This window comes from Phyllostomus hastatus, unplaced genomic scaffold (assembly GCF_019186645.2).
Source record: "Phyllostomus hastatus isolate PE091 unplaced genomic scaffold, TTU_PhHast_1.1 phas_contig_40, whole genome shotgun sequence".
Lineage (NCBI taxonomy): Eukaryota > Metazoa > Chordata > Mammalia > Chiroptera > Phyllostomidae > Phyllostomus > Phyllostomus hastatus.
The window spans coordinates 67,776,007-67,905,210 of record NW_025333872.1 but is presented as its reverse complement, the minus strand read 5'-3'; the positions used below and the strand labels follow the sequence as shown (position 1 = coordinate 67,905,210).

The 129,204-nt window shown below is 37.1% G+C and overlaps 1 protein-coding gene, 1 long non-coding RNA gene and 1 other non-coding gene across 4 annotated transcripts; 1 reads left to right on the top strand and 2 right to left on the bottom strand.

Moving 5' to 3' along the window:
• The first annotated feature begins 2,824 nt into the window (after positions 1–2,824).
• On the top strand, positions 2,825–15,754 carry LOC123821987. Its single transcript, XR_006786192.1, has 4 exons — positions 2,825–3,305; positions 11,097–11,181; positions 14,018–14,166; positions 14,282–15,754. It is a non-coding gene; the product is annotated as an uncharacterized LOC123821987 (long non-coding RNA).
• A 24,598-nt stretch (positions 15,755–40,352) lies between these two features.
• Positions 40,353–119,647, bottom strand: PKIB (cAMP-dependent protein kinase inhibitor beta). 2 transcript variants are annotated; one of them, XM_045843484.1, is made up of 3 exons: positions 119,195–119,647; positions 44,609–44,785; positions 40,353–41,599 (listed from the first exon to the last, which is right to left on the bottom strand). In XM_045843484.1, the coding sequence occupies exons 2-3, from the start codon at positions 44,775–44,777 to the stop codon at positions 41,532–41,534; spliced, it is 237 nt and encodes a 78-aa protein (XP_045699440.1). In that variant the 5' UTR covers positions 44,778–44,785; positions 119,195–119,647; the 3' UTR covers positions 40,353–41,531. The 2 variants fall into 2 exon arrangements, with proteins under 2 accessions (XP_045699440.1, XP_045699439.1); XM_045843483.1 differs by lacking the exon at positions 119,195–119,647 and adding an exon at positions 119,094–119,134.
• On the bottom strand, positions 116,619–116,725 carry LOC123822369. Its single transcript, XR_006786321.1, has one exon. It is a non-coding gene; the product is annotated as a U6 spliceosomal RNA (small nuclear RNA).
• Positions 119,648–129,204: the final 9,557 nt, after the last annotated feature.

The window sequence follows — 129,204 nt, the reverse complement described above, 5'->3', positions numbered from 1 at the left end:
CTGGAGGCCACCATGAAAAACCAGAATAAAACTATTCACACCCTGTGGCATTATTTGAGCCTTTGAATCAAGCCTCTTAAGCCATGAACCTTTCATAAATTCTCTTTTTTTTACAATCTAGATGATTACTCAGTTCATTTATGTAATCCATGCTCTATGGTAGAGGTTCTCAGACCAATTTATTTTGCTACATCAGAATATTCTTATATGTCTTATTTAGTATAACATGTTTAAACTGTAGAATATTTAAGTATTATTCTAAAGTATAATAAATCATTCATGTTTTCATAGTCCAAAAATGTAAGATCAGCAAGGGCATGACCCATGTAATAGATATCTTCATCTTAGCTCCTTATAGATTGCGGTGCTGAAATACTCATTCATAATCATTTATTTCTTCTACTCTTTCGATAAGGAATATGAGCTGATGATATATTTATTCTAACTTAAAGCATATATTACTGTAATTCTGATCCTTTCATACTTTATATGAAATATAAAAGCCCAGCAATTCAGAGACAGGTTTGTTGTTGTATGTTTAGTAATAAGTGGAAGAAAATATTGCTATACAGATTTCTAGAGTAGAAATTGTAGGAAAAGCCACTTAACTCTTTTGCAATTCTCCAAACTGACACATTTAACATTTATTATTTTCAATCATTGTGGAATCAATTTATTTATACCTAAGAATGCTTGCTTTCAAATACTAAGTAATTTACTCTGATTATTGAAGATTTTAATAAGAGTAAAAGTGAATAGAGAAGATACTGTTTTGTACTAAGAAGAATTAAACCAATAGATTTTTTCCCAATTTTCCCTAACTTAGGAGCAATTTATGATTTTGTTGTGGCTTTTATAACATAAATATATCTACAGGTTTGAAAAAGGAAAGATTGTGACAGATTGACCCCTTTCTCAGACTATACAGACTCTAAATAATCCATCGTATATATTTTTTAACAGTGAAATAAAAGGAATAAATAAGGAGAAGTTGCTTTGGGATATCTTAGCAAAATTTCTATATGGGGCTGAATCTCCTGACATCTGCTTTATGACAATTTTTCTTCTTAAGAAAACATAGGTTACGAATCAATTTTTATCACTGCTCTTGAGGATACTAAGCCAAACAAGGCCACAACACTATTTCTTATAAAATATCCAAGAGAGGTGAAATGACATTCAAAGTACTTGCCTAAGGTTCTTTATCCTACTAGATCATACAATAAAAACGGTAATAGAATAATTCTGTAGTTGGAAACATGTCATTACACAATATGATTGTAAACTGTCTCATGATAGGCAACAGATAAGATCAGACAACCCCTTTTTCTGAAACGGTGGTACAAAGTTACCTAGGGGCTCAGCCATCTGTCATGTGCACACTTATCATTATCTCCCCCATACACCAAACAACCAACCAGCTAAACCAACTTTAGGTGCCAGGAGTGATGATTCCAACCTTCAAGCAGGGGTTAATGTGATATGTGTAATGGAATTTGATGAGAGAGAGGGTGTGAAAAAATTGTTTATAATATGTCCCTTGATGTTGTGAAATTTTTATATTATTGCACTTTTTAAAATGTGAAGTAGACCAGAGAGAAGATACGCCTCCAGTATGTTCCAGAGTGTGACACACTCTTGAAAAGAAGTGTTGTATTGCTCTCCTGGAAAATGAAAAGCTAGTAAAGACAATAGGATGAAGAATTGACTATCTTTCCTATGTCCTCATTGTTTCCTATTGTCTGCAGGTTTTCCTCTTTTTACTTCCCATTAGCTAACTATTCTACTCTCCATATTTTCTTGGGTATGAAATGTAGAAGAAGTCCTTGACCTGCTGTTAGATCTGACAAAGTGACTTTGGAGAGAAGTTTGTTCCACATTTGTTTTAAAGAAGTTTTAAGACTCCCCTCAGGCTGTTTGTTTATATTCCACAACTCCACCAAGAAAACTCCCCTCGCCAGCCCCTAGTGAATTTATACTTGTTTTTTAGAGGTTACCTCAAATATTATTTCCTCAAGGAAGACTGTTTCAGAATCTTAATTATGTCACCCCATGGTTTTATTTATGTCTTTTAAAACATACTGTAATTTTAATTAAATACTCTTATAATCAATTGTTTAATATCTTTCTCCCACAGTAGAATATAAGCTTCCTATAAAATCTATTTTAGCATTCATGATTTTTATTCTCCATTGTGCTTTAACTCCATTGTCTAGCACAGGGTTTGTTTAATGAATGTAAATGGTATGAACCAATATATATAGTGAACACAAACAATCAGACAATTTCAAAAAAGTAGGAATTTGAACTATTGTACATATGGTCTTTTCTACGTTTCTATCTCTTTGCAACGTATAGTATATAATTTCCTGGGAAGGATATACAGAACTCTTCCTCATATCTGTCATGTTAATTTTAGGAGAAAATTAAGGCTCATTGTTTTCAGGGTTTTTTTCTTTGAAGTAAAAGCTCATTGGGTAATCTGAGAAAACATCCAAGTATGTGACACATTTATTAAATGCAAGAGTAGGAAACCTTTGGGACATGCTGTATATAGAAACCTGGTGCCAATGAGAATGCACGGAAATTGTTCTTTCAATGGACTCACCAGTCTCCTTATTAAGTATTACTGTCATTTGTAAATAAAACCTTATAAGATTTTCTTTTGGGGAGGTTTTAAAATCTTTGAAGATCTCTGTTAACTCTGCATATGAAATGCCAAAATAAATCATTACTTTGCATAATGATTGCCAGATGGATAGCTAAAAAAGGAAAGTATTAATCTGGGATTAGCTGAAGATTAAAGCAACCACTCTAGCTAGTTTAGAAATGAGGGAAAAGATAGGGAATTTAATACTCAGAAAATTCTTAGAAGAGTTGAAGGGCTAGGTTTTATGCTGAGGTGAGCTTTTGGGAATACTCCCAGACACGACCACATCACAGAAACTGGCCTGGGGAGGAAACAGTACCTCTACTATAGTTACAAAGCTGAGGAATCAGGAAACTCTTTTCCTTCCTGCTGGCTCCAGAAGTACCCTGCTTTAATTGTCATTCAGCAATGACGGAGTTTCACTCAGAAATATTGATTCTAGAGCCATGCCACATGGGCCAGATCTCAATAGCAAAATGGATGTCTGGGGTGCATTTTCAGTCACCACTTAACTGAATTCTGAATTCAAGTCTTACACAAGTGCATATGACAGGCAGAACCTAAAGTGTAGGTATAGGAGTTTGGGAAATGTTTCACTCTCTGCTGTCTCTGCAAACCACAGAGGACCACAGAAGGCAGTGGAAACAGAGGTCAGGTGAGTCAATTTATCATACCCAGTCCACTACTCAGAGATGACTGAATATATTTTATTAGGGCATTTTTTAAGAAGGCAGAATTTTAAAAAAGGATAGAGATTTTGTATGTCTGGAAGTATTCCACTGTAGTAGTTCCTAAAACTGAATGATCATTAGAATCAACTGGGGAGATTCATAATGCATTTTAAGATTTTCCAAGAGATTTTGATAGAGGTAGTCTGAGGTAAGGCTGGATATTGCAGTAAAAAACAAAATCTTAGGTTAAAAGCCTATGTATGCTAATGCATTTAATGACTTATGAGTTATAAAATAAATAGTATATTTCAGCCTGCCAGAATCATATGAGTAAATTTGCATTCTAATATTTCTTCAATGCTTAAATACAAAATAAGTATAAAAGATGAGTAATGTGGCTAGTTCTCTGACCCTACCCATGATTCCAGAAATGGTGTGCAACTCATATCAAGGATGCCTCCATATTAAAAATAATGTGTTAGGTGAATGTGATAGCCACTACCCATAGACAGAGACAACAGTGTGGTGATGGCCTGAGGGAAGGGGTGGGAGTGAGGGCTAGGTGGAAGTAAGCAAAAGGGAGAGAAATGGGTGGACATCTGTAATAATGTACATAGTAAAAATAAAGTTAAAATAATGATGATGATGATGATGATGATGATGATGATGTGTTGAATGATACCTGGAAAAGAAGAAACATGACCCAACTATTCTAAGGATAAATTATGCAAAAACAATCTAACATATAAAGTTCTGTATTGCAGTGGAGCATATCCTAAATCATAATACAAATTTCCAAGATTCATAAATTTACACAGCACTCTGTTAATTTATATTGAGACATTTCTGAGGACATTGAAAAGTCTTATCTCAAGAGAGCATATGGGTCAACCTGCACCTTCAAATGAAGAAGACATTTTCATACTCATAGAAGAAACAAAACTTTAAGTCTTTGCAACACATTATTTTAAAGATAATTTATTAGAGCAGCTCTTGACATAGTGTGACAAGTAACATCACAACAAATTACAAATGAGCCATTGAGATTTGTGGTATTTTGCACCCATGTTTATCAAAGTCATAGTTTTATAAGCATATGTGAATGCTAATGATATAAAATTAAAATAAATTTGGGGTAGCAATTCCTTTTTTAAATTTCAAAGCAACTTTTAAACTGGAAATATCCATTGCATCCATTATTATCATTATATTATTTTTATTGTTGGTTTCACACACATAGAAGTAACTTTATAAATATTGGTACCCATCAATTTGGTGAAGGGTGAGACTCCATTTTAGATTGTTAAAAATGCCAGAATCTCATAAATTTAATGATTTTTTATATTACTTTCCTATTTATTTGGAAATATTTATCATTTTAAAAATAACATTTATGACATATATATGAATGACTCTATAGAGAAATTGTAGCAAATTAAGGTGTTTCTGCAACTTAAATACAATCACCAAATATATGTGTTTTTCTGCCTTTTGGTACACATAAGAAAGTGTTCATTATAGAAGAGTGAAATGATTCTATGTAAAACATATGTAATAATACATTTTGTGTATTGTCTGTTTTTACAAATATGGCTTACAAAAGAATACAATTGTATAAATTATACATTATAATTTTCTCATAAATATAATCTATAAATTATAAAAAGCAGAAATGTTTAAAGACTATTAAATCTTGTGGATTATATGCTGCTTGCATCCCTAATCTGTAATATTTAAAAGAAAACCAAAGGTGGATAGATAGCATTATTTGGAAAGCCTTTTCACGTCCTCTGGAAGTCTACATCATCATGATGATATCTTCAAATTTCCTAAGATGAGTTTTCATGGGTCATTTCCAGATTCCTGTTGCTGTCAGCTGTAGGAATTTTCAGGGTATGGCTTTGTAATCCTCATGTGCTCAACATGATTTGTAGTGTGTCAGATAGATGCAGAACTGTTCTTTATTTCCATAGAGAAAACAATTGAAAGGAGACATTTGCAAAGTCAGCACATTTTCCTAAAGTTTGGGGAAGTCAAAGTGTACATTGCAAAAAATATGTTTGGATTGTATAATATCCTCACTCTTTTCCCCATTTTTTCCTACAATCAGACTCCTATTCATTTCTTTTTTTTTCATGTACACTAACATTTTTTAATTCAATTTCTTGGGATGACATTAGCCGATCTTTTATTTCCTTGACATCTGCCAATCCATGACTATATTGGTAATTACTAAAGTATTTCCCAACAAAAGTCAGATCCTTCTCTAAAAGAAAATTCTGATTCAACCTGGTTATTATCTGGGATATGAAGTTTGTTTATACTCCTTGGTTAATTCCATAATCTTATCATGTGTCTATATTGGCCTATTTTAATTTACTTGGTAAGTTACATAAGTAATTATTTTCATTAATGTGATAAATAAACACACATAAACTTTTCACCCAAAACAAAGCCTAAGACTTTGACAACTACCAAATGGTTTTTCTGCATCCATGTCCCTGCTTCTTTCCATCAAAATACTCATCTTCCTGAATCTCATGTTTATCACTTCCTTGCTTTATTTAGCTTAAATGTATGTATATGTTTTTCCAAAACATATATTAGTGTAGTTATCTTTATAAAATGCTTTACATCATTATATGATATCCTGGAAATTAACATTTACATCTGCAATATTTTTGGTGGCTTTTTTGCTTTTTTTTTTTTGTACATAGTTTGAATTGTAATTGCTGGGTCATAGGTTTAGACAATAATGTCAAATTGTTTTCCAAATTGGATTTGCCCATATAGACATTCACCAGTGGATTCATATCTTCCCCAAGACAGTATTGACAGGTTTTTTAATGTTGGCCAATCAAAAGCATATAAACTGATAATTAAATTTGCTTTGATTTCTATTTTCCTAACCACTAATGAGGTGAATATCTCTTCATGTGTTGATTGGCCTCTTGTTTCTTCTTCCGTGAAATGTCTGTTTATCTTCTGCTCATTTTCATGTAGGTTGTGTTTCCCTTATTATGTATTATTTATCTTAATTATTTCACAGTGTGGGTGTCATGAATATCTTCTGCCAGTCTGTAACTTTCACTTTCTTTGATGTAGCTTCTGATGGACAAAGCTTTAATATTTCCAAATTTATCAATGCTTTATTTTATTGTCAATGTGTTTTGTGTCTTGTTTAATAAAACACCCTACACAAAGCGCAAAAATAGCCATCTATATTTTCTACCAGGAATTTTAAAGTTTAAACATTTGAGTCTTCAACTATTTGGACTATTGTAGTTGTTTCCTCTTTTCTGAACTGTCTTTCCCCTCCAACACGTTGAATCAGAGAAGGATCAGAAATAGCATATTACACCCTAATAAGTGTGGTTACATATACATAAAAACACTTAAAGCAGTAAATTGTGAATATGGTAGTTTTTCCTGCTTAGGTAGCAAAAGCATCAGAAAGTCAGGCAGTAGGGCAGAGAAGAATATTCCAACTCACTGCACAGTGGTTTCACAACTGGTAGCTGATCCTAGCATCCTCTAGCTAAGTGAAGCTAAGCTCCTATATCCAAGAGGAGGGTTCTACCAGTTACCATCTGGGAAGCAAATATTTTTAAAAATATTTTTAAAATTTTTTAAAATTCACCCTATTATTTGTAACAAATCCCAGGTCTGGATAAGTATTTCTCTTCATTTAAAGAGGAGGGGCAGAAAATAATCAAATTTAACATGAAATCTGTGGGCATATCTACTAAAAAAGTAGCCAACCATTATCTGGATAATAGAGAATAAGAATGACTTATCAAAACAAATAGAAGAAAAAATAGAAAAATGTCTATTTGGAATATCAATAGGTGCAAATGGCTGTACAGAATAGGAGCAAAATGCCATAAGAGTAAAATACATGAAAATAAAAAGATGATATAGATGAAAAACTTTAAAAATGCTAAGATTCAAAAATAAGATGGATGTAATCAAAAGACCCAAGGAAATTAATAACTAAATAGAAGGAATTAGATCAACCAAGGGGAGAGTAATAAATAGAATGATATTGTTTGAAGAGAATTTTCAGAATAAAGAGACATTATGAATAATGGAAGTGAAAATGTTAGACAGAAAGAAAATGTAAATACAGCCTGATAAATAGAGATATTACTAAGAAATACATTAAAACAGTTGAATTAAGATATACAATAAACATAATTATAATTGAGGAAAACTTGATGTAACTGAAAATTGGTGTCAGTCTATAGATCAAAATGCCACACAATTTAGTGTAATGAAGGAAAAGAGAACAAAACTCTCTAATTTTAGCAATATTTTTGAATCAAATGTAATTCAAAGAAATAAATCTAAAAATAAGGAAAATCCAATAAACATTCAGAGAAAAAGATACATAAAATGTTATAAGAAGTATGACCAACCATAGTTGTTTTTTTAACATTGTAACATTTATATACCAAATAAATATGGAGCAATGTTACAGAGTTTGGGAGGGAAGATGTGACTCAAGTTTTTTGTTACATGTAAATGTAGAAGAGATTTGCTCTTTAAAAACACACAATCAACCAGCATTCTCATGATATTATTTTCACGTGTTGTGTGTCTGCAAAAATGAGAATACATTTAGCAATGGACTTGAGAACTCAATTTACTCTACAACTATATTTCCCTTTCAAATGAGAACATTCTAATTGCACACTTCAATCTTAACAGCCTAGTTGACTTGTGTCTGCCACTGAGACAAGAGTTTTGAGAGTTTTACTCTCAAATCATGTTTCAAAATCCTCAGGATCAAGTATAGATTCTGAACAATGACAAGCACTTGAATTAAGACATGGATTTTCAATTTATAGGAAAAATACTCATACACATCCCTTCCCTGGGGGGAGGATCTTGGGTGTAGGACTGGTGGATGTGCACAGTTTAAGAAATTAGATCAAAATGACCATTATTTTGATTTGCAATGGCATAGGAAAACATTCAGTTTTTATCAAAGAGAGAATAGGTCATAACGATTGAAATAATGCCTCAATTCAGGATTCTAGGGGGATCCTTCAGGAGATAATTGTTTTCTCTGTCTTTAATCATCTCCTTTCTGAACTTTAACAAATAAGTATTAAGTTAACATTTATTTTTCAGAAATGATTATATCATTGTTTCATGTAGTCTTCCAATTTAGACAGCAAAAGGTTTTATCTCCAAGCATTCAAAAGTGTGATACTTCTTTTGTAGTGTGTTTGTTTCCTGCATATAATTCTGTGTTCTTAATTCTTTTATTCTCTTCAAATAGCCTTGGGTTACAAAAATAATTAAAACAAAATGAAGCAAAACTCCACAACCGAGTGATTAGCATTCTTTTTTTAAATATATTTTATTGATTATGCTATTACAGTTGTCCCATTTCCCCCTTTCACTCCCCTCCACCCTGCACACCCTCTCCCAGCCACTTCCCCCCCTTTAGTTCATGTCCATGTGTCATACTTATAAGTTCTTCAGCTTCTACATTTCTCATACTATTCTTACCTTCCCCCTGTCTATTTCCTACCTACAATCTATGCTACTTATTCTCTGCACCTTTTCCCCCTCTCTCCTACTCCCACTCCCCTGTTGCTAACCCTCCATGTGATCTCCATTTCTGTGGTTCTGTTCCTGTTCTAGTTGTTTGCTTAGTTTCTTTTGGGTTTGCTTTAGGTGTGGTTGTTAATAATTGTGAGTTTGCTGTCCTTTTACTATACATGTTTTTTTTAATCTTCTTTTTTTAGATAAGTCCCTTTAACATTTCATAAAATAAGGGCTTGGTGATGATGAACTCCTTTAACTTGACCTTATCTGAGAAGCACTTTATCTGCCCTTCCATTCTAAATGAAAGCTTTGCTGGATAGAGTAATCTGGGATATAGGTCCTTGTCTTTCATGACGTGGAATACTTCTTTCCAGTCCCTTCTTGCCTGTAAGGTGTCTTTTGAGAAATCAGCTGACAGTCTGATGGGAACTCCTTTGTAGGTTACTGTTCCCTTATCTCTTGCTGCTTCTAGGATGCTCTCCTTCATTTTTACCTTGGCTAATGTAATTATGATGTGCCTTGGTGTGTTTCTTCTTGGGTCCAACTTCTTTGGGACTCTCTGAGCTTCCTGTAAGTCTATTTCCTTTGCCAGAATGGGGAAATTCTCCTTTATTATTTGTTCAAATATGTTTTCAATCTGTTGCTCTACCTCTTCCCCTTCTGGTACCCCTATATTTAGATGTTGGAACATTTAAAGATGTCCTGGAGGTTCCTAAGCCTCTCCTCATTTTTTTGAATTCTTATTTCTTCATTCTTTCCTGTTTGGTTGTTTTTTTCTTCCTTCTGGTCCACTCTACTGTTTTGAGTCCCAGTTTTTTTTCCCATCACTATTGGTTCCCTGTGCATTTTCCTTCATTTCTTTTATGGTAACCTGCATTTGTTCATCTAATTTGTGACCAAAATCAACCAATTCTGTGAGCTTCCTGATCACCAGTGTTTTGAACTGTGCATCTGATAGGTTAGCTATCTCTTAGTCACTCAAAAGGATGAGTTTTGGGGCACTAATTTGTTCTTCTGTTTGAGCCATCTCTCTCTCTCTCTCTCTCTCTCTCTCTCTTTTTTTTGGTCTGTTTGCTCCTGTTATGGTGAGGGGCGGAGCCTTAGGTGTTCACTGGGGCTGGGCACCCCAGTCGCTAGATTGTGATGTTGTATGTGAGGGCAGGGGCGGGAGGGAACAAGGGCGGGAGGGAACAATGGCGGTTGCTCATTCTCCGTGGGACCTCAGTCCCTTCCCTGGGATCCTGGGTTGGGTGCTCTGTCCTGCTCCACAATTGCCGCCTCACTGGGTCTGCCAGCTGTCGCTTGCATACTCACGGTTCACCCGCTGCGATCTTGAGCGCCCCAGATGCTTTACACACTCCCAGTTGCCTTTTGCACCCAATTCTCCCTGTTCTCCGAGCCGCGCCGCACCTGGCTTCTTGTCTCCGCCCCTCCTACTGGTGTGGATAAACGGGTCTATTTCAACTTCTTGGCTGTCCAACTTCCATTCAGATAGATTTTTCTATCACCAAGCCCTTATTTTATGAAATGTTAAAGGGACTTATCTAAAAAAAGAAGATTAAAAAAAACATGTATAGTAAAAGGACAGCAAACTCACAATTATTAACGACCACACCTAAAGCAAACCCAAAAGAAACTAAGCAAACAACTAGAACAGGAACAGAACCACAGAAATGGAGATCACATGGAGGGTTAGCAACAGGGGAGTGGGAGTAGGAGAGAGGGGGAAAAGGTGCAGAGAATAAGTAGCATAGATTGTAGGTAGGAAATAGACAGGGGGAAGGTAAGAATAGTATGAGAAATGTATAAGCTGAAGATTTTCTGCCTCTAAATTGTTGTTGTTCCAATCTTGTTTGTGTGCAGAGGTACGGTGTGTCCACCTGTGCCTCCATCTTGCTGGAAGTCCCATCAGCATTCTTATTGTGCTCAAATCCAGTGTGTAAATAAATTAATATAATAATCTCTGACTGCTCTATATTATAAAATACTACGAGATGATTTTCTTGTTTTGACTTTGAAAGAGTACTAGACAGGTTCAAAACAGAGAGTTCTTCCATGGACTGTGTATTTATCTTTAGAGAAATTATTTAATCATTTTAGCATTTCAATCACAGTCTGGAAATGATGATTGCTGCTCTGGATCATCAATTATGTTCCTTCTTCTCTAATGTCCTAGGCCTTTTTGGTGTTTCTACATTTAGTTGGTCTGTTTTCAGATGCTAACAGTCACCCGGCTACTTTGAAGAGGCCTCAAACCTCATGCCTCATAAGCGCTCACCCTGATGCATCCAGTATTCCAAGGTAGGGTAACAAAAAATTCTACTGAAGTAAAACTTTGAGATGGAAAACACTTTAAATCTTCTTCTGAGGATGGAATTGGGAAAGGGAGAAGGAACGAAACAGCTATGATTGATTTTCTTGGGTAAATCAAGTTAGATTGAACATGAAAATTTCATAAATTTTGCTTCAATGAGAGTTTATTAAAAATCTAATTATTTAGTTAATAAAGAACTATATACCAATTATTTACAAAACTATGAAAGCATTCATTTTAAGTTTCTGGTGATATATGCCAAACTCACTTTTTTCTTTTAAGTATTATGACTAACAAAATGGCCGTAATCCACATCAAAGAAGACGTTCACCAAACACTAGTTTTACTGTTCATATCAATTCTGAAACAAGTAGTCCATTAAGGAAGTCACACACAGTTTCATTTTTCATAAAAATACATCTTTTCATTTCTGGTGTTTTGTAGCTTCTGTTAAATCCACTTTGGCAACCATAACATAACAGTGTTATTTAATTTAGATAAAATCATTTCAATGAAATGTTATAACAAATTAAGATATTCACTACTATTTTTAAAAAGCCACTTATAAAACATCAATTGCCCAGCTGACCAATTTAATAATTAGTGTAAGTTAGTCATCAGTCATATTTTTGTAGTCAAAATATGAAGTGAAAAGAGGTAGAGCTGAAATGTTTTTTTTAACTAATCAAGAAAATAGAGCGAAAAAGGAACAAAGAACAGATGGACTTGGACCAATAGAAAACAAAGAGTAAGATGGTAAAGTTTATATCTATCCCAAATATACACTGTCCACAAAAAAATTTATTTAAATATAAAGTTGCATATGTTAAAAGTAAATGATACCAAAAATATCATGCAAATGCTAATCACAAGAAACCTGAAGTATTGTGCTACTATGAGACAAAGAGGACAGGACAAGGAACTTACCAGAGATAAACAGGGACATTTTGTGAAGATGAAAGGGTCAGCTGCTCCAGGGCTATTTCTTGCAAAGGGACGTGAGAGAAATTCATCTTAATTTGTTTATTGGATACTTAGATGTGCACATTTGTCAAAACTATCACACAGTGCACTTTCAATGGCTTTATTTATTGTATGTACATCATACTTTAATGTAGTTAAAAAAGAAAAACTATGGCCATTTGCCAACTCAACCATAAGTGGGCTAGAGCAGTATTACAGCACAGTGATGCAGAACATACACTCTTTGGCCAGATTGCCAGGGGCTAAATCCTGCCTCTATTCCTTACTATCTATAACATTAACTAGAGTAGTTAACTTATCTGTGCCTTAGTTTTTCTTTAAAATGGGTATTATCATAGTTAAGTGGTCATTGGAAGGAATACGTGAGCTGATACAAATGAAGTATTTATAATAGTGTTACATCAAGTAGTCAATAGTTGTTAGCTACCATCCTATTTTGTATTCTCTGCTTAATCCTGGTTAACAGTGGATTCTTCTGACAATCAGCAACTGTTTTAATGCAGCAAAAGGAGAAAAATAAAGGAAGAGGAGTAAGAAATATAGCTCTTTATTGGAAATCAGTTTTTAAACTAGGAATTAACTAGAATTAATTTGCATGCCTAGATTATTTTAGCTTGAGCAATGAGAAACCTCTTCTTGTAATCCAATTTGCATAGTTTGCACACACCCTATGAGGAAAGATAGCAACCAAATACAATGTAAAATTTTTGCCAAGAATTCTTGTAACTTGGTTTGGAAACTCTCAAGAGGAACTGATGGGCTCTCTCCTGTCACATTCTACACATAGGGTATGTTTAATATGTATATTTGAATAAATTAATGCATGGGAGGGTGTGGGAGTGGTTTTAAGTATGTGACACTGGTGACTCTGCTTTATAACTTTACAAAGGAAAAACACAAAGGAGAACAAAATATGATATTGGTTCCAAGGGAGCCTGTTTCTTTCCTTCAAGCACTGTGTAGCTCTAAGATTTTCCACTGCAGGACTTAGACACAGCTCTGCCATTCTAATTGCTGCCCTATTGAGTGATCGTCTCTAAATTTACTTTGTGCCCCATCAATAAAAAGTTTGTCCATCTCATATATGTGTATTTATTTATTCATAACTTACGTGTGAAAATCATGAATATTATAACACATATAAAATGCAAATTGAAAACAATGAGATGGACATAAAATAATATTTTTATATATTGTCTTTTCTCCTATTAAAATTAGCATTATTGTAGCTAGCTCCATATTGCTGTTAGTTACTATTCCAAAACCAAACATGTACTTTGGGTTAAGGATTATTTTTCGTAATAATAGATATAATTAATAAGTCAAGGGGTCTTCTTGTAAACTTTGCAAACCTTAGCCAACTTTTCCTGCTAAAGTTATTTTTACATTCCCAATTTACACCTTAGAATGTGGTTTACAACTTATACTAAGAGTAGAACACATATTAACACTCGTTTTTGTTGTCACCTTGTACATTATTAGAACTATTCTAAATTCTCAGTTTTGTAAAGACATGTTTCCGATCTTTTCATCTCATTTTACAATGCTTAGCTTAAAAAAAAATACATAACATTATTTATAAACTCACATCACTGGGTCCACATACAGACAGTGAATCATAGCTGAAATGTATGGGAAGTGAGACTGACACTGTCTATCATGTACTCTTCCCTCAGGACACTTTGTGACAAGCGCCTGTCTGACATGCCTGAGTAAATGACCTGTGCCAATCTATATATAAATCTTAGTAAAGATGAATGTATACTTCACTTATATAAAATTAAATATGAATGGGAGTACTAATATTTTCATTTGGAACCTCAACATGTCATTTTGCAGATCACTGGGATTCATGTCATGTGCCCTCCTTCAGAACTCAATCAGGAAAGAGGGCCCATAAGCCACACATCGAGAGAGAAGTCTCAAAGATAATGGGTATAAATGCGCAGGCCAAACCTACATAGAATAATGTATATCTTTGTTTTTATGTAAGTGAACTTGATTATTGACTCAACTTTTCATATTTAACTAATTGTAAAAATGTTTATACAGTCCCTTTTTTCTGGAAACTTGGTGAAATCTGTGATTATTAATGCATTTTAGGTTTTCATTACATCAGTTCAAGGATCCCCACTTCCTCCTTCATGAGACTTCACCTAAGATCTGAAGACAGAGGATGAGGTGAAAGGGCCAGGGGCCAGGAAGGAACTGGCTGTTATGGTGGCATCACAAGTAACTTGTTCCCGGTCATCTTCTTTGACATTACATCTGATGTCACATGTTACATCTTATGGCCACAGTACATCTGATGCTGACATTTCCTGTCCCACAGGAGAGGAAGGGCAGTGTAACGTAAGATTACAAAATATTTGGTTGGGGCAACATTGAATTGTGACTCCACTTAGTGCATTGAGGAAACGAAGGAAAACATTGGATTAGAAGGGGTGAAGCAGAGTTTATCTTTTAGAAATCATGAGTTTAAAATGTCTATTGTGCATTCGAGGCAAACATCAAGTAGACTTTAAATATGGCTGTCTAGAATTCAGAAGAGAGGTTTATGGTTAAAATATACATTTAGGAGCCACCAGAAACATATAATTGATCTTTAAATCATGGGACTGAATTAGATCATCTAACTTTTGAACTCCAAGAAGTGAATGTAGAAACATGGATAAGTGATTCATTAATAAATCAGTTGAAGTTCCAGGCAAGGAAGCTGAGAAGCACCCAGTGAAATAGGAGGAAAACTAGGGCAGTGCCACCTATCAGAAGCCAAGGGAAGAAGGACCTCAAGAAAGTATGACTGATTAATTTTGTCAAAGGTGGATGAGAAATGTGGAGAGATCAAGACAGTTTATCTCCAGATTGGGTAACATGGGAGTCATGGATACTTTCGATAGGAAACATTTCTGTAGACTGGGTGACAGTGGCTTTGAGATAAACTAAGACAGAAGTTAGATGTTGTGAGTCACGCAGACTGGTGGCAGCTGATACAGAGAAATCTGATCAGATCACTGGGAAAGAGCTGGGAGGGGGCACAGAAGGAAGCAATCGTAACCAGTCTCGGATGAAGTTGGCTGACAAGCTGAATGCCTCCAGAGCTCATGGAATTGTGGACAAGAAGATCTGAAATAAAGGAAGGACTTTGGGGCTTTCAGACAGGCTGGCTCTCGGGCTCGCTGGCTCTCGGGCTCGCTGACTCTCTCTTCCTCTAGGATGCCTGGATGATCGTGCGGAAGCTTCCTGCATTTCCCAACAGATGGTATTTTAGATGGGAAGGAACTCCGGGTGCAGCTCAGGGTTGGGCTGGCCTGGCACAGGATGGCAGGTTTATTTTTCTTTGGATGTTCTAGAGGGAATGGGTTGTGAGGCTGAAGCCTGCCATTCTTCCAAAATTATGTAGCCTTTGTGTCTTATGTTGTTTTAGCTTGTAAACTAACCCTATAGCAATAAGATAATTAGAAATTAACAGGGGGGAATGATAGAACTCAGATGTTAAGAGTTTAGCCTTAATTGATAGCAGTAAGTGACAAATTCATGTGAAAAGCTGTTATTCCAAAACTGTGAGGCTTTTGAATAAACACTCCTTTCTTTTATCACCAAATCTTTGCCTCTGGAATTTTGCCTAGAGGGTGGCAGCGGGCAGCAGGACCCCATTTTTGGTTTGGTAACACAGCCACTGTGGAAAACAGTAAGGAATTTCCTCAAAAAATTAAAATGGAACTGCTTTGCAACCCAGTGATTCTACTGCTGGGATTAGACCCCAAGAATCCTGAATCACCAGTTCAGAAGAACCTATGCACCCCAATGTTCACAGCAGCACAATTTATAATAGCCAAGTGCTAGAAGTAACCTAAGTGCCCATCAGCAAATGAGTGGATAAAAAAACTGTGGTTCATCTACATAATGGAATACTACACAGCCAAAAAGGAAGCAGGAATTCCCACATTTTGCTTAGCATGGATGGAACTGGAGAGCATTATGCTAAGTGAAATAAGTGAGGCAGTAAAAGACAAATACCATATGATCTCATCTATAAGAGGAATCTAATGAACAAAATAAACTAATGAGCAAAACAGAACCAGCAACATGAAAGCAGGAAACAGACTGACAGCTGCCAGAGGAAAAGGGGGAGGAGGGAACAGTGGAAAGAAGGGGAAGAGAGTAGTCAAAGAACATGTAGGAATGACCCATGGACATGGACAATGGGATGGGGTTGGACTATGGGAGAGATGGACGGGGTGGGATGGAGGAGGGTGAAGGGAGAAAAACTGGGACAACTAAAAGATTATGAATAAGAATAAAATTTTTAAAATTTATAAAAAGTTTCTCATAAAGAAGAACCCATATATTGGGAAAGTGGTTGGAAGATCATGTGGAGTTACAAGAACTGTTATTTGTTTTTAATATGAGTGATATTTTGACATGTTGTTGTGCTAATGAGAATTGAGTAGTAGATAAGGAATGACTGTAGGAACAAAGAACTTAGGTGAGCAAGAGAACACAGGATCCCGGACATAATTTATGACACATAAAAGGAAGTATAGCAATAAATCATGGTGTAAATACAAGTACTGATGAAAGTAAGGAAGTGAGAGGGATAAGGCACAAGGCAGAAATGGTAGAGTGAATGGATTGGAGATGCCTGGTGGTTTCAAGGACTGTGGGGTCAGCAGTGTTAGAAGTAGTGAACTATAAAGAAAATTGTTAGAAATGATGATGGAGCGTATGAGGGTTTTGCTGATGATGGACTGTGAGTTCCTGGCACAGTGAAGTTTTAAGGGATTGGAGAAAGGCTGTGTTAGAGCCATAAAGGATGAGATATGAGTTATAAAAGATGACCGGGGAGGCTTGGACATCATGGGCAGTAAGGCCATTCCTAATGATTGTCTGCAAGGGGATGTCAGTTTAGTCCTCACTAAAGTCTCTTGGAGATGGTGTGTTTGACTATTTGTAGTAACAACAAAGTGGAGTAGTGGGAAGCAGTGATGGTCTCAGCAAAGGTACTGTCAAAGTTCAAGGAGACACATCGACATTGCAAATCAAAATGCAATAGGATAATACATTTTCTACTGTTTAACCAATGTGTTTTTCATCCTGGAAATTCTCTTTTACCCCATTACTCTTCAAACTAACCTTCAAAGCACCTCTTACTACCCCTGAAGAAAAGGAGGGTTGGGGGAATGGGATGAGACAAAAAAATTTAGAAGTTAATGCTTTTGAGTTGGAAAGCTTGATCTTTCGAACTGCTTGATGGTCTCAGGGAAAATTAAGAAAAAGTATAATTTCAGGACATAAGACCTTGAGAAGTAGGAAGGACCTGAGAACTGTAGGCCAGTAAAGGAGTTGCTTTAGGAGCAGTAGGGACATTTCTTTTATTGAAAGAGATGGGCAGGCAGAGCACGTGGACACTGAAGCAGGGAAGCTAGTAGAGTTGGTGGGAGAAGATGAGGAAATATTTGCCTGATTTTCTTTATAATATATGACATAATCATCAGCTAAAAATGAACCTGAAATGAAGTGAGATTAACTAGAATTAGCAGAGATTATTACTTTGTAGAACTCCTATTTGAAATGTGGATGAAAAGGGGGTTCTATAGAAAGTAACTGCACAGGGTAATCTGATCATAAATTCCTAACTAACTAGGCATTGTGGATGGTCATGCCCCAGGCATATAACTTGTTTAGTAACAGGTTTATCTTTATCTAAAGCAATCCCTGCTCATTGTTTCTGTGCATCTAAATTAACACATTTTTGAAAAGCTCCTTTTTAGACACCTCCTTCTCATATAATTTTAACTACCCTTTAATCCAATTCCCTCCTTGCTTTCTCCCACCCTCATGTAATCCTCTCTACATCCCTGCCTTAAATTCTAATGTGTAAAACAAACTTATTCTCTGAAGCACTTGAGCTCTCTCAACCTTGATGATGTCATAAATTTGGCCAAAGTAAACTCTAAAAATAAATTCTCTGCAGGTCTGCACATTTCTTACACCAACAGAAACTAAGTTTGAAGTTAGAAATATAAAGTTACATTTTTAATACAACTGGGTCTTGTGGGCTAATAGTGGTAGCCACTATGCTTAGGAGCCTTTCTATAATAAATACATGCATGCTACAGAACCAGATTATCTTGAGGTGATAGATGGGAGGGAATTTTCATGTGAGTATGAGGCAGACTCCAAAGTCAATACTAATTTCAGATAACCACTGTGTGTGAGTAAATTATTGAATGCTTTAAATTTTCTAGGTAGTTGCATAGGAATCTCTCTACAAGAAAAGAAACAAGAGGCAACAAAGCCTTGTAAATTGCTGCTACAGATAGTCAATTCTCTAAATCTCCAGAGAGTACCTAGGAAGGAGTGAATGTTCTGTGTCGATCACACTCCTTAGATTCTGAATTTCTTTTAAAAGCTGCCTACAATAGCACAGCAGGACAGAGCCCCCCACCCCCTTACCTCATGGGGCTGCCATCAAGCAGTGGCCTGGGGTCTGCACTGGGAGACAAACTGTGTCTTGGAAGGGGCGTTTGGACTTGTGATAAAGCCAGAAAGAACCACTTAGTCCCAGAGAAAGAATTGTTCCAGACAGCTGCTTAGCATTTAGTCTGGAGTAAGCACTCTTTGTTTTGTTTGCCTTTATAGAAACAGCATTTTGTTCTTAGTTGAGACTCTTAAAAAGAAACCGAAGCTAAAAACAGCAGAGAACATGCAGACTTAGGAGGACTCAACAAATCATTGAGAGGCCAGTGGCTCTACGTAGCCTAAGCTCAGCCAATATTTTCTTAAAGTAGACAACTGATAGACCAGGCCATCACCATGTGGATAGGGTGGATCTGGTTAGACCTTTGAGTTGGGAAATCAGCTAGATTGCCTATAAACTGTGAATGCTACAAAACTGGGTTGGCAGAATGGGAGATTATCCCAAATCACACTTATTGTCTTGCAGTAATTATTAACAATGTCCTCTTTGACTTTCAAAAGTGTCAGAAGCTAAGACAAAGGGTGCAAATCACCCTATTTATAAGCAAAGCTAACTCTCATGAAGGACAGCTTCACCCTGCGTGGCCAACGTCCTCAAAGCAGGGAAAGGAGGGATTGGAGAGGCCCAGGCCAGCACTTAGAGGAGGCAACCCCCTGTCAAATGACTGGCAATTCTAGTCAAAGGAGATGCATATAGAACCCACTATTTAGACTTAACGCAGGAGAGGGAGAGAAAATGTAACCCAGGGAACCACAGACTTCATTGCATAATGAGGAAGTTACTCCTTTTGAGAAGGAGATTCTGCACAAAAACTGGTTCTTGCCCTTTTGATTACACACACAGCAAAAGCACCTAAATGAGAAGTCATTTCTTTTTCAGAGCACAAAGAGTTGCTAGAACAAAATAATATTTTAAAATATAAAGTTTGGGTTCTTTTTGCTCCTTGGCCTTTCTTTCAACCAAATTAACAGATTACCTGCTGGTCAACTAAGCCCCCAGAAGAGGTTTGCCCACAGGAAAGCAGGGAGTGGGGTAGGAATGGAAATCTGGGGTGGAGCAACGGATTCGCAAAGACAGAAATCAAATCACTTGGGTTTGGGTCCCTGCTGAACCCCATGTCCTCCATTATCCTTTTTTCTCCAGGCTGAGTCCTGAGATATAGTACAAACAGAAATCCAACATATGACTGGAAAGATCTGAGAGACTATGAGTTGGCTCCTCATTGCTCGGGTGGAATGAGAGGTGGTAGCAAGCTTTCCTGGGGCCCCGTTTTACCCAGCCACACAGCAGAACATTAGAAGAGAGGCGGCCATTTGCATTACTTAAGTAGATGTGTCTGACACAAAATTTTCCTGAGCTAAGTCTGTTCCAAACAACTCAAAAAGGTGTGGAAATTGGTAAGTGTGGAGTGAACCCAGAAAGGCCTTGGAGAGAGCGCGTGGTAGTAACCTGAGTGGAAACAGTAAAGGAGTGAGACTGCTCAGCTGGCAGGCACAGCTGATGAAAATCAAAGAGTAATACACTGGCACCACCCCTTGTTCCCTCAGGAACCACCATTATAACCTGGAATGCGGCCCAACAGCAAGAATGAGGGCGGAGGCAATAATAATGGTAGCAAACATATAGGGCTTTCCCCAGACCAGGCATTATTCTGTGTAGTTGAATTCTCACATCTCTCCTATGAAATAGGCGTTACTATAAAACCCATTTTACAAATGAGGAAACAGGCACACTCAGGTTAGCAATTCTGAATTTACTTAATGAGGTAGAATTAACTGACATTGGCTTTATCATACCTTCTAGATGAGAGTGTTCAAAGAAAAACTTAAGTGTACATACTTATTTATGTACAGATTTGTTATACACCTGCATTTCCAAACAAAGGTTTAAACCCATTAAACAGATGTCTACTATGAATTTTTAATTATGAGTTTATTATGTATACCAAATAACAAAGAATTGAAGTAGCAGTATATTTGGCAAAAAAAAAAAAAAACCACAGAAAAAGTCATAGTAAACTCAAGCAACCCAGAATAGGAGAAGCTCCACAATCTATACTTTCCTCATCAGCACACACCGGTTCTTTCCACTTTCCCTTACTCTCTCCTTGTCAGCTACCTTCTGACTTCATTTTTCTCAACTCATGGGCTTTGCCCTGGAGTAAATCATTCCAGTGTTACTTTTATCATCACTGTAAACTCTTTCACAACATCCAGGTTTAGACCAAGTTTCTTCTCTGTTTGTCTTGCCTTTAACACTACTGGGTTCCAGAGTCAAAATAAAAGAAGAGACATACATACTATTAAATACATGTTCTGTCTCCCAGCTTTGACAAATATATCTTCATAATCTAACATAATATTTTGAAAACTAGCAAAATGTGGAAGGCAAAAGAATTTAGCTATTGCTGCATGTTTTGGATTGTACTGCTAATAAACTATCAATGTGTGAATGAATTATATAATAAAAAGCTCAATCTATGAATTATTATATGACTAGTCTACAAAATATATTTTTTGCTGTCATTTAAACAAAATAATTATGTAGTAATAATCAAGATTTTCTACCTCCTTGGTGTCCTATTTGCAGCAATTATTATAAAGAATTAAAAGATATGTAATTTTATTAATTGTATACAAGCTTGAACATAGCTTCATTAAAAGTAAATTAAAATTAATATAAAACTTAAAAAATTAAAATTATTTTCATATGTTTTAAAGCATTTTTCCTGAAATATCAACACTATCTATAAAATTTATAAAGCAAATACAAATTCAAAATTGAGTGTTAAACATATTAAAATTAATAAAGAGCAAAAAATTTATTTAATTTTTCAAAGATTTTATTTATTTATTTTTAGAGAGAGAAGAAGGAAGGGGAAAAAAGGGAGGGAGAGAAACATCGATGTGAAAAGGAAACATTCATTGGTTGTCTTTTATACATGCCCCGATCAGGGACCAAACCCAAGACCCAGGCATGTGCCCTTTTACTGGGAATCAAACCAGCAACCTTTCACTTTGAGGGACGGTACCCAACCAACTAAGTCACACCAGTCAGGGCCATTTTATTTAATTTTTAATATTTTCATAAATCTTATATATGCCAATAAAAATAAAACTACTCAGAATTCGAACATGCATTCTTCACCCAGTTTGAGCTGGTAACATAATTCATGTTACATCTAAAAGTAACATAAATTGCTTAATAATATAAAATGTTCCTTGACCATCAAGTGCAACTGTTGTGAATTTATATAATTTATAGTTAATGCTGGAACCACAAATTATGACATGAAAAGAAGCAAGAAACAGTATGTCTGCTATTAGGGGAAATGATATTTTATAATACAAGAGCCTACTGCCATCCAACTGCCTGTGAGACAGAATTTGACAAGTGCATTTGTCTTTTATCTCAGCTAAATGAACCTCCTCAACACCCCCTGCACCCAAAGCATGGTTTGTCTCTGTCAATGGCAAGGAAACTGCACACAGACTTTCAGGCACTAAGCATTGTTGCCTTTCATTTCAAGAGTACAGGCTCTAGGCAATGATATCTATGGAGAAGTGATTCCTTGGGGCCTGCATGGTTTTAGTCATGAAAGTGATATTTAGGGTTACAAGCCATGCTCCTCCATCTAGGAGCATCTGATCCCTAGAAATAGAGATGTACTTCTTTTCCCTAACTAATGTAGAAACATGAACATATACATAGATGTAGAGAGGATATTAATGATCAGTTAGTTTCCAGTGTTTTCATCACGGTCTTATGTTCTTTAATAAATATGTGCAGTATCATGAATTTCTTTTAATTAAGGGAAATGAAGTGTTCACTTAGTTTTTGTTGATTTGCTGCTTTGATCAATACAAGTATCAAATTCTCCTTCAATCGAATTTTGCAGGGTTCAGATGTGGCCAACCCTCTTTGTTCCTTGCCACAGCAGGGAAAACAAGTGTCAGTCATTGACGATCCAAGTTCCTTCTTTCTACAGCTAAAGCATTCAGTACCAGAGCCTGTCTCAAGTGAGACTGACCAATGTGTTCCAGGAATTATTTGCTTTGGGAGGCAACAGTTTCTTCCCCCTGTGGGATGTTTAAGCTGGGAGGTAGGAGTCCATGGTCGTCAGTTGCTATTCTTTTGTTAGTCACAGGTCTAGTCCTACTGTGAAAAGTCAAGCCAGGCAGAGAGAAGCAGAACCAAGGGTGACATAGCTTGAGCTCCTAGACACAGCCATGAATAAACCAGATACAGAGGGCTAAGAAATATAGTCAGAGACCAATAGCATTATTGAATGTCCTGGACCCCCATTCCAGAGGTAGTACCTCTGGACTTAAAGTTACATGAATCAATAAATTCTTTTTGCTTAAATTCAGACTGAATATCTGCATCTAATAATCAAAGAGTGCTGACAATGTTTTAATCTATAATAACTTCATTATAATGATTAAATATAGAGTCACATAATAGATACTATCTAGAAGTGCAACCAGTGGGTAGAGGAAGAAGCAGTAGTGGTGGGTTCTGTCCTTAGTGGTGATATGAGGGATAAAAATGGCACCATCATAAAAAGTGTGCATTGCAGAGCTCACCCAACTAGTAATATTGAGTGATCTGTGAAGCAAAGGTTAATTCGTTTATTGTGCTCAAATAACAGATATTTAAGAGTTGGATTAGAGGTTTGAGTAGAGTGCAAGTACACACGGTGTGGGTGAGCCTGCATGATGTGAAGACGGAGTCACCGTTTCAGGACTTCCATCTCTGCCACCTGCACCTTCTTAGTGGTTCATGCTTTCCAGAGAATTCAAACCCAGGGCTTGTGGGAAAAGTTGCAGTATACCAATTATTTTATGTTTAGAGACTGAGCTGTCTCATTGTAATGAGAAAGTTGAGACAATTCATCTCTAGGAAAAATAAAAGAAAGTACTTGGGGAAATTTAAATTATCAATCTGTGTGAGCATTTGCACCTATGTAAGAAATAGTAAAATAGAGTTAAAATAGAAGTTTTCTCTTTTTTTTCAAATGTAGACTGCCAAATCATTAAATTTAAAAATCCTGATAGTCAGTTACCTGAAAAACCACATAATCCCAATAATAAAGTTGAATTATGACACTTCTGTTCACAATGTAACATAGGTAAACTCAGTTCACCTCCTTAAACAAATACATCAAAATTACAACTAAACTACAGAACAACCATTATTCAGAACTGCCAGAAATAGAGCCGACTGGAAGTCCTACAACTACAGGATTAAAGAAGAACCCTCTTCAAGACTGGTAGGAGGGGCAGAGACTGGAATGGGCTGGTCTCACACCAATGTAAACAGAGAAGAATTGGGAGGGATATTTTGGGAGTGAGGGATTTCTGCCTCGCACTAGAACCCATAGCCCAGGGTTACAGTGCTAGGAAGATTAGTCCCCCTAACTTCTGCTTGTACAAACTAGTGGGGATTGAGGCTGTGGAAGAAAAATTGCTAGATTCCCAGGCAGTTCCTCTTAAAGAGCCCATGCACAGACGTACTATGGCTCATAGGCCCTACTAGGGCTCCAGCATCGGGGCAGAAGATTGACAGGCACCAAAAGCAAATGGGAAGGAACTGAGGTGTCTGGCATAAGGCATGAACTGGGGAGGGGGGGTAGCTTTACCCCAGGCAAAAGTGCTGGCAGAGGCTAATGTTCCTTTTCTGAGCCTTCCCCCAGCAGAGCAAGCAGGCAGGTGCCATATCTGAGACTCCATCAACCTGGCTCATACTGTTTCTCCTAACCTGGTGATTCCCTGAGGGTCTGCTCCACCCAACTTTGAGACTCACCCAAGCTGTTTCCAGTGGCTTTTCCATGTAAATGGTCTGTCTTGGCTCATGTTTCAGGCTTTCCTAAATTCTCTCAAACAAGCAGTATCTGGCCTCAGCATGCCCCGTGCCTATTGCTAAGTGGACCCAGGCTCAGCACTAACAGTATCTAGCCTTAGACTTACTTGGGCACCTCCAAGCTCAGCATAAGTTGCAGCCAACTGCAGATTGCTTTGTAGCTTATTTGGGTGACCCCTGACAGAACATAAGTGGAGGCTGACCTTGGACTATACCTCCCAGGAAGCTCCAGAGTGTGCACACCCAGGGGACAACCACAGACCACATCAGAGCACCACCAATCAACCACATCCACAAGTGACACACTGAAGGGATGGATTCAGTGGGCACAAGAGCCCTGCTGAACACCCACTCTGTGGAGTGGGCCCCTGCACAGCTGATCCTTCATTTTGGTGGGAGGTTACTGGTCAGTGGCACCAACCAGTCCTTGCAGCTGAATGGCCTTGGTAAATCCTTCCCACTGACCTGCCAAAAGCAATCAAGGCTCAACTATAAGAGGAGGGTGTATACAGCCAACCGATGGGTATGACTCCATTACCCAGTTTGGGTGATATGGGAGGCTGTGCCACTGGACCATACAGGACACTTATTACATTGAGCCATTCTTACAAGCCAGGAGGTTGTAGCAGCTCTACCTAATACACAGAAATAAATACAAGAAGGCTGCTAAAATGAGGAGACAAAGGAACATGGCCCAAAAGAAAAAAAACTCCAGAAAAAGAACCAAACAAAATAGAGACAAGCAATCTATCACATGCAAAGTTCAAAACACTGATTATAAGGATGATCAGTGAACTTAATGAGAACTTCAACAGCATTAAAAAAAGATATTGAAACTATAAAAAAGAAACAGTCAGAAATGAAGGATACATAATTGAACTGAAGAGCAATTTATAGGAAATCAACAACAAAGTGGTCAAATTGAGAATCAAGTCCAGAATTTAGAATATAAGGAAGAACCAGAACAAGAAGAAAAAAGAACCCTAAAATGAGGATAGTGTAAGGAGGCTCAGGGACAGATTCAAGCATGCCAACACTCACATAATGGGGATAATGGAAGGAGAAGAGAGCAAGAAATTAGAAACCTATTAGAAAAATTAATGACAGAAAACTTCCTTAATTTGGTGAAGGAAATAGACATGCAAAAATCATAAATACAGAGAAAGTTTTGATGTTTGCCAGATGGAAGGGGTGTTAAGGGGTTGGATGAAAAAAGTGTAGGGATTAAGAAGTACACATTGGTTGTTACAGAATAGTCATGGGGATGTAAAGTACAGCCTAGGGAATAGGGTAGCCAAAGAATATACATGCATGACCCATGGACATGGACGATGATGTGGGGATTGCCTAAAGGAGTGGGGGGTCTGAGTGCAGGTGGCAAAAGGAGAAAATCTAGGACAACTATAATAGCATATACAATAAAATATAATTTAAATTTTAGAAACTTAAATTAGCTCATTATCAAAGAGCCAGAAGAAAACACTAATTTGATTAAAGTGTTTTGTGACACTATAACAGAAATCAAGAATTTAAATCTTCTTCATACTGCTTTAAAAGAACTAAGAACTACAGTAGGGAAAGGTTTTTCATATGAGAGCATTGTGATAGCCAGCTTATTATAAGTAGGCTACCATTCTTATCAAATATGTAAAAAGCTTAAGCTTGGTAAATCTCACTCACTGGAAATATTTTATTCTGAATGAATTTTCAAAAAATCTATCAGATACTACGAAAGTAGTTACAGATAATATAAATTGATGTATTATTACATGATGATTTTTATTACACATAATTTACCAAGTATGAAAGTATTTTCTTGGTTAAAGATATGTTTTATGTCTATTATTTCTATATTTCTTGGAAATTATGTACTCTAAATATAAGTAGCTATAGATTTGTTGTAAACATATTAAATAACCTAGAAGATTCTCCAAGAATTTTATATAAAATAATAATGTGGTTAATTCATATTGTTATATGACTAGTAAAAATTGTTTTTTTCTGCAAATAAATAAGTTTATTGAATTTAAGCATAAATTTGTAAGCAGTTGTGCTTTTAAACTATATACCTCAAAATTTTGGAGACCTGTGGCATTTCCAAAATTTAAAAAGAAATTATTATACCTCTAAAAAATACACCAAATTAATTTCTTAATTTTCATAAATAGAATCTCATGTTCAAATTTTCAAAATGAGATACAGAATTTTTAATGAAATGGTAATAAAGCAGACTCTTTTGCAAACATTGGTAAGTTCACTGCCTTTGCTAAAGGGTTAACATTCTAGGAACATTGAATTTATTGGGGTTCCCAAACTGAGACTGCTAGATCTATTTTCCAATATTATTAAAAACTATTGAAAGCAGGTTAAGGGCTCCTTAAGATTTCAATACATTATCCCAATTGCTTATTAAAATATGTGTCACTATACATTTTCACCAGCATTAGAGCAACCATAATATATTAAGATTAAACTCTCGATATAGGCTACAGACAATGTTAAGCACATTGGAATAACCTTATTTAAATCATCATTAATCGCCCTATGGGTAAGTGTCACGGTGATTCCCAGCTTACAGTGGGAAAATGCAGACTTCCCAAAGTTTGCAGTCTGTGTGAGAGGCACGACAACAACACAACAGCAACACCCAGCGGCTTTGCGTGCTGCAGAGCTCCTGCTCTTAGCCAATGTACGTATTGCTTTTTCATGACTAAGTAAACAGTCAAAAATTAAACTTTTGCTTTTTCACATTCTCATAATTTTTTCAAACTTTTGTTTTTCTTCCTTTGTGAACTCTTTCTGGTATTGTCACTTATTTCTTTTTTAATCTGAATACTACTGCTTTTCTTATTGTTTTATATGTCTAAAAAATTGTAAATTTTTCCCAAATTTTTATCTTTCCTTTGATTTCATGTAAGATATTCTTTTTTAAATAGTAAAACTTAGAGAATATTTTCAGAATAAAATTATTAGAAGAGCATCTAAGCCAATTCCCTAATATAATATTTGAGGAGATTCAAGGTCATATACACTCAGGTAATTGCCTTTTTAATTGTATTATATTTAATTGATTGTTATTACAGTTGTTATAATTTTTCACCCTTTGCCCCCCTCCACACGGCACCACCGCATTGTAACCTGGAAGGCAGCAGCTAAGAAATATACTATATTACCTTTATAATATAAATTTTATTGGAATTTTCAGAATTATTTATTTTAATATAATCATTATTCTTGAATTAGATTATGTTTTACTCTTTTGTAAGGTTTACTTAGAATTTAAATGTGTGGCTGCCAACGCTGGGATAAAGACCTAAAATATTGTATACATACATGCATAGCTATGCCTAAGTGATTTACAATAAGCAGAGATATAATATGTATACCTGACTTTTCTTTCAGCATTGCCTGGATCCAGTAAAATAAATAAATGCAACCAAGACAAAATCCCACCTATTTTCTTGACTTCTCTGCCCTATTTTAATTTTGGAAAATATCTTGGCCTTAATCCAGATAGGGGGCCAAAGGTTAAGTATTTCATTTGCTTTACTGCTAGTCCCTCTGTGAGCTTCTCAGACTAGAATATACTTTGTTCTATGTTAGATGAAAGTAAGGAGGAGTAAATGATTGACAAAATGAATTCCAAGGAGGAAATTCAAACATTTGCCGAATGCCAAAGATACTTTTTTTGTTTTATGTTATGCCTTTGCAATTCGTTGTCTACAAACATAAATATTTACGATCTAGGATTCATTTTTTCTTGCAGAATAGAATATGGTTTTCCCTTATAGGAAACCTGTGTAATGTGAAGGGAAACTTTGGTGATATAATTAAAGTATGTTTGCAAACAACAGCAGAAATTCTTACACTCTTAAGTTTAATTTTTGTTTAGGAAAAAGAGATGATGCGAGAAAAGTGACTCAGTTTGGTAGCTTTTGTCTCATTGCTTCACTACTCATTATGTAAAATGGTCTCTCTAAACCCTGTTGCTCCTCCCTCTACCCCACCCCCACACTACTGCAGGCGCACACGTTCACAGACCAAGAATTTAGCCCAGGATACACAATAGAAATGGGTTTATTTGTAAAAATGTAATATTAACATTTCCTGAAAATACAGTAAACTACAGGAAAGACAAATCCAAATTGGAGCAGTCAAGTTTTTTTTCATGCTTTTGTTCTTTAATATGCTATGATTTTTTTTAAAAAGCGAAAATAGAATCCATAGAAGCTGCATATAAATGGAAGATAAAACTGCTTTGTAATGTAAAACCTCATTTGTCTCTATACTACATGACCTCAGGTATATCAAGCTCTTTACATGGAAAAATGTTTTTCAGCAGCATACTTGTCAAACTGTAAAGCTGATCTCACACTGCCAAATGGACTTTGAGCTGCTTGCCAATTTACTTTTTCCACGGTTTGTTGCACAATGTTACACATACTAATGTGCCATCCTAGACTAATCTGATTTTTCAAAAATTTCACCATTCTGTTTCAATCTTACTATGTCTCTCCTATTACCCTCCAAAACTGTTGAAATCAAATTCTTCTACTCTTAGGAAAAATAACATAGGAAAATATGGTGCTCATAACTATTACATCTGAAATGTGTTTGTTTTCCAGTTGATACTGGCAGAGCCAACAGACTCTAAATACCATGTGCTCTTCAACAATTATTCAGTACAGATAGAACCACTCCTAGTCAGGTTTCCTAGGCAACCATTTGGTAAAAAATCTGCAATTATGTCTTTTCTCTCACTTTTTTAGACGGATTAGTCCCCATCTTTTTCTAATATCCATCCCTCCTCACATTTCTCTTTATATGTTATCTTTAAAATTTCTTCTCCTCTTGCTTTTCTCTTAGCTCTTTGTTAGAGTAAGTAGTTAGACAGGATATGAGCAGAATAAGAATGAGAGGCCAGGTACAGAAGGTCACCAGGGTAGAAAGCCCTGGCTGCCTAGCAACAGGCAAAACTGGAAAACAAGTGTTATAGGATGGGACCTTGCCCCCAGGGTGACCTTTCCTCCCCTGGCATGTTGCTGATCATGCAGTTCAGATCCCCTGACCTTTCATATTGCTGGCCATGTGGTTCAGACCCTCCCCTGACTTTTCTTCTAACACTGGGGTGTTGCTAGTCCTATGGTAGATCCTCTTAGATGAGGAAAAAGCGGGCCAGAGAGTAGCTTCATACAACTCCCATACATGCCCTTGCACAAGCACTCCCTCAAACATTAAGCTCTCAAGACAATGAGATTCTGGTCTCCATCAAATAATCTTAAGAACAAAGCCTTGGGTCTATTGCACAGAGACAGTCCAACTAGAGATAATATCTAGGCCTCTGTTGTGTTTCAGCTTCAGGCCCAGAAAAGTAGCAAAACCAGACTAAGTAATGCCATGGCTGACATCAGGACCAGCTGCAGGGACTAATGATCACCTACCCTAGTGCTAACCAATTAACAGAGACCATGACACTTGGAAGGCTGATGAATTTTCTATTGAGATCCTCCCCTGAATCCTTCCCTAAAATCCCCACCTTTGGAAACCAGATAAAAGCCCTTAAGTCGTAGGACCCGATGGTCCCTCTCTTTTGCTAGTGTACCTGTCCCTTTCCTCCCCCTTTTCCTTCAAGGTGTGTAACTCTGTTTTCTATCTCCCAAGTTCCAAGGCCCTTCTTTTCCTCTGTAACTTGTTTCCTGAGTTCACACAGCCCAGCTGACTCATTTCTTCTACTCCTGTGATTGTCTAAATAAACTTGCACTTGTATTTGAGTTCTTGGCTCTGAATTCTTTCTTAGCTGAACTCAAGGACGGGGGTCTAAATGAGCCAGTAACATCTGGTGCCATTCACTATTAACATCTTTGCTTCTATTAATTATCTAATTTTTCCCCCTTAGGAAGGCAATCAAAATAAATACTTGCCTTTAAAGTTAGCCTGTCGATTACCATCTGGTTACCCTTTTGTTTCTTTAAAAAAAATCAACAGTCAACCCTTCATGATTATGGAAATTATGCTCATTTATACTACCAGAGCATGGTTGTTAAAAATGATTTTTAAAATCCAGCTTATTAAAATGCAGAAGTCTTAATTATAGAGACAACAGTGATTCAGATTCTAATTTCCACATCTGCCTGCTTCTTTGAAGGCCGAGGGAATTTGAAATGCTATTTCTTAAGGGTGAAGAAATTTTCATCTAAAAAGAGACTGTTTTTGTTTTCAGATTACCAGGTATGCAAAAGGTCAGTCAGATATGCAAGAAACACATCACATGTTCTGGGAAGGGAATGTATGAATGTTGACTAGTCATTTGTAAGGATTTGGGATTCTGACAGCATCCAGATCTTGTTCTCAGGTGTGGAGATGTTTTCGATGAAGTTGGCTAGATTTTGTTAGGTGACATCCATTTATTGACTGAGAATAAAATATGAAATGCTTTCATTTGCATTTGAAAATGCAAGCTTAACAAAATAAAGCCGTGTGATAAAGTTTATGTCTACTTTACTACTCAAAAAAAATTTTTTTTGAAGCATTCCCATTGCCTACAGGATAAGGTCCAGATGCTGGACCTTATCCCAGGTCTCTAGAAATCTATTCTTAATCTCATTTCCAGTTTTATTTGCCAATATCCCACTACTTCTCTCTGCACCTCAGTGTCAACCACACCCGCCTATTTCTTTCTAAGTAGGCCTGGGGCAGGCACTTCTGCCTCTCAGCCCCTCAGCCCCGTCTGAAATGCTCTCCGGGCCTCACAAATTATGCTGTCCACACCCTGCAGCTCAGCTTGTCTTCAGAGAGGAAGTAGTTCCTCTCTCTACAAGGATGCCCAGAAAGGCAGCCGCAAGTGGTTTCCCTTCCTCCCTTCTCTGACTGCTGTTGCCAGAACCTCTCAACTGTGGTAACTTCAGAACCACAGGATGAAAAGAAGAGGAACAGGAAGATTGTTTCGAGGGATGAAAGACTTAAGGGAGAGAAATGTCTTTATATGATCACTGGCCAGAAATGGGTTAGTTTCTCACTGAGGGTAATGTGGTGTTTCAGGACACACAGGGAAGTCAGACAGGTGTCAGTGTGGAGCTGCCTTTCTCCACATCTTGAAAGAAGCAGTGAGGAGGGAGTGAGAACAGCTTTAGGAAAGAACACAACGAATGAATTCGAGTAAGTAAAAGCTTTATATAGCATTACTTGCTATGCAGACTCTGATCATTTCAATTTAATACTAAGAATTTTTATTATCGCTCACGTGTTAAGCATGCAGTTGTGAAGACTGCACACACACTGTCCAGTCTGCTACTTCTTGGCCGGGAACTGAAGTGAGTAGCACAGAAAACAACTTTAAAACAAACAAAACAAAGTATGAATTTGTACATGTGCTACTTTTGCTAATATTTTTATTCTGTGAGTTTTATTCTCTCAAAATATCTCTTAAAATGCATCCAAAAGTAAGAGAACATCAGAATTAGGTAGAATGTAGAGGATGTCTCAGTTACTTTATTCTATATAAGAACACTGAAGTTCTAAAAAAATTTAAGTTATTTTGAAAAGAACCTATGAATGGAAAAAAAATGAAACACTCTTTCTTCCTCTTTTGGATTTTCTGTCCCCACTCATGACATAATCATGAGGCCCTTTGGCCTCATTTTCTGCTAAGAGATGACTATGTTATCTCCCCGGGTCTTTGCCCTTCTCCTCACCCTACCTCTGGACCAACCATCTGGATGTCCATTGCTTTAGAAAGGCAGGTGTTATCATTGGAAGAATTGATTTCACTTTGTTAATTACAGTGGAGGGGACAAACATTTGGGGAGGAGTCCCAAGGCCATTGTGTCTGTGGGGGGAGGGGAAGACAGGTAGAAAGATATGTCCATGGAGGGCAGGATGGTGTTGAGAAGCAGGTGAGCTCCTGTGAAGCTGCCCCAGAACCTTGTGGCTAAAGCACCCCTATCTTAGAATTTAGCACTCAAGGCAGAGGAATCTAGTGTTTCTTGTTCTCCCTTTATATTTAGTGTCTTTTAAAAAAAATTCCAACCTTGATAAGAGACACTAAGAGAAGCTCATCCCTGCTTAGACCAAAGCCACCAAAGAGAGGCAGTGAGACTCAGGGGCAGCCCGAAAGGCGGGGGCAAAGGGGCATCAACGGCAATAAACAAACCTCAAGAAAAAGGAGAAAAGGGGGAGGAGGTAAGAGCTACTCTGTACCTGCTGTGTACTCTTTAAATGGACTTTGTTTTAAAGTCTTATCTTTAAGCACATCCTCAACTTTCATTACCATCTTAACCTTTCAACTGATCTGTGCTTCAGTTTCCTCAGCTGTAAAATGAAGACAATACCTACGTGACAGGGTTGTATTAGAAGAGTTAATATGGGTAAAGCACTTATTACAGAATCATATCTGGCACCTAGGAATCGCTATAGAAATGTTTGTTCTCGTTTAGGAAGATGGTATAGGTTAGCGGCGAAAAGCAGACTCTGGAGTCCATCTGTTTTGGTTTGCAACTTAGTGTGACCTTGGGCAAAGGCATCTCTGGGCCTATTTTTTCATGTGCAGGGCTATTGTAAGATCTAAATCAATAACACACGCAACAGTCGGAACAGTCTTTAATGCACATTAAGCATTATCCCCATTCTCTCTCTACTCACCCACACGTGGCCCATCAGTGAATACGGGACTTCTTGGCCAGTGACAGCGCTCCAGAGCCATCGAGAAGCTGTGCCGGGGCCTTTGGCCCCCAACAGGGACTTTGCTGAGACTACTTGGCCAGCATCTACTCTGTGCACCCAACTGTCCCACACAACAAACAGTGGGGTTTTTGGGGAAAGTTTTCCCTATTCCTGCCCCTGGAAAACCAGGAATAATCCCTTAGTTAACCTTCATTCTGTTTTCATGAGCCCTGTTTTTCTCCAAAGTAGAGGGGGAAATTGTTAAGTGATAGATAATGTTTTAAATTAAATCAATAATGAAGTTACACATTCACATACCATTTACTTGGGTTCAAGGTGAGGGGGGCTTTTCAAAAGTCTCAAAGGCAAATTCAAAATAGTACATTTAAAAAAATAATAGTACCTTTATATTTAAAGCCATCAAGGGTCTGTTGTAAATCTAAGATTGTTGAATACTGGGAAGTGTTTTTAACTTGATTTTACTGATTTATGTGCATGACTATTTTAAATTTAAAAAAGGAAAGAAATCCAGTCACATGGAAGTAAATATTCTGGCCTTTGCATTCCTAATATATATTATTTTGAAAATGCATTAAAGCACTTTTTTTGTTACTTAAAAACACAGGGTATCCTAAATAACTGATAGGCAAAGATTAGCACACTTTTTATCACTTTCTATTATAATTTCCTTTTTGTACAGCCTACAGAAAAATTGTGGTTGAAATACTATACTTTGTTTGTTCTATTTTGTATTTTCAATAATCCTGGTCAACACACCTAGCAGAACTGGTAAAACGAAATAAAATAAACTGGAAACCTTAGGAAACCTAATTTGACTTTTGTGAAGTGCGTCAGAAGTGTAACGCCAGCACCACCTAGTGTCCATTTCGAGTAAATCTCGCAAATGAAAAGAGGAAAACAATTTATCCAAAAGCACACAGTCAAGTTAGGTTAAATTTAGGTCAAAATCCTGGAATAAAACCTACATTTATTGACTAAAAAGCACCTAATTTTTCCTGTGATGTCCCACAGGATCACATAGCAAATATATAAAAAGCAAATACTTTCACTAATATAAATTCAAGTTGGCAAAAATTTTATTATAAAAAGGGAATATTTGAATGTCTCCTATGTCTAAAGAATTTTGAGAGCCTTCACGGAGCTGCCAAAGTCAATTTCTTATACGCTGCATGGTATGGCAAGAGCTTTCTCAAATGTCTTGCTTTGAGAAGAACAGGTGATCCGCATAGAGTACCTCTGGAGCTTCTCTGCTAATCAGTACCGCCAAACATCGTTCACCCTCGGAAACTTGTCTGTATGGAGCAAATGATCTGCTTCTGTCTGCCTACGTGGCCCCAGTTTTAAGATATTTATAATATAGATATCTATAAAAGATATTTATAGATATTAGGCAATCCCTAAATCCATTCTCTTCATCTGTAAAATGAGAAACATTAACAACTGTTTTGTATGATTATTATACATATCTCCTGCAGAAGGTCAGTGTGCCCTTTCCACAATCATGATTGAGTGTGGCGTTTCTCTGCTTTCCAGGTCAGCTTTTGCCTCCCTCTGGGTACTACCTCCCACCCAGAGATCCACCAGCTCCTCACCACGTTTCCATTCTTTCAGGGTCCTGCAAGTTGATGACAAATTGTGCTTACCAGAGAAAGCCTTTTCTGGAATAAGGTAAAAATATGAATGAATGAATGAAAGATGGAATAAATGAAAAAATACCAAACAAAGAAAAAAATTGTTGTGCTAAGATAGCAATGCTTTGTGATGGCTTATGTGATATACTACCTATATAAAACTTTTCAATTTCCCATGGAATCCAGACAGATTTAACAATTGAAATAAGCTTGTCAGAGAAAAACAAGTTCGATATGATTTCACTTATATGTGGAATCTCATGAACAAAATAAACAAACAAACAAAACAGAAAGAGACTCATAGATACAAAGAGACTGACAGCTGTCATGGGGCTGGGTAAAAAATGTGAAGGGATTAAGCAAAAAAAAAAAAAACCCTCAAAAACAAAACCCCCCAGACAGAGACAACAGTATGGTAATTACCAGAGGAAAGGGGACAGGGCCTGCTAGAAAAGGGGGCTAAATGGTGATGGAGGGAGACTTGACTTTGGGTGGTGAAAGAAGAATACAATATACAGGTGATGTATTATGGACTTGCACACTTGAAACATATATACTTTTATTAGCCAATGTCACCCCAACAAATTCAATAAAAATTTTTTTAAACACACACACAAAAACAAGATTCAGAGATGTGAGGGTCTGGGGCAAAGGGACCTCTCAGTGCAAGGGTGTGCGAGAGGCAGCACACTCCTGGATCTGAGGACCCTATCTCCAACTGATGCTGCTTTCTTACCTGCATGAACTCTCAAAGGCAATCCCTAAATCTGTTCCTTCATCTGCAAAATGAGAAACATTAACAACTGTTTTGTATGGTGATTATTATGAAGCTTCAAAAGGACCTACTAGTATGTTTAGTAGTCACCAGTCACACAAAGTGTGACTATAATAATAAATTTATTCTTGTTGATGTGAGCTCAATAAGAAGTCTGTTCTAGGATCTAACAGGTAGCAGTAGCACTTTCCCTTAGCCCTTCATTTGAGCCAATGCTTCCATTTTAAATAGCTATGAAGTTTTGTGCTGAGTTGTTACCAGTACCTCTGAAAAAGAAAAAAAAATCCACTCTGATTCCTCAGTCCTTGTTTTAGCCAAGGAGTTGCTGATCATGGAATGAAAAGAAATCAAAGAAATAAAAGGAAAATCTACTTTAGCAAATAACATAGAAAAATATCAACATATGTAGGACATTCACCTTAGAGTCACCACCACCATTTTTGCTCATAAAATTAATAATAATAATAAACTTTTGCTATGTATCAGGCACTTAGTGATTTATCAGTGTTCACTAATTTTATTTCCATAACAATTCACCATTTTTCACACTGAAGAAGTTGAAGCACAGAAAGTGAAATAACCAACGTCCTAAGAGCAAATGGCAAAGCTGCAATTTGAACGTGAGTGAGGTATCAGTTTCCACAGATAAGGCATCAGGTTAGCGTACTTCGGGAATTCCCCCTCTTGTCCTCTCTGTCTCCGCCATCATCTGCCCAGCTGCCCAAGTCACTTGAGCTGGCAAAGCTGAAGAGAACGCAATGTTTCTTTTTGCCTCCCATTGTAGTCACTCACATTCTAAGGAGATGCAAATCTTTCAGCCAGATTACAAAAATATCTTTGGGCACATGACACAGAACAGTTTCTTTTTGTTCTTTCTCCTCCTTTGTACAAAATCGAGTTTTCAGATAGCTGGTTTATCATCCCCTTTTGTCTCAGTTTATCTCACAGTATTAATTAAGACTCTACAATCATTAAGGCAAGACGCTCATAAAAAATGGCAAAAATGGGCATGGAGATTTTCTTTAATGAGCCTCGACTATGCAGCTTTGTTGAAAGTGCCTACTTGCTGTAACAAAATACTGTTATATTTTATAATGTATAAAACAAATACATACATTCCCCCAAATAGCCTGATTTTTGAAAAAAGAAACTGGTAGTTGAATTCAACTTTTTAAAAAATCCTCCCCCAAGGATATATTTATTGATTTGAGAGAGAGAGAGAGAGGGAAACATCGATGTGAGAGAGAAACTGATAGATTGCTTCCTGTATGAGCCCTGACCAGGGGAGTGTCAAACCCCCAAACTTGTGGTGTCTGGGATGATGCTCCAACCAACTAAGCCACCCAGCCAGAGCAACTTTGTCTTTAAACTACTGATCTCTTCTTGTTCTCTTTTGTCCAAATTCCTTCTCAGGAAAAGAAAATCTGTTGGCAAATATTGAATAAGCTTGATACATTGTGTGACACAAAATACTTATAAATATGCATATAATGGGACGTTTCTGTGTGCACTGGGATGAATAAGTGATTCCGCACATACAGCGTTCGGAACATATGTCATCACTAGCAATAATGAGGAAGAACGTGGCTTCATTTCTTCATTGGTGCGTATCTCGTATTCATTTCTAAATGTGAGATACGCACCAAATACCACTGTGACCCAAGAGGTATGTTGCTTTCTTTCTCTTCCACATTTTCATGGAACAAGTTACTTATTTAGTTACTGACACAAAATGCTGTTTAGTTGCAGTAAGTGTCACAAAACACTAGTGAGTGACTCATTATTAAAATGTTGGCAGCTCATTAGCATGACTGAATTGGCATCAATGTGGTAATTACCACGAACTGCCAATTTTCATGGTAGTGCCTTCCTTGTGGTAATGCAGAGGAAGGCAGAAGATTGTTGCGCGTGGGTCACCGGCCAGCAGTGACCACGGAACGCTGTGGATGGCTCGACGATAAACACGCGAAAAAAAACACCACATGCACAGAGACAAACTAGTTTCTGTGGGGAAGTAGGGACGAAATGGCCCCCCCCCCAGTGGGGAGCGTGCTGATTTACCGTCCATACCTGCTTTTATTAGGCTCATTTTGCATAATAATTCAGGTAAAGTACAGTACTCATTAGGGGAAGTAAGGAACTATAGAAAACAAAGAACTCTGCCCGTCTACTGAGTTGGGGGTCAAAGAGCTGTAAGACTGAGGAACAAACTAACTTCCTCCTAAGACCCTTCTCATTCAACTGAGAGCATTCTAAACAAAGAAGGTTTCACAGTAATTTACATGTTCTTTCTTAGGCCTGATCACCCCGGGAAATCCGCACTTCTCAGTACCGAGCTGTACCACCCTGTCATTGTTTCAGGCTTAGGTGGAGCAAGGGAACTAGGTAACCAAGAGATAAGGAGATTTTCTCCCAGATGCTGAGAACTCAGGCTATGTCAAAGCCGAGGAGCGAGGGTCCATCACCCCCTTTTGCTGCAGCCCCCCAAGTCCTTCTTTTGGGGGGGCCTCCCAAAGTGATCGTGCCTGTCTTAGGTCGTTCCCCCCGTGGGGAATCTTACCCGTCTTTGGCTAACCGACCAAGCTTTTTGGGGTTCAGTTATGAATAAAGCAGCAGAAGCAGCATTCCTGCCAGGAAGTTAAGCTTTCATCTCCTTGCCGGCTTACGGTTCCAAGGGCGTTCCCTTAGCCTTAGCTAGGCAGGGGTTTCAGCCTCTGATACCAGTCAGGGCGGTTCCCAACAGAAGATGGCCAAAAGAACAAACCCACCACCTTCCCTACCAAAGAAAAATGGCAAATGCACCTGGAACAGAAATGATGGTGGTAATAGGTAATATTTATTGAATAATTATTCTTTGCCAGGAATTAGTCAAGTGTCTTACATATACAATGAGTCTGCCCTCACTTAATGTCATCAACAACTTCTGGAAACTGTAACTTTAAGTGAAATTATTTGTAATGACATCAAAATCCCTAGGCTAATTGATATAAACAAGAGTTAGGCTCTTATTCCTGGTCACAAAAACATCACCAAACTTTTAAATCAAGACCTAAAACACTGCCCTGACTGATTGGCTCAGTGGGTTGGGCATCATCCCATACACTGAAAAGTTGTCAGTTTGACTCCCAGTCAGGGCACATGCCTGGGCCATGGGCCAGGTCCCCTGATGCCATCAATGTTTCTCTGTTTCTCTCTTCCCCCCTCTCTAGAATTAAATAAAGTCTTTAAAAAACAGGACCCAAAACACTTCTAATATTCAACATTAAAATAAATGTAAGCTATACATAAAGCTAAGAAAAACTAACAGAAACAATTAAGAATTATTTTCCAACTCATTTATTCTAGTTCAGGGATGTGGGTGGCTGGCTATCCTGCCAGCTCAGGGCACAAGATGGCAACCAACCCTGGACAGGACGCCCTTCCATCGAAGGTGCCGTCATATACACACTCCCTCAGAATGATACAGTTTAGACACTCCAATTCACCTAGCACCTAGCACGCATACCTTTGGGATGTGGGAGGAAGCAGGAGCACCCAGAGAGAACCTGTGCAGACATGGGGAGAATGTGCTGACTCCACACAGACAGTGACCCCGGCTGGGAATTGATTTTTTTTCCCCCCTCATCAACATTGTAACAAGACAACATTGAACAAAACCAGCTTATTTGAAGACTTGCTGTACTATCTCATTTTCTACTTCCATTAGCCCTATAAATTACACATATTATTAATACCATTCCAAGAGGATAAAATTGAGACCTAGAAACATGATGTAAATTGCTGAAGATCACACAGGTAGTGAGTAGCAGAGCTAGAATTCAAACCTTCATCATCTGAAGCCAAAATCCATGTGCTTGACAGTTAAATCACACCCCACTATTTCTCAGCCTCAGCACCACTGACGCACATGGCCAGGTAATTCTTTTCTCGGGGGGTCTGCCGTTAGGACTGTGGGATGCTTAGCAGTTCAACAAACACCCCTGGCCTCTGCCCACTGCATGTCAGCAGTGCCTTCTCTCCCAGACCCCTCCCCTGCTTGTGGCAGCCAAAAGTGTCTCCGGACATTGCCAGATGTTCTTCAGGAGGCAAAATTCCCACCACCATCCCAGGCTGAAAACCACTCTTCTACTCTAAGCCTTCTTTATAATGATTGTAATGTCATGCCATTATATAACTCAGAAATATCATTTTAATGACTAAAATGTGTTTTACTGAATGTTAAATTAGTGTTACACCTAAAATAGTGTTTTTGATATTTTAAAAATCCTGACCTGTGAATATGTCTATTCATTTTTAGGGAGAAAGCGGGAGAGAGAGAAAGAGAGAGGGAGAAAGAAAGAAACATGGACATGAGAGAGAAATATCAATCGGTTGCCTGCTGTAAGTGCCCCAACCAGGGATCGAACCTAAAACCTAGGTATGTGCCCTGACCAGTAATCAAACCCGCAACCATTTGGTATATAGGATAATGCTCCAACCAACTGAGCTGCCCAGCTAGGGCAGTACTTGAGATAATTTTATAAAGAAAAATTTATATTTGAGAACTTAATCAGGTTCTTTGAAATCTACCTCTTTGGTGTATTTTACATATAAAGGTAAACTTCATCAATGAAATAATAAGAAAGAGGTGTTTTACATTGCAAAGACTCTTACCTCCCTTCTTTAAATGCACTGCTGTTTTTCACCTGGTGTACTTTAGAAGATAAAAATGAAGGAGACTTGTTTCCATAACAGATTTAACAATGAAAAAGTTTATTTGATCACTGTATACAGACATGGCCTAAGTTATAATCAAATGAAATAAAGCTGCATGCATATATACTTGACAATAAAAATAAATTCATTAGTCAATTATTTTAAAATTCATAATTCTATTATGTTCCTAAAGTGTCTAATAAATCAACACAAAGGCTTTGGTTTTGTTTTTGGTTTTGTTTCTTTTAAAATATATACTTAAATATATATATTAAAAGCAAGTATTTTGCTATTTCTACCTATATCATTCACCAAATATTTAAGTGCCTACCATTAGGTTACCTACTTTAGGAAAGATATAAAAATTAAAGTCTGCATTCCTGAGAAAATTATTTTAGAAACTAGTCATATATACACAACACCCTAAGAATAAGAAAAGACAGTATAAAGCAACTAGTAAGGTGTTTTACATAATTCACATTAAAGAAAAACATACACATACACACACCAAAGTTAAGGAAGATAGTGAAAATTCACTTACTAGGCATATTACATGTAAATAATTTATCACAATTTTTGCATTTGAAGAGTCCACATGAAAAATTACAGTATGCATAGACTAGAAGCAATGTATACCAGACAAAAGCATCCTGGAGAGATTTAGGTTGTTAAGCTTTTACAGTTTTTCCCCAAATCTTTTTAGGGTTTGGGACAAAAAAAATGTTGGTTAAAAGCAGACATTCTGTCCTTATGGTTTTGACCTATTATTCTTTCTACCATAAAACAGAAAATAAAAACAAGCAAGGAACACCATAATTTGCTACAAATTCCATAAAGTTTTAATTAATGGTGTTTAGTTTATAGTTACTGAGAAATGTTTTACCCACTATCATTAAAATAGAATTAAGAACACATCTGGCTAAATAAATCCAAAAGAGAGCAGTGGATTTTGTTGAGTTTATAGACAATGATAACTATTTAAGTGACCATACATTTTTAACCTTTTCCTTGGGTGCAGTTTGGAAGTAAGCTGCCTTTTAATAACCTACATGGGGCATCATGGTTGCGATCCAAGCGAGTAGCCTCATGACAAAAGCATCTAATACACACATGTTGCTTAGGGCTGCACTGTTACCATAGTTACTACCACATCAAACATCTCAGGAAAGCAGAACCACTGGTTTTTCAATTTGCAGGAAGTCAACACTTTCGACAGGTTATGAGCCTTCATTTTCCTTCATTAGGGGGCTTTGTCGATTGGTCTTGTGTTGTTTCTTCATTTTTCTCTTTTACATCTAAAAATAAATAATTTTCATTCATCTATTGAGTACATTAAGATACGTTTTATATTACACTGTAATAAAACTACTGGTCTTTTTCTGTTATGTACCCCAGTCATTTTCTACTTGGTTAAGACATATTTTGTCATCAGTCCAGACTTGGAAATGACACAAAAAATATCAGGTCCCAGCTTTTGGGTTTTATTAGTAATTGGGAATGATTAATTTTTAAACCCTTAATAACATTTGTAGTTAGATAATTTTTAAAATAGGCCTTAAATATGTTTATTTATAGCTGTTAAAAAAACATTGTCTCTTTGTTCATTTATCTATCTACCTCTGAAAATGCATTTCCTTTTGTGTATTCTTTAATATCTGGTGTTATATACTGATTGTATTTTTAGCACTTTAAGTTTCTTGGTTAATGTCTTTGACTTTATTTCAAAATGACTTAAAGGAACATATAAAAGTAGTAAAAATATTCTTTCAGATAATGGTTTCTTAAGTGACTAAAATGAAATGGTGAAAACTACTAACTCTCCTACAGTAAGTACAGTTGTTCTATTTTCCTTAACTAAGTAATGCCAATGCATATTAAGGTTTTGTGTGTTTATTTCAGCCTTTTATATTAACAAGTAGCTTCTCTACCTCAGTAGCTGAGGATGGTCCTTCAACAGCTTCATCATGCTCTGATAATCATAGACTAGTCCCCCCTTATTCACCCACAGTTTCACTTTCTGTGGTTTGAGTCACCATGGTCCAAAAATATAAAATGGCAAATTAGAGATATAAACATTTGTAAGGTTTAAACCGTACATTGTTCTGAGCAGTGTGATGAAATCTCATGCCATCCTGCTCCGTTCCACCCAGGATGTGAACCATCCCTTTGTCCAGCGTCACCAGGCTGTAAACACTTCTGCCTGTGAGTCACATGGCAGCTGCCTTGGTCATCAGATCGAGACATCAGATCAACTGCTGTGGTTTGCAGGGCTGTGTTCAAGTAACCGTTACTTTACTTAAAAGGGCCCCAAAGCCAGTCCCATAATTTTTATTCCAGTATATCATTATAATTGCTCTATTTTATTATTAGTCATTGCTATTAATTTCTTACTGTGCCTAATTTACAAATTAAACTTTGCCATAGGTGTGTATGTATAGGAGAAAACAGTGCATGCAGGGTTTGGTAATATCTGTGGTTTCAGGCAACTACTGGGGGTCTTGGAATGCATGTCCTCCAGATAAGGGGGAACTTTGTTATATGACATTTTCAAACTTACAAAGCCGAAAACATTACACATATTTTATTTCTTTTCTTTTTATGTCTTTCATCTCTTCTTTCATCTTATGTGTATACTATTCTACTTTTACTTGTAGTGAACCATCTGAGAAATGCAATGACCTTTAGAAAAAGGTGAGATAACTGTGGGACTCCAGGATCTGACCACAGTCCCTGGCCTAACAAAGATATATTTATTTCATAGGGATCAAACCAGGAACATTTGTAACTTTAGCCGGTAATAACTTCCTGAGGCAAAGAACTAAGAGCCCTCCTCTGGGGCTTGCATTAATGGGGTAGAGGTGCAGAAGCTTCCAGCTCTTTTGCCTAATTACCACCAGGAAGAAATTTCTACACAGAGTCCACATTGACATCTAAAATGGGATAACTGGGCAATTCCACTTCAAGAAATATATTCAAAGAAACCCAAAACACTAATCTGAAAGAATATGTTCACTCCTATATTCATTGCCATGTTATTTACAATAGCCAAGATCTGGAAGCAGCCAAAGTGCCCATTAATAAATGAGCAGATAGAAAAGCTGTGATGCATTTACAAAATTGAATACTACTCAGCTGTAAAAAAAAGAAGGAAATCTTACCTTTTGCAACAACATGGATGGACCTGAACAATACTATGGTAAGTGAAATAAGCCAGTCAGAGAAAGACAAATACCATATGATTTCACTCATATGTGGAACTTAATGAACAAAATAAACTAAAAAGCAAATTAGAAATACAATCAGATACAGAGAATAGACTGACAGCTATCAGAGGAGAAGGGAGTTGGGGGACGGGGTGAAAAAAGTTAAGAGGTTAAGAAGAAGAAAAAAACAGGCATAGATATGGACAGAAGTATGGTAATTGCCAGAGGGATGGGGGCGGGAGGAGGTGGAAGAGAGCAAGGGGGTGACAAATGGTGGTGGAAAGAGACTTGACTTTGGGTGGTGAGTGTACAATGCAGTGTGCAAACGATGTGTTACAGAGTTATATGCTGGAAACCAGTGTCACTCCAATAAAGTCAATTAAAAAAAGAAAACAAATAAAATGGGGCCCCAGCCACAGGTATTTTGGTAATGACTTAAAATTGAAACTATCTTTAACCTTTTTGAGTGTTTTTAAATGAAGAAATGCTTTTAAACCTTTATTAAAATTATCATTATATTTAATTCTCAGAAAACTAAACTCTGTAAGGTATAGAAACTGTATGTAAACCATGGGAAGAAAGAACCAAGATTTTCTTTCATTGGCTTGACAGCTCTCCTTTTTTCTTAGTTCAACTACTGGTTGAAGAATGATCAACTTTTATACAAATACCTTAAAGATCTCCTCTCTAGTTGATAAGTAAACTTCTTCTAAGAGACATAGCTAAGCTTATAGAACATTGCAGTGAAGCAGAAGCTTCCAGGATGATTTGTCAATGGATGGCAGAAGAAAAATTATATTGTTTCTGAGTACTTCTTGATTAATTTTATAAGTGCATTGAGGGAAAGGATAATTCCCAGTCACCAGGACTGTGCATGATAATACACATCCACTGAATAAATAAATGTCATTTCCACCCACACACCATGAGATAAAAAGATGAGATTGTCCACTTTTGGAAAGCCTGAAAAATTTACTTAGCCTTAAACAAAAACTGGAATGTTTTAGTATACCGTAAGAAAAAAAAACACTTAAAATGAGACTTTCATAGGAAAGGATTAAGAGAGAAGCATTGTTGATTTTAACAGAAGTTTGCTGTTACCTTCTTTGATGGAGAGGGCCTCCAGTTCAAGGGGCAGCTTTGAAGCTCCGCCTGTCCCAGCAGCACCCTGGATATCTGGGATGGCATTCCGGCGGCCTGCCCTTGCTGAAGATGCAAAATTGTTGACCACAGCCTCCACATCAGTCATTTTTGAAGCATCTGTCCTCATAGCAACATCTACAAATAGAATGTGAACATAGAGAAAAGGGTGAGCCTATTCTGAGGCAAATGTTCACACCAGTGGCTGAAAGGCATGGGTTGATCAAATATGCAACAGCCTCAAAAATCTAATCATTGATCATATCCTGCATCTATGTCCACTGTGCTGGTGCTGGAGTTTCCAACTGCACATTCGCTCAATAGAGCAGGAAGTTCTCAGTGTGAGCCAGATTGCTATAGATAACTCCTGAGCCAAAAAGAGCCACTTGAATGTTTTAGGGTACAGTAATCTCCTACCTTTTGTTCTGCTTTTCTATGGAAGGATCAGCCAAAAGGGGCTTGGAAGGAAATGAACACTGACTTGTTTGACCATTCTCATACAGACTCTGCCTGCCAGGATTTGCTTTGGGTACTTGTTCAGCTTGAAACCAAATCACTATAATTTGTGGAAGCAAACAAAACACATGCTGTTCCTACTCTTTAGAAATAAGAAATTAAACTTTTTCTCAAAAGCTTTTCCCCCCAGTGACAGCTGTGTATTTCTATCTGTTCTCTTCTTAGACCTAATTTTCAATGCTGCATATTCATGTTGGGGAGAGTAGGACTTGTACAATCTTTTCTTGCTTTCAAGTGGACATGGTAATTACTAGTGCTTTCCTAAGCAATCTTTATCTTCCCAGCATCTGTCTGTCTCTATGAAAAGATTCTTAAGAGATCATTCACGATACAGGGAAAGAAGGAGCAGATATTGCTTATTCTAAAACCCTTTCATATGATGTGTTCTTTTATTAACCTTTAAAAAATTTAAATTGCAGCTGATGTCCAATAATATATTAATTTCAGGTGTACAACCATATGACTGGACATTTATATAACTTATGATCATCCCGATAAATCTAGTGCCCATCTGACACCATATATAGCTATTACAATATTACTGACTATATTCCCCATTCTGTACTTTACATCCCCATGAAGATTCTGTAACTAAGTACATCTTTGCCTTTTTTACCCACTCCTCCAACCCAGTCCCCTCTGGCAACCATCAACATGTTCTCTGTATCATATGACGTTTTCTAGTGAATCTTTCCTAAGAAGTCAACACTGAACACTATCTCAAAAGCAGGAGGAGCAGGCACAGGAGGAGCAGGAACAAGCATTTGCTGAGAAGCTGTTAAGTGTTAGGCTCTCAGCTGGGCACTGAGAGCACAGAAGAACGATGTATTCCCTGTTTTTAGGAGACTTGCACTCTCAAAGGGGAGAACAAAGGTATATATGCAAAGGCACATAACATCATAACACAGAGTGTGCTGAGTGGCAGCCAAAGGATGGAGATGATAATCATTTGTGGCACTTGAGGGCAGAAATATGTGAACATTGGCCTACAGAAAGCAGATCAAACTTTTCTTTGTAGTTGGAAGAGAGCCCTTTCCAATCAGTTAACTTCAATTCAGGAAATGCTAATAATGAAGGGACATAGTCACAAAATATGGTGCAATTATTATGAAAATTGCACCTCTTTTGGTCTAGAGCACTCAGGACATGCACACTGAGCTTAGTGTTGGCCTGAAGAATCCAGGAGTAATCTAGACTCTTCTCCAGATATTTTTATCTTTATAGGAATTAAGAAAAATTTAAGAATAATGCTAGGTTTTCAGACACAATTTTGGAATCAATTAGACATCTGTTTAATATTTGCCAACCGCCTGGCATTGGCAATACAGGGTAATGTACAGAGCACTGGACTATCAGTCAAAAAGAACATTACAGGCTTACAAGGTGATATTGGTTAGTCCATTTAATTTCTCTAAGTTGTGGTTCCTCCCCTGTATAGTGAGTATAAAAAGATGGCCTGACTGATTCACAGGATTCTTGTGAAAAACTAATGAAATAAAGGATATAGAAACTCTTTTTAACTATAAAACCATATGGTTGATTATTGGCCTCATTGTCCATGTCTCATTAAGTTTTATTTACTCTACCACTCTCCTAGCATCCTCTTTAACAAGAAATATCTTCCTATTGGAAGACCTCTTAAGTTTTCTAAGAGGGAAATGAGTTTTCTAAGAGGAAACCTATGAAGTAGTAAGAAATAATCCTCCCTCTGTGGATTTGGAAGCTGGTGCTCAGGGAGGTTAAGTGACTTATTTAAAGTCTCACAGCTGCCGATCTGGTATTCGGGGATGTAAATTCAATTGCCACTGACTCTGAAAGCAAGATGACATGGATTACCACAGAATTAACTTTCTAAATCTCTGAGATATGTATAAATGGCCACATAATAGCAAGTTTAGATTCTGCCCTACATTGCTTTTTAAAATATATAAATAAATAAATGTTATCTTGTGAGCACCCCTGTGATACATGCCTTTCAATTAGAGATCTCTTCTCCACTTGGGAGCAGTGCCTGACACCGGTTTGGAAACAGACCTCATTTCAGGCCTCCACTCTGTCCTCAGCCAGTTCACAGCACATCCGGAGCCATGGCAATGATCCAATGTTAATTTCTGTGAAACATCTCCCTGTGGAACTACAACTAACTATGCTAAGCCTGAAGGAGCAGTTCCATGAATACCTTGATTATTACTGGCCAGATAGTCCAAAATCTTAAAATTGAAGATAAAAGCAGATATAAAAAATGAAGATAAGTAATTATATGCCATATAATTTATGTTAAATAAATGGGTAAACTAGTTTTTTGGTTTTTCTTTTAGCAAAATGGGATAAGTTGAAGGTGTATCAAGTTAGCATTTGTGTATTGAAAGAAAACTTCCAAAAGGTGACCTGTAGAACAGGCTATCAATATGGAAGGAAAGATTCTGGGCTCCAAGTTTATTTCAAAGTTTCTTTGCTGCTGGCTGCCATTTTGAAAGTTTTTGCTTTTACCTTTATTGTTTTTCTAAATTAGTTCTTTTATGGATTGGTGTTAGAGAACAAGCTCATCACAAAATTAAGTTTGCCAAAATTAGCTCATTAACTCTCCTTATAAGATAAAAAACAAAACTGGATGTGCAGGGAGGCCAAGCAACGGCCTGCTTCTCTCTGGAGCTTCACTTGGTCGTTCCCAGCTGCCACTCGGCATGACCTTCCCTTCAGAGCCCAGCGCTGATGCTGAGTGACCAGGACGTCAGGCTCCATCACAAGATGAACAACTCACCCAGCCCAGTCCCACGGGACTGTGGGGAGAGGAAGCTTGCTACAGTGGAAGGTTGTCTGATCTTCCCGACAAAATGTACCTGTGACTTAGAAGTCACTGGCAGGAGTACATGAACCCACTGGGTGATCCTTAACTGGATTCATTTAATTCCCTGGCAAGAAGGATTATTGCAGCGTTGACAATATTCTGAAAACCCATAAAGGAGAAAATGCTTAAGAAAGCTGTATATATTATATTATGGAGCATTATACAGCTGTTGTAAAGAATGTATTAAATCCAATCAGATCTACCTATGGAAATGTATCCATGATAGATTTTGAAATAAAACAAGTTTAAAGAGTAATATGTACAGTGTGTGCATGTTGGGAACAAATAATGAATATAATGTGATTTCAATGTAAAAAGAATAAAATCCTAGTTGGAAATGTTAGAACAAGGAGAATATTAACCATTTTCAGTACCTTCTTACATATTTTAACTTGTAATAATGCACGTGTTACTTTTGTAATTTAAAAGAATTAAAACATAGTCACCTGGCAAAATTATGAATACACAGATATTCTAGCACAGAAGGGCTCTAAAAATAACATTTTGGTAATTTAACCAAAAATAACATCCCTCTAACTAAAATCTTCTCTGTCTTCCAAATAGTTATCTTACTTGTCTGTTACTCTCGTATGCAACAATGATTGCCAATGTTTGATGTATATGAACATTGTTCTCTCCAAATGCTTTATGTCATTTAAAAAGTATATAGCCTATAGGAAAATGAAGAAACACTGCTAAAACAAAAGAAAGAGAAAAATTGCAGTTTCTTTTAATGTTCTGAGCTTAAAAAGCTAAGTTTATGTTTGCTAACTAAGACAGCTGACTTGCTAGGAATTCCCTTTTTCTTCTACAGAATTAGCAGAGAAATTTGGATGAGTTCTGCTTTGTCAACTGTGGCTGCTTACAGGAGCTGAAACCACTTGGACATTTGGAGATTCCTCAGAAGTCCTTGCATGCCCACAGCAAGGTAATGTGGTTAAGACTGCCTGCAACAAACTCCTGTCTCTACACAAATTTCAGGATACCTTAACAAAAGACCATTACAGAGGCATATATACATATATTGTATAATCCAGCATCTCTGCAGTCTCTGAAGCAACAGCAGCACCACTGAAGAGGACAAAGATGTGCTAAATGGAGCACTGGAGGAATATATACATTTAAAAACAATCACTAGTCAACTCCCAGTGGGCTCAAAAGAGCCTGTAATGAAAAACATATGTTATAAAAGCACACTTTTAAACAAATAGGTTTTGCAAGTTATTTTCTTCCCAACTGAGGACAGTCCATACTTTTAACTCATCTTTTGTGAAACTCTTTTTTAAAAAAGATTTTATTTATTTATTTTTAGAGAGAGGGGAAGGGAGGGAGAAAAAGAGGGAGAGAAACAACTATGTGTGGTCGCCTCTCATGAGACCCCAACCCGGGACCTGGCCTTGCAACCAAGACATGTGCCCTGACTAGGAACGAACCGGCTACACTTTGGTTCACAGTCCGGTGTTCAGTCCACTGAGCCACACCAGCCAGGACTGTTTTCTGAAGCTGCTTTACTTGATTCCAAACCTGCAAGGAGGTGGATACCTCTTTTCTACTCTCCGGATCCACAGCACTTGCCCCATCTCCCACAATGAAACCACTATTTATTCTACATGTGAGACATGAAATAAACTTCTTACCCTCTAAAGTAGTTCTTTGGGGGTATGAGTCAGGCTATCTGAAAAGACGCTTAAAATAACAAAGAAGGAAGCACATGCATTTGGGAAAGTCAGTGTTCTTCCTGGCCAAAAGACAGAGAAAAAAGATACTGATACACACTGGTTTTAGCTGATAACTGTCTCTCCAGCTTTTAATACCTTAATACCTTATGCCAGAGTTGTTTAGCCCTCTGCCTACAGATCATTCTTTTGTATGACTGTTTGGAACATACAAACCTCTTCCAAACAAAGAACTATAACAATTGCCTCTTAATATGGACGAACATAAAGTTATTTTGTCCAGTCAACATTTATTGAGCTCCTACTGAATTATTAAGTACCAGGCCTTTCGCTAGGCCCACAAGCTACGGAGAGGGACCCCCAGTCTGGTGAGATCAAACACATTCTGATCTTTTCAGTGACATTTCCTGGACTCAACTCCTGTTCTTTGCAAATAAAGTAAAATTATCCACTCCAAAATGTGAATCTTTTAACATATCTCTTATTCACTTCAGTATCAAGAGCATTCTAGGCTAACTAGAGCTTACATGGAATGTGTGTACATGTAAAAAATGTATAAAAAATTTTTAACTTAGAGACCTTCCTCTTCTTCGAAATTCCTCTGTATAAGGCATTGCTGTGGTTCAAGTCTATGCCAAGGGAGAGTCTACCTCTTGTCTATTGACACATATACTTTTTTTCATGCTTAGGTTCTTGCCTGATAATGACTTACACAGACTCTTCAACACATCATGGTGGACCTACAGAGGCAATTTTCATCACAGAAAAATGTTGGTACCTTAAACCTGTAAAGTTCAAAATGAAAACCCAGTTGATTTTCCTATAATTTTTCAGGTAAAATAATGAGCAAATCCAAATACTTACCTTCCCAACACAATGACACTGGTTATACTAAGATAGCATCACTCAGAATGATACTACATACTGATATGATGTAGACAAAAAAGATTAACTGTATTAATCCATGGAACCCCCTTGAATGTGGGGGACACGTTTAACTGGTCATCCTACTCTCCTTAGTTTCCTGCTAGAAAATCTTCTTTAATACATTAAGGATTGTTGGCATTTAGGTTGACATGGCTTCTCTTGACCCCTTGCAACTTCCCAAAAGGACCATAAAACTTTGCCCATTATTGCAGGAATTGAAATTTAAAATGACCTTACAGTGCAACCTCTCTGACCCTAATACTTAAGTAATGTTGAGTAGTAATTTGACGCCAACTCTGTGCAAAACACTGTGCTAGTTTCTGTGGAATTAGCCACAATAAGAAAGGACTTTCCCTGCCTCAGCTGAGAACTGGGAAGACTGGGCCAGGCAGCTACTCACATGCACAGAGGAGAGGCTGGTTAATTGTAGGAGAAAATGGGCAGGACTGCCCAGGGAACAAGCATTGGGGGGGGGGGTTCCAGAGGAGGAGTAAGCAAACTCCAGGGAGAGACTGCTCTCAGACCATCCGTGGCTCATCTTTGCCTTCTTCCAACAATTTTGGACACGGTGTTCCTAAATTTCAAAAGGAGCACAAAGACTCTCCAAGCTCACAAAAGCCCAAGGGCTGCTTTTGCACTAGTGAGACAATGATACAATTTTGAGGTTCATGTCATGTGCTTGCACCCATCCCATCTCCTAATGAACACAGCCTGTGTGTGCAGGGGGCTTTAAACGCAAGACCTGAGAAGTCAGTTCCTTTTTTAATGAGACTGTGGTTTTAAAGTGACATCAATAGGAAGAAGAAAAAGAGAAGTTAACTATGACCAATGTGGTCCCTAGAAATGGCTCTGCCTGGTACATGGTTTTTGTATTCATATATAATATAATTTTACAATAATACTGTATTTCAAATATAACATGTTTTGAATTAAAAACTGTATGTTATAACACCATACACAGTTATTATACTGTATGGTGTTAGGGGAATACTAGACTTATTGGGGTGACCACTTTGAGTTACATAAATGTCTAATCACTATTTGTGCACCTGGAACTAATATAATATTGTATGCCAAATGTAATGGAAAAACAATAATTGTTAAAAGGCTTTGTGTTGCTTTTGATCACCCATCTCTTTGTACTAGGCAGACTTCACGTTCTTTTCAAAGCCTCCTTGTGTAAGTTAGACTTGCGTATGTTCAGAAGTTTTCAAGTGAAGAGTTCAAAGGAACGCTTTGAACAATGACATTACTAAACTGCATTAATACCCCCTTTGGGATGACAGCCCTTAAATTAGTCCTGATGTGTGTTAAACTGTCTATATGGAGCAACAGAAAGTTTGGTTGAGTAAAAATTAACATTCCTGAATTGTATCCTTCATTGCCTGCATTTGTGACTTAAAATAAGATTTCTCTGGCAATTAAATTTCCAGTTAATAAAAGCAAGATTAATATTACCTATTTTACTTACCTTGGAACCAAACAAACCAAGAAACATATAAATGTACTTGGTTAACAACCACATAGATAAAATTTGTTTAGAAATCACTGATATTAATTTATAGGCACTATAATAGATTATCATTATAAACATCTTGTTAAACTCTAGTGTTGATGTGGCTTAAAAGCTTCTTATAGGAATTATAAAGACAAAAAGAGATTAACATTGATACATTACCAGAAACTTGGTGTTCAGGAAAAAAGAGAAAGTGTTAAAGAAATCCTTTACAATCCCCCCACCACACACACACACACACACACACACACACACACACACTCATGTTCACTCACATGCAAATGCCATAATGGCTACTTTTGTGCCATGTCTGTTCCAGATGAGCCTCTTGTCCTAGAAGTCCCCATGTCCCTGACACTCATCAGAGTTTCTCCCTAATGGTGAACCTTTCATATACGTTGAGCAAAAAAACAAAACAAACAAACAAATAAAAGAAACATATTTAAGTCTTTCTTTAATAGTTAAAATGGGATTAAAATTCTCAATTTCTTCATGATGCCTGAAAAACAATTCTTAGTCATGGAATTTGTGAGAAAACTCTGCTTTCTCAGTGAGGCTCACGCTGACCTCCCCATTGAAAAAGTGTCTCCTCCTGCACTCCTGACCCCTTTGACCTTGCTCTACTTTCCCTAGAACTTAGTAGCTTTAACGCATATGACTTATTTTGACTGCAGTTGCTGTCTGCTGTCTGTCTCTTCCACTAGACTGTAAGCTCCACAAAAGCAGAGGCTTCGGTAAGCTGTTAATTGGGGCAATTAAGAGAGACTTCACAGAAACTGTAGTATATGTATTAGACCTTAATATTTAGAAGGAATTTATACAGGTAAGAAAGAAAGTGAAAGGCTTACCAAGCCAGAAAAATAACTTAGGCTAAACCATTAAATTTGGAGTGTAAAAGTGAGCCCCCACAAAAGGAAGAGGAAACACCTGATTGTAATAGTGTTATGTCACATAGAGTTGGAAAAATAAGTCAGACCATAGTCATAACTAGAATCCAAGTTGCAAAGAATACTAATTCAAAGAAAATGAATACTATTAAAAATTAGATTGTACTTCTTCCTGTGAGCATTGAGGAGCCATAAAAATTTTCAAGTCGTATAAAAAAGGTATATAAAGATGAACTGTCTGAAAAGAGAACTGATGTGAAGGATAATCATTAAAAGGGTACTAAAGAGGGAAGTTTTGTAACCAGATCCACTATAATGACAGTGATAAGTGGATTACAAAATTTATATGTCAAAGCAACAGACCAAGAATAGCTTCGACTTAACAAAGAGGGAAAAAAGGAGGACTTAACACTGTGAGTTGTAAAGATTCCTTATAAAGTTTTGAGGACTTACACTTTCAAATATAAAGATTCATTATAAAGTACTAGTTATTAACATAGCATGGTATTCTTCAAGGATAGACGAGTAGAAAAATGGAATAAAATAGAGACCCCGGAAATAGACACATATGCCGTGATTTGTGACAAAGGGTGAAACTGCCGATGTGCTCACTGAACTATTGCTAGTGGTCTCAGAAACCCCACAGAGAGGGAACAGCAGAAAGCTAAGTATTGATGGGAAGATTGTCAGTCATGGAAAAAACATGGAAAGTATATTTATGACAAAATTCTAAGATTATTAAATAAATAGCTTTGAGTTACAGTATCTTCCCTTGAATTTTCTATTTAAATATTTTCATACAGAAAAGTTGAAAGAACAATGTATAACATTCACTCAACTTCAATAATTGTTAAAAGTTTGTTAATTAATTTCTCTCTATAAACACATACACATGTACAATTTTGTTCCAACATTTGAAAGCAAGCTGTTGATAATATGACACTTCACATCCAAATATTTTAGCATGTATCTTTTAAGAACTACATTTTTCTATATATCCATATTACCATGATATTTCCATAGCATTCTTTTTGGCATGCTGCAATTCAGAGGTAAAAGGAACCCTTTTCTGTTTAGAAATTCCTTTGGGAGAATTACTGGTTTTTCTATGTTTGAAAAGTTCTATTTTATCCTTATTTTTGCAAGGTATATTTCTCTAGGTTTATGTTACCTTCTAAAAGCATGTCACAATATCATCCAACTTTATTCCATTTTTGTTAAGAAGCTTGCTGATTGTGATGGTTAATTTTCTGTGTCAACTTGCCTGGGCTACAGGGTGCCCAGGAATTGTTTGAACCTTGTTTTGGGTGTGGCACTGAGGGTGTCTATGGATGAGATTAACATTTGAATCAATAGACTGAGTAAAGCAGATTGCCCTAGCAAATGTGGATGGGCATCATCCAATCCACTGACTGCCTAAATAGAATAAAAAATCCATTAATGGAGAATTTGCTCTGGCTGCCTGTCTTAGAACTGGGACATTGGTCTTCCAGTGCCTTCAGACTCAGACTATATCTCCAGCTCTGTCACTTTTCTGTCACTCTGGCCTCCAGACTCGGAACAGAATTACATTACTGACTCTCCTGAGTGTCCAGCATGCTGGCTGGAGATCTTGGGACTTCTCAACCTCTATACCTTGAACTAATCCTTATAGTAGATAAATGTACATACTATTTGTTTTGTTTCTCTGGAGAGCTCTGAATAATATTTTGAGATGTAATTGTCATTTTTTGTGGTTTATATAGTCTTTTTTCTAGTATATTTTAAGGATTTTACAAGGTGCCTAGATACCTTTTTTCTTCTTAGTATCTATTAGGATACCTAAATTTGAGATTTTCATCAGTTCTAAAAAAAGTCTCAGGTGTTATTTCTTTGAGTATTACTTTCCATCCTTTTTCAGTTATTTCACTGGGAATTTCAATTAGACAAATGAGATTAATAGCCTCATTCTATTGGCCAAGTCTCTCAACCTTTTTTTCACATTTTCCATCTCTTCTGTCTCTGTACTGCACTGTGCACAATGTCTTCAGATCTATCTTTCTGTTCACTAGTTCTCTCTTCATTTGTGTCTAATCTGTTTCACAAGGTATACACCAATTTTTCATTTCTGATTGTATTTTTCATTTCTAGACAATCTGGTTCTTTTTCAAGTCTGCCTCATTGTAGTATAGTATCTTATTCTTTAGTCATACATAATTAAAATACCCTCATTTATTCTTTTCAAATATAGTAAGCCCGTGTTTTTAAAGTTCATTTAATTCACACATCTGAATTCTTTATAGTCTGATTCTGCTATTGTTTCAGTAAAATCTTTCTCACAGTGGCTTATTTCCTTGCATGTTTTATGACTTTGGGTTCTGAGCTTATGTTTTTCTAAAAACTTCTTTGAAGTTACCTGAGATATGAATGAAAGTGTTTTCCTCTACATAAGCATCTGGGGTCATTACCAAATTGGTTAGCTTTAAGTTCTCAACTTTTACAGACTACACAGTTTCAAGCATTTGAGGTTATACTTCTGGTAACAAATGATGAGTAGTGCTTTTCCCCTCTTTTCTACCCAAGGCAAGGCTAAGACTGACAAGTATCCTTGCTATCTTTCTTTGAAAGTTAGGACTTTGCCATGTGACCCTTTGTTTCAATATGTCACTCTTCAGCAGTCTAAGTCTTATTCTGGGAACCCAATCTGATTCCCTACCTTGAGTGGGTCCTAAGTTTCCTCCCTTGTCCTCAACACAAGATTCTTTAAAACAGAAGTTCTGAGGCATTAGGGAACTCAAGGAGCCTCTGAGTATAGCACTCACCTGCTTTTAGATTTGCATTTCTTGTTTTACTGGGTTTATGAAGTATTCTCATAGTTATTTGCCAATACAAACATTCATTTAAAAACAGTTTTGAAAATATGTTGTCCTGCATTTTAGTGTGTTGTGTACTAGGGACTTTTAGAAGGCACTGTCTTTCATAGTCCCAGAAAAGAAAGTTCTAGCTAAATTTCTATAATTTTGTATCCAAGTAATATCAAGATACCCATTTTGTGCAGTCACAAAAAACAATGTGCTGTAATGTAACTGCATTAATTGTTAACAGAACTTACTTTAACTCACAGAGCTCTATTTTTCCTTCACAGCAAAAAACAAGTCTCATGATTCAAAGTAAAATCATTCACTTCCACATTAATCCACAGGATTTATTCCTCCATGTGGAGTAAGGCCTAAAATTAAGGTTTAATATTACATGCTGCCCTGACAGCTAGTAAAATTGAGAGTGCTCCAAATGTTGCCTTTCCACTCTGTTCCCACTGATAAGGTACTCTAGCCAAATAACACCCTTTTTATCAAAGGGATCAGGTACAATTCCTCCTTATTCCTGAGTGGTGCTTTTTAGTTCCTTGCCAGCATGTGTAATTACTCAAACAAGCTGATTACATCCTCTTGTTTGAATCAGGAGGCACCATACCCTCTTGTTACTACAGTTTGCTTCCTATAACCAACCCTTGGTTATTTACTCTGTTCCTGAGTACAATCCCCATGTAGCCCTGCATGACCTATGGTGTCCTCCTTGGGGTGTGAATCTATGTGGCTAGTAAACTACTGTTGATCTCATTTGTTCAGTGTCACATGTTGTGTGTTTAACCAAGTCCACAACCCCAGGGCAGGAATCTCTTCCTCAGCAATAGGGTGAATAAGAGCCAATAAAATCTATTGGTGTCACGAACCACATGACATGCCCAGCCATGATCCATGTTAATTAGCTGGTCTTGGTGAAGTAATTTTGTGATATGGTGAATGCTGCCTCAGATGGTACCACTAACTCTACCAGCCTGGAGCTATGTCCTGTGTGGCATTCTGTTGTCTTTGCCAGTCATTGTTATCTCTTTCTATCCTAAAACCCTCTTGCCCCCAAGACAACATTGGTTGTTATTTGATATTCCTTGGCAATCCCTGGTGCTGTCAGGTTTAGCCTGTGTTTGGCAGGTGGTCTCTGAGGCCCCTACCTGTGAAGGCAGTGAAAACACAATACCTTAACCAGTCAGAGCTTCAGTCCTGCTTACCAAGGTTTAGTTTAAGTCACTGCATCTAGCCTGATGACCATCACTGGCTGCTTTGGGAAGCTATAAAGACATTGTTGGTGATTGTGCACCTTGGGAACAGGCCCAAAGACAGTCCTTTGTGAGGCTAATGCAAAGGAAGGAGAAAACTGCCCCACAGAGAATTAAGCATGACAATCCCCATGTTGTTTTTTCACACAACAGTAGTGACCTTGCTGATCTCCTGTGCTGCTGCTTCCCTTGCTGCTGTTGCTTGCGCTCTCCTGACCCTCAAGGGTATTGAGATGCACATCCATGGTGGCCTGTGGCCCACGGGCTGATAAAAACAAAAAGGGTAGGGGGAGGAAGGAGCAGTGGGTACTTAACTACTCTCCTAATACAAAATCCACAGCCAATGCACCTAAGCTTTTTTACTTAACTCTTATCATAAATGTCAGAGATAAAATGTAGGGGAGATTATCTCCATAATTCAAATGAGATGACAAATTAAGCTTTCTAGATATTAGGAAGTTTCTCTAAATTAGGATTTAAGCCCTGTTATATGTGATTTGAAGACATGGAATATGAATGATTTCATTACATTGCCTCCCTCCTAGAGTCATAGATACTAATAAGTTTAGAAGATTTTAAAATAGCATAGAAATACCTAGGAATAAACTTCAGGAGACCCAGAAGCCATGTAAAACCCACCCACTATGCCATCTACCATATTGCATGAGTCACTTCTGCAGGGACACTTCTTTCATTGGACTACATGTTCTCCTTGGTGTTAAAGCAAACTCAAAACATTGCTCAATCATTTACCTAATATGAAAACTAAGTCAACTTTGAATTCCAGAAATGAACGTCATATGATTGAAATAATATGCACATCTTTGAATAAAAATTACTATTTGTTTTCTTTATAATTCTCAGTAACTATCATATAATATACATAGACAGTATAACTACTAATCTGTGACCACACACATTCAGATGTCCTAAAATTCTCTCCCAAAGTAACATAGAAGCAAAGTTCTTTTGCTGGTGGTATAATTTCATCTCTAATTTAATATAGTTATTATCAGTTATGTTAGTTTTAATTTTCAACTAATCTGCAGTGACACAGCAATTAGCATTGAATATAGTTATTTGTTTAAAGATCCTAAGTTTTTGGTTTAATATTAGACTTTATTTATTGCTGCATTTTATCTTTGCAGTACTTTGTTAAAATATGAAAATAAATTTGCATCTAACAGAATGTCATTTTCTGATAACAAAGGAGAGAATGCCCCAAAGAATGTAGCAAAGGAAACCCAATATTACATTCCCTAGAAGTAAATGACTGTTGACTCCATTGTATTTATCATATCTTTTAGTCATTTTAATACAGTAAGAAAATAAGTGTGCATTTTACTGTAAAATTTTGAACTTTCCCCTTGAAAGCTGTAATTGTGATTTGGTGACCTTCTCCAAGTTGCCCTAGCTATGTACATCTTGGCCCAAATGTCCTTTTAGCTCAGGAGCTGCTAAATGATCAGGCACTCCGCTTCATCCATCTGTTCTAACAGTGACCTCTCTCAATTTTTTTTAAAATAAGCTTTGGATATTTTCTTTTTATAGCTTTGCCAACTATAATCATGTTACATCCTGACACCAGGCAGTGTAAATTAATTCCTCTTCCGTCTTATGAGCCATGCTACAGAGAAAAACTAGATTTTTCACCTTAACCCTTAATTAAAATGAAGAAAGGAGAAGACAAAAAAAGTGAGGTCTCTGGAAAAGTTTAACTCTATGTCATCCTAGAGACTAATAGAGTGATTTTAAAGCAAATGAGCTCTTCTTATGATTTAAAAAAAATCTTAATGGCCCAATTAGCTGTGGGTGGCTGGTCTCCACATTGCTATCTTGGTGAGGAGCATGGAGTTTTGCAGCCTTTTTAACCTGTGATTTTTTTTCTCACCAGTGGCAGTAGGGTTCTTTTAGGGGAATGCTGCAAGAAAAGCATGTCACACATCCACGCATGGACACTTGTGGTGTGGCAAGTGTCATTCAGGTGGAAATGGAAGGCTGCCCCTGTGTCCCATCTCTGTCTGTTCTGCCACAGAAAAACTCCAACAGTGTCTTCAGCAAGGCCAAAGCAAAGGCCAGTGTCCAGAGTTTCTGATTCACTGTTCTGGCACTAGCAGTCTCAGCCCCAATCCAGGTAGTTTAGTGCTACTCCCAGTGGCCTTACTGTACCTAGGCTCTCACCTGGAGCCTGTGTTTGGAGTCCATGCAGCCATTGGCCAGTAACTCCCATAGTTACTATGGAGAGAATGCGAGAAAAGGGTGAGCATGGGTCACTGAGCCTGGGGAGGCCAGGGGCTTTTATAAAATAGCCAAGCAACTTCCCAAGTGTTCTCAGGCTTCTGATAGATCTGCCTTCCACTTGGAAGGCAACCAATCCATTGTTTTCCCATAGATTGATTGACAGGCCTTGATGGTTGCCATTTTGGCTCCCATTGCACATGTGCTTATTGTTTTATTCCTTCCCCTACTGACCTTTGGGGTGACTGATGGTTCCCTGGGGAGCATGTGAAGCTGTAACCTCCTGGTGGAACAAGTAGGCTTATGCTTACTGTTGTTTATGGTAAACAATGCCTGATTCCCTATGCTTTCTTCCTATATTAATAGCTAGCTAATGATCAGTGGTAACAATATGACATGATTTATGACATTTTAGCTAATTAATCACATCAAAGTGGGAAAAAGATGAGTCTGTTCTTCCACTCCCATACTCCCCATTGATGATTAGATTAGGAAAGGGTGCATCCGTTCTGCTGGTGTGCATGTCCAGAGAGAGTATGGGCAGAGCTGGCTTTCCTCCATTAGTTTAAACCAAAATGAGCAGAGGGAAGAAAAGTGTGAAGAAATGGGAAACAATCTTAATGGAGGAGAAAAATAGAAAAAGAGGAAACAAGCGTGGATAAAGAGTCTACAATCCTATTCTAGATGAACTAAAGTAGTATTTCCTAAACTTGTCTTTTGGAACCTCTATTAACAGTACAGACGTCTAGTGCCTTACCTACAGCCTTCTATTCAGTGTGTATGACTCCGTATGTACTGCAAGTCCTGCAGGAGATTCTTGTTTTCTCACAAACTTGACAACAACTGAACTGGAATGAAGGTTACATAAGATTCCCCTCCATCTTTCTCTAACAACATACTGAAAAAAAATATGAAACCATAAATTATTTTGCTTCAGGGTCTAACAGTCTATATTGTCCAAAAGAATAAACTATTTGCTCATCATTTTAGTGAAGTATACCAATGCATACACACAGCCTTGGGGATCTACTCATCCAATTTCAGAACTTATTAAAAATTGCCTTGTAGTAAATTAAAAATTAAATGAATCACAAAAACTAACTTTGTCCAGACCTGTTCTATCAGGATATATACTGATGGCTTCGGTTATATCAGTCATCCCCTGGACTCTTTCACCTTTACTCTGATAACTGACCCTGAAGGTCACCACTAAATGAGGTTAATATGTTGTTCGTTAAACATTCTATGTGGGTGACTTGTTTTACCCCCCAAAAGAGAAGCAAGAACAAATAGATTCTAAGTGTAGATAGTGAAGAGTAGGTATTCAATGAGGACTTTCTGAATACATTTCATATCAATCTGACTGTGCAATCCACATCATTTAAAGATCCTGTCTGTGTGGATAGTAAGTTTATGTTACTGAACTTGAAAAAAAAAGAGCTGTTATTTTAAGTGAATACTGTAGGTTGGCAGTATATCTGAACAAGAAAAGACTTTTCAAGTTATCCTGTCACTGTTACCCATGTCACATCAGATTTTTTATTGTTATCCTTTGACATTTGATTAGTGATGTTGAAGAATGTTAGTTGAAAAAAAATTCTCCCATAATTCACCATAATGAAAAAAAAACTGAAGAAAATACTAGAAAGCTAATTCCAGTATAGTAATTATAGTAATAATAAAACATTACTATAATTATAGACATTTTTAAAGATCCTCAGTAGCAGGTGTAGATGAGGTGTAAAGGAAGCATGATACAATGAAAACAGCAGAAAGAATTGCTCACCAAAGCATTTTAACCCTGGCAAGTGGGCCTGAGAAGCCAGAACATCCTAGATGATATTGACTAAGATCTCTCTGGATATCTCAAAGATATCTCAAAAAAATTAACTGGAAAAAAGGCATGATTAAAAAGCTCACATGATTAATTAATATTTGGGGGGTGTCATTTTTAGATACATGCTCATCTGAAAAAAGTCAAAAAAATTTTTGAAAGGCAAAGTAAAACGGTTATTGGTAATAGGACATATACTGAGAATGAGTATACAAAGGCAGTGAAGTGAGGATAGACAGCACTGTGAGACCACTGCAGAGCATACTTCAACACAACCCTACTACAGCAATGTGCTCAGCCTCTGGGGAATGGCAGACCCCCAGACCAATTCCTTTGCACCCTTCACCACCTCCTTTCATCAATCTTCTCTTGTTCCTCTCTCCAGCTCCACCCTTTCCCCTTCCACAGACCTTCCCATGCCCCCCTTCTCTTCATCCCAGTCTAACAAGCTCTTGGAAAATACAGTAGACAAAAGTAGGTTAATAATAATAATAAATAATAATACAATAATTAATAAATAAATAATACAAAATAAACTATGTTTTGCATACTCACAGCTGTAAATCTACTTTTACCCACCCCTGAATTAATTCATTCACAGGACTATGTTTTATATGTGGTCCCCTGCAGGGAAAACTCCAGGCAAAGTCTTAACACCAAAGAAGCAAATCATTACTGGTGGGGTGGCATTTCCACAAATTAATGGAAAAGGAATTTTCCACAAATTAACATTATTTAAGAAAGATGAGAAATTTTCCTGAATTATCAGCATTTTATCCTTTGCCCATTTTTAAGGTTGGTGGGGGTGTTGGGGTCAAACAGGCATTCCGAGTGCCACCAAGTACATAACATTGAGCAGATCTCCTAACACCTTTGAACCTCAGTTTCCCTAGTTCCTATCATGTAATGTTCTCTCAATACCTAAAATATCCTTTTTTTCCATTTGCAGTGTGGACAGGGGAGCCTAGATTTTTTACAGTTTTCTTTCTAGTAATTAAGTAGCCTCTGGCTGTCTCTTGTTTCACCTCCCTTTCTATACACAAATCTACTTAAATAAAACTCACCTAAATTTCCCAATCATTCATCAGAAATAGCCAGGAACTAAAAAGGAAACTGGTGATCCAAGCATATTCTCATTCATTTGTAAGTATTTAAAAGCCAATTTGGACTTCTGGCCAAGATGGAGGCATAGGTAGACACAATGTGCCTCCTTGCACAACCAAAATAGGGACAACAACAATTTAGAAACAGAATAACAACCAGAACTGACAGAAAATTGAACTGTATGGAAGTTGGATAACCAAGAAGTTAAAATAGACATGTTCATCCAGGCTGGTAGGAGGGGCAGAGTCAGGCAGCTGGGCACAGGTCACAGCACAGAGAGCAGAGAGCGTTAGGATGGGGAATAAGGCAACTGGGGTGCACAAGACCAGAGCGGGTGGATGCTTGAGTGTTCAAGCAGCAGTTGGCAGACCCTGGCCGAGTGGTGGCACCCTGCAGACCCAGCAAGGTGGAAATTATGAAGCCAGGCACTGTGCGCAACCCAGGATCCCAGTGCAGGGAAATAGAGCCATGGGACATTGACTGAAAACACCTGTGGGGGTTGCTGTGCAAGGAGAGACTCCCAATCTCACAGGAGAGGTCGTTGGAAAGTCCCATGGGGTGCACAAGCCCACCCACACAGGAATTAGCACCAGAGGGGATAGTTTGCTCAGGGGAAATGGCAGAAGGGACTGAGGTCCTACGGAGAATGGAGCAAGCACCATTGTTCCCTCTCGGACCCTGCCCCCACATACAACATCACAACCCAGTGACTGGGGTGCCCCACCTTGGTGAACACCTAAGACTCCACCCCTCATATGTAACAGGCGCGACCAGACCAAAAGAAAAACAAAGAGGGCTTGAACTAAATTGAAAGCTCCAGAATCAGTACTTTTAAGTGACTAAGAGATAGCCAACCTATCAGATACACAGTTCAAAGCACTAGTGATCAGGATGCTCACAGAATTGGTTGATTTTGTTCGCAAATTAGATGAAAAAATGAAGGCTACAATAAGTGAAATGAAGAAAAATGCACAGGGAACCAATAGTGATGGAATGAAAGCTGGGTCTCACATCAATGGAGTGGACTATAAGGAAGAAAAAAACATACAACCAGAAAAGAATAAAGAAATAAGAATTCAAAAAAATGAGGAGAGACAGGAATCTCCAGGACATCTTTAAACGTTCCAACTTCTGAATTATAGGGGTACCAGAAGGGGAAGAGGAAGAACAACAAGTGGAAAACTTATTTGAGCAAATAATAAAGGACAACTTCCCCAATCTGGCAAAGGAAATAGACTTCCCAGAAGTTCAGGAAGCTCAGAGAGTCCCAAAGAAGTTGGACCCAAGGAGGAACACACCAAGGCACATCATAATTGCATTAGCCAAGGTAAAAATGAAGGAGAGAATCCTAGAAGCAGCAAGAGAAAGGAGACAGTAACCTCAAAGGAGTTCCCATCAGACTATCAACTGATTTCTCAAAAGAGACCTTACAGGCAAGAAGGGGCTGGGAAGAAGTATTCCAAGTCATGAAAGGCAAGGACCTACATCCCAGATTGCTCTATCCAGCAAAGCTTTCATTTAGAATGGAAGGGCAGATAAAGTGCTTCTCAGATAAGGTCAAGTTAAAGGAGTTCATCATCACCAAGCCCTTATTTTATGAAATGTTAAAGGGACTTATCTAAGAAAAAGAAGATAAAAAAAATGTGTAGTAAAATCACAGCAAACTCACAATTATTAACCACACCTAAAACAAAAACAAAAAGAAACTAAGCAAACAAGTAGAACAGGAACAGAACCACAGAAATGGAGATCACATGGAGGGTTAGCAAAGCAACAGGGGAGTGGGAGGAGGAGAGAGGGGGAAATGGTACGGAGAATAAGTAGCATAGATGGTAGGTAGAAAATAGACGGGGAGTGCAAGAGTAGTATGAGAAATGTAGAAGCTAAAGAACTTATGACACATGGACATGAACTAAAAGGGTGGAATGTGGGTGAGAGAGGGTGTGCAGGGTGGAGGGGAATGAAGAGGGGGTAATGGGACAACTGTAATAGCATAATCAATAAAATATATTAAAAAAATAAAAGTCAATTTGTTTCACTTTTAAGACTTATGAACTAGGTGTATTCATTACATTAACCTCAAAACTTGGAATTTCCTTAACTAGATAGATAAAAATTACTAAAAAAAAAATGCTTACCTGCATTAAAAAGCATGAGCTCAAAGAAAAATCTAATCAATGTATATATAATAGATGGCTCTTGTTTCATTTGAATGAAGAGTGTTCTCATTCAAGTTACTCTTGTGTTACCAGGCAACTGTCCCTAAGTCTTTCAGGCTTGAAGGAGTTGACTCTTAAATCCCAAGTTACACACTCCAGCTCATAGTACTTGCATTTGGGAATCTGCCAGGCAATGACAATAATCCTACATCACAGAGTCCAGAAAGGTGAGCATTTTGGCATTTTCAGAAGCCTCTAATGGGTATTGAAATAATAAAAAATAATACAAATATTCATTTTTTTCATTTTTTGTTTCTGTTTTTACCTATTTGTGTGTGTGTGTGTGTGTGTTGCTGTACTCAGCAAATCCTCAGTCAAGCATGGAGAGAAAGCAGAGATGCCTACCTCCTGTTAATCTGAATTGCCTCTGTATTTTAAAGTTTTATAGCCAAGGTTACAATTCAAAACGTGTTGGAAAATTGTAAATCAGAAGGCTTTCTGTAGTCTAAAACACTATATTTCTTTTTTTTTAATATTTTATTTATTTATTTTTAGAGAAGGAAGGGAGGGAGAAAGAGAGAGAGAGAGAGAAACATCAATGTGCGGTTGCTGGGGGTCGTGGCCTGCAACCCAGGCATGTGCCCTGACTGGGAATCGAACCTGCAACACTTTGGTTCACAGCCTGCGCTCAGTCCACTGAGCTACACCAGCCAGGGCACAACACTATATTTCTTTGATGTATTTTTAAAATTATTTCATTTATTTATTTTTAGAGAGAGGGGAAGGGAAGGAGAAATAAAGGGAGAGAAACATCAATGGTGTGGTTGCCTCTTGTGGGCCCCCTACTGGGGACCTGGCCCACAACCCAAGCATGTGCCCAGACTGGAAATTGAACCAACGACCCTTTGGTTCACAGGCCTGCGCTCAACCCACTAAGCCATACCAGTCAGGGCTCTTTGATGTATTTTTAATTTAAAATAATCTAGTCCTGTCATAGCAAAATATTTCCACTGAGTATTTTTTATAAGCACTTATTCTACTGAGGCCACATAGAGTAGTCACTGTACTGCTGTGTTTATGCATGAGGTAAACTCTTTTGAACATAAGAATCTTCTTTTTTCTAAAATTCTTCCTTTAACTTGCCTGCAGATTCATCTGGGAAGCACCTATTGAGTCATTCTCATCTCTATTTCTCATATACATAGTAGTAATTACAACTATGAATAGAATTTTAAATCTTTTTAAAACTGCAAATTTAAATATTTTCTGCACGATGGTATAATCCCTCTGGTTTGTTTTAGAGGTAATTTCCATCTTTTAAATTAAGAATATAGTGATGGAAACATATGATTCAGCCTAATTCTATCACCATGTATCACTAGGGGCAACTATCACTTTGGTGACTAACTTTTCAAAACACATTTTTTTTCAAAACACATTTTTAATGACCTGTGAGGTTCAGTAGCTGGGCGAAGGTTGTGTATTTTCTGAATTTAAAAATATGTAGTATTTATTTATTTATTTATTATTTTATTGAATTTATTGGGGTGACATTGGTTAATAAAATTATATAGGTTTTAGGTATACAGTTCTATGATACATTATCTGTATATTTAATTGTGTGTTCACCACCTCAAGTCAAGTCTTCTTCCATCACCATTTATCACCACTTTACTATATGTTGTGACAGCATAGATGGACTAGAGAGTATTATGCTAAGTGAAATAATCCAGTCAGACAAAGTACCATATGATTTCACTTATATGTGGCATCTAAAGAACAAAATAAACTACCAAACAAAATAGAAACAGAATCATAGATATAGAGGAGATACTGACAGCTGTCAGAAGGGAGGCAGGTTGGAGAGCTGAGTGAAAAAAAGGTGAAGGGATTAAGAAAATAAAACCTCATAGGAATATTTTAATAGCCTAATTTTTAAGACTGAGATGGAATGTTTTGCAAATTCAAATGTCTATCTGACCTTGACCACAGCATACCTAATCCAGTTTCATTTTCCTATTTTACAATTTAGTGGAATTAATACAAAGTCAAACTAATCAATGTCATAAAAGACAGTCAAGAGAAAAATGAAACAATTGACAATCCATAAGTAACTTAGAGATATCTGAGAATTTTGGAGCTAGAAAAAACTTTAGTCATCAGCATATTAATAAATAAACAAACAAAATACACATGATTTTAAAGATAAGGAAAAAGTAACCAGATTGTTGGTTCAATAGAATACTGGTTAATTTCTGAGTCAAGTTTAAACATCGTGTTACTGGATATTTGAGTCTGTACTTATCCCACAGAAAAGGCGGTTTCTAATTATTTAAGGATAAAAATCACTTTTTAACAGATCTCTTGTGTGGACAGGGTGTATATAATTTGTTAAGGGAAAAGGCCCAGTTTCTGACGGTGGAGTGGGGGAGGGTAGACTTTCTGTCAGGTACTCATGTGCTTGGGAATGGTTTCTGACTGTTGAGTCTGAGAGGCAGGTATGTCCATATCTTGACCTTGAGCTTTGCTTAAAAGTCAATCTGTTTTCTAAAGTTTTTTGAAAAAAATCAGTTATCCCTTTGATTGGCAAAGCTGTCTTACTTAGGAGTAGATTATTGGGGTGGAGGAGGCTTGGTTAAATGAGAATTGCACTTTATAATAATGAGATTCAGACAATAACAGTTACTTACTGTTGTAACTTAAAAGTTGTATTCACTGGAATCTGAATTTTGTAGCTGCCCGAATATAACAATCAACAGATACTAATTTATTTACGTGCAAGGAGAAGGATTTTAGCCTAGATTCTAGGGAGGCAGGACAAGCTTGAAATCACCTTGCCTGTGGACGGTGGGAGAGACATGAAACAAGGTGATAGGCTGGATGCTAAAGAGAGGCAGTAGGGGATCCCTGTGCACAGGCACAATTAATGGATACTAGTAGTAATAATGTTGAATATCCAATTCAAATTTTCCTATTTCTGCACTAAATTCTCTTAAATTTTCCTCAAGATTTTGTTAAAATTCACTATGCACTACAACCATCAGAGTTATATCTCTGCTTTGGGCTACAAAGGGAGAACCCTGAGGACAACCTTAAGGTGATATAGACTAGAGAGAGCTGCAGTGGCATCAAAAAGCTTCAGGAGACAGTAAAGGACTGAGCAGAGGGACCAGGGCATCAGACCAGAACAAGTGACAGGTAGTACTAAGGATAGATTCATGTTATCTGAGGATTCTCAGAAATACTAGGTGTGGGGAAGACAAAAAAAATATTGTACATCTTGTAATATGGAAGCCATAACTATGTTTGCTGAGATTTAAGTGCAAGATGACCCCTCAAGGTTAAAGAACCAGTATTTTTTATATATCTGTTGATTGAGAAAATATATAACAAATGAAGTTACTATGAAATATTAAAAATTTATTATTTTACAGTAATAATCTGTATTTTAAAAATGGTAGTATATATTTTATGTGGCAGTATTTATTTAGGCAGAGTCATGGCTCTGTGGACCCCTCTAATAATTGCACAGAATCCTGGGAGACCAGGACCCCGTGTTGACAGACACTGGACTGTATCATAAATCATCACCCTAGTGGCCAGCACCCTGTCCTTTGCAACAACCATAACTTTAACTCATAATATGCAAGCCTTCTTCCACCTACTTTTAATTCACCCCTTCATCCATTTAGACTTATAAACAGTTCAAGCTATGAAGAATTGTTTAGCATTCATCTAATCTAATTCCCTCAGCTGGCTCTTAAAGATCAAAAGACTACACAATTGTGATGATCAACGTTCAGCAGACAGTTCCAGGGAGTCTCAGAATTTTTTTCTAGAAAATGAATACAAAAATATCTCACACTGAGTTCCATTCCACAGTGCAATCATTTGTTCAGCCCAGAGTCCTGGGAGTCAATAGTAAGCACTGCCAGCCCACCTCCACTTCAGGGCTTGGGCTGACATGTTAGTAGCGAGCTTTCTGAGGCCATATCCATGTCTTATTTGTTAGGCTATGAGAGAGTCACATGGCAGAGAATCATTCTTGAAGAAAAAAAAACAAAACAAAATATCACCCCTGAACATTCTAACTTATTTTCAGCAAGTCTAGGATGGAAAAGTCTCATTTAATTAACAAGTACAATAAAGATGTGATATTTAAAAACAAATCATAATGTATTTCCATCCTTCACTGGTATGCTGAATGATAACACATTGTTCTTTTATAGTTGCCATTTCCAAGTTTTAATTGCTTTGGTTTAATTGGTTTAACCCACCCAAAAATGCCAGTTCAGTAAAATCCCTTATGCTGTTGGAATTAGCTTCATTTATCGAGCAAACAAAAATTGACTTCAGAAAGGGAAAACAATTACAATATCATACCAAGGAAAATACTATATTATTGAGGTATTAAAATATCAATGTTGTATGTGACTGAAACTCAATTTATTTTATAGAAATAGAATAAAATGTTCTTTTTTCACCTCTAAACAAGAATTTACCAACTAAAGAGTCAGATATAAATTAGTTGATCCTGAATCATTTTCATTCATTTGTAAATTTATTAATTCACTTGGAAAATATCTAGTGGGTGATAATTAGGTGCCTGGCAAAACAGTTATATAACTGCTTTTATGGCATCTAATGGGTAAGAAAGAAATAACCAGTACAAATCCATGCATAACTACAAACTGTGGTAAGTCTGAGATGACAAATCACAAGGTATTGTGTGAGTGTTTCAGAACCTGACTCATTGGCAATTAGAGCTGAGATACGAAGGAAGAAAAGATGCTAGCTAGCATAGAGACGGAAACAGAGAATTTCATACAGAGGAGACGACCGCAGGACATTTCAGGAACTGAAAGAAGACCAGTGTGGCCTGAGCACAGAGAAGAAGGTAGAAAATGGCACAAGATGAAGATAGGGGTCACGTCACTGAGGTATATTAGGGAGTTGGTCTATCCTCATAGCAACTGGGAAGACATTGAAGGCTTTTAAGCTATGGCAATCAAAATTGAACTTCATAAAGATCACTTTGGCCACAACAAATGGGATAGATTTGGACAATAAGAAGAGTAGATTCAAGAGATTAGTTTGGTGGCAGCTGCAGTATTCCAAACGAGAGAGAACGATACATTAGAAAGTGGAGTTTATACCTTCAATTTGACACTCCATAAAGTCTAAAGTTATTTGTGTTCTGCAAGTGACCTACTTTCACAGAATTATATGTGTCAGAGCTAAAAGGAAGGCAAAGTGATATAATAGAAGGTATAGGTGCTATAAAAGGAAATACCACTGGCCTAGCACACACGGGTCTGAACTTTTGGCTCCACCACTTATCGGCTGAGAGACCTTAGGCAAGGCAATAAGCTCTCTGAGCCCCAGCTTTCACATCTTCTGGGAGCACATAATAATACCCCCCACAGTTGAGAAGATTAAATATGACAATGTGTGATATTCTCAGCATGTAAAAGTCCAGTTAATAGTGAACAAGCCTAGGAGAGGTCAGCAGTTCTCACCCACTCATGTTAGAGACCTTCATCTTCCTTTTGAAACCTGTTCTTCCTCCTGGGTTTTCTTTCTCAGTGTACAGCACTATAATCCACCCAGGTGCACAAGTCATAAGCCCAGGAGGTATCTTTTTCCCTCACACCTCACAATCATCAAATCATATAAACTTTGTCCTCTAAATAGCTCTTCATTGATGGACCAACTGCTCTGCTCACCCTCTCTTACTATCCTAAAGTCACCAGCCTCTCTATATCTATCCTCTTCATCGATTATCCTGCCTGTCTTGTTGCCTGCTAGTCCCTTTTTACACTGCCAAGCAAATCCATCATTTAGTTTTTTCGCTCACTCTCCTTATGCCAGAAAAAGTCACCCAGTTCCTTAATCTAACAGCATCCTACATGAGCCCACTTTGCTTACTTTCCAGGCTCACTTTCTTCATTCCTCTCTGATCCTACAGTTAAAAGAAACTGCTACCTATTCAACTCCAGGTTCAGGCCAATGGATGGATGCAGCGCCTTCTGGCTGGAGTGTTCTTCCAAAGTGTCTCTTCCCTAGGACAACAACTACTCAAAACTGAAGCCTCAGTTCAGACAGCACTTTGTTAGGGAGGCATATCCCAATCACTCCCCCCCCCCCCCGACTGTATCCCGGTACAGAGGAGGGCCTGTAACATGAGTTTCATTGTTTGAGTAAACTAAACTTGCAGTTGAATGAGGCCTGGGGAGTCTGACTGGAGTGCTGATGATCACACAGGTTGGGAGTGGTGGCGTGAGGAGAAGACCCAGGCCTCCTGCCATGTGCTGCATGTCTCTTTCTCTCCATCATGCTGACACCAGCCTTATAAATCTCAATTACATCCGTTCTCTTCTTTAAGCCTTAGAAACATGGTCTTCCTATGTTTCAGTATGTTATACCATGGCTGTGATTCTGGCACCCAAAACAGACCACTCTCACCTCCTTGCCAAAGCCTTCTTTGACTCTCCAAAGAAGAGGCTCAAGCTTCCTGTTGAGCCAATGGCTCCTAAAGGAGGGGACAGAGACTGGTAATTTCCATACCAGTCCCCCTCCCCCGATACTGTGAACTCCTCTGAAACTAGGGCCCTGCTGGATTCATTTTACCCAAGACTGTTCTCGGGATGAAATAGTTCTGGATATTCATTGAACTTAATGCACTCAGAGATGAATAGTGTCCAAAAAAGGGCAACACAAGATATAAAAATGCAAGGGTAAAAAGAGTTCATAATGATGATAGCTCTGCCATTGAGAGACATGGAATTTGAGAGAAGGCGTGGGCAACTCTGGCTAAGGAAAAGGATTAAGGAGGTGGTGGAGAAGATGGTGCCACTGCTGGAACAGGTTGCCTCTCTTAGTGAGTCCTTCCACTCCACTCCCTCAGCGGACTGCTTACCTCTTTTTACCCATGGAGTTGGAAAGGAAAGAGTTCTCACTTTCAGACAGCTGGACAATTAAGTAGGACCAGTAGGACCAGGACCAAGTGCAAGACCAGGTCTTGCCCTGTGACCTTGGGCAAATATCTGAGCCACTCTTTCTCTCTCTGTAAAGGAAGAGATTTGAAAGAGATGGTCTCCAGCAGTCCTTTCTTATTCAGGAATTCTGCAGTTTATGGGCTTGGCACTTGTAATTATTTAAAGCTGAGATACAACCAAGGGTGAGAAGACTGTCAGCCCGGTTAATGCATGCAAATGCAGATGTGCAAACACATCCTTTTCACTCCTGTAAACTTGATTTGGACTAGTTGAAACACACACACATGATTTCCCCCTCTCCACATATAGTAAGAACCTTGAAAAACTTTATCAACAAAATTTACAGTGAGGCTGTAAAGCAGTGGTTTGCAAATATCAAAATCAGCCTGGCAAATTTTTGCCAACACAAGTTCCAAAGCCTGCCAAATCAGGATCTCCAAGGAGAGGCCCTAGGAATATACATACTTTACAAATTTCCAATGTGATTTTGATAATCAACTACTGTAATTGGGGTATCATTTTTAAAGAAAAGTTGGTGTTTTACAAAGAGTAGCCTGTAGATCATTTTCATGTGAATTATCTAAGATGCTTATTAAAAATATCCAGGAATATGGCTAAGAATCTGCATTTTTAACAATTATATCAGTAATTTAATAAACACCAACTTCATTGACAGAATAGCTTATGTATATGGAAAAGTAAGATATTATGTGAACAAAATGTCAAATCTATGAGACAATAAAGAGAAAAACTTATGATTATAGATAGCATAGGCTTATTTCATTATTGTTATTCTTATTTAGATTGTATTGTTTCATCATTTTATTTAAGCCCTATAATAAGTCTGTTAACACAGTAACAAAAATGCCTGGTAACACAGGGATTTTTATCCTCATTTTACTGACCAGTTATAACATTAGAGAGTTCAGGTAACTTGCTCAAAACCACAAGATTCACAAACAGATGGATTAGAACAGAAAACTAATGCCACATACCTAGGAAACAGCCTATACTGCTACAGAATGCATAATGAAGAGTTCAGTACACCTTCCAATTAAACAATTTTCTGAGATCTTATCTGATGAAGCATATTAGAGTTCTGTCTCAGTTTCTGTTGGGTGGATTTATTAGCTGCTACAAAAATATTAATGTAATTATAATAATCACATATTAAACAAGATAAAATAACTATTAACTACTAAGGAACAATGTTTCAGAGACTCCCTGGGATCATAAATCGCCTAAAGTAGTCATCATTTCTAGCCAAAAACCTTCAAACCCAAATATTATAGTTGAGAAGCCCAGAACTGTCCAAGGTCTTACACACCTAGCAAGGAATCCATCCAACCCCAGACCTTAGTTACTTAACTCTGCTTCCCTGATCTGTCTTTACATCACAGGCCCTCGATTCTATGCACTTCAATGCAATATGCTGACTCTTTGCTTTAGTGCTAGAATTGGACTACATGTCTCTCAAGGATTAAATATAATATTTTTAGGATGAAATTTTTTCCCCCTCACTGGTTTTTCTCAATTCATTAAATGAAATACCTATTTATGGAAAGATATGCTTGTCTTGATCTCTTGTTAAGTTATAGTAGGAAGGATTTCCTAGATTCCCCATTGCTGAGCTGAGCACTTTGGGGCTTAGCACAATAATAAGCATTTCAAAAATATGATGAAACTGAATAGACCTTTGTTATCATGATGCCGAACTTTTAATTTTTTTTTAAATCACAAAAATGTTCATGGAAAATACAAAGTTCCCCAAAGCTGTATAACTTAGCAGAACACAAATTCTTCCCCTTCCTGTGTTCACACTGCACTTCTCCTCTTCCTTCCCATTGATGTTGCAGATTTTCTAAAATATCTGGACACACAGATATTTTCACAAACAGAAATAAGTACTGAAAATGACATCAAGAAGAGAAATGGCCAAAAAAATAAATCAAATCTTTCCTAGCTGTAGATAGATTTGGGAGGGTTTTCTGATAGAGGTTTTATTTTGATTTGCTTTTTGAGGAGTGATTTTTGTGATTTTTTTCATTCAAATTTTGCATGCCAACTCAGATTGTATAGCTATATCCTGTGAAGTATTTTACTGAAAGAGCCATTTCTTCCACAAAAATCAATATTTAATTTTCCAATAATGAAGAGAAGGATGCTTACAAATTATTGATTAAAATATGTTATTTCTAAGACAGGTATAGGAAGAAATTCTGATAAACTTTCCTTCCTGCAAATTAAAAAATTATTTATGAAGAATCAGAAAAAGTGAAAATCTAGTTAGATTATCAAACTGTAATTTTTTTAACTGAGTTAAAAGTAGTAAACACCATGACTTGGCTGATTTCTTGGGACAAGTGGAACCTTCAATCTACACTAAAATTTTCTATTAAAAGTTCAAAAGGGTTTCATTTCAAGCAGCAGCTCTTAGTACCTAGAATTACCAGCTACAAAATGCAGCGAATAATTACTTCATTACTGCATTTAGGGATTAATGTCAAGTTGAGGAAGCCATGTCCTAAAAATGACTGACCATTTGCAAAAACACGTGTAGGCATAGAAAAACAATTCTAAGAAAATCCTGTGCTCAATAGCTTTTTGTTTTTTTCACAATAAAATTTTGTGATTCTATAACTATAATAAAAAGAAATACTGGACATGATTATACCTTTGGGAGGTTATACAAACATATCACACTTTTGGAATATGACTATAGAGAATTTTTACATTTTTTTCTTCTCCCTTAAATGCTCTGAGGCAGAGTACCGATATTCCCAGCATGCACACCCACCGTGTGGAAGGTGTCCAATCATCTTTCTCCTAGAAACCAAGATAAACTACCAGATGCAATTCCTGTTCACAGAATGGACCTGTGTCTCAGGGCTTAGCATCTGACACAAGGAGGATAAAAAATACTAGGAGTATGAACCATTAGTATTCACAGTAGCCACTCAAGGAAACAGGGCAAATTCCCTCCACCGTACTTCCACTGCCTTGTTCAGCCTGCCATTCATTCTTCCTGGACTACTGCAGCAATGTCCTAAAATGATTTTCTTGTACTCATTCTGGCTTTCTCTAAATCCATTCTTGACAGATTGTAGATGAAACTATTTCAAAGTAAATCTACTCATGATCACTCTATGATTAATCCTTCACAGCACCCCCATCACCTATAGGATCAATTCCAAGCCCCTTCGCAGGGTACATGGTGAACTCCAGGAGTTACTCCCCACTCCCATCTATCTATTCTTCATTTTCAGCCCTGTCTGATCTGCACTAATCCTAAAGCTCTCAGGTTCACCCAGTCAATGGCACCTATGTGCTTTGTTTATTGACCTTGTGATTAAAATTCTTTGCCCTCATCCCCCTCCTTATTCCCTAGCTAACATCTATTCATCCTTTCAGAGTAAACTTGGGCATCCCTTTCCCAGAAGCCTTTTCTGCCCCGATGGGCAAGGTAATTCCATCCTCTGGGTTCTAAAATACTTAATGTATCTCTGTTGTTGAATTTATCACATATATTATAAGTTTCTGATTATTGCCTGCCTTCTCACTCCCACTGCATATTTTTAAAAGTATATTTTATTGGTTGTACTATTACAGTTTGTCTGGATTCTTCTATGCCCCCTCCACCCAGCAACCCCACTCCCTCGGGCAATCTCCCCACCATTGTTCACGTCCATCGGTCATGCGCATAAGTTCTTTGGCTACTCCATTTCCTATACTATACTATATATCCCCAAGGCCATTCTGCAATTACCTATTTTTATTTCTTAATCCCCTCACTCTTCACCCATTCCCTTACACCCTCCTCTTATCTGGCACAGAAGTTTTTTTAAGCCTTTCGAGGGTATGAACTGTGACTCATTCATCTTGCACAATGTTTTGCACATGGTGGGAGGAATGCAATAAATATCCGTTTGAGTGTCAAGGTGCTGCTTTCAGACTCAGAGCTGCCTGAATGCACGCTCTATCATCCTGGGAGAATTTAAAATGAGAAGCAGATATTTTTCAACCTTGCTCCTATCCAGCTCCCCACATGGTTTTCACTTTTTCTCTCACTCTGTATCTAGGACTGTTTCACTTCAATTGAGCCTTATTTCTCCAGCCTGAATATAAGGAACTGAGAAGAGGAAGAGAAACATAAATGAAAAAAATCATATGGGAAGTAATAACAAAAGTAAAAATTTATAAACTTTAGAGTTTATGTAATACAATGCAAATAAGCACTCCTAAAAAACAAGATTAAGGAAACATACTTCTGTAGTCCTAATTTTTTCACACTTGCATACAACTCTTGGCAAAGATCTAGCAGAAATGACAAAGGAATTCAGTTTAAAGTCAGATAAAGCTAAACATTATTATTTGTGTCTTTAAAACACATGTTTAAAAATCACTATAATTGTTATAACTAACCCATGATTAAATCTGTTTTGATTTTGTGAATTTCCACCTAACTCTGCTTATAGAAATAGAACCAAAAAACAAAAACAAGACAAAAAAATAGAATAACATACTTATTTTCCTTCTCCACTTTTTTGTGCTTATATTGCATCCAAATTTACTCATGCAATGGACTTTGAAAATAATGTTCCATACATATTTTTGATTACTCACACACATCAAAATTCAGATTTATGGGAGATATGCTAAATCCAAATGTGCAAAAGATTAAAAGACAGAGAGTCTATATTCATCTTTTCAGTTACCAAAAATTTTACTAACAAAACAGAAGTAATTCCTGAAATGATTCAAGAGTGGCATGCTCCTAACAACAATAAAAAGTTATTTTGGGCACACATTTCCTATTTCTGAATATTTACTTTATAAGTATTACTACACGAATAGACTAATTATAATTTATCTTATATTGTAATCATTATATATGTTAAATACATTAACAGAAACTTAAAATAAATATAACAGGGTGTTCTATTATACTATGCTCTTTCTGAACTTTAGTATAGAATGCAGAATTCTCAAGACATTGCAACTACACAGGGCTTAGTACTTTGGAACTAAAATTAAATCTAGAGAAAACCTGATGATACATACGACAGCTATGAGATATTCAAGCCAGCAGTCTCACCAAAAGGTAGTGCATGCCTTGCAAGGAAAGTAAATTACGGTGTGGGTGGATCAGCAGAAATCCAATGTATCAGAAACACATGCATACTCAGAGCTGTGAATTAACAGAGATCTTGAAACTCATCTAGTACAGTGATTTTCAAACTATTTCTTTTTAGCTGAGGGATTTTTTTAATGACACTTTAGCAAGTGGCCAATACACAAGACTGATACAAACTGCACTTCTGGCTAATACAACTTCAGGGCTTGAGGCTCTCCCTACTCTCTCTTCATCCTCCTCTCCTCCCCATCCAGGAGTGTAGTTTGAAAACTACATGACCACATTGCCATTTGGGAAATAAGCCTCCCAGGATGGAGGTGGAAAAAAGAGCAGCCATTTTTGAGACAATGTAATAAAGTAGCTAAAAGTATGAATTCTGGGTGCATGTCCATCTTCCCTTTGGATGCCCCTGTCTTGTTTCCATGGACTGGTTTCCCTGCATATCCACATCTGATCCCGATTGTAAAAGTAAATAATTAAACTGTGATCTGATAGGATTTAAGGTAGTTTTTGTTTGCAGGTTTTGGTAAAATAATGAACCCTTATTTTCCCTGGTTGAAATATATATTTTTTAACTTGAACTTTTCCATGGCTCAAGCAGCCAGCTACGTATGGTATGCAGCTAATTTGCACAAAGATCCAGTACCTCAAACACAAGAGATTTCAGGTGGTTCCCAAAACCTCAGAAATCAAGATAAATAAAATTTTAATGTAATATTTTTCACAAACCAAAATTAATGCAAAAACATCCATGAACAAAACATCAAAACTTTAAACAAAGATTTGATCCTGCACTTGTACAACTTAGCCTCTTGCACCTCTGTATAGCATGGGACCTGGTCCAGAAACTTCTCTGAAAGAATGAAGAACAAATATAAAAATCAAGTTGGGTTAGTTGTATTACTACATGTTTGCCTCTATAATACCTAGGATTATAGAAAGAGAAAAAATGTAGTTCGGAGAGTAAAGCTCAGTCAAGGTGAGGTGTGTGCAGAGACCATCACATCTCAGGCTGCAGAGCTGAGGATGAGGTTGTTTGGAAACAAATAAGCAACTAGAAAAACCATAATCCATGAGGTAATACTTTGTCCATGTTTGCATTTGAGCAATTTTACAGTTTCAGCGAGCTGCTAAATCTAGTTAGAGCTGCTCCAATAGCATTCTTTTCCATTTTTTTTTGTTTTTAAAGGCAAATCATAGTTCTATAATGTATAAAAACCTCAAAGTTCAAAAAGCCAGGTGATTACCATCTGACTCCTAAAAGTAAACTAACCACTTCAACTGCAAGGCCTAGTTTTAAAAGGCTGTTCTTAAGATGCATTAACATCTCGAGCATTACAATGGTGAAAGCAACCATCAAAAGATGAATCATTGTGACGTTAGGGAGCATGGACATTCATGAGGATATTTTCTGTCCACAGAACCCAAGTGAACTAGCTTAGGAAGTCAGATGGCTCCATGCCTGCCTAACATATAGCCGGCACTCAACAGATGATAAATAAATGAGTTAATGAATGAGGGAAAGTTGAAAAAATACTGGGAGCAAGTAGAAAAGGACAAGATTATAAAGAGCTTTGAAACACTTTATGCTGTGAGCTATTACACAGAGGTTTAACAAGAAAATATAACTCTTTAAAAGAAAGAATGGGTGAATTCATAGTGAGCAAATATAAAATAGTAAATCTAGCCATAAGTCTCCAGAACTAATCTTGGCATTGGGTAACAAAGGCCCACCAAAGTTCAAAGACAGTAAAATTGGAGTAAGGAAGGTATGGCAGAAACTGGTTGACTCCCAAGGGCTCTTCTGCCCTTCTCTAAAAATATAAAGTTCAGTTGGGTACATAGCTAAGGCCCATGTTACCAAGCATCCTGTGCAGCTAGATACGACCATACAACTGGATTTTGTCATTTAAACATGAGCTATAAGCAGAAGTGATGTATTCCATTTCTAGGCTACACCCTTAAAAAGAAGGGAGTGTGGTCCATTCCCTTCTCTTTTCCCCTTTCTGAAAAGAGGGCTGAAGCTATGGGGGTGAGCCATCATTCTCCAGGTGGACAAGGACAATACCTTGGGGATGGCAGAGCAACAAAACAGAAGGAGCCTGCATCCCTAATATGTTCAAGGAATTATGCCACCTCTGGACAATCTACCTGGGTTGTATGTAAGACAGAATCAAACTTACAGTGTGTTTAATCCACTGTTATTTTGGCAATGCCAAAGGTATATGCACGATAAGTAATTGAAAGTATGGGCCTGGAACTCAGAGAATAAGAGAAAATTAAAGATGAAAATTTCAACAAATTGTTGTAGCATATATAGTTGAAAGATGGGAATTGACAGAATCTCAAACTAAAAAACATCAGAGTGTGTCAAAAACTGACCTATGTAGCATCCTCACAGAAGGCGAGAGGAGGAAGTAGGAATCAGCAAAAGAAAAAAAAAGAAAGAAAAACATTATTATCTTAATGATTGAAAACATGAAGCAATAGAATTAACTTTAATTCAAGATGACAAACCAAAAAGGACTTCGATGTGGTCTAAACTTTGTAAATCAATGTTTTAGACAATCATTTCTTGAAATAGAAAAGCATTAATCAGAGTTCTGAACAAGCCAGGTCTCAATCATACTTAATTTTCAACTTAAACTTCCAGAATGCCCAGAGAGCAAAGAGCAAACATCAGGTACTCACATCATTCTCTCTTTCCTTTCCTCTCATAATAGAGGGAAGAATGAGGTGAGAGAAAAGAGGGAAGTGGAAGCAGAAGTGTTTTGCTACTGTTTTCAGCCTTTCAAAAACCTGATGTTTATAAGTGAAAATGACAACACAAAATGAAATCTTCCTCCCCTTTATTAAGGTGCATTCAAAGATGCAGGGGAATCTAAATTTCACATTTAAGCTTTGAAGTTAATATAAGGCTGGCAACATGGCAGTCAATAGTTACTCAGTTTTCTGTATTTGATAATTTTACAGTAAGTCAGTCTCATTAATTCTGATAGTTATCAATGATGCACTTTCTACAATGACATTTAGATGAATGGCATTGTTGATAGTTGTATGGCTTTTTACTGTTAGACTAATCAAAATAACTAAAAGGAATAAAAAACACTAAAATTTCAGATTATATATAGTTATATAGCCATTTCACAGTTTCTCTGAGGTACAATGCTTTAACTCATTGTTCTTGATAGTTAAGCTTTTGTTGATTATACAATTATAACAGTACATTTCTTTTTTATAATGTAATAGGTTTTTTAAAGATTTTATTTATTTTTAGAGAGGGAAGGGTGGGAGATAGAGAAAGAGAAACATCAATGTGCAATTGCTGGGGGTCATGGCCTGCAACCCAGGCATGTACCCTGACTGGGAATCGAACCTGCAACACTTTGGTTCGCAGCCTAAGCTCAATCCACTGAGCTACACCAGCCAGGGCTTAACAGTACATTTCTAAGATTCTGAGTTAGCAGGGTTCAAAAGCATTTTGTGAAGACAAGCAAACTAGTAAAAAAGCAACAATACCTTTACTTTAGCTATAAATTCTCCCTTTCCAACTTGAGAAATCTGAACTAGTTTGCACATTTGATTCTGAGAAAGATGATCACTTCTAGCAAGGACAGCAAGCAACATAGGTTGGACGGTGATGGCTATTTTTTCTTATTTCCTTGCTGTACAGTGAAATGTATTCTGTATATAATTTACAAACAAGCATTTTATTTTGTTACTTAGACATCTCCTTAATACTTAAATTTGTAGAATTAAGACCACTTAAGGGTATGGTTTTAGAAATGGATGTTTCAATAACCCACAGAGCATATGTGATCTTTCTACGGCAGCTTCAGCTTTGTGCCAACATTTCATGTCTTTGAATATGAGTTAAAATTATCTTTATTAAAAAAGATCAGACTCATAAAGAAAGAAGCAAGAGTTTGGAAATCTGTGACACTTGCCAGATGCACCCTAATCACTAGGAGGTTGTTGGCCTTCCACACTGTTCAGGTAACATTGTTGTACCATGCACTCCAGCAGTCCCAGTCCCCCCGGCCTCACCTATCCAACCTGGAAGGCATTATTATGAGAGAGATTTCTGTCTTTCATTCCACTGCCCACTACAGATTGACAAGACTCATCACCATGTTAGCTTTTTCTTAAGATTATTTTCTCTCTAGCTTGATCCTACAGACTATACGTTAGAGCTACCCAGGGGACATCAGGGAAAATTCCAGGATTCTTTACCACTGACTACATTTTCATTGAAACCAATCATACCAATTTATTTTGTATGAGAAATTAATATTCCCTTTTTTCCCTTTGAGCAAAAGTCTGTTAGTAATCTCCTGTTCCTCTTCACATAGTGATTGCATTATCCATGGTCTTTAAGCTGTGTTGGGTATACTTTTTGTCCTTGTTTTTAGCATTATAGGTGAGTTTCACAATAAATCCTTTTTTAAGTTATTAATACCGGCTTGAATTTTAGAGTTCCTCACCACCTCTTTTTTTTTTAAGTAATGACCAGACATTACCATTCCTCCAAGTAAATCAGGGAGGGAAGGTCTGCTTTAAAATGACCTTTCCTTTATAATGGTTGCAAACTACCCTAACAAAAGTTGTGGTACACCATCAAACTAGCTTGAGGAAGAAAAACACTGTTTTTAAAAGTTAGTATAAAAGAAGAGCGCCTGAGGTCAGTGGTGGGAGCAGGAGGAATTGTGTTTTTTGGTACTTAGTATTCAACATGCAAAATTGTCATGCTTCATGCCCGTCTGTTCTGCCCATCTCCTCAGGTGTGGTTTGTGTGGTTCTGAAATTCCTGGCATTTAACATATGATTTGAAAGCCACTCTAATCATTCAGGAAAGCCCCTTTCTCTACCCTCTTACCATGTGTCATATGAAAACCACAGCAGCAAATGAACATTTACTATAAACTACTCATTGCTTCCTAAGGTTTGTTCACAAAGCTTCAATAAAGGAAGTACCTATAAAATTTTTCCAAAGTATTAAACTTCTTAGCCTATATTACTTTCTTGACTGTATGATAATCTTCAAACACCAGGAAATTTGCTCATAAGCCTCAGATGTGTTCCATGTGGCTTGTAACAGTTTAATAGATATATCTGGGGCTAAAGAGAAAACAGGCACCACAGTTAAAAAGGAATTTTGATGTTACTAATAAAATAGAGTTAAATTTCTATGTACTGACCCTCATACTGTTATATTCATACTAGCAGATTTAGATCTGTCATTCAAACATTTATACTCGCAAAGAAAGCCAGTGAAAACTATATTGTATGAGAAAGTGAATATATCAACCTGGGAGGGAAAGAAGCAAACAATTTTTGAGTGCTCATGATTTCCTAGATGTCTTAAACATTCTCTCCATGAATCCTAACACAAGCCCTAATAAATAAATGGCATACTATTGGATGCCTCAGGAAGTCTGAGGTTTTCATAAAGCCAGCGCCAAACTATGTCCAGATTTGAACCCCAGTCTGCCTGGCATAAAGTCATACTGACTCAATAATTGTAGTGAGGCTTAAACAAGTCAACACATAAGAGTAACAAAGAGCAAACATTTGGGAAAGTAAAGTTGGGCAACTCTACTTTACAGGTCACTTAGGACATGCTTAGTGGTTTTTATGACTTTCCCTTAGTGTTATATTTTAACATCAGATGTTCCATCTCCACCTTGATAAGACCAGTAACCTGTTCAAAGGAGCCAGCTCTATTTTATCAAAAGCACATAAATGTCCTTGAAGTCAGTTCAGGACCAGCATTAAATGTACTGTCACTTTGCATATTTTCCAGAACGTGATTTGACATACTCCTAGAGTAACAGAGGTGGCAGGTAGGGAAGGAGTACAAAAATAACATAATAGATACCCAATTTTAAAAATTGTTTTTGAAATAAATATTATGATAGTGTGGTGCTCTTTAGGGGAGGCCAAGATACTCATAAAATGGACATAGTGACCTTTTAACAAAACATTAAACTCTTTGGACTTTCATTTCTGTATCTCTACTCATGGCCTTTAGGAGCTTTAAGGGTTTTTGTGATGTTAACTTTCTTGTGTCTGGTTGAAAGGCAGTGTCAATGGTGACAACATGGGGCTAAGGAAATCAAACTGTCATTAAGATCTGGTCTGAGAAGGCTGCAGCTGGGAGAGATTCTGACGCTAATGCAGTGCAATGCTATACACATGAGCTTTGGGGCCAGATTGGCTCTAGAACATGACAGCTGTAAGTTGGGCAATTTCAGCCCAACTTTCCTTATTTATGATGTGGAAATAAAAATTTCTGCCTCACAGTGTTATAAAGATTAAATGATACAATGCCTGAAAAGTACTTAGTGTAATGCTTGACACATAGTACTTAACAAACAATGGTCATTATTAGAATTTCTTTGTACTAAAGAAGAAACTGCACTTCAGAGAATTAAATGACTAGCACAAGATCACAGACCATTTCTTCCTTGAGGAATAGGGAGTATAAACAGCTTCATCTAAAACCAGATTGCCTCCAGATAATGAATTACCAACACTGGACCAGAAAAGGCCTGCAAAAATTTCAAATGTATTTAATGTTTTTTTCATTAATAAAACTGATTTTATAGCCAACTTTTTATCACTTTTTCGGGCCTCCATTTCTTTTCAAAACTAACTCTGAATTCCTCTGTGTTTTGTTCCGGTTATTTCTTGGGCTGAAGATCTCTCTCTTGAATCTACTTTGTCCTGATATTGTTAGTGGTTGCTATTTCCTTCTCCTGTAGTGCAAAAAAGCAGACATAAAAGAGCAATGTGTTAGAGGAATCTTATTCAGGGGCATATATTTTTGCTAATAATTTAACATGCTACGAATGTAGATGCTTCTATGTAAATGAGATAAACTGTTAGTTTCAGATTTGGAATCACATTAAGAAAATATGAAATAGCATTTTGAGATACATCCAATTTAAAGGGTCTGTTGAAGAGTGACTCTCGGGCACTGTCATTAAGAAGAAGCTCTGAGAAGTAGACTGACTGAGTTAAGCTTTCATAATTAGTTCATCAATAAAGAGGCTCATTTCTGGTTTTCCTGTTTATCTTCACTAAGTGACAAAGCCTAGCCTTGTTTCTTTTTTGCGTCATTGTTTTCATTGTAGTCCTTTTGAAGATTTAAAAAAATCCAGGAAAATGGTCAACTGAAAAAAAAGCTTTGCTTTTCTAATCCATGATCCATCTAGAACTGGAGAGGCAATTACAGCAGACCCCTGCACTGGGCTGAACAGACTGTACACTTCTCAACTGCCATTACATTGTCATCTGAAGGACACTCACGGCCGAATTTAAAAACTGTTTATATCCACAAAGTCCAAATTTTGAATGAAAGAAAGTCTTGTACTTTTTATAAGGATGTATTTTGTTGCTGTTGTTTAATTAGGCACACTGAATTCCTTACATTAAATATATTTGCTTTTTAGAGATGTTAATTTATTTAGATTATGTCTTGATTTACTTCAAGACATTAAATTCAAGACAACAAGATTATAGACAGGACAAAGAGAGACAAAACAACACAAATATATTTCATGTCAAAATTATGTCTTTCTTTGAATTTGAGAATGACTACGTGTCTCGTACTCACACCAGTGATACTCATTACTAGCTGAATTTATACTTCCTATAACAGCAGCTTGCTCGTGTCAAGATTTACCTGGCTCTGAGGAAAATAGCAGCTGCAGTGGTGATTCACTGAGACCAGTTCTCAGTGAAGCAGCTGCTGCTGAAGCTGTGCTCCACATATCAGTCATTTCCTGATTGTCACAGCTTGTTCGGGCATATCATCTGCTCAGTCCCTTGATTTTGTGGTTGGTAATATTTGGATTTCAGTCTTACTCTTGTTATATCATACTGCACTAGTTGAAATAACATCACCTTGTGGACCTTCAAATATGAGGATATCCACATAATCATGAAAACGCAACCATTTCGAGATATAAGTGACGAAAAGAAAATTCATTCTAAATGCTAGCAGACTGACTGATTTTCAGCAAAATAATTCCACTCACCTCTATGCTTCTCTTAGGAATTGGCTTCCATGAGTCACACTCCAGCAGTATCACAAGCACCAGATTTGGTATTATGGGCTGAATTGTGTCCACAGAAAGATGTGTTGAAGCCCTAACCCCCAGTACCTGTGAATGTGACCTTATTTGGAACTAGAGTCTCGGCAATGTAAGCAAGTTAAGATGAAGTTATACACAGGTAGGTTAGGCCCTTAATCTAAGATGACCAGTATCCATATAAAAACGGGGCAGACAATATGAAGACACTCATGTGAAGAGAACATCACATGAAGTTGGAGGCAGAGACTGAAATAATGCATCTCCAGCCAAGAAACACCTAGCTTTACCAGAAGCTTGAAGAAACAAGAAGGTATAATGCTGTAGAGACTTTGGGAGGAGTGTAGCCCTGCCAACACCTTGGTTTCTGAGTTTTTAAGCCACCAAATTTGTGATAGTTTGTATGGCAGCCCCTTGGGGATACCCATTTGGCAATGGCGAAGGAATATTAACAGCTCTTAGAGAGCATGGGTATAAATTGTGTTGACATAGGAAACAATAGTGACTTGATAGACTCGTCTTTCAGTCCACATTTACCCAGACTAGAGACTTCTCTCAAATTAGAGCAACCCTAAGTGTGTTGCCCCAGAAGCTCCTTACACTATCCTCAACTTTTGGGATTCTTTTTTCTTCTTGCTGTTCTTTTTGGGAGTTTTTGTTTTCTTATATTCCAAATCGCTGATTTGATTTTTGGCTTCATCCACCCTACTATTGGCTCCCTGTAAATTGATCTTTTAATTTTAATTGATGTACCATTCATTTCTGACTGGGTCTTTTTTATGAATTCCATGCCATTTTTTATGCTATTGAAGTTCTAAGTCCACTGAGTATCCTTATAACCAGTGTTTTGAACTCTGCATCTAGTAGCTCGCTTATCTACATTTTGTTTTGTTATTTTTCTGTAGTTTTTGTCCTTTTCTTAAATTTATTAATTAATTAAATTATTTATTGTGTTCAAGTACAGTTGTCTCCATTTTCCTGACACATTCCCCCGACCCCAGCCATCCCTGCCTCCCACCCTTGATACGACCCCACTTTGGCTTTTTCCATGTGTCCTTTATAGTTGTTCCTTGACAACCCTTCTCCCTTTCTTCCCCACTATCCCTTCCCACCTCCCCTCTGGGAGTAGTCAGTTTGTTCTTCATTTCATCATCTCTGGTTTTATTTTGCTTGTTTGTTTGTTTTGTTGATTAAGTTCCACTTGCAGCTAAGATCATATGGTATTTGTCTTTCACCGCCTGGCTTATTTCAGTTGGCATAATGCTCTCCAGATCCATCCAATCTGTCACAAAGGCTTCCTTTGGGCCATGTTTCTTTGTCTTTTCATTTCGGCAGCCTCCCTGTGTTTGTTTCTATGTATTAGGCAGAGCTGCTATGTCTCCCAGGCTTGATAGAGTGGCATAATGCAGTACGGGTCCTGTAGGGTCCAGTGGCACAACCTCCCCTATTACCCAAGCTGGGTACTTGAGGCGTGCCCACTGTGTAAGCCATGTACGTACACCCTACTGTTGTGAGTGAGAGAGACTTGATTGTCTTTGGCACATCCAAGAATAGTCACTGCCTGTGTTCTGTCCAAGGTCACACAGCATAAGCTACAAAGCAACCTGCAGATAGCTACTATGTGTACTGGGTTTGGAGGTGCCCAGGCAAGGCCAAGCTGTGAACCTAGGCTGGCTGCTAGTGGTAGGCCTGGGGCCACTTAGCAAGAGGTCTGGGGCTTGCTGAAGCCAGATGCTGCTTGTTTGAGATAATTTAGGAAAATCTGAAGCATGGGCCAAGATAAGCCATTCATATGGAAAAGCTACTAAAAATAGCTTGGGTGGACCCAGAAGTAAGGAGGGACAGGGCCACAGGGATCATCACGATGGGGTAAACTGTGTGACCCAGTTTGACAGAGACTCAGATACGGCACCTGCCGGTTGGCTTTGAGGGTCTGTGAAGGAAGGTGCCTCTGCTGGTACTTCTGTCTGGGAGAAACGTGCTCCCCAACTCTTATCCTGGTGGTGGATAATTCAGTTCCTCCCTGTATGTTTCTGGTGCTTTTCAATCTGCTATCTCTGCAATGGAGCTCAGAGGGAGTGAGTCTGAGCAAGTCCATGGGTGAGCCCTTTAAGAGGAAGGGCCTAGGAATCCAGAACTTTCAGTCTTCCACAGCCTGGTTTTTATAGCCAGCAGTTATGGTGACTTCTCTTCCTGTCACTGCAACCCTGGCCTGGGGGCCTGGTGTGGGGCTGCAACTCTTGGCTCCTGAGATATTCCTCCCAATTTTTATCTACTACATGTGGGTGTGGGGAGCAGCCCTTTTCATGCCTCCACCTTTCCTACCTGTCACATTATAGTTTCTTCTTTAATTCAGTAGTTGTAGGACTTCCATTCTGAATGATAGCTGTTTTACAGTTTAGTTGTAATTTTGATGTGGTCATGCTAGGACATGAGTCATGTTTACCTATACCTTGATCTTGATCAGAAGTCCATACATTCTAAAATAGCCTTTTTTATAATGTACCAAGCAAGCACATGGTGCTGAATCCACCTAACATTATCTTACTCTTTTGCTTCCTTTTTTTAAACTTTTCTATGTGAATTTTAGATATCTAAAAATAGTGCTATACATATTGTTACTAGAGATTTTCCTCTACCTTGAAATTGGTCCATTCAAAAAAGAAAGGTAGATTTTATAGATACATTTTTGGACCTGAAGACTTAATATGATTAAGATGACTATACTCCCCAAACTGATATACAAATTCAAACACAGGCCTCATCAAAATGCCAGATTGCTTTTCTGCAGAAAGTGACAAATTGATTCTATGCTTTTTGCATTCAACTGGAATGCAAAAAACATAAAATAGCCAAATCAGTCTTAAAAAAAATAACAAAGTTGGAGTTTACACATCTCGATTTCAAAACTGACTACAGTTATAGTAATCGACATAGTGTGGTATTGACATAAGGATATACATGTAGATCAATGGAATGAAACTGAGAGTCTAGAAAAAATGAATTTATGACCAATTGATTTTCAACAAAAATGCCAAGATAACTCAATGGGGGAAAAACAGTCTTTTCAACAAATGGTGCCAGGAGAGTGAATATCCAGATGCAAAAGAATGAAGTTCAACTGACCCATATCTCACACTATACACCAGAATTTACTCAAAATAGATCATAGACCTAAATGTAAGAGCTAAAAGTATAAAACTTTCAGAAGAAAAATAAGAGTAAGTTTCATGACCTTGGGTAGTCAATAGTTTCTAAATTATGACACTAAAAGCACAAGTGACAAAAGAAAAAATAGGTAAGTTGAACTTAAGCAAAATTTAAAACTTTTGTGCATTAAAGGACACCAATCAAAAGTAAAAGGTGAACCATGGAAGTGGAGAAAGTATTTGCCAATCATATCTGATAAATGACTTATATCTGCAGTGTCTAAGAGCTATTACAATTAAATAATAAAAGATAAACAACCCAATCTAGAAAATGGGTCATGAATATTAAAGACATTTCTTCAAAGAAGGTAAGAAAATAGTCAATAAGCACATGAAAAGATGTGCAATATTGTTAGTAATTAGAAAAATGTAAATTAAAACCACAGTGGAATACTACTTCACACCTACCAGGATGGTTACAGAAGAAAAGGTGAACAGTAACAAATGTTGAGGATGTAGAGAAACTCAAAGGTTCATTTAATGACAGTTAGAATGTAAAATGGCATAGACTTGTGGAAAAATAGTTTGCTAATTCCTCAAATTGTTAAACATTGAATTACTCTATGACCCAGGCATTCTACTCCTAGTTATGTACCCAAATGTCCCTCAATTGATGAATGCATGAACAAAATGTAGTGTATCCTTACAACATAATATTATTTGGCAACAGAAATGGATAAAGTTCAGATGTGTGTTATAACATTGGATAAACCTTGAAACTATTATGCTAAATGAAGGAAAACACATATATTGTTCCTTTTATATAAAGTGTCAAAATATACAAATTTATCAAGCTAAAGTAGATTTGTAGTTTCTTAGGGCTGCTGGGGTGGTGGTTTGAGGGAACGAGGGAGTTGAAGCCTCTCATGATTTTAGGGTTTCTCTTTGTGGTGATAAAAATGATCTAAAGTTGATTGTGGTAATGGGGCACGAATATACTAGAAATCATTGAATTGTATCCTTCAAATGGATGACTTTTATGGCATGTGAATTATATGCCAATAAAGATATTATTTAAATAAATTTACTCAGGACATCCTCAGAGGGTGTTAAAGTTCAGTGTGAATATCTGGGGAGAGGTTAATGCACAATATGCCAATTAAGTTAAGAGCCATTTATTCATTCAGCATTTTAAAAAACACTTTGATTGTAGATCCCAACTGGAGTTTGTCTTTTTTTCTAAACACAAAATATAGATTTAGGATGCTGGTATGCTAGTTTAGCATATTGTGTATATATGCTACCTTTTGTTATTCTAAAATAGAAAGATCTATGTATATTCAGTCTATAAATATAAATGCTTTATAAAAAGCATTTATAGAAAGGTTTATTAAATAGGTGAGGTTTTTAAATAAATGGTAATATTGATTGCAGGAATATGACAATCACTGAGATTTTGTAATTTGTTTACATCCCAGTTACAAATACTCACATAATTCCTGAAGAAGTCACATATTTCCATATGAAAATGTGCTCTCTTTGGCTATTGAATTGACACAGTCATCCTTCAGATCATAAAACAGCACGAGAGGGCATTGCCTCATCTTATTCTGATCAAGAATTTGTGCTTAATGAAATAGGAATATTTTAGCACAAGTAGCCATAGGCTTATTTAATTCCAAGATATTGATGCCTTTTGTGCTTTCTAGTGATTGTCATTCTAAATATATAAACTCTCTTGGCCATGACGTCTAAGCAAGGAGGACATCACTGCATCTATATCAGAGCTGCAGAATGCTAGAGTTGGAAGGTGCCTTTGAGGAGAATACACTGAACTCTTTAATCTCAATCCTTTTAATTTTAGAACTGAGGCTCTGTATGCCATAGTCTCTGAATGAGTTGCCAAAACGAAGAACAGAGGCAGAATTAAGAGCTGAGTCTTTTGAGCTCCTTCCCAGTGTTCTTTTCACCATGTCATATGGTCTTTTCAATGCAGAAGGCAGCATGGGCTTCTTTGCTATTGACCATGTCCTCAACAGTGAATGCACATACAAGTGTGATAAATCCACCATATTTCCTGGGGCTTTTCTTATGCATGTCAGAATCCACTAGGTTCTGCTGTGTTCTGAAAACACCTGCAAATGATTCAGCCCTTAGTCTTCTCATTCATCCAGAAAATTTTTGACATTTCCAACTCATTTGTAAAAGCAAACTAAAGTAGGAATTAATTTCCATCTCCTTTCAGAATACTTTAATATCATGCTGCACAGGATAAATGTTTTTCATTTTTCTCACTTGTGCGGCTCTTCCTATTTTTGACTGTTATTTTCTATGTCTTATCTAAAAGGGTCTTGGATTTTACTTTTTTCTTTATTCGTGACCTCGAATGATAGTATAAGCAGAAATCTCTCAACTGACAGATTTTCAAATTATTTCACTTTTGCATTAACAAATTTATTTTGCTACTTCATTAAATCAATGCTAGCCACATACATAGACAACTTTACTCACTCCCCAAAAGTCTGAGACAGGGTTTACTAAATTAGAATTTCAAATGCTCATTTAAAATATGTCTCCCATCAAACAGTGAAATCCTTGCCAATGGGAGGGTGGGGAGACTGGATGGAAGAAGGTGAGGGGATTAGCCAAAGAACACTTATGCATAAGCCACAGAGAAAACAGTGTGGCAATGGTCAGAGGGAAGAGGGGTATGGACTGGGTGGAGGTGGACAAAGGGGGGAAAATGGGGCATCTCTACTAGTATCAACAATAAAAATTAAGAAAAAATACCTTTCTGAATTTGTAAATTGAAACTAACTCATCGTTTAGTAAGGATCACTCAGTTATCATAACTACATAGTAACTAATCAGTGCCCATATGTGCAAATGTTATCAAGACATAATAATAAATAACTTCACTCAAACCACTTTTTCACATAAATATCTAATACTATATCTAATATTTCCTACTAATTAAATTACTCCAACATTAACACAAAACCATCTTACTCCAAAAACATTTTAGAGACTTTCAGAACATTAGTAAAAGTACATAATATTTCTAATCATTCTCAATTAGTATTAGGACCCTGGCAGCTTTTTCTTTAACATTTGTATGAAAGATTAGTAAATTTAGTTTTGATGTATATCCTAATCAATGGTGTAAACAGCTTAATTTAGTGATTCAGGATAAGAGCGGAGAACCAGAATTTGTGAGTGTTTCACATATCTGATATTTGACAAAGCCCTTATCTTCAGATCCGTCCTTTAATTGCTCTAGCAAGAGCTGTGTGGTTTCTGCATCTGTGAGCCTGCAGTGAGAGGACTTTCGTTGGTTATCTGAGTACATTGAGATGTGGGTGAAAGCCAATGTTTACACTGAATTACTCCTTAATCTTTCAAAGCTTAGAAACACAGCTGAAAAGAGCTCAATAAATATCAATAGAGTTTGCTGAAAACACTAATGTAAGCGAGATCCTATACAGCCTTGCTTCACTATGATGAAAAAGGAAGTAGGCTGCAGATATCTTCAAAGGAAGAGATAATCCAAATGCTTCTGTAATCATTCACTCATAAATTGCCCTCACTATTCATTTATATGTTACCTTGAAAGTGAAAGCTAAATTAGTACTATCTATCTATCTATAAAAATATCATATTAACATCTGTCTTTGGTACCAATAAAAAGTAACTAATGACATGAACATAAATCATGATACCAAATTATGACTAAAAGTTTCATTTTGGGTATAAACAATTACCAACACCTATTGTAAGCCAATTGAATACCCACTTGGAAAAAAAAACTCACACGCATTTCTGAACATTTTGGTGATGTTCATGAGAGCTCCAAGGGAATAGGTAGCCAAGAGCAGCAATTTTAGACTCAAGTTGGATAAAAGGAAAAGACAAGAGCAAACAATTGAAAGCTTTAACTGTCATTCATTTATTTCACAAAAAAAGTATTGAACAACTAGAAGCTAGTTTGCAGGGTAGGTAACATGGTAAACAGGAAAGACAAGAACCTAAAGACTAAGGGAGATTATAGAACATATATAAGTAATCAGATACATAATTTACAGCTTTAATGAGAACTATACAGGAGGTAAATTTGTTGTTAGAGAATAATGAGAACAATCTAAATTAGATGCAGGAATCAGAGACGGCCTTTCTGTAGAGGTGAATCTAGTGAAGCTGTACATGACAAATACTGGGGAAGGCAAAGTAGGTTTACAGTTGTGAGTACACTAAACACAGAGTTCATTCTTGTATTATTATCTGTTAACTATTATATCATTTTTCATATGAACAACTGTATATTAAGTATGCCTTGGAGCCAATGTGGATTGCCCATGATGTTGTCTGCATTGATGAAGTGATTTGCTTTCACCCACATGCCAGTTCTGCCTCTACACCTTCAGTACCACATCGAAAATTCAGGGATGCCCCTATTTCTCTTCTCCTCTACTTGCAAGAGTCCCGGCTTCTCCATCAATCTCCTGCCCCTGCATTCATCCCAGTTGGCTGGTTGCATGTCTAAAGCCTTCCCTTGGTGGTCCTGCCGCATTACGTGGCCAGGGTCGGAGAAGTAAGAACAGCCAGCTGACACACAAAGAGATACATCTCAGCACTGGTAAATCAGTTCAGCTAAGAAGGTTTCTGTGATATTATAGAAGAAATTTCTTACCACAATAGCCTGGCAAATTTATTTTTCTCAAATTCAAGTAGTGTATTTAAAATCTATTTAGTAAACAAATTTCATTCCCTACAAACTGATTCCTTCGTGTTATTTAAAAATATGCTTTAAGTCTTAGTGTTCAGTTTTCCAACAGTGTGGGGATTTCTGGGGGAAGGAGTCATAAAGGGACTAAATGGTAATGGAAAGAAATACAATAAAGGTTAAATTTTTAAAAAGTGAATAATAAAAACTTTAAAAAATAAATAAAAATAAAAGTGAGATTTATGTTATTGTTGCTTTTTAAAAGAGCACTTAGAGTTTGATGACATAACTTTTAGAAAACAATGTTATTTTATGTAACAGATTAACTGGATTATTATTTAATGGAGATAAACATTATCCTGGTCAGATTCAGGCATGGACAATGGCTCAATAATGAATTGTTGTTTTTAGGTATAAACATTTGCAAATGCCAAGCCTGAAGATTCCTAGTTAGAAAAGAAAACTCCTAAGAATATTACCAGCCTGGGCAAATAAAACTCTCAATACCATGAAAGATAAATTACTATCAAGGGTAGAAAAAATACAAAAATATAATACTGTTGTCACTGAGCTCAACTTTGCAATTTCAAGTACCTAAACTTTCTAAGATTCAAACCTTTAGAGTTGGACAGAACATAAATGTTTTTCAGTGTTTTATAGATAGAATAATATAACCAAAAATGACTATTTTCCTATTAACATTCTTTTATAGGCTATCTAATTTTTAAAAAATTAAGTTACATTTTTAGCACTTTAAATAGTAAGCCTATTCTGTTTAGCAACCCACACTTTTTGCATAATACTCATCACAAATTAGTAGCTATATATTTCTATGTTTATTTATGTCTGTCTTCTCTACTAGATTGTTACATTCCTGAAGGAAAGCACCATTTTAATGTTGGTTCATATCCTCAAATCTTCAGGATTAGAGCTTGGAAAGACTAAGAGAGGCAACAGAGGGAATTTGGCTTCAAGAGCTAAGATTATTTGGCCTAAAATAATACAGAAATGATATCAAGCTGATCACAAATGGAGACAGGGAAAGACACCCAGTGGAAGAAGGAGCTTCTGATTGCCAGGGAGCCCCTATGCTCAATTATGAGTCATCAAGAACAAGATTAAACTATTGGAATGGAGCAATGGTTTCCCGGAGGATAAAGAAATTCCACCTGTGGTCGGTGGCTTCAGTTCCTGCCAAAGAGTTTCCAACCTGCCAACTTTCCCTGTGGATTTCAGACTTGCCTAACCAGCCTTCATAATCACATACAACATAATCATAGAATCTCTTTGTTGGCTATTTGCTCCTAAATGTACTATAAAAGAAGGAAAGGAATCAATGAGCTCAGGGCTTGAAATTCTCAGTTCAAGCTCTACATAAATGGTCAAAAGCTTCTATGCCAGCCCAGAAAGAAACTCTCACCTCCTGTAGCTGCAGGATTGAGATTTCAAACCTCAAATCTTTTCCTCTAAATTGCTGAATAACAGCACAAACTGAATTCCCAAACTTGCAGAAATTACAGTGAAAATGGCTGCCACTGAACTTGGACTTCCAAATGCAATAGGGATAATTGGAAGCAAGGGTGTCAGGGGCCAAGTAGCAGCCCTTAATCACTAAAGGTAAGGTAGCTGTGGTTGCTATAATGGACAGCAGGGTCAATGCAGTAATCAGAAGTCGGACTTGCAGAGAGAGAACAATGGTGTTGGCTAGTTGATATCATGGTATCCCTAGAAAACATTATAAATAGACGAGCAATCAAAAACATTCTTACTTGAATTATTGAATTGTAGGACCACTGAAGAGATGCCCATTTTCAATGATCAAAACAGAATCACAACCTCTCAATTGTTTCAGTCTTGACCTACTTTCAAACCCAGAACCCCTTAATGAAAGGAACCTGCTCTACCGTCAAAAAGTCATACTGTTGATCTTTTCCCCAACCTTCTCCAAAAGCACCTACACCCATATACTAGAGCAATTGTGCACTGAGGAAAGGAAAATGATCAGAAGTGGCCCAAATGTCCATGGCTCCTTCTCCTACTACATTACCTTTTCTCTACCAGCTCATACCTATTGCCTCATGGGGAGTTCCCTAAAACTAGCTGACTGAGGAAGAGAAAACTTGAGCCTGGTTTACAGATGATTCTGCACAATGCTCAGGCACCACTTGCAAGAGGACAGCTGCTGCATTCCAGCCCCTTTCTAATGCATCTCAAAGGACAATGGTGGAGGGGGAATCCTCCCAGGGGGCAGAACTTTGATCAGTGATGTTGGGTGTTGATTTGATTGGAAGGGGAAATGTCCAGAGGTACAAAACTGTACTGACTTACAGGATGTGGCCAATGATTTGACTGGGAGGTCAGTAATCTGGAAATAAAATAATTGGAAAACTGGTGAAAACAAAATTTGGGGAAGAGGTATATGGATATACCACTCTTGGGCAAAAAACAGAAAGATATTTGTGTCCTATATGGATGCTTACCAAATGGTCACCTCAGCAGAGGAGGATTTTATTAGTCACATGGCAAGGATGACCTATTTTGTGTATACTGTGCCTTTTCACAGGCACTGCTGTGATTGCCCAATGGGCATATGAACAACAGCCATCATGGCAGAGGTTAAGATTATACGTGGGCTCAGTAACATGGAAATTGCTCTCACCAAGGCCGACCTGGCTTACAGCCACCACTGAGTGCACAATCTGCCAGCAACAGATACAACACTGAGTTCCCAGAATGGCACCATTCCCCAGGATGATCAGTCAGCTATCTGGTGGTAGATTGATTATACTGGCCTGCTTCCCTTATGGAAGGGGAGAAGCTTTATTCTTATTGCAATAGAAACTCTGGATATAGATTTTCTTTACTGCTGCCAAAACCACTATCTATAAATTTACAGAATGCCTTACTCATTGTCATGGCATTCCACATAGCACTGCTTCTAATCAAGGAGCTCATGTCAAACCAGATGAAGTCAATGCTCATTCACCGGGATTACCACGTCCTTCTGTTGCCCTTCAAAATGGGCCTCTGAATATCAGGCCCCAACCCCAGCCCCAACCCTTGGGCTCCCACTATCTGTGATCAGGCCTCTATGTTTATCTGCCTGGATATCTATCACCTGCTTTCAGACTCTGTGTCACCACAGCCCGCCCACATGCTGGGACACCATCTGTTACACCTTGCTGGTTTTCCTGGATTCCTATCCCATGTCTGTCAGCACTGCCTCCTTGTGTTGCCATCATCATTTTCTCTAAATAATAAGCCCACTAGCTTGACTGGGCTTTCTCCCATCAGCTGAAGTTAGTTCCAATTTCAGTGGCCTCTTTCACACTGCTGGGCATGTCCTGTCTTTAACAAACAAATTAATCCATCCCTCCACCACCAAGCTCTCATTCTGAAGTTAGATTGCTCTATGCCCTACAAAATATTTCAATTTAACAGATATCAAGCTCAATGAGCAGAGACTGAATCGTTTAACAAGGAGTTATGCGTGTATGATACGTCAAAAAGGTAGAAATCATGCACCAATCTGTACAAAAGAAATCTGATAAATAGTGAAATGTTTTCACTGACACTACAGAGGTGAAAAGCAACAATCAAATTGTTTTCCAAGGAGCCTGCCATCCGATAGCATATTTATAAAGACAGAAATTGAAAAATGAAATAAATGATATTAACCCTTTAGGAGGTAAACAAAATGTCCACACAATGTGAAACAAGTCCCAGGCCTAGACATCGGGGCTATCACAGTCTATACAACTATGAGATACTGTATTTTGCCTAGACTTTAAAGCATTTTTTTAGTTTCACATGTGCCTTAAGTTAAAACAAATGACAAAAAAAAATCATCAGTGGTTGAACATATAGTCACTGATACTCTGTAGAAACAATGTCTTTACCAGCATAAGTTTCATAAATTAAAGGTGTGCTCAATCCTGACTGTTGTGGCTCAGTGGATTGGATATTGTCCCGCAAACCAAAAAACTGTCAGTTGGATTCCCAGTCAGGGCAGTTGCTTAAGTTGCCAACCAGGTCCCCAGTTGGGTGTGTGAGAGAGGCAACTAATAGATGTTTCTCTTGCACATCAATGTTTCTCTTTCTCCCTCCCTTCCTCTGCAGCAGCCATGCCCACATGTATGAAACGGTTATACACTAAAGACTTTCATTATGATCAACAGCTAAAACATTTATGATGTCTTCCAGAAATGTAAGGAAACATCATCTGAGACAAGTGACAAAAATCAGCTCAGGTGCAGCTTTGGGACAATGATTTCATCTTTCAAATGTTATGTTCTTGATTTTTTAGGGTTGTGTTTAAAAATAACAACAAGCACTTATATTTACCTACCAATAGATTTTTATTTTTTATTACTATGTTACAATTTTTATGCTATGTATAACATAGAATAAGAGGTTGACATTAAATTAATCAAAATAGTAGGTGTTCTCAACCATCTGTAAATTAGGATTTTACAGAATGAATTTATATGTAAAATAATCAAATTACCATGATTAATTAAGTACATAATTAGGTACTTGATACTTAACACAAGCTGAACTTTCAATGTATAATTTATCTTACATAGAGTACATAGAAATTACATTATATTTCCAGCAGGTAGTCAAGATTACTGGTTTTATTTATATTATAAATGTATAAAACATCTTTGGAAAACAAAAACAAATTTGAAATGAATAAAATTTAAAAATTATTTGCAAATCTTTTAGTGCTAGGAGTTATATATTAGTTTAGAAACTTAAAATAAAAATGAAATGATGAATTATTTGTACTAACTCCATGTACTATAAATGACTTAATCAGAACACCACCCTACTGTGCAAAGTGCCGGAGACTGGGCCTGGTAAAGGAAACCGAAGACCTGAGTTAGAACCAAAAAGCCTTGGTTAGTTGGTGAGTCAGTTCTCTGTTTCTCATACCATCTTGGCACAGCCAAACCTTGCAGAAACAGATGTGCCACCTTCATTAATTAGCCAGCTGTTAACAAAACAATTAGGGCAAAGCCAAGCTGACAAGTAACTGGAAAAAGATGACTTTTGACTATCAGTGAAACCTGACCTACCTGGCCACATTCTGCTACCTATTGTGACAAATGGGACTTTATCCAGTAGTGGGGAGGGGGGAAAGCAGTAATTAGATTTATCTGGGATGGGAGAAAAGCAAGCATAAGAAAAAAATGATGGATTAAAGCCATACTGTAACTAGTTATTCTGAAGGCAGGGTATCAGGCATTTCCTGGATGAGGTGGCCCTAAGATTCCATTAGCTTACTCTTCTACATCTTCTTAAAACTTAAAAAGCAGCATGATGAAAAGAACAATGGACTGGAAAGCTACATATTTTCTGTATTTCAGCCTGTGCAATTGTTTGCTTTTGAGATTTGGGCTGGACATTTCAAGGGAGTCACTAAACCAAGTGTGTAATCCAGAAAGTGGTTTCACTCCCACAATCTGGTTTCTTCCCACAACCCGGCTCATCCACCACTGGAGTTGCCTGGGAAAGTCCTAGTTTACTTACATTTTCCCAATGTCCCATCTGGCTTGGCTTTTGTCATTTCAAAAGGTCTCAGTGTTGACAATATATAAAGACATAAATTAGAAGGATGTTTTATCCTAACTCTTCCAGCAATAACATCCTGTCATCCAGGAGCCTAATTTAGGAATAAGGAAGGCCACCAGATGTGAATAGCAAATGTCTTATCAAGGAAAACACAAATTTCACCAGGGAGAACAGAGCTAGAGCTATATATAACAACACAAATCTCAAAAACAAAATGTTGTAAAAAGCAGTGTGATATCTTATTCTTGTAAATTTTAAAAATACAGCCAGGACTAAATATTGGAATAGTTACATAAATACTTGAGCAAAACTATGAAATGGATTAGAACAATGGATCTAATTGATAGATGCTTTTGAAAGGAGACTGAAGTAATTATAGCATTTTATTTCTTTAAAAAGACTTTAAGCAAATATTATAAAATAAAGTGTCAGTTCTGAAAGGCAAGAGTTGATTTTTATTTTTTGTCCTTTTCTGTCTTGTTTAAATTTCTGAATATATAAATATAATAAAAAATAGAACATGGACTAGTGAATCAAAGAGAAAGTGGATCTAATTGAGAAAACCTGGAAAACTGAGCAGAGTAATGAAAATGACTCATTTATTGCAGCCATTTCACAGTTCACAGTCAACCACAATCTGTTGAGTTGATGTTACAGGCAATCACTAATTGTTTTATTGGCTCATGATGGCATAACCTGGCTATAGCACAGCCACCTGAGGTCCTTCTGGCTTTCTAAATGGCTAAGTCAAATTAGTCAATGCCAATATCAACAACATAACTAAAACACCAGAATTGATTGCAACACAGATACACAGTTACAGCCATAGGTCATAACACATTGTCCAAGATCCTTTTTGATATAACAAATGGAGTGTGACAATATAGGTCCCCTAGCATAATTCAAAGAGCTACAGACTGAGCTATAAAAGGAATCTTTCCAATAACTAAGAACAGACAAAAAATAAGCAAATGCTAACAAAATGGAACACTGACCTGATGTGTTTTACAATGTCATGTGCTGACTATTTTTCACTGTACAGTTTAGAAAGATTGTTTTTACAAACCCCAGGACAGGGAGAGACTTACTTCATTTATGGGTATCATTTTAACTTTTTGGATTGTTTAAGGCAGTCCAAGTGTTTCCCAAGATGAGACTCTGGGTCCCTGGAACAGTACCATTTATCAAGTGACTATTATAGGCTACATTATAAATTAGTTCATTTACACTCATTATTTTATTCAATTCTCATCACAAATGAGAATTGACTGTGAGACTTGGACTATTACTATCTCCATTTCTTTGATGTAAGGCTCAAAGGTGAGAAATTTGGCCAAAGTCTGGGGGTTAAATGCAAAGATGGTGGGCTTGATTCCAAAACAGCCTTAGAGTCCTTCATTTTATTGTCTTTAGGGAAGCCCTTCCCATCAATGAGCTCAACAACAGATCCTGGAACTTTTGTTCTCAGAGATGAGTTCATTACCAACCCTCCAGCCACAACCCTCCATCGATGGCAGCCATTCCTTTGATTAAATAAGAATGTCGTCCTCTCATTCCCATCCAATCAACCAATGTTTGCCTTCTCAATCCTCCAGAACAGATGACATTCCTCATATAATTGAAGAGCGTTAGCATGTCATCCCTAAGACCTCCCCAAAGTACTGAACATCAGTCACTCCTGCTATGATGCTCTTTTGAGTCCCTCACAGACCTGCAGTCAGTTTTCCCCAGATCAGCACTTCCATTCTGGCAGTTCACAAACCCTGGGTTACTGCAGCATCTACACATCTGTATCCTCAGTGACCAAAAAAGTGCCTGGCACAGGGTAAATGAGGTAAGCGTTCAGTAAATACTTACTGAATGAAGAGATGAGAAAGAGTTTTGCAAACACCATGAACATTAAATGACAATGGTATTTTGATTAGTACCAGTTAGTGCTAAACTCTCCAATGACCATCTCCATTCTTTGAATATATTCTTTTCTTCTCTCCTTTACAAGGGTGTCTGTTCTGCTCTTTCGTTTGTCATTTTTTTATTTGCTTTGTCACCCATTTTATCCTCCAACTCATCACTTTCAATGAGTTTTTTAACAGTTTTTGAAAAGTGACAGCCTGGCTAGCACAAAAGTTAACAAGATTTATTTCTTCCTCTCTGGGGTGGCACTTACTTGATTTTGTTACTCAAATTTAACACAAAGTGCCTAAGCCTCTCTTTTGGTTTTATTACTTATGAGAAGAAAACATTCTATACTGTTCTTTTGTCTACTTCCAGGCCTTTTTTCTGAGGATGGTCAATAATATATATGCCAAATATATATCTATGCATAAATAAATATTCATGCTTAAACCAATTTTGGTTCAGCAGGGGTACTTGAGCTAGGGCCTAAGCCTTATTATTATTATTATTATTATTATTATTATTATTATTATTATTATTATTTAGATTTAGACATTTCCAGGCATGTCTCATGAGTCAGCAAGGAGGATCTGCCAAGAATATAACTTCATGAGTCCTTGCAGCAAGAGTGCTGATGACAGCTGCTACTCAACCCCCAGGATGAGGACCTCTAATCCTCCCGAGAAAAACCCACTTATTAACAGTCCCAGCCTTTCTGTCAGAGACAGAAAAACATCTTTAGAGTTTCTGGATAAAGAGAGTTAGAGGGGAAAAAACTGATCCAAGGATTGTGGTCAGGTGAGAAAAGAGGGTAAAGTGGGGTTAAATTGAATTCCATTAGCTTTATAAATTTATTTGAGGACTAATAATTATCACTATAACATTGATTATTCTCATCCAGGAATACAATATAAATCTCCATTACTACTAATCTTTTGTGTTTCTCAATAAAATGTTTTATTTATTTGATTCTTATACATTCCTTATGTATTTTATTCATAGATATATAATATTTCATTGCTATAACAAATGGGATTTTTTCACCATGTCTTCAATTTGTAGCTGTTATAGGAAAGTCAACTGATTTGCACACTCTTATCTTTTGTATGGCTACTTAACTGAAGTCTTATTCTAATCATTCTTTAGTTGATTTTCTTGGGATTTTTAGTAAAAAATACATTTTTAAACAAAAAAGATGTCACCTTTTTTCCAACAATTGTAACTTTTGGGAGGCAGCATACCATGCTGTCAAAGATTAAAGACTCATGAGTTAAGTCACTTTAAGTTTTAATTCAGCTCCACCACTAATTAGTTGTGTGAACTTGGCTAAGTTGCTTAGCTTCTCTGAGATTCGGCCTTTTAATTTGTAAAACGAGGATGACTGCAGCCTATAGCTCCTAGAATTGTGAATATAAAATGAGTTAATATTTGTAAAGTATTTAGAACTGTTTCTAACATACATAACAATCATTTTTAAAATGTTAGTCTTTTAAGAATTAATTGCATTGGTTGGAATGTATAGGATGATGTTAACTATAAGTGCTGAAGTTGGTCATATAGTGAGCCTCTAACATTTTTCTGTTTTCTTGAAATTAATTTTTCACAGTTTATAACATTTCTCTATTCCTAAATTACTAAGTTGTATGTGTGTTTTCTTAAAAGAAATATGGTTGCATTTTATCAAACATCATTTGGAATCTATTAGGAAGTAAAAAAATAGGGGTTTTATTCTTTAGTCTATGACTATAAACTTCTTTTAATAAATTTCAAAATATGGAAATATTTGTACATTCCTAGAATATACACCATTTTTATATTATTCTATTTTGTTGATTTCTATATTCCTGTATCTAGTATTTCAGTTAAATTTTGTAATTTTCTTTTTTGTGCTACTTTTATTAGTTTATTGTTTTTGGTATTACATTTTTCATTAAATAAATCAGTAAAATGTTTCATCTCTACATTTTATAGACTATAGAGCAATGTGTTCCTTAAAAATTCATATTTTCAATCACTAATTATTAATACCTGATGAGAACAAGAAAGTTTGCTCATCTGAACAGAGTATTTTAGCTCCTGCCAAATTTTCTTATCTAGGCTGATCAAGGACATAGGCTTCAGCATCACACAAAATTTGGCTCCAGTCCTAACTCCACCACCCAGTAGCTAAATGTGTGCACTTGGCAAGGTGCACTTTTATCCCTGGGAATAGCCATGCCTTCCTTACACTCCTCCCAAGCATTATTATGAGGGTTGCATTAGATTACATTTATAAATTACCATACACTCCACCTGAAATAGATTCAGTAAATTGCTTTGATTTTCCCTAAATACAAAATTAAGGTTGATAATTTTACTTGCTATTTTTCTTTGTATGGAGATTATAGTTGTTTATGTAGAAATATAAATGTTTTTGATAAAATTATTTGTGTGAAATTACTTCATAATAAAAGATAGATTTCAATTAAGACATTATTCTCTAGTGACATAATTTAAAAGTTGACATGAAAGTAAAGATGCTCTGATAATGAAGGAAAATAAACCCATTGTCACGTCTAAAGGAAATCTCAGTGGATTAATAGGAAAGTTGCACTATTTTGAGAAAGCCAGGCAATGAGCCTAAACCAAATTTAATGTTTTCCACTCTTTCCTGTTCCCTAGCAGCTTTGTTCTCATGGCAATCTGAGAGTGGGAGGAGAAAGCTCTTTTCTGCAGGCTTACTCTGTGTTCCCTGATCTGCCATCTGACCTGCAAGAGGTGGGCAAGTCTTTCCCTCCAAGGGCAAGAACTCAGCCCTAAGGGATTGGTGTGGCCTCAAATACGAATCCCACCGAAATAAGGGTTTTCATGAAATATTAAGAAATATAAATATATCCTCAGTTGTAAAAGATACGCAATTTGAATAGGTGAATATGAATATATAGATATATAGATGTATACAGTATATACAGTAAAAGGTATATATACAGAGTTGGGCAAAAGTAGGGTAACAGTTGTGGGTACATGAAATTCAGAGTTTATTCTTGTATTATTATTTATTAATCATTGTATTATTTTCTATACAACTATACGCCTACTTTTGCCTGACCCTGTATATATGCAGCATCCATAGAGTATATATAGTATATACACATGTGAGTATATACATTCATATTCACGTCCACAAATGAATGCCACTTATATGTATCATTGCCACATATATGCTATATATATATACATATATATACACACACAAATATACATACACACACACAGAGATGGGCAAAAGTAGATTAATAATAATAATAAATAATATAATAATAAATAAATAGCTGTATTTCATATACTCACAACTATAAACCTACTATGCCCACTCCTGTATATAAAATAATACAATATATAGAAGGATGTATAGATATACATCATTAGAATATATAAACCTCCTTCTCAAAAAAGTGTTTGAAATTTCTCTCCATTTTCTGATTATAAATCTTTTACTGTGTATACTTGGTGTGGTTCCTTAACTTTTGGGGGCAGGACTCGACTTCCCCACAGGTAAAATATCCATGAGAGAACCTATTACACAGAGTTGCTGGGTGACTTAAACGGCATAAGCCATGTAGGACAATGTCTGGCACATACTATGCTTAATATATTTTAGATTTATTAATACTCTTAAATAACAAGAATAAATAGAATGTTCCTGCCAATGATATATATGATAAAAATAGTAAAATAAATCACTTTTAAACATTTAACTTGAATAAGGCATCTTAAATTACATTTTCTATTACTATTGATTTATCTCAAGAGTATCCTTTAATCCAATGGCTTAGGCACATCAGTGGGCATGCATATATGTGTGTATAAAACCAAAAGATGTAATTCTTGAGAAGAGTTTTAAGGGGTTTTTTTTTAATTAAAGAATATAGGTCCCTATAAAAGAGTACAGACCCTAATGCCAACAAAGTAGCTTCCCTTCTGCACCCAGAGCAAAGCTGTGCTCCCTGAACCCTTTGGACCAGAAGGCAAACAGCTGCTGCCTGAGGCCAGAAGTACTGGATGAAAAGGTAGTAGGAAGGAAGAAGGTAAGAAAGGTTTATATCACTTCTCTCCAGTTGGCCAATGTTAATTATTTCTCAGATCCAACAGTTGCATGTTTCTCTACTTTACACTCTAGTCTCAGATGCAACTGTGTTATTCTAAGATACTGGAAGAGCTCAATTTTGGCTGTTCAAATATATGCCTAAGATCTTCAGGGAGAGCCATTGCTTAACACCGGTAACTTAAGTCCTAAAAGCAGAACTCAAGCCTTCTTACAAAAGCTTAGTTTTGACATTTTTCAACTCACCTGAAGAGTCATTTATGGACTATGTTAAACATTAAAAATAAAATAAGATGTAGTCCTAGTGAGTTATCTCCTGATTTTTTATTCTTTCTTTCTTTTTTAGTCCTCACCCAAGGATATGTTTTTATTGATTTTTTGAGAGAGAGAGGGAAAGAGAATGAGGCATTGATCGGTTGCCCCCAGCCAAGAATCAAACCCACAACCTAGGTATATTCCCTAACAGAAATCAAACCTGCACAATGGAGCACAATGCTCCAACCAACTTAGCCACCTATCCAGGGCACTCTTGACTTTTTTATACAGAAAAAACTTCAAAGCAGTATCTCAAATATTAGTAGCAAGTTCTTTCTTTGATATTCAGGGCTACTTTGCCATTTAAGGCCCATTTGACAAGACCAGAGTTAACTTGCTGGCTTTTCTCAAAGGCAAATATTTGCTTTGGCTAAATAATGGTAACAGGAAAAGTTACATATTTTATATGGCATAAAGAAAAATTACTTTCCATTGACCCAGAAAATTTACCTTGCAACTAAGGCTGAAGGAGAAAGAAACTGGAATGGAAGTACTTGAAATGAGAACCATAGCTGCCACAACTCCCTGCCTTGTGCCAAGTTCATGTTTAATTGAATTTACATCAATAATTTCATACATTGCTTGCAGGTTCGTAGAACATAAGTTACTGTCTTTGATTCTAAGGTCAAATACTTACTGCTAGCAACCCTTGTGTCTCTGAGGGAGGCTTATGCCCCTGCCAGACTGTGCTCCTTCTCCCATGGTGGAGGACCGTGACTACTCTGAAACTGCATGGAGGGGGGGGACGGTGGTGCCCCACCTAGAGCCCCAGGTTGCTCAGCAACAGCCCCTTATGACTGCTCCTCCGGGAATGCTAAGCAACGGCACTGAGTCTGACCCAGCTGCTCCCAGTGCACTGCCTCTCAAGAGGGCCAGGTTAACAGGAGGCCAGGGGCTCTAACTGACTAGTTACATAATTTATACACATTTCTCAGAATGCTCTCCAACTGTCGCTCAGTAAAAATCAGAGCAGAGTTAATTCCCACCCTGAAGGGTACCCTTGAATGTATTTTTAATTTAAACTCTATCCTTGGATCTTTAGAGAAGCTGACAAAATTAATGCATCACATCCAAAATCCATGGAAAAAAATGTGTTAAAAAAAAGCACACGTAAACATTGAAGGAGGCCATTCCTTTTTAAACCATATTTAAAATATGACTTTCAAAGCTTTCATAATTTTAAAGAATTTTGCTATTTAGGTATTGTCTGTTAAGAGACAAAAAATGGGAAAAACATAAGAATTAAACCACATTACTTTTATGGTAAGCCTGTTCCTAAAATATTTTAACACATAACTCTATTAAAGTATAGCAATTCCTAGGAAAGACCTTCAATTCTTTTCTATAGTTAAACCCACATTTACATCTTCAATCTCAATGTCTCTGTAGTTCTAGAATCTTAACTCAAACTCATCAAATTGAAATTAGTCAAGTTTTTCCATCCACATCTGACCTACCTCTTAGGACAAAGGCAACAACTCAGTCAATCAATCTAAAAACTTACCTGCACATTAAACATGAGTCCAGCCTTGCCCTATCTCCCTTACTGCCCCTTATCTCTCTGTAGTAAAGGAAGAGGTATATGACCCTGGAAGCATAGACTTGCAGCCAGTACACCACAGTACAAATAAGATTCCATTACTCCACTAATTTAAAGTAGTCAAGCCCAAGCTATTTAGCATGACATGCAAGGCACTTCTGAAATGACTTTCCATGGAACTTCCAGCCACATATGCTGTCACATGTGATTTAATTATAGTCTCCTAAACACATCACACACTTTAAGTCTCTTTCCTCTTCCTAGCACACATTCTCCTTTGCCTGGTAAACTACTGGTTATCCTTAAAGATCTAGCAATAACATCACTTCTGCTGAGCAACTGTCCCTGATTTTAGAATTACTTATAACCTGAATGTCTTTATACTTGATTCACAATGCTATGGTGGCATTAGTCACATTGTTTTCACTATAAATCCCATGTTCTTCAAGGGTTAGTGCCTTTTTCTGGCAACCTGGTCTCCTTGGTACCTGGCATATTCCTCAGCATTAAAGAGGTATTTATAGTATCATTTATTAAGGGTTAGAGAACTGTACTCCTAGGCAAAATTATAAACTACATTAGGATTGGGCATTTTTAACCTCTTAATTAACCAGGGATGGGTAATAAATAAATTCACCTAAAAACAAAAACTTAATCTCCTTAGTCTGGGCTAGTCTTCTTCTCCATAAACTATGCTCAATCGTGGAAGACAAATAAATACCAGGTCTCTCTATAGTGATGCAATCCATCTAGTAATATGGTTAAAATAATCAGTTGGCTCGTGCCCCTTCTATTATAATAACCTGAAACTAAGGGGAGCTATATGACCAGGTAATCAAATCACTCAAAACTGTTGCAGAGCTAATACAAAGGAAGATAGTTTCCCCTTCAGATTCGCAGCCTTAAAGCAGGCTTTGCAGAAATCTTGGTGCTAAAGTAGGGAAGACAGTATTAAAAGAAACAAATAAAAATTAAGATTAAAGAAAAAGCAAGCAAACTTACTCTAATTTAAAACTTCCTAAAATATTACTTCACAAAACAGCATTTAGTCAAAATCTGGCTCCCTCAAAGTACCAATTTAAAAAATAAATAGGCACATAAGCATACAGCACACAAAAGGCCACAAATACAGTTTCCAAGTCTAATATGACAAAGCCACTCAACTTCTTAGCTCCTTACTTCTTACCACCTCAGGAGCTAGAGATTTTGGCTCCCATTTTCAAGTATATCAATGTTTTTATGCTTCTTCTATAACTTCTTAGGTTCACAATTATGTAACCATATTGCCAAATATTTTGATATTAGCAATAATAATGACTTTCTCAATTATCCATGCAACACAAACCCTACTCAATGGAAATCTGAACTGTTAACCTATCTGTGTTAAACTGAGAGAATTCTTATTCTATTACTAGATTGTGCATTCTATGTACTGCTAAGTCTATGCATCTTCAAGTAGGAAACCTGTAACTTTAGAAATACTTGACTGTATGCTGAAGGTACTCACAACCTTATGACAAATTTTGCACATCAAAGCAGTCCTACTTGAATATATATATATATATATATATATATATATATATACACAGTTAACTATTATAAAATAGAATGAAATTTTTATAAAACCTTATAAGATGAATACAGAATTTTAAAGAACCTTTGCATTTTTCTATGGAGCACTTTGAATTATGTCTCTAGATTTCTGGGAAATCTTTGGTGGAGCAAAGCGAGAAGGCCTTCTCTTGGGGATTCCCTCCTGGAATATGCTGAGAGAGGGTTTCTTCACTTTCATTTAAAAGTGAAAAATAGCTTTGGCTCTCACTTATTACTATCATTAAACTCAAAGAGCTACTCCACTTAGATACCATTATTCTTTTATTGCAGCTTAACCTTTGTAACATCTTTTTTATTTTGTAGTAGCAGTCTTTCTTTTCCAATATTAGTCCTACATCTTCCTGCAGATACCTCACAAGGACCATGTGAACCCTTGTTTACATATGGGAAAAATGATTTCAAGTAGTGGAGGGTGTACTCCTCCTGCACTGGATGCCAGAAATGTGCTGGGTACTTAACAATCATTAATCATAATACTCAAATTGCAAGTAATTAGTCACAACAGTATCCTGCAAATGAGAGAGAATGAGACAAATGTGCTGGGTACTTGAAAATCATTAATCATAATATTCAAATGGCAAGTAATTAGTACCAACACTATCCTGCAAAAGAGAGAAAAAGAGATAGAGACAGAGACAGAGACAGAGACAGAGGAAAACTAAGCCTACGTGAGGATAAGTAAACCTGGATCTAGCTTCAAACCTTCTGCTTGTTTCTCTGTCACATTTCCATGTCTGCTTTCCCAAATGTTTATTTCTTCTAGCTAAATTTCTCTATTTAAGACTATTCCTTCTACTACTTTTGCAATAAATCACCATTGTGAACAATGTGTGTGTGTGTTTGTGTTCATTTGTAGAATTAGAATGTCCAAAATAACTTGACCATGACAAAACAGAGTTGGGACATCACTTACCCTCTTCTGAATAACATACTGCTCTTAATACAACTTAAAAATATACTACCTTTGCTGGATATCAAAGTGATATTACCAATTCATATTGAATAGTCCATAAACCAAAATCCTGCAGTATTTTTAAAATAGATTCTGTTAGCCTTGTTTGGAGCATGATCTCATACACAAAAAGATTGCAGGTTTAATTCCCAGGCAGAGTATACACCTAGTTTGTGGGTTCGATCCTCAGTCAGGGCATGTATAGGAGGCAGCCAATCAATGCTTCTCACATAGGTGTTCCTCACTCACATCAATGTCTCTCTCTCCTTTTCCCTTCCTCTCTCTCTAAAGTCAGTAAACATATCCTTGGGCAAGGTTTAAAAATAATAAAATAAATAGATTCTGCTAATGATGATTTCTTCTCTATCTGTTTTTCAAAATGTATACAACTCTTAGTCAAAGAAGAATTAACACCCACTCTTCTCAAACTATCCCAAAAAATTCAAGAGGAAGAAAGATTCCCAAGCACATTTCATGAGGCCATCTTTATCCTAATTCCAAAACCAGGTAACATCACCACAAAGAAAGATATAGGCCAATGTCCTTTTTGAACTTAGATGCAAAAATCCTCAACAGAAATATTAACAAACTGAATACAACAATACATTAAAATGATCATACATCATGATCAAATGGAATTTATTCCTAGATGCAATGTTAATACAATATGTGCAAATCAATTAACATGATACATCACATAAATAAAATAAAGTATAAAATAATATGATGACATCAATAGATGCAGAAGAAGCATTTGACAAAATCTAGCACATAATAATGACCATATATCAAAATCCCATAACTATCATCATACTTAACAGGGAAAAAACTAAAAGTGTTTTCTTTAAGATCAGGAATGAGACAGGAATGTCCACTTTCATTATTCTTATTCAACATAGTAATGGAAGTCCTAGACACAGCAATCAGACAAGGAAAAGAAATAAAAAGCATCCAAATGGGAAAGAAGAAACAAAACTGTCCTTATTTGCAGATGACATGATACTGGATATAGAAAACCCTGAAGATTACACACACACACACACACACACACACACACACACACACACAAACCCTACTAGAACTGATGAATAAATTCAGTATACTATCAGGATACTGATATAAAAAATATTCAGGAATAAGTTTCATTTTTATACACCAATAATGGACTACTAGAAAGGGAAACTAAGAAAATAATCCCATCTGTAATTGGATCGAAAAATAAAATACCTAGGAATAAATTTAACCAAGAAGGTAAAAGATCTGTATTCAAAAAATTATAAGACACAGAGGAAAGAAACTGAAGAAGATACATGGAAGCATATACTATGCTCATGGATAGGAAGAATTAACATCTTTAAAATATTCATACTACCCCCCAAAATTTCTAGATTCAACACAATTCCTAGCAAAACATCAAATGTATATTTCACAGAACTAGGACAAATAATAAAAATATTTATATGGGACCACAGCAGACCCCAAATTGCCACAACAATCTTGAAAAAGAAGAACGAAGTTGGAAGTATCATGCTACCTAATATCAAACTATGCTACAAGACCATAGTAATCAAAACAGCATGGTACTAGAAAAAACAAACATACATCAATGGGACATAATAGGGAGTACAGAAATAAACCTATGCCTATATGATAAATTAACGTATGACAAAGGAAGTTAGAACATACATTGAGGTAAAGATGGTCTATTCAATAAATTGTGTTGGGAATATTGGACAAATATATGCAAAAAAATGAAACTAGACCACCTTGTTATACCATATACAAGAATAAACTCAAAATGGATTAAAGACTTAAATGTAAGACTCAAAACTATAAAACTTCTAAAAGAAAATGTAGGCAGTAAAATCTCTGATAACTCTCTTAGCAATATTTTTTTTCTGATATATCTTCTCAGGCAAGGGAACAAATGGAAAACAATGAACAAAGGGGACTACATCAAACTAAAAAGTTTTTGCACAGCCAGGGAAGCCATCAACAAAACAAAAAGACAACCTACTAAATGAGAGAATATATTCCCCAATAATACACCTGAGGAGGGGTCAATATCCAATATTTATAAAGAACTTATACAGTCCAACACCAAAAACCAAACAAATAAACAACCCAAACTTGGCTGGGTGGCTTAGTTGGTTGGAGCATCAGTCCCATAGACCAAAAGTCTGCAGGATCAATTCTTGGTCAAGGAACATACCTAGGTTGTGGGTTCAATCCCCAGTTAGGGCATGGACAGAAGGCAACCAAGCAATGTTTCTCTCTCTCTGTCTTTCTCTGGCCCCCCTTCCTTTCTCTATGAAATTAATAAACATATCCTCAAGTGAGGGTTAAAAAAACAAAACAAAAAATACAATCTATTTAAAAAATGGTCCGAGGACCTAAATAAACTCTTCTTCAGAAAGGACATACAGATGGCCAATAGGCATAAGAAAAGAAGTTCAATATCACTAATCATCAGACAAATTCAAATTCAAATTATAATGAGATATCACCTCACACCTGTCAGAATGGCTATCACTGATAAATCAACAAACAACAAGTGTTGGTGATAATGTAGAAAAAATAACCCTTGAGCACTGTTGGTAAGAATGCACATTGGTGAGGTCTTTATGGAAAATAGTATGGAGCTTCCTCAAAAAATTAAAAATAGAACTGCTTTATGGCTCAGCAATTCCACTTGCGGGTATATCTGAAGAAACCCAAACCACTAATTTAAAAGACTATGTGGACCTCTATGTTCATTGAAGTGTTATTTATAATAACCAAGATATGAAGCAACTCAAGGGCACTTCAATAGACGAGTGGATAAAGAAGTGGAGGTACATATATACAATGGAGTATTAGCCATAAAAAAATGAAATTTTACTATTTGCAATGCTATAGATGGACCTAGAGGATATTATGCTCCATGAAATAAGTGAGCCATTGAAAGACTAGTACCATATGATTTCACTTATATATGGAGTCTACAGAAAAAAATAAATGAACAAACAAAATTGAAACAGAATCATAGATAAAGAGAACAGACAGAGAGCTGTCAGAGGGGCAGGAGTGAGACTGGGTAAAAAAGGGATTAAGAAGTACAAATTCGTAGCTACAAAATAGTCAGGGGGTATAAAGTGCAGCATAGGAAATATAGTAAGTAATGTTGTAATTACTATGTATGGTGCCAAGTGGGTACTGGAAATGCGGTGGGGAAAGTTTGTAAAGTATATGATTGTCTAACTACTATGCTGTATACCTGAAAATAATACAAAACAATATTATGTGTAAAATATAATTGAAAAATAAAATTAAAAATAAGAAAGCTGAAAGAAGAAAATGCTAGATATGGGTAGAAATTAACAAAATAGGAAATAATACAATAAATAAGACTAGCAAAAAAATGTATATAACTCTTGTGCTTATTTACATATAAACAAGTTGACAAAATACCTTTGACTCATAACGTACACCACTGATTATATGACTTCCTACACAAAATCACTCAAGGATGCAAACTGCTACAAATTTAACACTAAAGTCTTTCTCCCATTATTTAAGATTCTTTTCTATAGCTCCAATGTATGTTTCAACGCTTACCTTCTCCCACTCCCTGAAATTCTACATAACTCTATCTTTTCCTTTTCTGTATTTGTATATTTGTTTATACTGTTCTTACAATCAGGAAAGTTTTGCCCAATCATTGAAATTCCATCAGTCCCTCAAAGATCATCCCAATGACTACATCCTCTATAAAGTCTTTCTGATTAATTTCAAAGTTTACCTTTCTCTTCTTTGAAACCCCACAGCACTTTTTACTTCTTTTGTGGTACCTATTATAGTCAGCCTGGCAGAAATGTTATGTGTATTATCTGCCTTCATCTCCCCCAAACAGATGGAATCCTAAGCTTCCTGTAGAAAAAACTGGAGTCTCACTCATTCTTGTATACAGCATATCACTAACACAAGGACCTGAATCAAGGAGGGTGCTTTTATTTATTTATTGTTCTTCAGGAGGGTGCTTTTAAATAAACACTTATTTATTTGATTTTTTAACTATTCATCTCAGAGATGTATGTACTGAGTTTAAAAATTCATTGAAAACTTAAAAAAAAGACATCATTAACCATCCACAGAAATGAACCTGACAATAAATGAGCATATATGACATTAAAATGTGAAATTAAAGACTCTGTTTAGAATAATACAGGTACTTCTGTTCAATGTACTCATTTAAAGATGAAGAACCTAAATCATATTCATATTGGTGTGACTGTGTTGACAAAAAGCTGAAATCTCAAGAGGTCAGGAAACTTCTTCAGGTTCACATGACTAATTAAAGCTGAGTTGGCCTCATGACAAAGCTTTTTAATTTCTACTTTAGTTATTTGTTCCACTACTACCATTCAAATCATCTGTTGACATATTTTTTAAATGCTAGCTGCAAAAATATGTATGTAAAGAAGAAAGACTACCTTTTTTCTTTTTATTTATCTTCAAAATACTATTTAAATAGGCAGAATTCTAAAAATGCATTAGTAATGATTAAGGAGAACTATATTGAACCAAATTTATTTATACAAAGCTTATTTATTTTACAATTTAACTACAAAGAATACAGTTGAGAATCAGGACATTTAAAAAATACTGCTGTTCAGTTAAAATAAATGTCATAAGATCTACGCACTAGTCATGTTCACCTTCTTTACATGCTACAGGTTCAATCAAGGCCTGTTTATGCCTCTGTTTTGTTTTTAACCTGTTTGTCACCAATTTGGATGGTAGTAAAAATTTTGCCTGCCGAACAGCCATTTCCCCTTTGACAAGCCTTCCCTCCTATGTTCACTCTACATGATTCACTTGTTACCAAGCATGAAGCTAAAACCGAGACCTGACAAATCAGAGCTCCAGATATGCCCCTAGCCACAGCGATTAGTTCAGAATTGCTGTGTCTCAAACCCAGTCCCAGCAAGCTTACGGCATTTTCTAACCCAGCAAATGCTTAAAGAGTGGGTTCATGATGCAAGTTAGTTCACCTTAGGACTGATGCAAACCTACTTGGTAAAGATGCTTTTTTTTTTTTTAATTTAAACTTAAGAAGTTAGACCTGGAACTGGTAACAGCTATTTTATCATTAAGCACAGCCTGAGAATAAAGTCAAGTTGAAGGAGAACAGAGCCAAGAGGTAGAAGGAAATTGGGTCCTTCAAAAATAATTTGAGTTCTAGGTTAAACTATGACTAAAGTCTGGGTTACATAAATCTGATGAATTCTCCTTACGTCCTCAAGCCAATTTGATGCTGATTTTCTATGATTGGCAATTGTAACATTCTTAACTAATGCACTTGGTTATCTGAGTTTTTCAACTGCCACTAGATTTAAAGGGTCACATATAGAGAGAGGGAGAGGGAACACACATAGTAGGTCCTCATTTAATATCATTGATAGGTTCTGAGACTTTAAGCAAAACAACATATTAATGAAACAAATTTCACCATAGGCTAGTTGGTATAAGTATGAATTAAGTTCCTACAGCATCTCACCAATGGTATAAGAAAATGACATTATTCAAGGATCTGCTGTACTTCAGATGAACAAATAGCTCATAGCTTGAAAGTGAAGATGAAGAGAGATGACATGTAAAAAGAAAATAATGAATTTCAAAAAGTTGAAGTCTTTATGTCAAGGGCTTACTCCATGTGGCATTCTGAAAAAATCTCTCAGTCTCAGGAAAACCAGAACAGTTGACCATGCTCCTTGGAAGTACAAGGATTTTGCAACAATTTGCATAAAAAAGAAGATAGGGGTCATAAGGTCATGGAGGACTCCAGGCAGGTGGTAGTGAGACTGAGGTTGCTGTAGTTGTAGGGAAGAGAGTGGTAAGAGTCTAGCAAGAAGCACATAGAATTCTTAGGTTCTCCATTGGCTTGAGCTGATAGAAATAGAAAGCACTGAGACATATCTGACTCCAAGCAATAAGAGCATGGAGAATGAAAACAGAAGGTCAAGTTATTGGCCATCCCAATGAACAAGCATAGATATGAATTTCTGGATTAATGTAAAAAAAAAGAATATAGGTGCTATGCCCAGAGAGTTTCTGAATTCACAATTTTAGGAAGGAACAATTTCACAGGATAGCAAGCCCAGGGTGTGTCTCCAAAAGTGGCTTGGTAAGGAGTAAAAGAGAAGGTCACTGCGTGAGTCATGGACATAACTGAGAAGGTGTATTGGATGTAAATATGAAGTTAGCCAGACTGAGGACAGGAGAAGATGACTGCATATTAGTTGCTGGAGTGTTCAATGAAGGAGAGACTTATTCAGATGGTGAGCAGATAATAGGAATGAGCAATGGTGGAGGATAGCATAGCCAGATGGCTGAGAGAGCAGGGGTGAGTATAAGACAGTGGAGAACTAATGGTGTGGAGGTGGGATAATAGGGCATGTGACCCACCTCCCTACCCTAAGATTCCAGAACCATGATATTCAGGGGAGAGTCAAGTTTCAGGGCCAGGAAAAAAAGTGAAGGTTTAAAGGAGTTTATTGTGATTGAATAGGTGTTCCGGAGAGCACTATGGAATGATTTTGAAGAAAGAATAAAAACAAATTAGGTGAGAAAGAGACAGAACAACGCATGATAAAATTTTAAGGCAAAGAGGAAAAAAAAATAAGTAGACAAATGATAAAAACAGAAAATTAAAGCATTACAAAATTATGTTTTTAAGAGCCAACAAAATGATATGTTTCTAAATTGGTAATGTGAGAATTCAGGAAGAGCCCACAGCTGTAATGTGAAATCTGGATACTTTTTACCTGGATACTTTTTATGGCTGACATGTGAGGGACAGGTGTGTCTCAAGGCAGCTTAGGGAGGCGGTCAGAGAGGCTGCAGTTAGGCGTCACGCGTAGGCAGCCAGGCGAGGGTGTGGGTGGAAAGTCTGTGGGTCTTCCCAATGGTAGGAGCAGCTATAAGGAAGTTTGACTCTTAGGAGGTGCAGTGGGGAGGGGCACAGGATAGTATTTCAAACCAGTGGAGAAGGAATCAATTACAGAACGAAAGGATTTAAGAGAAGACTAGCCATGAAAAAATAACAATTATAAAGTTAGGCTCCCTACTAAAATAACTTTCAAAGGATAAAAATTTCAAATAAGAGAAGACATCAAAAGTACTATAAGAAGTGTAGTTGGACTTTTTTACCAGTGGGAAAGTCCTTCTTGAGAGTAACAAAATCAGAATGAGAGAAGAAATTGATAGCAGTTTTGACCCGTAAAATGAAAGTATTCTACAAAGCAATGTTCACCAAGTAGTCGATGGCAAAAAAGAAAAAAAGAAAGAAACTGATTAAAAAATTGTAACACAACAGATACACAGAGTTAATATCCTTATGAATAAAAAGCTCTTGAAGCAGACGAAAAAGGATTAAAAATAAGCAAAAAGATACAAAAAAAGGAATTCATAGAAATAAATCTAAAGTATCTATTAAACATTTTGGCCAACAAAAAATATTCAGCCTCACTAGCAATCAAAGAAATACAAATATGAACTACCATTTCTCACTAATTTCTAAATTTTTAATATTTGAAACTGTATGTTAGTAAAAAATGTTATTTAGCATAGAAATTGCTATTACATTTCTGAAAAAAATTTAGAATGTATCAAAAATCTTTTTTTAATTTTAATCATTGTTCAAGTACAGTTTTCTCCCTTTTACTCCCAATCCAGCCCACCCTCCCAACCCTCTCCACTTCCCTCCCATTACCACCCTCCCCCTAGTTTTTGTCCATGTGTCCTTTAAATTTGTTCCTGTAAACCCTCCCCATTGTCCCCTGAAATTCCCTCTTCTTTCCCCTGTGGTCACTGTCAGCCTGTCCTCTATTTCAGTGTCTTTGGTTATATTTTGCTTGTTTCTTTGTTTTGTTGTTTAGGTTCCTGTTAAAGGTGAGATCATATGGTATTTGTCTTTCACTGCCTGGCTTATTTCGCTTAGCATAATGCTTTCCAGCTCCATCCAAGCTGTTGCAAAGGGTAGGAGCTCCTTCTTTCTTTCTGCTGCATAGAATTCCATTGTGTAAATGTACCACAGTTTTTTGATCCATTCATTAAAAACATGGAACGCTTCACGAATTTGTGTGCCATCCTTGCTCAGGGGCCATGCTAATCTTCTCTGTATTGTTCCAATTTTAGTATATGTGCTGCCGAAGCGAGCACATGTATCAAAAATCCTTAAAAAGTGAATATGTTCTCACCTTGCAATTCTGTGAAAATTTATTTAAAGAAATTAACCAAATAGGTGTGTAGAGTATATAAAGATTATGAATAGAGATATCTACTATGATGTTGTATATAAAACCAAATTTGGAGAAATTGTGCATACTTACCAATAGGGATTAGTTTAAAATTTAATAGAATACTATACAGCTGTTAAAAGTATAATTATTTTCTAGGAAAAATATATTAAGATGATTCATTAAATGGAAAACAGGACATACACGTAATATGTAACTTTTTAAAAAAAATTATGTATGAGCAAAGAATGTTGTAATTAATGGTGAAAACAAATTAAGATACTTTTTTAAAAAGTTGGGGAAAATAAATATGTGTGAGTAAAAAAATTCTGCTTCATCCCATTTTTGCAGTTAAAACTGAAAGGTTTATGTTGCATTTCAAAGCATTCAAACCTAGAACCCAAAACATGGACTTACCTATGCTGGGTTTTACTTGCAGTTTAATATTGTTTGGCAAAAATCACAAACATCTCAGAAAGCTGACACAGATCTACTCTGTAATGAAAATATTCCTTTTCCCTGAAAAATTTCACCCACTGCTCCAGGAAAAAAATGGATAAAAACAGTTCCCCCTCCATGTGGTAGACTGGCCCCATCTCCACACTATCAAATCCATATGGTATAAATGAATGGAAAACCTGAAATGACCTTATTTAGACATGCACCTGGTTCAGTGGTATTGGACTTTGACCAGGTTTTAAAACTGAATTATGGTGATTATTTTACAATTTGGTAAAATTTTTAAAAAATCATTGAAAGTAGTAACTTTCTAAAAAGTTCTGATTTAAAATTTTAATTTAAAATTCACTAAAGAGGAAAGAAAATTATTTAACAAAAGTGATATTTGATACATTTTTAAATATCCTGCATAAGGTATTCCATTAGCCTTTGATATTTTGTTGAAAAAGTTCTGGTAAAGATAAAACCAAAAAGTGAATTACTAAATACTTTTTTCAAAAAAAAATTTTCCCAAAGTATACTTTGCTTCAAAACTGAATCACTTGGTCTTCCAAAACACCTATTCTGAAAATAAACTTATTAAAGATAATGTCGGTGGAGGGATATGTCCAGCAGGGGACGTACTAACAGGAAAAAAGAGGGTTTTTAAAATGCTAGTCTTAACCAACCTTAATTAAAAAGCTACCCCATTACTTCCTGTGAGCTTATGACCACCAGATCTCATTTTAATAATCTAAATTCTCAGCTTTTGAATATTAAACCCCAGACTATTTTTTTAATGTGTAGCAATGTCAATAAAGAAGTATCTGGGATTTTGAATCTACATGTATACAAAGAGAAATTCAATACTCAAAATAAATCTAATCCAATACTTTTTCAATATCCAAATCATTAATATGAATTTTAGTGTTTCCCACCACCGCCTTAGGTGAATGTTTAAGTGATCGTCAGCCTCGAATCTCCACTTTCCAGTCCCGTACAATATTCTGACTAATAACACCACCTGCAGTTTTTTGGTTTCTTTCTTAATATTGTTTTTAGTGTTTCCTGTGAGCCCCCACTCAAGCCAAGAGCTTTTCCAAAGGGACCTAGTGGAGCTGTGCTGCGCAGGATAAGCTCTGCGAGGATGGGACTTGCCGGTCCATCTCAGCATCACTCAGCAAGGACCCCAGCCTGGACAGCTGGTAACGAAGGTTCATCTCCCGCACATCCCCCCCTCCCACACTCAGAAGGCACTGTCAGGAGCTCCCCAGGGGGTTGCAGCAGCCGCACTGGTCAGGACTCTCGCCCTCCACCCTCCAAGCCCGGAGACCACGTAACGTTCGGATGTCTCCCTGGCGATAGCCGGGGTCCTAGGCTCCGGTAAAATCCAATAGCTGCCAGGGATCGTGGGGATCACCCGGTCTAATTATCCCCATATTTTATGCCAAAAACAAAAATGGTACTGGTGAGGTGAGGTGACCTGGATAAAGCCACTCAGCTCGACGCTGGCAGAGCCGGTGAGAACTTAGGTCCTGCTGACCCGGTGGTCGGGAGGGCTGCCTGGGAACGCGCAACCCAAGCAAAACGACGTGGCACTGCCTGCGTGAGTGGTGAAGGGCTCTGCAACTTATGACAGGTCACCAATATCCACCTTCTGGTCGGAGTGAGCAAAAAGCAGGTGGCCAGACCTCCCCAGTTACGTCCGTTGACCAGAGCCACCCAGTTCATTTTAAAAGTATCCTAGTTTGCATGTGAATAATGCGATCACTCTAGTGAAGGGGGGCATCCGCTTCGAAAAGCTCCCCCCAACCCCTTGCCGACTGGGCGTAATATGGGGAAGTTGCACGTACCACATATTCGCTGGTTCAGTCTCCCCCGACTGTCCAAGTCCCTTCCGTCCATTCTCACACGGTCAACACCCACTCCCGCCGCCCCTCCACCAGGTACGTACCAGCCGCGCGCAGAGCTTCCCGCCGTGCCTGGGCCAGGTGTCCTCCTGCGCTGGGGCTCGCCCAGCTTCTCTGTGGCCGGGAGCTGGGACGCGGGCTCTAGCTCGCTGCCGCCTCTACAGTCCAGAGGGATGCGGCGGAGTCTGAACTGTAGGGCTGAGGTGCAGCCAAGCGGTGGCTGCGACTCCGAGGGCGGAGGAAGCAGCCGCTGGGACCCGCCCCCGAGCTCCTAGAGCGCGGTGTCCGGCTCCTGGTGCAGCCCGGGTCTCCGTGGAGCTCTCTCGGCAAGTGCCACGGTAGCTCTTACACGTTGGCGTGCGCGTTAACAGCCAATTGATCATCCTTGCTCATCCCTGTGTGACGGTTCAGCTTCTGTCAAGAATTTGCTTGATGTGAATACGGGAACTTCGCTTCTCTCCCTGTTCCCGAACTGCAACTTCTCCTGCTGACTTATGTGTGTGCTCACCCCGCGCTTTTGTGCTCCAAGAGTCATAAGGTTGCACTTTGATCTAGCTGTTTGGAGAAGGTAGGAATTACATAGTTTTCTTATCTGTACCCGGAATCTGGGTTTTCCCGTTTATTAACAGATTGGGAATCAACGTGCAATGCTGGCAACTTTTAGGCAAAGCAAAGCGGAAAACAATGTTAGGTACTCACAAGAAAAATGAGGTTCTTATCACTAAGGTTTCATTGTGTCCTTTAAGCCCCATATTAAATGGGTGAGATACTAATGCAAAATTTAAGGTGCTCTTTGCTTCCTGAAAAGATGGTTTGTCTTCACTGAATTCCTGAGATCTCTGGTTTCCTGAAAGTCATTATTAGTGTTCAAAGTCTTCTAAACAACCTACGCTCACTGACGCTGTGTTCTGGCTTCCTATTCAATGTCTAGATACCTGCAACTTCGCTACTACTTCCAAATTCTTTTTTAGGCAATGGCTATGTGAGAGGTAAAAATATAATTAAGTAAATATTTTGTATAAAAATATAATTAAGTAAATATTTTGTATAAAATACTATTTCAGTATAAAATACTGAGTGCTACAATCAGGTTCTTTAACTTATGCAATATCCCCATGCTCACAATGTAGTAATAATTATCTCTATTTTCACAGAATAAATTGAGGCCTATCAGGGTTATGTAACCTGAATAAGGTTGAACTACCTAGAAAGATGCCAAATCAGTTTTTTGACTTAAGTCTTTCTGACTTTAAGGTTGATTGACATTTTTTAACTTACACCGTGTTGATAAAGCTTGTCATTTTTCTTAATTCTGGCCAGTGCATTTTATTTTCTAAAAACAGTTGTGTGGTCATAGAGATACTAATTAAAGAAATTGAGAGTTATTTGGATTTTTAGTGTGACTTGAAAACTTCTTGGGTATTATTCCTAAGGCATATTATTATTTTATTACATAATAATATATAATATTACCTAAGGCCAATTATTCTAAGGTCTATGTATTTTAGAGAGCCTACAGAAGAGAGTAATGCCAAAATGTTTGGATATATGATTATGCTACCATGACTGGATTTTTATGATTCTGCCACTGTGTTTTTACGCTCCCAAAATTTGTTTCATAAAACCTATATTTTGGGGTAAATTTGATAAAATCATTAGCCCTCAGTAATAATGTTTTTAAGTTACATGTTTGAAATCTTCAGAACAATTTGAATGCATTCTCCATGAAGGCTTTACATTCAGGACCCAGAGTAGTACCTGTACAGCTAGGGGCTTAATAAGAAATTTTGTAAATGAACAGCTATAAGCTCATTTCCTTCAATTAAGACAAAATAACAACTTAAAACAGTATTTATATAATGCTTTTGTTTATTCATAGAAGATTGAAGGGTTTTTTTAGATTTTATTTATTTAGAGAAGGAGAAGGGAGGGAGAAAGAGAAGAGGAGAAACATTGATGTGAGAGAGAAACACTGATTTCATACCACCCAGACGAGAGACTAGAGCCTCCCTGCCCCACCTCACTGAACCCACAGCCCAGGCATGTGCCTCCACTGGGAATCAAACTGGCAACCTGACCCTTCAATTTCCTGGAGGGAAATTGCAACGGAGCCACATCAGTCAGGGTGGATTGAAGATTTTTGATTGTCTCTCATTTCTACTAAGCAAGTAAGGGATATGATGCAATCATGTAAACAACCTAAAGGTTCTCAGCAGCTGGTGTTGGGAATTCTAAAGAGAACCTGAACATAAGTCCCAAGAACTACTTCTGAGTCCATTGCTGGTAGCAGTAATTCCATACAATCGTGTGAATTTGTGTAAAATATATGACTCTAAGTGCAGAATGTTCAACTAATCCAACTTCGGGGTTTTGTCAAGTGGTCTGATAGAAATGCAAAGAGAAAGCTTGGCTGCTGTTTTTAAGAGAATGGTTGAAGGACAGGTGATGAAGTTAAGATTACCTAGGAAAATAGTGAAGACAAAAGGGAAGAGAAAAGGAAATTAAAGAACTACAAATCTCGATCATATGAGAAAGAGAGAAAAATGAGAATTGTAATTAAGATGGAATAGTTATCTTCAAGTTTTAGTAGGAGCATGATGGCATGGTTTATGGAAGAACTGGGTGGGTGGGGCTGCCTAACATAAAGTGAAGATCAAGAAATTGGACACTAAGGCAATGAAAAGGCTATTCACACAGACATTGGAGTCACTAACAGTGAGGCCATGAGATAGAGGAAGATACCAAAGACATCCATGAATGTGGTAGAATGATCTGGAACTGAATGGATAGCTGTGTAGAGTTGAGGCAGAAGGTACATGTCCATGGAGCTGAGCCTAAATGGATCAAGGGCGTGTATATAAGACGTGGTACACAGTTCAGAGGCAATACCGGAGATCTACAAGATTACAGACTCCCACAGTCCTACAGTGAGATAATAAGCATTCTACACTGAGGAGACCCACTATTCCCAGGAGAAAGCTGATTTTCACCTAATGCGAGAAGCAGAGTATTAGTGGATTGTAAAGGTGGGATATTTCAAGTATTCTTGAAGGTCATAGTGGATACATTTTGGGGGCAAGTAACCTCATGGGTGTGCAACCTGTGGGGTAGCACAAGGCACTACTTTTAAGAACACCCCATACTTGGCTTAATACACTGCTGCCCCTGCCTTGAAATTTCAATAATTTTCAACAAGTGATGCCACATTTTCAGTATGCATTTGGCCCCACAAATTTTACATGGCCAGTTCTGTTTGGAGGATGTGGAGAAATGGAAGCTTGGTTAAAGCAAAAGCAGTACGCATCCACTGGGGATTAAAGTATGGGAAAGAGTAACTGCAAGAGATTCTATTTTGAGGTGAAACCAAGAATGATGGGAGAAGGTGTTTGGCTGCAAGGTTTCAAATGACATCACCTTTGCTCTCTTTAGGGCCAGGTTAGTTGAGACCTGGGCAAGAAAGGCAGGTGACAGTCACTATCAACCTACTCCACGTCTCTGTATGCCGGTATATTAGTTTTCCTAGTGTTGCCATAACAAATGACCCCGAACTTGGTGACTTGGACCAGTAGAATTTTATTTTCTCATGGTTCTAAAAACCAGAAATTCAAAATCAAAGTGTTGGCCAGGCCTCTGAGGGCTCTATGGGAGAATCCTATTTTGCCTGTTTAGCATTTGGTGCCTCTAGGTAATCATTGGTGCTCCCTGGCTTATAGTTGCATAACTCCAGTCTCCACTTTCACCTTCACATATGCTCTGTGTTTCTGCTCTACTGTCTGTATTCTTCTCTTCTCATAAGGACACTTACTGGATTTAAGGTCCACCCAATTAACTCAGTATGATCTCATCTAGAGCTCCTGATCTCAATTCCATCTTCAAGGGCACTTTTTCCAAATAAAGTCACATTCACAGGTACCAAAGTTAGGATGTGATTAGGTCTTTTTGGAGACCAGCATTCAGTCTACTACAGTGAGGTCAGTTGAGGCCACAGGAATAATCAGACTGCTTAATATTAGACACTGATAGTTTTTCAAGTTTATTTGGCAAACCAAGATATCTATAATAAATATGAAACTTCTTGATGTTTCTAGAGCTTTCGAACCATGAAGTTTCAACCTGAATTCAGAAGATTAAAGGTGCCTAGAGAAACTTTAACATCCCTAGGAATGGCTATCTGTCCTCGGGGACAAAAGATCCTGGGGACAGGAGTCACATATCTGAGACAGTGTCAAGGCTGGTTGCAGAGAACTGAGGAAAGGTTATCTTCTCCTCTTCAGCCTCCCTCTATTCTAGAGGGCATACGTGGTGCCCTGGCACTGAAGGAGAGTCTACAGGACGACCACATTTCATCTCTCCCTAAAACATGAGATTTAGATGGACTGGAGGAGTGACCTTGTGAATCTGTGGTGGAGGCTGAGCTAGCTTCCCAGCCTATGCTTAGAGACGTGAGAAAGAAATGTTGGAACTGATTCTAACTATGCTATCCCTATTCTTCCCCTCCAGCAAATACATACTCTGAGAAACAGATCAGCAGGTGCCAGAGTCAAATGAACTCTTTAAAAATCCTTACACTCTTTGGTCTAATCCTCTTCTGTTCACAGTAGAATAGGCGCCATAAATTCCATCACAGTTTCCAGCCAGTATTTTCTGGGTGATGTCAGTAAGAGGATCCTCACTGTGGCAATGAGGCGGCGGCATAAGTGGGCTGAGGTTTCTAGACGTTGAAGGAGTGTTTATACATTTGAGAGGCTTTAAAGGAAGTTGCTCTGAGACCAAGCTTGGTGATAAAGTAGCCTATGGAAAAGGGAGTTGGAGCTTGAGCTACATGCTGGTGATCCTGCTCCTGTTGTGTGGCAGAAATGATGTCACAGACCCACACCCACAGAGGGAGAGGCTGGGCAATGAAATGGCTGGAGCGTGACTGGCTTTCATAAAATCAGAGGCTGTGGAGTGGGAGGCAGAAGAAAGGGGAAGTGACTGCTTTCTTAGTATTTAAAGTAGACATTCCTTAACAAAGTATTCCAAATTATCACTGTATTCATGTTTCTCCTGCTCCTGGTCAATAGGGTGTCATTTTGCAGAGTAGCAGGGTACATAAAAAGAACACTGAAAACAGGAAATATTGGGCTTTAATCCCAAGTGGCAATACCACTAATGGTGAATAAACTCAGTGGTTAGTTTTCTCTGAAAGAGAAGTATGACTAAAGGATCATCCTACTCTAAAATTCTATTAAACTCTAAATTGGTTTTTTTATTCACTGCAAACTCCTCAACCCAACATTTAGAATGCTTTACCCACCCATCCCCATCTCACTTCAATTTGAGTCATTTCCCAGCACAAACCTTGTTTTCCACATAAGCTAATCAACCTGCCACCCTATGTGACTTCCTTCTTCCAACATTCATTGCTGTTGCAGAGGATAGGCTTATTTTTACTGCCTCCCACTCTTAAGCTATGCCACTTATTTTCTTCAAATTTCTGTTCACAAATAACCTATTTATGGAAGTCTATTGATGAATTTTCCCCATCTCTGATCAACTCATTCAAACATATGTCAAAATGCTAGCCAAATTTTATAGCCTTGTTTCGTGTGTTTGGGGAGCACAGCAATTTTAAATTAAAAGAAAGACATTATTCTCAAGTTTTTGGCATGTCCTTTAAGACCTTTTCATGTGTTTTAAGTCTCCTAATTATACTCTAAGTTTCTTAGCACAAAGTTCTTACATTCCATGAACAGTATCTTGTAACTCCTTCCAGTAAATGAGACAAGTCTGAATGTTTTAAAGCCAATAAAAAAATTTACTGACCACCTAGCCAGCCACTCATTGGTAGACCATCAACAAAGTGCTTGGTCAAGAATAGGCATTTAATAAATGTTTTTGCATAAATATATAAGTAAATTAATCTATATCTTTCTACTCAACTATAATTACATTAAGTACACATTAAAAACATCAGCCATTTTCCCTCTTCTGTTCAATATGATCATTTTAACACCTGACAAAAACATCAAAAGAAACTAAAGAAATCTAAAATTTAAATATGTCTTTGTGATTTATCAGTATGCGGTAATGTATTGCCCAAGTAAGCTTTATCTTTAAAAACATAGATAAGAAACAGTTTAAAACATTTCAATATATTTGTAGGAATTATTTCTGTGTACAGACTTATAAAATGAGAGATGAGACTTTAAAGATTAGATGACCATCATAGTTAAAAATTTAACTCATACCTGGTTGGTGTAGCTCAGTGGACTAAGCGCAGGCTGTGAACCAAAGCATCGTAGGTTCGATTCCCAGTCAGGGCACATGCCTAGGTTGCAGGCCACAGCCTCCAGCAACCGCACATTCATGTTTCTCTCTCTCTCTCTTTCTCCCTCATTTCCCTCTCTAAAAATAAATAAATAAAATCTTTTTAAAAATTAACTTATAACTTCTAACACAGGGGATCTTGGTGTCTAGAATTTGCTCTTATTGTATTAGAAAATACACATTTTTATCAGATCTCCAGCAACTTTTTCATGACATTATACTTTGCATGGTATATATTATTTATTATGTTGCTGCATTACTCAGAACTGTAGATAATATAATGAATGCTAAGTTGTCTTATAAAATGAGTTGAGTTTTTTTCAATTTGGGGCAAACTCTAATTTAACATAACTCAAACGTCACTGTTAGAACTTAGGGTGGATGGAGTTTTCTAAAAAGGGAAGCTTCTAAGGTATTCCTGGGGCATTGGCTTCTTAAAAAATTTCTAGGGAGCTGAAAATTTAAATTTAATGCCAATTGGAACACTTTTTAAAAAAAATTTTCTTATACTGCATAGGGGTTAGAAAAGCTATAAAAATTAACATTGACCCATAAATCTCAGGGAAATAACAAAAAAAAATCCTTAAATCAAAGTATCCTAACAGTTGAAATATAATCTTTAGCATTTACATTTCTCTGGATTAGGTGATTCTCTTTATTAGTGGCAGCCCCAGACAAATTTTTAAAGTAAAGCCTCTCTGCATCCTTTTGCCTTCTCCTTCCCAACAATCTGAGGTTCTGCTGTGAGCTGTGAGGACATATATAAACATGCTGACACTCTTAGTAGCTTCTGGAGTGACACTCTTTGGGGTCAGTAGTGAGAAGTGGAGTGGAGTAATAAACATGGCAGATGAGAACTTTATGGAGATAATGTCTGAGAACAAATCATTTCCAGAGGTGACAATTTAAGCACCACTTTCATATCTAAGAGAGGACATCTTTCTTTGCAAATCAGACCTTACCATTATAAATTAATTCACATGTTTAAGACAAACCTTTATTGATAAAGTAAGGAAGGGAGAGATTTGGAAAGAAGGGAGAGGGAGTAACTGCAGATTCAGTAGACAAGGCCCGTGCTTTCCTGATTGATTCCAAACTCTACAGTGAAGTTTCCTTTTCTTAAGTGAAAAAGGAGGACTTGGAAACAGTATTCTATTTTTCCAATACTTTAAAAAAATTACTGTACTTTGTCCTATGTACAAACTATGTCTTTTACTCTCTGTTAAGATTTTCTCTTTACCAGTGACTTAAGTAATTTTATTGTGTTCCTTTGGGTAGTTTTCTTTGTATTTCATGCACATGAGGGCCACTGCACTTCTTGAGTTGGAAACATTTCAGTCATTTCTTCAAATAATTTTCTGCCTATCCCCCTGCCTTGAGGATTTCAGTGAACACATATGCTTAAGAACCTTAGAGGTCCCATGGATTACTGGTTCTTTGTTTATTTGTTTTTGGCCTTTTTTCCTCTGTGTTTTATTTTGAATAATTCTATTGCTATGTTGTCAAACTCACTGGTTTTACTTTGTAAGTGTTTAATCTACTGTTAATTCTATACAGGGTCTGTTTCATCTCAGATACCATATTTTTCATCTCTAGAAGTTGATCTGGGTCTTTTATATATCTTTCATGTCTCTACTTAATGTGTTCAACCTTTCCTCTAGTTTTGTGAGCATATGGGATATAGCTACCATAGTTTTTATAACGTCATCACCTACTAATTTGATTGCCTGAGTCAATTTTGAATTGTTTCTATTGGTTGCTTTTTCTTTACACTATAGGTCATATTTCCCTCTTCTTTATATGCCTTATAATTTTTGATTGGGTGCCAGACATTATGATTTTGCCTTGTTGGGTGGGTAATGGGTATGTTTGTGCTCATATGAGTATTCTTGAACTTTGTTCTTAGTCATAGTTAAGTTACTTGGAAAGAGTATATCCTTTTGAGGCTTTCCATTTTGTTTTATGAGGTAGGTTTAGAGAGAAGTTATTGGTCTAGGGCTTATTTTACTCCACTCTTGGCTAATAACTTTGTGACTACTCTATCTAATGTATACTTACTTATGCCTAAAAGCCCATGTACAGGAACATGAACAACTCTCAGCTCTGTGTGAGCTTTGGTGATCAGCTTTTGTGTGGTTCTTATTTCCTTACATCAATAAACTGATCTGCACCCAACTGAAGACCTGAGGGGATCCTCTGGAGAATACTGGAGCTTTGTGAAGTTCTTTCCACACAGGCACTCTGCCGGCAACTGTTAGGTGTTCTGTCTCCCCAGATAACCGGTTTTGTCTCTTCAGTTCAGAGACTTGACCAGACAAAGTTCAGAGACTTAGCCTGGGTTCCCCTGCCCTGCACTGTTATTGGAAACTCTCTTCAGACACTGAGCTGAGATAATCATAGTGCTTCCTTTATCTGTTTCCCCTTTCCCAAGGATCGCTAGCCTCTGCTGCTTGATGTGCAATATCTGGAAAATGTTGTTCCATGTATTTAGTCTGCTCCTACAGTTGTTTCAGGTAGGTGGGTAAATCTGGTCCCTATTACCCCAAATTGACTAGAAGCAGAAGTCCATTTAGTGGTTTGTTTTTGCTTTTTAGTTTTTGTTTTGTTTCATTTTTATATAATCCTTTTCCACAAACCACTTAGTAATAGTTCACTGCACACAATGCACTTTTTATAAAGTCCATATATTTTGTATTAAATGAAGTAAATCTTAAAGAATAAGAGGAAATTCTGTTTGCTTACAGTTTTCTCAGAGGAAAATGTACCTAGAGAACTTAGTGGGGGACACATTTCTGAGATAACCAGTTCTATTTTCAGCTCTGATCCTGACAACTTGTGTTGCCTTAACTTTTTATGCCTGTTTTCATATAAAATAACAATGGATGTTGACATTCTTCTCTAAAATTAAAAAGGTTTCTTTAAATTAGATTCAGACAAATCTTAACTAGGATTAAATTGAAATTACTGCTTTTGAAGCACTTTGATAATTGTGAACATTATCTATGTATAAATTATTCAGTATCTAAAGGGATCTATTACCAAGTCATGCTCTGGAAATCATTTGATAATACCATTAATGCCAACACTAGGGCTACATATCAAAAATGGGGACAAATAAAAATTATTTCTCAGTTTAATGGTGATAATCTCATCTTTTATATTAACTGAATGACAATGAACAAATCTCACCTTTTTCCCAAAAAACATTTCTATGATAGTTATATATAAACAGCTTATGCAAATTTCTGTTGTGTTTGAAAACAAAAAGTATATAAACTTGCTGCATCCAACTCTTTTCCCACCCTGTTTTCCAGTTCACATCAAGGCATCTGTGGCATCCAAACTGAAGAATTAAATAGCACAGACACATGGAATAATTCTGTCTTTAACTAAAAACCCAAGTGGATAGATCTGTAGACATGGCTGGCTTGATGTGTTGAAGATTTAGTTTCATTCCAGTAAAACAAGTCCTTCTCAGTATGGGGACAACTTATGTCTTAAAATATTAGCTTCGTACCACACACCATTACCATCAATACCTTTAGTCTATGAATGTTGCTGAGAGAAAGTGACTCCTGTTTTATATTACCTCCTGTTGCATTTATAGGGAAGTAATTTGCAATGAAAAATTACAGAATTCATTATGTATCCTCATTATGTAACTGATACCCTGCCAACTTCAAAAAAATTTATTATTACAAAAGATCACTATATAAAATAAGACTGTTAAACTATATTTGTAAAA

What these genes read in the sequence shown, in the direction of transcription:
- PKIB (XM_045843484.1), bottom strand. Translation starts at nt 44,777, where the DNA reads ATGAGGACAGATGCTTCAAAAATGACTGATGTGGAGGCTGTGGTCAAC. An exon ending in GGCCCTCTCCATCAAAGAAG is followed by an intron (nt 41,600 to 44,608) that starts GTAACAGCAAAC and finishes ATTTATTTTTAG; the next exon opens with ATGTAAAAGAGAAAAATGAA.